Here is a 144,179-nt window from a genome sequence, read left to right on the forward strand (position 1 = left end):
TCCTGTAGGACCAGATAGCTTTCTTGACCCCTTAACCTGTATTTCTTGTTACCCAGTGGTAAGAACATTTCATTTCGTCCTAACACTTTGAGTTCTAACCTCCTTAGCTCCCTCCCTATCCACCCCTTCCCCTTGAAAGACAGGCAATTCAATATAGGCCATATCTGTTTAGTTTTGCAAATGATTTCCATACTAGTTGTGTTGTATAGGACTAATTATATTTCCCTCCATCCTATCCTGTCCCCCTTTACTTCTATTTTCTTATGGTCCTTTCCCTCCCCATGAGTGTCGACCTCCTATTGCATTCTCCTCCCCATGCCCTCCCCTCCATCCTCCCCCCCACCCTGCTTGTGCCCCTGTCCCCCACTCTCCTGTATTATGAGATAGGTTTTCCTATCAAAATGAGTGTGCATTATATTCTTTCCTTTAGTGGAATGTGATGAGAGTAGACCTCATGTTTTTCTCTTGCCTCCCCTCTTTATCCCACCACTAATAAGTCTTTTGCTTGCCTCTTTTATGAGAGATAATTTGCCCCATATAACTTCTTCCTTTCTCCTCCCAATATTTCTCTCTCACTGTTTGATTTCATTTTTTTTTTTAATATATGATCCCATCCTCTTCAATTCACTCTGTGCACTCTGTCTCTATGTATGTGTGCGTGTGTGCATGTGTGTGTGTGTGTGTACTCCCACCCAGTGCCCAGATACTGAAATGTTTCAAGAGTTATAAATATTGTCTTTCCATGTAGGAATGTAAACAGTTCAACTTTAGTAAGTCCCTTATGATTTCTCTTTGCTGTTCGCCTTTTCATGGTTCTCTTCATTCTTGTGTTAGAAAGTCAAATTTTCTTTCCAGCTCTGGTCTTTTCATCAGGAAAATTTGAAAGTCTTCTATTTCATTGAAAGACCATTTTTTCTCCTGAAGTATTATACTCAGTTTTGCTGGGTAGGTGATTCTTGGCTTCAGTCCTAGTTCCTTTGACTTCTGGAATATCCTATTCCATTCCCTTCTATCCCTCAATGGAGAAGGTGCCAGATCTTGTGCTATCCTGATTGTATTTCCACAATACTTGAATTGTTTCTTTCTAGCTGCTTGCAATATTTTCTCTTTCACCTGGGAATTCTGGAATTTGGCCACAATGCTCCTAGGAGTTTCTCTTTTTGGATCTCTTTCATGCGGTGTTCTTTGGATTCCTTGAATATTTATTTTGCCTTCTGGTTCTAGAATCTCAGGGCAGTTTTCCTTGATAATTTCATGGAAGATGATGTCTAGGCTCTTCTTTTGATCATGGTTTTCAGGTAGTCCCAGAATTTTTACATTGTCTCTCCTGATTCTATTTTCCAGGTCAGTTGTTTTTCCAATAAGATATTTCACATTATCTTCCATTTTTCTAATCTGCGCGGTATGTTCTGAGATATCTGTCTTTCTCGAAAAGTCCTTAGCGTCCATCCGTACCATTCCAGTTTTGAAAGATCTATTTTCTTCAGTGAGCTTTTGAATCTCCTTTTCCATTTGGTTTATTCTGCTTTTGAAAGCATTCTTCTCCTCATTGGCCCCTTGCACCTCCCTTGCCAGCTGAGTTAGGCTAGTTCTCAAGGTGCCAATTTCTTCAAGATTTTTTTGGTTCTCCTTTAGCAGGGAGCTAATCTGCTTTTCATGCTTCTCCCTCATCCCTCTCATTTCCCTTCCCAGTCTTTCCTCCACCTCTCTAACTTGATTTTCAAAATTCCTCTTGAGCTCTTCCATGGCCCGAGCCCACTGGGTGGGCTGGGACACAGAATCCTCGATTTCTGTGTCTTTGCCTGATGGCAAGCATTGTTCCTCCCCATCAGAAAGGAAGGGAGGAAGTGTCTTTTCTCCGATAAAGTACCCTTCAATAGTTTTATTTCTTTTCCCTTTTCTTGGCATTTTCTCCAACCAGTGGGCTGACCTCTGAATGTTCTCCTCACACCCACCTCGCCTCCTGGTCCTCCCAGCCAGCGTTTGGGGACTGAGATTCAAATGCTGCTTCCCGCCTTAGGATTTTTGGCGGGGGCAGGGCTGCTTTTCAGTGTGAGAATTAAGTTCAGGTGGTCAGGGGCAGGGCCGCCTCTCAGGCATAGTTCCCTCTGGGGGTTTATGCACAGACCTTCCACAATGGATCCAGGCTCCTGCCCATTTGGGGAGCCCCCGTCCACAGCCGCCTCTCAGCCCCCACCTCTCGGGGGGCCCGAGCCTTGGGGGCACCCCACTCCCCTCTCAACCCGCCAAAGAGACTCTCACCCACCCCCGTCAGTCACCTGTTGGTGGGGGGGCTCGTGCTGCCGCTGAAGATCCTGCCTCCGGAGCCCTCTCAGATCTGTGCCTCTCGGAGCCGTGACCGCCGCCGCCGCAGGTCCGGGCTGGGCTCCCCGTCTGCAGCGCAACGGACCTTTTGCGAGAGGTTTGCAGGTCCCTCTGTGGGTGGGGAGACCCGCGTGGCCGCTGGAGATCCCGTCCCCGTAGCCCTCTCGGATCTCCTCCCCTCAGTGTCGCGGCCGCGGCAGGGCCGCACTCCGCTCCCCGTCCCGGCGCCCAGGCCGCGGCGCGAAGGACCCCCCGCGAGAGGTCAGCAGGTCTCTCCGGAGCAGAAATCTCCCTCGCTCCAATACTCCGTGGTCTCTGGGTGCAGAATTCACCCTGGCTTGGTCCCCTCTAGCCATTCTGTGGTTTGTGGGTTCGGAGCTATGTGTATGTGCGTCTTTCTACTTCGCCATCTTGGCTCCGCCTATAAGTTCTTGCTAGGATAAAATGGCACCACCTATTTCTTGAGTGAGAAGAAGAACTTATTTTCTAGGATTGATGTAAAAATCATTTGATGTAGCAAATTCTTTCTTGGGAAAATGATTGCACAGGAAGTAACAAATATCATTCATGTGTGTTTTTATTTAGAACCCTGAACAATCAAAATGGCATTTAATACAAGCCACAAAATCTGTGGCCCTGAAAGCAAAAGAAAAGTGACCAGCAAGTTTGCAGGGACCAAATATAGAGAGAAGTAGAAGTGCAAGAGCCCCATTAAAATAATTTACATTTGACTTGCAGGATTATCTGATTTTGTTACTTTCTCAAAAGTTTAAGTAACACTTTTGCAGGAAGACATTTTCCACTCCTGGGTTCAATAGTTATACAAATGAATTTGCCAGCGATTGACATTTTACTCCAATTTTAACTAGAGACTTGGGAGGATACTTAAGTGACCATTAGGCCGAATAGGTTACCTCCCTCTAAGAAAATTGACTGCAATGAAATTCTCTTTCCCAAACCAATCTGAAGATGTTTCTGATTTAATTTCAGTAATTTGGGGTATGGAATTACTACACTTTCAGGTCAAAACAGCAAGATCCCACACACTTGCTTTGTGCTTGTATCTTTTACTGACCATTTGCTCTGATTATAGAAATCTACTACAAAAGGATAAAGCAGGGACAAGATACCAGGTATGACAGGATTTTCCAACCATTCAGTATCAACTCCACCTCATAGTCAGATTTAGGAGTAGCTAGGTGGGTAACATTCCTTTGCAAAGGAACACAATGGGGAACTTTTCCTGATGCAGACCTCACACCTGTATCACATTCTCCCTGAGTAGCTTGTGGCATGTATGTCAGCTGGTGGATTATAGACTATTGATTATTGAGAGATTATTATGATCCATCAGATAACTCAAAACAAAATCAGTTACAACCCCAGGAGCTTTTACCTCAAACAAGTGGCTCAGATTGAATTTGAGGCAAGATGGATACAAGACTTCCTCTCTTCTTTGCTTCTTCCTCCCTTCCTTCCTTCATTCCTTTTTTTGCTTATTTCTTCCTTCCTTCCTCCCTTCCTGCCTCTTTGTCTATTCTTTCCTTCTCTCTCTCTCTTTCTCTCTCTCTCTCTCCCATTCTCACTAATTCCTCAATCCTTTTGGAACACCAAGACCTTTTCCAAAGTAAGTCATTAGTTATTACTACATAAAACACCTGTTGTTTTTCTAATTCATCACCAGCTGACTTCATCCAATCCATTTCCTCATGAGAAGCTTACTGCTGAGTAAGGCAACTTTGGTATAATGGGAACAGTTTGAATGCTACTCTCCAGCTCAATCCAATTTGCAGCACATATCTATCCTACTGCTAGTGGAAGTCTCCTCACTCTTATTTTTACAATATAAGCAAAGTCATAAAAATTAGAGCAACATCCAAAGGAATCTACACACTTGCTTCCTAGTAAGGTATTTTGTTGTTTTTGTTCAGTCTTTTCAGTCATGTCTAACTCTTTGTGACTCCATTTGGGGCCCTCTTGGCAAATATAGTGGAATGGCCATTTCGTTGTCCATATCATTTTACAGATAAGAAAACTGAGGCAAAAAAAATTTCCAGGAATTTTCAAGATACTTAGCCAGAGAGAATTGGGAATGGAGGGGATCAGAGAGAATGGGAAACTTTAACTTGATATTAGAGAAACTTTTAAAAATCTGGCCATAACAAACATTTTCGAGCTTTGTTGTTCTTTATCACAGGTCATTTATCCAAAAAAAAAAAAAAAATTCCCTACTTGAAAGTATTGTTTCAATGCTTGTGTTTACTCACATGTATCTTTGTATTTCTTCATGTATGGCGTAGATGTTCATATCTCTCTCATCATATGTACAAATATGTAGCTTATATTTTTATATATACCTTATATAGAAAAATATATCTGAACTTTTATTAGGCTAAGGAGGCAATGAATTCAAAGAGAATATTGTAACAATCCTGCACTAAATTTAGTGAGGGTCTATTTGAGCATTTTCTTCACATTGTGAATAGGAAATTAGTACCAGACAAGCAATGGTAGATGTATACAAAACCGCTCCCTGGAAAGCAGAGTATAAAAAAACAACAACCGGATGTGATAAATGTAAATGCATTGCAAATCTTTCTATTCATTTATTCTAGAGTAAGAGAGAGAGAAGAGAGAGAAATAACCCTAAAGCATGGTTTACATAATTGCTTATCATTGAAACTCTATGGAACTTTCTTATTATTATTATAATTCTCTAAGGTCAAGGAGTAATTTTTTTTAAAAAAAAAATAGGAAGGGAAAAGATGATGGATGTTTCTCATTACACTGAGTTTTCTTAACTTCTAATGCATCTGAATGCTTTCTGCATCTCTTACCACACTGTTATGGTAATCTAATAGCCAAGAGTATTTTTTCTCTGCCTAGCTTCACACCCTATCTCCTAGCCCTTTAGTCTATGAAACAGCATTAATAATTTGTTTTTCGAGAAGGTTTAAAAATGACTCAAAATTGTTCAATTTTTGCTCATTTTAAGATTTTTTGAATAATCTGGAAGTAGGTTTCCTAATTTTACTTAATTTTAGAATAATTTACTTTCTGTGACTTACCTAAGGGGAATAAGCATGGGCAGTGGGATGTGGCACTTTGCCAGAAAAAATCTCTTTGTTAAGATAGAGAACAGGAAAGAAAAATATGTGTTTGAGAAAGACTGTGTGTGTATGTGTGTATGTGTGTGTATCTCAAGCTTATATTATCAAATATATGGAAAGAACACATCCTAAAATACTAAATAAATAACAGATAGAACATCATATGGTGAATACAAGGAACATTCACTCCTCAACAATTAGGTACCAAGTCTTTTTTTTTTAATATCAGAGTATAGACTTTATTACTTTCTAAGTGTCTTTCAAAGTCTTTGATCTGTGGAAAGATATACCTGTTAAGTATTCAATATTGTTTCAATTCACAGAATCAAGATAAGTATTTAAATTTGAAAAACCATAATTCTACAGTAGTCTCATACTAAATATCAAGGTTTTAATTTTTTTGTAGGAATACTAACATATCTTCATTGTATAAAATGTCTATATGACCACAGCAATTTTGAAAGAGTTAGAAAACAGTTTTGGAATCAGATTATATTCTTATCTTAGAATTATGCCATTAAAAACAATTACCACATCCCTACTAAGTGGTGTAACTGTATAGACAAGTGACAGACCAAACAAAATTCTATCTCATCTTGTGTGCATATCTATAGACCTGAGAATTTAGCCAGAAATTCAAAGCAATATAGAGCAACTGATTAAAGCAAACACCCCTATAAAACGCAATTTGAAATTGAGATATTAGAATATGTATTATTAATTGATGATTTTTATTAGGTCATCGCCAAATCTTCACTTAATTTTGTGCGCCACACAAACCTTCACTGTCAATCCTGTTCCTGCATCTGTCTCTCTTTCACTTTTCCACTGGCTCCTCTCTATGGCCTTACTGACATGCTCAGATATACTTTAGCCTAAAAATACATTTACTTGACCATCATACTCTGTGGAGCTAATAATAATAATAATCCATCCCACTTACTCCTTTCAACATTTATTACCTTAGTCGCATTCAATCTTTGAATTGCAGTCAGGCTGCTGTCTCCATCATCCTACTGAAATTGTTTTCTTAAAAGATTCATACAGCTTTAGAAATTAAAAAAATCCCATGGACATTCCTTTACCCTTCTGGTCACCATTGTTGCTAGGGAAAACTATTGAACATGTGGCAACTATGTTAGATAGCAACAAAAGTGTGGAAGTAGCCCTGAGATTAACGTCTATTTTCGATGAATAACCTTACCAGGTAGATGCACTGGACACAAAGTAAGTCTGTTTGCCGAAAGGAGCCAATCAAGAGCCCTCAGGGAGCCAAAGTTGCTCACTCCCAGATCCCTTTGTAGGTGTTCCCTGGCTGACCTTGATGAACTGTGCCCCACCCCCAATCCCCAAACCAGTCTTGCAGTCACCTGTTCATACAAAGCATCCTACTCTTATGCCCACCTGTTCGTAGGGAAAATAATTCATTCTTTTCCTTCCCCAACACCCTCCCTGAACCTCTCCTTGGTGGTTTTCAAATATAAATCTCCCTTGCCTTTCCTGGACTATGGACTTCTTTGTCCCTCTCACCAGGGCCTCAGTACCAGTGAATGATTTTCCTCCAAATAAAACTTCTCTGTTTTCAACCCAGCTTGGACTCCTCTGCATTTTGAAGGGTGAGCTTCACCTGGTTGACAAGGCCTACAGTTCTATGAACCTGAACTCATTAATGGCAGTTAGGTACTCCTATAACATCTGTAGTTGTTTTGGATATCAATTTTCTATCATTCCTTTTTGTTTCGATAATTCCGGTAATTATTTTCCTTGGAAGAGAAAATAGAAACAAAAGAAGGGTTGATTTTGGTTGGTTGCCATTTGAAGGACACTTCAAAGAGCAGTGCTATGCCCTTTGGTGGGCCTTATGTTTTCCTGTTATTCAGTTGTTTTCAGTTCTGTTCAACTCTTAATGACCCCATTTGAGATTTTCTTGGCAAAGATACTAGAGCGGTTTGCCATTTCCTTCCTATCTCATTTTACAGATGAGGAAATTGAGGCAAACAGGATTAACTGACATGTCCATGGTCACAAAGTTAGCAAAGTGTCTCAGGCTGTATTTTAACTCATGTCCTCTTGACACTAGGCCAAGGGCTTTATGTGCTGTGCTACCTAGTGGCCTCACATTTTCCCGAGTATAGCTAAGAAAAAAAAACAGACAAAAATCATTTTTGCTGGTCTGAGTTCCCCTTGCTAGCCCTGGTTTATTTTGAATTTTAGTCTTCTGAATTTCATTCTTACAGAATTACAACACACTTTTATATCCTCTGTCTGCTTCCGTCTTCTATAAATCTCTTTTTGAAAATCTATGGTGGTTGGTGACTTCTCTATGCACTCATATCAGTCTCTATTGGTAAGAGATGGCTGCACTGAAAGGTTTCATTATATTATTTGGAATCCCCTGGAAAGTTTATTCCAGGGGCATGTTTCTGAGTATCTCTCCTCAGCTTTTGGGCATCCCATATTGAACATGATGTAGACCTCTTGGAATCTATTCATGTTTCCATCTACATAGTACTAGCACAAAAATGGCCTGAGAAAATTGGGAAGTTTAGGCTTTTTTTGTGGAAGAGGCATTACTACGTGTGAGAAAGGGCCCTCATTCTGGAGTGAGAGAACCAGGGTTCCAATCTGGTCACTGAATCCTACTATTTAAAAGGCTAGGTAATTCACTTAAACTTCCTGTCCCTCAGCTTTTGAAATCCCTTCTAGCCCTAAAGCTATGATACTGATATACTAAACAGTAGGTAAGTGGGGAAATTACTATCTGAGTTTCCTCTCAGGCAACATTTGCTTTCACTTCTCTTAAAAGACTGATGAGGTCAGCCTTCTTGGCAGGCAAAGGCATCATGTTTAGACCTTTCCGAGGTTGTGCAGGCAGCTGGTTGGAGATGACAACTTCTGTTACTCCAGAAGTAACACATTCTCCTTGACCACTCTGAATCATTTAAAATGATTGACCACTTTGTCTTTCCTTCTTAACATTTCTTAGTTTTGTTTTTATGAAACTACAAGCTCCCAAATCTCTCCCAAACTTCTTGACTTTCTTCTCTATTGCTTCTTCTATCGATCCCAAGGTTCTGTCCTTTGTACCTTTCTTTTTCTCTTAACATTCTTATCCATTTCTAATATTTCAATGATTCATTCTAATCAAATGGCTTTCAAGGCCCTGGCCTTTCTCCTAAGCTCCAGGGTGTCTCTTTATGTTGATCGCCAATTTCCTAAACTATCATTCTTTCTCACAAACACATTTCTCATTCTGATTCCTGTTTTTATATCACTAATATATATTCTTATCTGGGTTTTAAAATTTTGATATCATTATAAGTTAAATAATTAGTATTATAAAAGTTCTGATTATTCCCCCTGTAGGGAAAGAAAGTCTTTGACTTGGCATCAATTATATGATTTCCTTAAAAAAAAAAAAAATTAACCATATTGTTGTTGCTTTGTTGTTTTTATTCTTTCGTACTTTGTGTTCTAAGAGGATCATCGACATCACCAAGTGATTTCTTCACTCATGGGTGAATTAGATTGAAGAGAGACAGAGCTGCACAAAGTTGTCAGCCTCACTCTCTCTCTCCCAGAGTAGTCAAAGTCCAGTGGCAAGACAAAAATCAAGGCACTGGTGATAGCCAGGGGTGTAGTGGATGACTTTGTTGTCTTCAATGTCTGACCAAGTTCTAAGTACTCCACAGCACTTCATGGTTGTTAGAATAAATTGTTCTCACCCATGCATTCTGCCAGAGATAGTCTTTACATGCTTGGGGTAGACACCCCAACTCACTATTGAGTTGGAGGTCTATCAGTTACCTTTAATCAAGTGTAACCCATCTGCCAAAATGGTTTTCCAGGTGTGACTATGGTATATGCTATAGCTTCTTGGAGCCACAGATAAGGCTTGAATGACAGTAGATATCAAAGTTTGTTGAGCAGCCCTGAAATGGGCTCAGCAAGCCCTCACACCAGAGGCACTAGTACTTCCTGAATACCCGGTTCAACCTTATTAACTGTGTACTAGGAAAAGAAGATTCAATGGAAAAGCTGCAGCCTATACCACTGGAGAGAGTACTCACATTGCTGATATAACAAAATTACTGGTTATATATGTGTGTATGTTATACATATGCATACATATATATGCATATTTCTACTATGCACATACGCATAATGTAGGTATTTGTGCAAACACACATATATGTGTATAGATTCATATGTCAATGATCCAACATTATTCATGTGTCTGTTCTCTCGATTGACAGAAATTTCAATCCATTCATGTTTTAGTAGATAGTCTGCGTGAATTAGTATGATCAAAATGGTTATAGAAAATAGACTTCCAAATGCAAAGGGTGCAACAAATGTGTTCCACAGAGAATTGAAGCCCAATTTAGGGAAGAAAGTAAAAGGAATATATTCATCTGCTTTAAAGTAATTCAAAGAACCATACTGTTAAAAAGATATCCCTGATATTTGTACATTTCAGATATGAACTTTGGAGAGCTACAGAGAATGAGAGAGGTGCCATAAAGTTGAAGAGGAGCAAATCTTTTCCTGATTAAAAAAAGAAAAAAAGAATTCCATAAATTATAAAACAGTGATTTTCTTATCAATCCCTGGGAAAATAATCTAAAAGATTTTAAAACAATGATTTTCAGAAAAGGAAATGGTAATTCTTTGGAGTTTAAACGCTTGTGCTTTTTCCTTGTCATCTACTTTAAATGATGTCATCTGCCTCAATCAGTTCTTTTTAAAATTTTTCTCTTGGCTCATACTTAATTGTCCAAAGCTCTACTCATTTTTGACTTTATCTTTGTGGGTAATATTTACATGGATATTTGTCACTTATTCTCTATACACAACAGATCATGAACATACATACATATATATATATATATACACACACATACACACATACAAGGAATATATGTATAGATATATGCATATATATTTAAATTCAGTCTTAGTTCAATAAAAAGTTATGCCAAATTGTTAGATTGGTTTGAATGAATGTAAACAACTCCTGTATGGAAAAAACAACTTTAAAATGTATTATCTTATAAAGATAAAATATATAAGTTTAAAATTAAAAGTTGTTACAAACATACATATTGAGTTACTGGGGACCCAAGCAGCTGGGTAACTCAGTTCATCTTCTCCCTCTCTCCTTCCTTCTTCTCTCCAAAAGAAGGTAAATTTTGATGACCAAAAGTTGCCCAGTTAACTTAGGGTTTACTGGCTAGATTTTTTTTCACCTCTCTCTCTCTCTCTCTCTCTCTCTCTCTTTGTCTCTCTCTCACTCTCTCTCTTTCTTTCTATGACTCTCCTAATCTCTTATCTACACCAATTCTATTCTTTTTATTCTTCCTTTCTCATTTTTCTAATGTAAATAGCACTCATTTGGGTATTTTCTTCATAAGGAATAACTGTCATATGCTCAAGGAACCAGAGAAGACAGTCATCTTATAGCAGAATATCTTGTTCCTAGATCAATTATGTGTTATTACTGTGGACCATTCACCAAATAATGGAAGCAACATTGTAACTCCTATAACAGAACCTCATTTAAAATGAGTGTGTTCTATTATTAGTCTTTTTCATAAGCGGGTCACAAGGACCCATGACTGTTTAGACTTTTTCTTTATGGCTCAGGAGCTTTCTCATCCTAGAAGTTTGCTGTCTCCACCATGGCCTCTTCAGCCTGGAAGTTCATGTCAACCTTGACCTTCTTGGTCATTCCCTATGGTCCCTTCCTTGATTATTTAGTTCTTCCCAGGGCTTTCATTTTAAGGAAAGTGCCCTGTCCTTTAATGTGTGTTTTTCCGTTATTAGAATGTCATATCCTTAAGAATAGGAGGAATCTGTCTGTTTGCATTTGTGCGACCAGTTCCTGACACATGAATTTGAAATATATATATATATATATGTAATATGCATTTGAAACAAGAACTACAATCATATATATGTACACATAAATAATGTTTGTGTGGGTATGATGTATATACATATATTTATATCTACTTATAAGTATAACTATCTATATGTATATAAAGAAATATACTGAGACAGAGACAGATAGAGCTCATTTTACATGGATTCTGGTCATTTATAGGTGACATTCCCTGAAAAAATTCAGGAATAAAGTGCAATAAAACATGGTTAGCCTATAATACATATATTGATGATATTCTCTGATATCAATATAATAAAAGGGTATACACAGATAAGAAATTAAGGTTTTTATTGAGAAATGATTCACTGTTCACTTTAGGAAGGTCCATTAACTCTTTTGGCTAGTTGGTCTAATTTAGCAAATTACTTCTAATAGTGAACTAAGCTATCACTTTTCAGTGGTAGGATAAGGCCCATTAGTTTATTAATATATGATTTTATTCTTTGTTTTGGAGTAGGTTTTTATTTTGAGAAAGTGGCTCTGGATATTACAAAGCTCATTTGTCTTTTAATGAATATGTAAAGTACATTTTGTGACATTTATTTTAGATTTTGGTTACTTAGTGAATTAATGTGAAATGCTCCGGATTTTTCTCTTACACTGAAGACAGTGATTTATGAAAATATGAATAGTAGATCAAGTTTCAAGATGATTTTAATGAGAGTATTTTTCACAATGTCACATTTATGTAGCAAGTTGTACCTAGTATTAGTGACCTTTCTTTGTTATTTCCAAAGCTTGTCTCATTCAGAGTAGACTTTTAACACTTTTCAGTTCGTATTACTTAGATTTCTAAAACACCTAAGCTTTCTATTTTGCTTATAAAGAATATCATAGAAAGATAAACCCATAGAAAATTGAGTGGTGTTATGGTCTTGTTCATACAGAAACGTAAATATTCAGGGATATTCCCTATGCCATTTAAGGTATAAATGTTCTAAGAGTATTTATTATGATTCTTATGTAAATGCTGGCCTTTAAGTGGTTAGACCACAGTGAGAATGAGGCTAAGACCTGGGATTGGGTCCCTGCCTGGGCTATTTAACCTTTTTTATGTTCTGTGGTGATAGCCAACTCAACCCCAATTTACCCTCTCATAAAATTATGTCATTATTCATAAGGCAAAATGTGGCAAATAAATACAAATCTACCATCACTGATGGGGAAAAAAGGGAAAGTTTATACCTACTTGTTATTAGGTCAGGAGCATCATATTTGTTTTTTTACCACAGCACATGTTTATTACCATTAATATTAATTATTAACCCCATGCTGATGATTCTCAAATCTGTCTACCATGTTTTAACCTCTATGCTGATCTCCAATTTCATATGTCCAACAACCTTTCAGATATCTCAAACTCAACATGACTAAAACAGAACTCATTATTTTCCCCCTGAACTCTCCCCCACCACACACACCTTTCCTGTTACTGTAGAAAGCAACACCATACTATCCATTCCTCAGGTTTGAAACCTTGAATGTCATCCTCTACTCACTATCTCTCACTCTCATCCATCCAATCTTTTACCAAGACCTGTCAATTTTACCTTTGCAATCTCTCTTATATATGCCCCTTTTGGTCTTCTAACACTGCCACCACTCTGATACAGGCATTCATCCCTTCATGATTATTGATGGGTCTGACTGCCTCAGGTCTTTCCCCACTCCAATCCATCCTCCAAGAATCCTGATGGATGTCTGGTCACTGGATTCAGATGGCTCTGGAGAACAAGTGAGGCTGATGACCTGCACAGCCCTCCCTCACTAAAAACAAAATCAAGTGCAAGTCATGTCATTACTTCGCTGATAGCATGATCTTCTTCAGCAACAAAAGATGAACACACACATCAAAGCATGAATACTGCTAACTGCATAACTGTAACAAGAGAGCTTCCATTTTCAGTTAATTGGGTGGTCAAATAGTAAAGAGTATTGCTTAGCTCAAATCTCCTAAGAAGTTAATTTGTTTTCTCTTTAAAAAGTTATGTCTGATAAGTGGAAAGAAAGGCTTATCATGCAAACACAGTACTAATTTAGGAAGATATCCTGTTCTTATACTTCAATGAAGATATTAACAAATTAAATATGAAATAACCAGGGTCAAATGTGTATAGTGAATGGGTCCACTACAAAGCTGTTATCTAATTTCAATTGGTCCCTTATTGCAGGAAGGCAATCAATCTTTCCTGCTTCCCTAATTGATGGTTTTATTATGATACCTCAGCAGTTTTCAAGTTTGCAGATCCCTGAGGGCCCCTGAAACCCTTTAAGGGGGGGTCTATTAGGCCAAAACTATTTTCATAATAAAACTAAGATATTATTTGCCTGTTGGAGTATTTCTACCCTTTTCTAACTTTGAATCTTTGAGAGGTCAAATTTTTTTCATATCCTTCCAAATAACATTGGAACAGATGAAATGCAGAAGCAGATATGAAAATCTGTCTTCTCTTATGCTAATGCAGTGTTAAAGAAATTTACCAAAATATGTAAAACAATGCCACTCTTTCTCACCAAGTTATTTTTTCATAAAGTTTATTTTAAGCTGTAATGAGTTCATTGTTATTTTATATTTATTGATATTTTAATGATTTTGATTTCTAATATATAAATATTGACAAATATGACCCATATAAACAAATGCCTCTTGGGGGCCTTAAAAGTGTAAAAGGCTTTTGAGACCAAAGTTGGAAAACCCACAACCAACAGTTTGCAATCTTTTCTTCTTTACTCAAACCTCTCATACCACTTTTCCTACCCCTCCTTTTGTCTTTGCAGAGGACAGACCTCACCTCATACTTAATAATAGAGGCTATTTGCTGTTGCTTTGAGCTGCCTCTTTTTCTAATATCACAAGACCTTTGGACATCATCACATATACCCACCCCACCCTCATGCCATTCTTTCTTCCTTTGATCAAGTCTCTAATGAAGTAGCTATTTCTCCTTACCCAAAGCTGATCCATCTTGTGTTTTTATTCCCATCTCTTCCAGCAACTAGATCTTTATAACCTATGCCATCACAACCATCCCACCTACCTATTGGCTCTAGGGCAGCTAGGTGGTGCAGTGGATAGAGCACCAGTGCAGGAGTCAGGAGAACCTGAGTTCAAATATTACCTTGACACTCACTAGCTGTATGAACTTGGACAAGTCACTTAATCCCCAATTACCTCATCATGGGTCATCTCCAGTCATCCTGGTCACTGGATTCAGATGGCTCTGGAGGAGAGGTGAGGCTAGTGACCTTTATAGTCCTCCCTCACTCAAAAAGAAAGTCAAGTGCAAGTCATGTCATTATTTTGCTGATGGCATGGTCTTCTTCGGCAATGAAAGATGAACACACACACATCCTCCAATTAGCTTCCAAACTGATTTTCCTAATGTGTAGACCCAAACTTCGTACCACACTCTACTCAGTGAACTCTACTGATTCTTTATTGCCTCCAGGATCAAATATATAATTCTCTCCTTGACATGCAAAGCCCTTCATAACAATTCCCCTTCTTACCTTCCCAGTCTTCTTATACCTACTCCCTGCCATTTTTACCCTATTCCCTGCCATACTTTTAGATCCAGTGACAATGACTTCCTTGCTACTCCTCAGAAAAGATGCTCCATCTCTTAGCTCTGGGAATGTTCCCCAGCTTTACCCCATATCTAGAATGCTCTCCTTTCTCAGTTTTTCTTACCAGATTCCCTGGCTTGCTTCAAGTCCCATCTTCCAAAGGAAGCCTTTCCCAACCCCTCTTACTTTTAGTGCCTCCCCTCTCTTTTTTACTTTCTAATTATCCTCTATGTAGCTTATTTGTACATATATCCATCTTCTTGTTTTTTCCCTTATTAAATTATGAGCTCCCTGAAGGGAAGAGTTTTGCCTCTCTTTTTTTGTATCTCCAGCACTTAGTACAGTGCTTGGCATACAGTAGGTGTGTAGTAAATGTTTACTGTCTGACTTACTGAAAAGGACCCATGTGTACTAAAATATCTATAGCAGCCCTTTTTTTGTAATGTTAAAGAACTGTAAGCGAAATGAGTATTATTTGGGGAATGACTGAACAAATCATGGTGTAGGAATGTAACTAAATGCTATTGTGCTGTAAAAAATAAAATGACTAGATGGATATCTTCACAGAAACTTTGGATGTCATATATGAACTGATATAGTTTTTGTTTAACCATTCCCAAGTCAATGCATATCTACTGTGTTTCTAATTCCAACAACTACAAAACATGTTGACACAAATATCTTGGTATATACAGGGCCTTACTTTTTTTTTTCTTATGACATATGCTTAGCAATGAGATCTCTTGATGAAAGGGTATGAATCAATAGGAACATATTTGTCTTCTGTACATACACTGAGGTGGTCTCTCCCTAAGGAAGCAAGGAGGCAATACTCAGCACTCAGTTAATCCTGAGGTCTAAGGGTTGCTCTTATTTGAGAACCAACTCAGAAATAGAAAAAAAAAAGTTAAAGAAAGAAGTTATTAAATTGTCTGACCGAGGAAAGGGGTGAAAAGGGTTTGTTCCACTCCCCTAACCACTGTTTCATATCATATAGTGTTCAAATGAAGGAATAATGAAGCTATAGCTGATTGCTAATACATGGGCAGTTTCTGAATAAGATACAGAAATGGTTTGAAATAAATAACTGAAGGAAATACCTTACCTTCTTTGCAGTAATCTCCTGCTTCTCTGGAGGGTCTCTGGGACTAATACGACCAGCACATCTTGAGTTAAACATTAAACAGTTCTGTCCTCTAATCCACAAGGACTATTTTCACACAATTCAACAAAGTTTTCCTGCAAAGCTAAAAGTCCAACTTATATGGAGATTGAGCTCTGGATATTTTGACAGAATTCCCATTGTCCTATTTTTCCGCTCTAGTATTGCCAGTTTGCAGGGTGAATGCAGAGATGGAGGGCAATGGTATTTTATCTAAATTTAATCAAGAATTAAATATTTTTCAAATCTTGTTATCAATATCAATAATTTTATTGATTTGATCTTGTTACCAATATCATTAAATTATCATTAAGTTATCAATATTAAATTATCAATAAAATTGCTTTTCTTAAATTTTATGGCCCCTGAAGGTTTGACTGAATTTTAATTTTTGGACTGATCTAAGCTAGGCCTGGCCTAAAATATTTATTATAGTCTATGGGGGGTTTTATAAAGGCTAATTTCGCTGTTGACATATGGATAAGGATAGTTTGGAAGAAAAGTAGCTTCAAGTATTTGAACAGCTAGAGACAGGAGCTTTGAATGGTGTGGTGGCAACAATTTTAGAACTATCTGAATCATCTCCAGGGGATAAGGATGAAACTCCCATTATCTTTGAAGGATTAGTACAATAGATACTTAAAGAGATTGACAAGGAATACAGAAAAATTATAGGACTGAGAATCCCCTGGCTCCTATTAACTTTTTTAGAAAAGCTAGATCATCAATATAAAATGAAAATAAGTTGTTTTTATATACTTAGCAATTAAAAGCAAAGGTAAATATGCTTTTGAATATTAAAGACTATGCCTTGAAGGCAGGGAAGTAGTTTATGCATTTAGGGGAAGCATAGGTGAAAATGGCAATTAATACCAGTGGAGTTGGGGACAGATAGTATACAGATTGGAAGAATACCTTTTGACCAAGAGGTTTTGCTACTGAATGGGTTAAGCTTTACTACTGTTAAGATCATAAGAGATCTTGCTCCACAGGGTGGAGAAAGAGTTAATACGACAATTTATTTACTAAGTCATGGATATGTAGAAATCTGACTCTGACAGAAAGAAAAGAGATCTCTGTGCTTATGAAATCATAGATCCTTCATGTATTTCATAAGTACATATTTTTATAGGTATGTAGATATGCATGTGTATATATGAATATACATATACATTTGTGATGTCAAATCAGTCACCCTAACAGAGATAAAGAACATCAATTTTCATGTAAAACAATGAGCTAAATAATGACCCACCTAATCCAAAAGAGAAAACTACTTTATAGAGATAGAGTTCCTGGGTAATTATTAATCAATTTATTAATTAGAGAAGCTGATAATCAAAGGCAAAACCATGGAGAACACCAAATGTTTAAATACCTTTGGAAAAGTAGTAAAAATCAATGTTGATTGGTGAACAATTAATGAGGGAGTGGATATATGGGTGAAAAGTCTTCAGCTCATTCTGCTGAGAATGTGGCTTGACTCAGCCACCTCTAGCAATCAGGACAAAGGAATTCATCTTTCCCCAGTTCACTCTGCCGGATTTTCTCCTTCATGGGCTGAGTTACCCTAAACTCCAGTGGAGTGATATAAGGACATGGGCTCAATGCTTTAGGACTGGAATTCACTTAGATTAGATTCTGTTTATATTCTAAACAGAAGTAAATTCTCCTAGTTGACTGGGGTCCTGCCCAAGATCTAGGAGCCTGTTCCCAGAGGATTTGGGTAATCTCTTCTATCAGCATTGTCTTTGGGAGACTGACTGACCTACAGGAACTGATTCCTGAGTAAGGAAATTAAAAATAACTTAGATACTAACTTAATAATTGGTCATTAATAAAATGGAAAAATAATTTCCCTCACTAATATTACTTGAGAGATCTTCACTCATTACCTTTACTCCAGTCAACAAACCTTGAAACTGGATTTGAAATTAAAAAAAGAAAGAATAGGGAGCTGGATCAATGCAACAAAATTTTCCAAATGATCTTTTAAGAACAAGTATCTTTCTATATGAGACCCTCAAAATTGTAGATGACTTCATTATGTGAAGTGAGCTTATACCACCAATAAAATCAATAACAAAATATATTTTTAGGTCCTTCACTTTTCACCAGAATTCTAAACTTAATCTTATACTGTCAGGAATAAGGTTTCCTTCGAAACTAAAGCTATTTTAGGAAAAGAAGTTAAGGATTGCAGGTCTATAGGAAACACTGTTCTATTTGTAGAAGCAGACTTGTCAACTCTCCTTTATGGAATTTGTCTTGCCAATAAGAACCATAAGTATGACTTTGATAGAACTTGGCAATACAGAAAAATTTGAAAATATAGGGAAATAATATTTTCCTAATTTGAAGGTTCATTCAAATGTAATAACTACCTCTTTTGTCATCCCTTAATTATAGAAAACCTGAATTTCTAACAATTTTTTTTTTTAAATATGATAGGTAGTACACAATTGACTGCTTGGTTTTTGTTGTCACATGAAAATTACAACCTCTACTTGTAAAACACACACATGAAATACCTTAATATTTTTGTTATTAAATTATACATTGGCCACAATGACTCCAGCTCCTCAAGTAATTGTTTGAAGTTGATTAGCTGTATAAATTTTGGAGATACATTGTTCTGCACCAGTTCACTGTAATTAGGAACTGTCAGGCTAACAATGAGAATCCTTTCTCTAACATGACCAGCAATTGTCAAAAGAATAAAACACTGATTTTCATAACTAAACAGAAGCAACAGAAGTAACAATTTGATGACAGCATTAACCCTTGTACTGCCTAATAAATATTAACAATTATTTACTCTAATTTTAAAAATTAGAATCAATTAATCAGAAAGCTCAAATACATTTGTGATCTTATCCATTTGGATGTTCCATTCATTGACAATTCATTTATGATCTTCTAGTCTTGTCTTTATTCTACTGTATAGAATCCATTTAATATGAAGAGGGCTACACTGACTTTTTCCTCAGCATCAAGATGATATCAGAGGACTCAAGAAGCCAATCAGATAATTAGTTAGTTTCTAAACATTTATTATATGGCTACTATTGTAAAGATATTAGGAGCCAATCTGTTTTCCAGAGCTAAGACCCAACAAGAAAGCTGTGCCCTGAGCTTGGTATAATAGCAATTCTTTTTACTCAATTGTTTCTGGTCATGAACCCCTGCTGTGAATCATGTTTACCACACTGTTGCTGTTACCCCTCATTGTCAAGGCCATAGATCACTGTGCAGATGTGGATATAAATATTGAGATCTTCCCACACTAAAGTGGATCCCCTTCCCCACCCCTTCCAGGGCTGGGTCTCTGGCATGTGTCCTTGCTTGCAAGCCATTTTCCTCAATTTGAAATTGAACTTCTGGTTAATTCCTGACTCTCCTGTATCTAGTCTTCTTTGTTTAGCTCTAGCTACTCATAGGTTAGAGGCTGGTTCCATCTTGTTGACATTAATTGGTGTCAGAAGTGGGATTGGATACAGAACTGGGTCACTGGACTCTGATACCAGTGGGAATGGCCTAGGCACCACTGGAGGTTTATATCTCTGGAATCTGACCCCCCACCCCTCATCTGGTGAGTTCTCTGCTGTTGTTTCTGCCTTGGTTAAGCTTGCCATTAGGGCCTCTCCCTTGACCTGGTTCTTCCAGGATCACTCTGGTAAGTATATTCTTTCTTAATTGCACATTTCTTGTTAACTGACCTCTTTACATGCCCCTGTAAAATTTGTACTTGTGTTCACACCTCAGTACTGTGTTCCTCAGCTCAACCAGTCATTGAATTACATTCTGGTTGCAGAAATTTATTGGCAAGTTATTTATTAGGCAAGTTATCTTATCTCTGCCCATTTCCTGATCTGTAAAGAAAAAAATAATAATGGTATCCACCACCACCACCCCCACTCCCCAGGGCTCTTTTGAGGATCAAAATGATATAATGATGGTAAAATGCTTCATATAGTGGCTTGCATATGCTAAGTACTACATTATTTCTTTAACTGAATGAAATTGCTATATGCCTGATAACTCTAATGCAGGTTCACAATGTCAAAGGTAATAAGATCATTGATTTTTATATGTGATAATTTGGAAATGCAAGTGATGTCATTTGAAGTTACGTGATATTTTTTATGTTCTTACCGTATTTCTAAATTCTCTTACATTGTGAAATTTGAGGCCATTGTAACAGAAATGCTGTTAAAACAACTTTTTAATCTGGATGCTGTTGCACATGAATTGAGCTTTAAAAAGGGTGTGATAAAAGATAGGTATTTGAAAACTGTTACATATTTAATGAAATATATTGTTATAACACAGATAATAATTATAAAATATAATAGCAAATTTTCATTTGAAATTCTTGGCATTATGAAAGTGTATATGATGATTTAAAGATATAGCTTCAACATATTAATAATGGTATTTGCTGTATGAATATCCTCAGAATATGGGTAGTTTTAATTTATAAGTAAAGGATAAATGAAATATTGTGCTAGGGAAACATTAGGAAAAATATTCAAGCCCAAAGTTGTGGTTAGTGAAATTTTTCTATGTAAGGTAAAAAATTATTACGACTGTAATTTACTATTGCTCTGAGCATTGATTACATGAATAGTTGTCTGAAGTGTCATGAAACCAATAGTAGAAAATGGCATGTGCTACAGTCCATGAACTGCTAAAGGTAGATGTCTGTGCCTGGGCAAAAATTTGGGGCAGACTTTGGCATAGCCCAAGATAAGATCCTCTAGATTCTGTTTCACCACTGTGCTGTTTCCTTTCTGAAAAGGAAATTTCCCCACCTGGTTAATGCTGAGCTTTGCTTTTGATACCCTGTGACTACATGATTGGCTGTCAGATATGACTCATGGCTGGAATCCAACAGAGCTAAGGGAGTTTTTCCTTCTGTTATGATATGTGACATAGTTATAACTATGTCCCTCATTTTTCTTTTATAGCTAATTTCTATAATCAAAAAGTTTTGTAAGTACAATACTAAATCTATCAAATAATAGATTGATTCTGAAACATCTCTGAGTTAGTATAATAGGATGAAAGTATGAACAATTGCAATTTTAACTAGTATCTGTGGTTAAATTATAATATAGGGATGATACCCTCCTAAGGGGGAAATTATTAGACAAAGTACTAAGACAAAAATATAATGCAAGTTTTCTAAGTAAATAGTAAATCTTGAGAAAACAACTGGATTCTATGATCGGCCTCCAAATTTACCTATCATGAAAATTCAGACTTTGAAAATGTTTTAGTAATAAATTCTCAAAATTGGATTAAGGATTTTACACATAAGTTTTATTGACAATGGTAAAAAAAAAAAAAAAGTGAAATTATTTTCCCATTTTTAAAACTCCTGTTCGATAATTTTAAAAATCGGAAGAGTTCGTCATACAGTTGTACTCTCATGAATTTCCAAAAGATTCTCATATCAGATGAAGGATTTAGGTAAGAACAGAAACAGCAAATGGTATATAAAATTAAATTCTTTGAAGTCTCAAGATTGAAGAACCATTTTTAAGTGATTGGACTAAATTATGTTGTTAGAATTATTAAGGAACCTCTAGATTTGGAACCCTTTTAGAACTGTCCTGAGAATAAAGCCTATTGTCTAAGAAAAGATATATAGGGATAAGATAACTACATGAGACATCTGGGACTCAAAATGTGCTGATTAAATGAATATTGAGAATGGATTACCAGATGTAAGAAGGCTTGATGCTAGTTAACATTAGTAATAATTATTGTATTACTTTGCATGGTTTATGCCTAAGTTTTCTTGGTTAAGAACATTAATTCGTTAGGGTGCTTTTTTGTTTGTTTGTTTGTTTTTGTTTTTGCAGTCAGACAAATATCTCAGAGGTCAGTTCCACATAAAATGTGAAGGAGAGTTCATTTCCAAAGCCCTTACAGCTGGTTGTCTACCAGCAGAGTGAAGCAGAAAGAAAGAAGGTGGGGCAGAGGCCTTAGAGAACAGGATTAGGACCCTAATGATGCTTTCCTGGGCTTGAGCCAGTAGAGTACAGGGATTTCAGGAGTCAGTGCTGGGGGTAAAAGGCAGAGGTCAATAGGAACAAAACATGAACTGCAGACTTGTTGTCTTTCTCAGGTCTATACAAGGCAGTTCTCTCAAACTTTGGCTGTGACAGCAGCATCTGAGCCCTGTTGCACTATCATCGCCAGCAGTCTGAACATAATTGCTTCCTTTTCCACCTGAATTCTTCTTCCTCCAGATCCCAACTCCAGCAATGACTGGAGGCCAATAGCAGTGTCCCCCACAATGATCCCAAGTCAGGGTGAGGGGCTCAGACAGTTCCCTGTGCTGAATGAACTCCTGGCCCGGGATCATCTGCACAGCTGGCCACTTCTGGAAGGTCCCATCTCCTGTAGGCCAGGTCGCAGTGCTGTTCTTCCCCATCCCTCAGCCAGGTTTGGGGAGAGCTCCGCAGGGTCACCGCCAGGGCCGGGGCAGTGGGGGCGGCTCTGTGCTCCTCAGGGCCTCCTTCCCCACCTCCAGGTATTTCTTCAGGCTCTGCACACACGTCTCCTCCAGACAAACTTTCTTTCTCTCCTCCCACTTGTGTTCACAGCCTGGGGCATCGACGCTATCCATGTGGAGGTCTCCGAGGCCTGGGTGAGATAGTCATTGCCATGGTAGGCGTCCCGTGTACTGGAGGGTGCAGACCCTACGTTAGCTCTGCTTAAAGCAGCAGCTTTGGTGTTCCAGGCTCTGGCGGTAATTCTGCACGTGCGCCCTGGCGGTCTGCTAGTGCCCTCCTGGGCGCTCTGGATCAATCCACCACTCCCGGGCTCCGTCCCAGCCTCACGCTGTCGCCGTCGAAGCGCAGAATAGTCCACGAGGGATCGTGGCACCCCGGGCTCCGACCTGGACGTGGTCCTCATGAAGTGAGAGCCTGAGACGTGGGAACCTGGGCCTGGGGTCAGGGCAGTAAACATCTAGACCACTACCCCCACAGCCCACATCTGCAGTCGAGACCTGGGAATGACCCTTCGCCTAGTCTTTGTCTTAAAAATTATTTATTTTTAGTTTTCAACATTCACTTCCCTAAGCTTTCACTTTTCAATTTTCTCCGTCTGGATCCCCAAGAGTGCATGTAATCTGATATAGATTCTACATATGTATATATATACATATTAAAGATATTTTCACATTCATCATGTTGTAAAGAAGTATTAGAACTGCAGGGTGGAACCAGGAGAAAGAAGAAACAAAACAACAAAAGAAAAAAAGAGAGCAAATAAGTCTGCTTCACTCTGCTTTCAGACTTCATGGTTCTTTCTCTGGATGTGGATGGCATTTCCATCATCAGTCTTTTGGAGTTGTCTCAGATCCCAGCATTGCTAAGAAGAGGTAAGTCTATCAAAGTCATCCCAAAATGTGGCTGTTTCTCTGTACAATGTTCTTCTGCTCACTTCACTCAGGATCAGTTCATATAAGTCTTTCCAGGTTTTTTCTGAAGTCTGCCTACTCATCATTTCTTATAGAACAGTAGTATTCCATTACATCCATATACCAAAACTTGTTAAGCCTTTAGCCAATTGATGGGTATCACCTCAATTTCCAATCCTTGGCCTCCACAAAAAGAACTCTTATAAAATTTTTTATACATGTGGGTCTTTTCCCATTTTTAAGACTTCTTTGGGATACAGACCTAGAAGTTGTATTGTTGGATCAAAGGGTATGATCAGTTTTATAGCCCTTTGGGCATAGTTCCAAATTGCTCTCCAGAACTGCTGGATTAGTTCACAATTCCACCAACAAATGCATTATTATTCCAGTTTTCCCCACACCTCCTACATTTATTATTTTCCTGTTTTGTCATGTTAGCCAATGTGATAGGTGTGATATGGTTCCTCAGAGTTGTTTTGATTTGCATTTCTCTAATCAGTTGTGATCTTGAATACTTTTTCATATGACTATAGATAGCTTTGATTTCTTCCTCTGAAAACTGGGTAATCATATTCTTTGACCATTTATCAATTGGGGAATGACTTGAATTCTTATAAATTCGACTCAGTTTTCTGTATGTATCAGAAATGAGACACTGCCCATAACAATTGTTTCCCAGCTTTTTGCTTCCCTTCCAATCTTGGTTGCATTGGCTTTGTTTATTCAAAACCTTTTCAATTTAATGTAATCAAAACCATACATTTTGCATTTCATAATGTTCTCTGTCTCTTGTGGAGTCATAAATTTTTTCCATCTCCATGTATGTGATGGGCAAACTATTTTTGACTCTCTTACTTTGCTTAGAGTATTAGCATTTAGATCTAAATCATATACCCATTTTGACTTTATTTTGGTGTAGGGTGTAAGATGTTGGTTTATGCCTAGTTTTTGCCATACTATTTTCCACTTTTCCCAGCAGTTTTTGTTAAATAATGAGTTCTTACCCCAGAAGATGGAATTTATCAGATTGCTATCGTCATGGACTACTGTGTTTTGTCTACCTAACCTATTCCACTGATCTACAATTCTATTTCTTAGCCAGTACCAAGTAGTTTTGATAATTGCTGCTTTATAATACAGTTAAAATCTGGCATAACCAGGCCACATTCCCTTGCATTTCTTTTCATTAATTTCCTAGATATTTTTTCTAGCTCTATGAAATACTCTTTAGTAGATTGATTAGTATGGCACTGAGTAAATTAATTAAGGTAGAATTATCATTTCTATTATATAAACTCAGCCTACCCATGAACAACTGATATTTTTCAGTTACTTAGCTCTGACTTTATCTGTGTGAAAAGTGTGTTGTAATTGTGTTCATATAGTTTCCTGGTTTGTTTTTGCAGGTAGACTCACAAATATTTTATCATGTTTACGGTATTTTTAAATGGAAGTTTTCTTTCTATCTCTTGCTGTTGGGTTTTGTTAATAATAGATAGAAATGTTGATGATTTATGTGGGTTTATTTTGTATCCTGCAACTTTGCTAAATTTATTTTTTCAAATAATTTTTACTTGATCCTGTAGGATTCACTACATTTATTATCACATTGTCTGCAAAGAGTGATAGCTTTGTTTCTTCTTTACCTATTCCAATTCCTTCGATTTCTTTTTCTTCCTTTATTGCTAAAGCTAACATTTGTAGTACAATATTGAATAACAGTGGTGATAAAGGACATCCTTGTTTCACCCTTGATCTTACTGGAAATGCTTTTAGCTTATCCCCATTACATATCATGCTTGCTGATGGTTTTAGGATAGATGCTACCTATTATTTTAAGGAAGACTCCATTCCTACGTGTTTTCAATAGAAATGGGTGTTGTATCTTGCCAAAAGATTTTTCTGCATCTAGTGAGATAATCATATTATTTCTATTAGTTTTGGTGTTGATATGGTCAATTATGATTACAGCCTTCCTAATATTGAACCAGTTCTCATTCTTGGTGTGAATCCTACCTGGTCATAGTGTACTATGCTGGAGATAATTTGCTGTAATCTCTTTGCTAATATTTTATTTAAAATTTTTGCTTCTATATTTATTAGGGAAATTGGTCTATAATTTTCTCTGTTTTGACTCTTCCTGATTTAGGTATCAGCACCATATTTGTATCATAAAAATAATTTGGTTTGACTCCTTTTTTGCCTATTTTCCCAAATAGTTCATATAGTTTTGGAATTAATTGTTCTTCAAATGTTTGATAGAATTCACTTGTAAATACCACCAAGCTCTGGAGTTCCTTGATGACTTGTTCAATTTCTTTTTCTGAAATGGGGCTATTTAAGCATTTTATTTGTATTTCCATTAATCTGGGCAATTTATATCCTTCTAAATATTCATTCATTTCACTAATATTGTCAAATTTTTTGGCATACAGTTAGACAAAATAGCTCCTAAGTATTGGTTTAATTTTCTCTTCATTGGTGAATTTACCCTTTTCATTTTTGATATTTATTTACTTATTTTTGGTAATCATATTAACCAAAGGTTTATCTACTTTATTGTTCCCCATAAAACCATCTCTTAGTTTTATTTATTAGCTCAACAGTTTTCTTAATTTCAATTTTTTAAATGTCTTCTTTCATTTTCAGAATTTCTAATTTGGTATTTAATTGGGGATTTTTAATTGGTTCATTTTCTAACTTTTTAAATTGCATGCCCAATTCATTGATATCCTCTTTCTCTATTTTATTCATGTAAGCACTGAGAGATATAAAACTTCCCCTAAGAACCCCTTTCATTGCATCCCATAGGTTTTGGTATGTTGTCTCATTATTATCATTCTCTTGGATGAAGTTATTGTTTCTGTGATTTGTTGTTTGACTCACTTGTTCTTTAGGATTAGATTAGTTTCCCATTAATTTTTAGTCTATCTTTCTATGAACTTTTGTTACATGTAATTCTTATTTTATCATGATATGATAAGGATGTATTTAATATTTCTGCTTTTTTGCATTGGATTGTGATGTTTTTGTGCCCTCTTACATGGTCAGTTTTTGTGTATGTGCCATGTAACATTGAGAAAATGGTATATTGCTTTCTATCTCCATTAAATTTCTCCAGAGGTCAACCTATCTAAATTTTCTAAAATTCTATTCATCCTTTTGTTTATTTTTTAGTTAGATTTACCTAGTCCTGAAAGGAGGAGGTTGAGGTCCCCCACTAGAATAGTTTTATTGTATATTTCTCCTTTAACTCCCTTAAATCCTTCTCTGAGAATCTGAGTGCTATACTACTTGATGCATATATGTTTAGTAATGATATTGCTTCATTGTCTGTCTATGGTACCTTTTAGCAGGATGTAGTTTCTTCCTTATCTCTTTTAATTAGATCTACTTTTGCTTTGTCTGAGACCTCTGCTTTTTTTACTTAAGCAGAAGCATATTATATTTGCTCCAGCCTTTTACCTTTACTATGTGTATATTCCTCTGCTTCAAATGTGTTTCTTGTAAACAACATATCATAGAATTGTGGTTCTTAATCCACTTTTCTATCTGCTTCCATTTTATGAGAGCATTCATTACATTCACAGTTATGATTATTATCGGTATCTTTCTCTCCATCCTATTTTCTCCCATTTATGTTTTTCTCTTTTCTCCCTTTTCCTCCTCATTAGAGATTTGCTTTCAACTACCACCTCTCTCAGTCTGCCCTCTCTTCCGTTGGCCCCCTCCCTTTTTCCCCTTTTTCCCTTCCTACTTCTTCCCTTTCTTCCAATCACCACCTCCATTTTCTTTTCCCTTTCGCCTCTTACTTGTAAGATAGATTTCTATACCTAAATGATTATGGCTCTTTGAGCCAAATCTGATGAGAGTAAGGTTCAAACAATGTTCATTTCCCTCCCTTCTTTCCTTCTACTATAATGGGTCTTTGTGCCTCTTCTTATCTGGTGCTTAGCTGGGGTTAACAACACTGAGCTCTCTGGGTGGGCGTGGGAGGTCTGGCCCCTGGAGGATGCCTGCTCACCCAGACTGTTTTGAAGCACTGGAATGTTTGGGTGCTGGAGGTTGCCTGCTGGCACATGTGGTGGTTTTCCAAGCTGAAGTCTATTGGTTCCCCTGCCTATGCCAAAGCACTCGGGGGTCCTGGTGCTGGCACTTGCCTGCTCTGCCACCCTGGAGCTCAGGATCTTCTCCCAGTATGCTAGGGTGGGGCTTGCTGCTGGCTTGCTGGGACACTTCCTGTCTTCTACTATTCCCCTTCTACCAGAGTAAAAGGGACTTTCCTGTTAATCCTGCAAGCTTCCTGGGCTATAAGACTGCTGTATCCCATCTTTCTGCTGGCTCAGCTCTTCCAGAGTTTTTTCCTGGGGTGATATCTTCTGAGTTTTTAGAGGTCAGTAAGGGAGGGTGGGAGTGACTTATTTTTACTCCTCCATCTTGGCTCTTGGAATTTTTCTCTCAAGTGATATGTTCTGAAGATATTAGGCATAAAGCATAATTTACTCATCTTTGAAAGTTTTACAAAACATCAGTACCTTAATAAAAGTTGTATTTCTTATATTTAGTTGATATTTTCCTATTCATCTCTTAAATTTGAAACATTACACCTCTTTAATTGATGGTTACGTTTTTAAAATTTTTAAAAATTTTGTTATTTTTAATTTCATTTTTCAGTGAATGTGACATTTAAATACTGTAAGAGACACTCCTTTATGCCCCACCAAATCAGTGAATTTGACTTAATTGACAATATTCACTGGTAATTATTTTGGTATAACATAGATACAAAGTCATATTTAAGGCATTCATTTCCACAGAAGTTCATAATCCATGGCAATGCTATATGAGCCAAAAAAAAAATGCTGTATACAAAATTTAACTAGTAACTTAAGGAAGTATTTGTAAATTTCAGAGTTTGAAGATGATTTAAGTTAAGAGCTACCCCCCAACTCCCCCAAAATGATGGTGAATGAGCTATATTTACTTGGATATTTTATGTTATTTGCCCAATACTCCTCCATTGAAAAGTACTGAGCTTTTCAGTGTTTTGGCTAATATATTTTGCAAGAAGAAAAAAAAAAATCACTTTAAAGTAAACAATGATTGTGTGATAGCCTTCAGGGCTTTCTCTAATAACAAAAACATATTTTTTCCCCTTTAAAATGGAGGAGTAAAAGGAAAAAAAATAAGGAAGAAGATGAAAAAACTAAGTTAACACATTTGTAGGAAGTACATTTAAATGTTTAAAATATAATGTTCAATAGACCAGATTTCACAAATATTTCCTTAGAACATTTGTCCTGACTATGAGCTAGTAGGGATACTTTGTTTATAGAACACTATATGTGTTCTCAATGAAAATTATCTGTAAGTTAAGTAGGGAGAAAGTGAAAAGAGAATGAAAAATAATATTTATATAAGACATTGTTCCATAAAATGGTGCTTAAGTGTAACATAGCCTTTAAAAACAAATAAACCATAAGTCATTAAAAATGTGAGTAGTTTTATTACATGAAATTTATAAAATGAAAATACTGAAGATTCAGAGGGTATGGATTAAAGTAGTAATGTTGAGGGAAGGGACTATTTTTATCTTTTTTTGCATCCACTGCTTAGTGCAGTGCCTGGCACATAGCAAGTATTTAAGAAGTGCTTGTTCATTTCATTTGACTACATATTCCCCTTGTGACCCTTGGCAAGTTATCTTATCTCTCTAGAATTGTTTCTTCAATTATAAAATTATTGGATTAGACTAGATGCCTTCTACAGTCACTTCCTGTTCTAACACTGTATTCTTATGATCCTACAATATGTACGTGAGAAAAGTAATGAGGTTTAACATGGAATCAAGAATGATCAGAAAAATCATACTGATAGGCTGAACATAATGGAAGAAAGAAAAAACCATTTCTATAAGTGTCTAATATGTTAGACACTGTGTTAAGTGCTCTACAAATATTAACTCATTTGATCTGAACAGATAAGTTGTTGTTCCTTCCTGTCTAACTCTTCCTGACCTCATCTGGGGTTTTCTTGGCAAGGATACTGAAGTGGTTTACCATTTCCTTCTTCAGCTCATTTTAGATGAGGTGCTAAGGAAAACGGGGTTTTAAGTCACTTGCCCAGGGTCACACAACTAGTAGGTGTCTTGAGTCCGGATTTAGACTCAGGTCCTCCTGACTCCAGGTTCAGTGCTCTATCCACTATGTTCCCTAGTAAAGTTACATTTTACCCAAGCACCCAATTCACATTACTTATGAAAATAAATGTTCCTGACTTCATCCACTGCAACACCTAGCTGTCCCAAAGTCTCAGTGAGAAACCAACAAATATATAATATGGCTGTAGACTTTGGGAAAGGGCAGGTTATAAAATATTCTCCTAATCTAGAAGATTATTTTTTTAAAAAAGGTATTCTGGAGCCAAAAGAAATTCAGTTCTCTTTCTTATAATTTATACATTTCCATTATTTATAATCAAATCTGATAAATGATGGCTCTGGCACAGTGAAAGTTACTGATACAACAATTAAAAAAATATTGAGTACACATACTTTGTACTAGGTTAAGTTACTCTTACTTGTAGGGAAAATGAAATCATATGGGCTCCAGTTTTCTCCCTGTTTTCTCTCTGTCTCTGTCTGTACATTTTGTACTTTCCATGACTTATCCTGGTATATTTCTTTTTCATGTAAGTACCTCCCTTATGTAAACATGATGTGAAATATAACTGAGTTTATAACACTAATCTTAATATGAAAAGCAAATGTTTTTAATAGAGATAATTCCTATCTTAAGGGGATAGTAGTTTGTATATTTGTTATATATGTTGAGAATGCCTCCTATCAACACATCAATATATGAGTCCCTCATCTAATGTGGCACTCACATGTAAATGTAGTCTATGGCTAATGACAGAAATAAGTGTAATATATATAACTTGACTTACAGAGTTTGCTGGGTTTGTATCTGGTATTTATGGACTCATCACCACAAAGTTAGTGAGAGCCCCTAACTGGTTGGCCATTTGCAGTGATTCTAAAGCCAATGAGCCCAAGAACCTTCAGTAGTTGTGCCACCCTGTCCAAACCATCATTCAACATGGATTTTCCTTGGCTCTCTTTTCCTTATTGGTCTTTCTCTGTCTGTGGAATAATCAAAATTCATATGATCTCTAATTCCCCTTGTCTCCACGAGCCTCTCCTACTTCCTTCCTCAACTTCTTCTGAAGGGAATTTTTTCCTCTTTACTTTAATTCCAAGGTAGATGTCATCTTTCTTCCTTTCCATATCCCAAAGGGTCCCTACTTTACCATTTACCACAACACTGAGGGTTGGTGACAATCAGCTTTTAAGAATATCAGTGGAGGAGAGGATTCTGGGAAGGTGGCACAGTAGGTCAGAAAATTCCAAGCTCTCAAGAGTTTCCCTCACAAAAGAGTTAAAGTTAGCACCAAATTTGGGGGGAGATAAATAAGAATAGGGGCACAACTGGGGTTTCCTATGGCAATTTGAGAAGATCAGAAAAAAAAAATCCCAAGAAAAAGTTTGATCCTTGTCAAGAGTAAACACCACCAGGCTAGGTTCCATTTTAACAACGGGCAAGCCCTGAGGTTAGATGGTTTCAGTGGCTGCCTCTGCCCTAGCCACAGGAACTTTTACCCCTGGGAATTTGGGGAAAATTGAAAGAATCTCTGCTGACAAGGAACATCAGCTCTGAGCAGCTAGGTGAGAAGGAACCAGCACACACCTGGTGAGTGCAGATGTGGGGCAGAAAGCCTCTGGGTGCTGGCACTTAGAGGAGGTAAGAGGTTTGGCTTAGGTTCCAGGCCAGAGGGGAGAACAGAAGATCTGGAGCAAGAGGCACAATTTCCCATACCAAAGGGCTATAGGTGATTACAAAAATTAAGCCATCACCACAAACAATGCACAGGGAAAGGAGAAAGAATCCAACCACAGAAAACTATTATGGGAATAAGAGATGACTGGGGTTCATCTTCAGGAGGATATTGCAGTAAAGAAACTCCCAAAAAATAATATCAAATGGTCAGTTGCCCAAAAAGAATTCCTAGATTTTAAAAAAGAGTTTTAAAACCAAATGGCAGAGATGAAGGAAAAACTTAAAAAGAAAAATAAGAATAATCCAAGAAAAACAAGAAGGTTATGGAAAGAAAATCAACCAACTAGAAAAGGAAATCCAGAATATTAAGAAAATAACACCTTGAAAATTAGAATTAGGCAAAGTCAAGTCAGTGAAATTATAAGAGATCAAGAAACAATTAACCAAAATATGAATAATGAAAATATAGAAGAGAAAGTGAAACATCTTATAAGAAAACCAACAGATTTGGCGAATAGATCAAGAAGAGAAAATATAAAATAATTAGACTAAATGAAAGTTATAATAAAAAAATAATCTTGATACAACAATACAGGAAATAATTAAAGAAAATTTTCCTGGAGCATTAGAATAAGGGGAGAAATAGAAAAAGTCCATTGATCACAACTTAAGAGAGATCTTATAAGGAAAACTCACAGGAATATCATAGTCAAATTCCAAAACCCCTGCTCAAGGATAAAATACTAAAAGCATCAAGATTAAAAAATTTAAATATAGTGGTGCTACAGTTAGACTCACACAAGACCTAGCAGCAGAGACATTAAAGGACTGCAGGTCTTGGAACATAATATATAGAAGAGCAAACTACTGGGGCTCCAGCCAAAAAATATACCCTGCAACGTTAATTATTATCCTGAATGAAAAAAATATACATTTGACAAATTCTCAGACTTTCAAGACTTTGTTAAAAAAAATCCTGAACTTAAAAACATTTGACATACAAGAACCAAGAGAAATATAAGGTACATACCAAAGACTGATTATAAGGGATTCATAATGGCAAACTATTTACTTTTTATATACATAAATTGTAAAATGTATGTCTAAGATTCTTATAATAATTTGGTAGCTCATAAGTAAGATTGGGGAAAACCTGAGTAGGGTGTGAATTTAAAAAGCAAAACCATTTAGGAGGTTGTGTGCTTGTCCTTCATTCTCTAAGAGGACCATGACATCAAGATGATGATATGACTTGCAGTTGACATTGATTTGAGTGAGAGAGGTCACCAGCCTCACTTTCTCCTCCAGAGCCATTTGGTTCCAGTGGCCTGATATTCCTCAGGAAGACTGGAAATGGCCCAAGGTGCAATGTGGGTCCCTGGCCATTTTAGGCTAAGGTCTTATCAGAATCTCACTTTGAGAGAGATATACCCATTCAATGAATAGGCCTCTTTAAGTGGTTACTCAAGGGATGGCCCCTTTTAACAAAAAAAACAAAAACAAAAAAACCATTTAGGAACAGCTAAAAAGAGTAATTATTTTATACCAATCAGGTGAAAGAGGAAGAATCAATACAGAGGAATTAGATGGGGGGAGAAGGGCTGGTAGTTCTGGTAACCTACTTTCATTGGGAATAGGTTTAAGAGGGAACAATACAAATATATTTAGACGAGTATAAAAGTCTTCTAAATTCAGAAAAAATATAGGGGCAGAGGGATGGGGGAGAGAACAAGGGAGGGATCTTGAGAGGGGAGAGGGAGGGAATAGGTAAAAGGGAGGTACAGAAGGGTGTTTAGATTTATGGGAATGCAAGGAATAGGGGAGGGATCCTTGGAGGGGGCTAGGCAAGTAACAGCAGGACAGGGTAGTAGATAGAAGCAAAGTAGAGGCAGCAGGAGGGATAGGAAACAAGACATATGCACAAGCATAAAGACAAAGATCAAGAGTGGAATATGTTTAGGAAAACATATGTCTATATATTTATGTACATATGTATATGTATATGTGTATATATGTGTGTGTATGTGTGTGTGTGTGTGTGTATATATATATATATATATATATATATATATATGTATAGCTATAGAGAAACATATCTAAACTGTATTGTAGCCTTCTAGTGAGTGACAGGAGGGGGACAGAAGAACAAAGTAAAAAAATGCAAACAAAAGAACTCACAAGGAAGTGAAGAAAAGACAGACCATTTTCAACATAACAATTATTTAACATACAGGCTTTCTTGAAATGAAAATTTATTGTTACATAATTTGAATCCTCTCTTATGTTTTGTTATGCACCTGACATGCTTTTTTTTCTTCTTAACTTTGTGTTTAAGTTCCAATATTTAAGTTTATATGTTTTTGGTTCTTTTCTGTATTCTCTATTTTTGTTCTGGTGTTTGAGTCTAAAATAAAATTTAAAACAAATATCAATGGGAAATTTTCTATAAATTTTCAAAAAGACAGAAATAATTGAACAATAGATTTCTTGGACTGAAGTCCACCTAATCATTGAAGTGAATGAAAGACCTGAAAAACAGAGTTTATGGGTAATTAATCATTTATTAATTAGGCTAGCAAATAATAAATTGAGGGCTGTAGTTGGGTTGAATGTTTAAATGCCTTTGGAAAAGGGGGTATCCCTGAGGGTGAAAAACTCTCATTGGCTAACAGTTAATAAAAGGGTGGACATACAAATGAGGTGGGCAAAAAGTCATCAGCTCCTCCTGCCAAGGAGATGGTTTGTTGAGACTAGGAATATGCTCTCCTAAGTTGGGTGGGATCGGGATCCTATCCAAAACTGAGGAAAATATCTCAGTATTGACCGTTTTCTTCATCTTCACAAGCACTGGGCCTTAAATGAGGTAGGAAAAAGAGAATAAAAACTACTAATAATTACCCTACTAATAACTGGTTAATAATCAAAAAGAAGATATTTGGATCCCATATATAAAACTGATTACTAATAAGAAAATAACCAATCCTCCCAATATGCAAATGATAGAAAACAGTATAAGCTTTTATCTTTTTCATTCTTTTCCCAAGGAGGAAGGGGAACTAAGAAGTAAATGTTTAGACAGGTAATAATAGGTTTTTTGCCCAATTTGTAGATGAAAGGAAAGGAAATTGCTAGCATCCCAATATGGGTAGCTCAACCATATGCTACATAATTTTCTGCTTCCACTTATTGCCCATTTCTTGTGGTCTGTATTGCTGTAATTCTTATCCCCAACATGCCTTTCATTCCATACTCTCCTCTTAGCAGGCTATATAGATTATGCTGAAGCTTCTTCAGAAGACCTTCAGTGCATTTTCTTTTCTCTCCACTCTATGTGATTTTTCTCATTATGAAATCCACCTAAATTTAAGTTCATGGATATTTCTGAACTCAATAAAATTGTCTGCTGAAGAGCACCTTGTTTTAATGTGAGTTGCTGAGGAGAATTTGCTAAAATACAAATTCACTACAATACTTTTTTAAGGATCTGAACTTGGGAGACTCCTGGATCCTATGTGAAAGAAGTTTGTGGCCACAAAAAAAAGGCTTGGTAATGTGAGTTTTTTTTTTTTCTCATTATTGGAATCTCTCTGTTTTTTTATAGAAATGAAGCTAACTTTAGCAAGCAAAGGTCTATCACAGTGCAAAACTTCTTATAGATATGAAAATCTCTTACACAGGATCCAGGACTGATAAACTGCATTTTTAGAAACAGTAGTGAAAGATACATGTTGGCAGATTCCAACTTTTCTTAAAGAGAGTAGTGTACTCATCAAATGCAGAAAAGGAAAACTGGTATTGACTTTTCAATGTGAATATATTTTAATGCAGTAAAAATACATAAACCATTGTACATCAAAATTGTAGATTACTTCAGTCATGTAATTGCTTTGCATTAGGATATCAGCTTGAATGACTTTTCATTAAAGCTCTGACAACAGTTACAAGTAAAATTCCTTCCAAAGAGGGAGACACTAGGCTAAGCATCATGAAAAAAAAGAGAGACAGAGTCATAGAGAGAGACAGAGAAAGAAAGACAGATAGGGAAAGAGAGAAGGAGAAAGGAAAACAGAGATAGGGAGAAGCTAATTGAGAATTAAAATATGAAATTACTAAGTAAAGTAGCTCTAAGAAATTTGAAAATAAACAAAAACTCCTAGAGGAAGAGAAAGACGTACATCCTTTAAAGAAATCCATTCTTTAACTGTTAATAATAATAAAATGCATAGACACCATTGATACCCCTGATTTCCATAGTTCAGTAATGTAACCCCTGGGTCCTCAATTCCTTGCTGACATAAAAAGCATAGGTATACTTTAAGGTATATCATCTTTCAGTTACTACACAGATAAATGAGGAATTGAAATATGGTATATAGAAATGCTCAAGGCATTTTAGCCATGAAATCCCACAATAGCAAAAGGGGCTAAGATACAACCAAGGTGACCTAGCCAGCAATTTTGAATCTAACCATTAAAATAAGTAATTTAAATTGTCCATGTAAGGGGTGTGTGTGTGTGTGTGTGTGTGTGTGTGTGTGTGTGTGTGTGTGTGTGTGTGTGTGTGTGTGTGTGTGTGTGTGTGTGTGTGTAAGAAGGATGTACTTCCCCAGGACCTCTGCACACCAGGAAGGGAAAACAAAAAGGTAGGCCTTGTATTAATTGTTCTTCATATATTTTTTTCTGCTCCTACCCAGTCATTTGCCCTTGCAAGCATTCCCATATCTCTGTCAATTATAAAACTCCTTATTCACAATTCTCTTTCAATTGGCTGTATGATAAATTACAAGCTCTCTACTTAATTTCTTTTCGTACCTCTGTAGGGACAAGTTATCAACTTTTCAAGGACTAAACTATAATACGAAGAGGTAGAAGGACATTTGCAGCATGGTTTGCCAGAATCTGGCCTTTTATAACTTTGCTGGGCCTGATATATTTTGATCCTTTTACTGACCCTGAGCGTAGCTTTGTCTCAGCATTGCCAATTCATGCAGTTTGTCTTATCACACAGGTTTAGCCCTTGATTTTTTTGTTTATTGTACTTACCAAATAGTTTAATAGATAGGACTGTGACTATGTATGGGTTGTACATATGAAGGTAGAGATTGGGTAGAAAAATGGTTCCTGAGGGAGCATGGGAGGCAAAATGAAATTTGAATGAAATTTGAGAATTACTGTAACAGACGTCAAAAAACTATTTTCCCCTAATCCTTTTCACCATTTCTATGAATGAACCAACAACCAACAAAACAATTTGACAGTGTTTTCACAGAAATCATTAAGTTGTCTATATGTCTTTTGCAAGCATTTTCCAAGATGTCAACATTTGAAACAATAAAAAAAAAAAAAAAAACATTCTCCAGTTGGATGTCAAATCAATTTAATTCAAATCAATAAACATTTGTCAAGTTTGTATTATGTGTAAAGCACTGTGCTGAATTCTATACATCTAAAAAATGGAATGGTCTCTGACTTCTAGAAGTTTACATTCTTCTAGTGGGGCATGAAGGTGGGTGGGAAGGAGGGATACAGCATAGATACAGATAAATAAATCCAAGATTATTTGAGGGAGAAGTTTAGGGGTGGGGTCTGGAAAGGTTTCTTGTAGTAAGGGGAAACATAACTGATAAGTAAATTATCTAGCTGGCTATCTCTCTGTTATCTATTGTCTATGATTATTTATGTGTGACAGTATGCTTAGGTATATACACATACATATACATAGTGTGTGCATCTATAGCTTATATAGTATGTATGTAGTACATGTAATATAACATACATGTTGCATAAGCTCTAGTTGTTGGCATCCTGTCCATTTTAAAAACAAATTTGCCTATCTATCCATCCATCTACACATATACACATAAATTCATAATATATACAAACATGCATTTGCACATATGAAGCTAATATACATAATACATAGAAATATATCCATGTGCGAAACAATGTAAACAATTAACATAATGTACAACTATCGCATAGATATAACTAGTAGCCCTCTTGGATATAATGTATATATTTAGTATCTTCTAATGACAGTTCAAAATGTTTTTGTCTTTGGAGGTTTCATCCCTTCCTTCAATCTAACAATTCCTTTCTTAAAGTTGACAAGATAATGCATCATTAAAGGAGTTCTATAAAGTTCGATCCCTAATCCCTTTTAGCTTACAGATTTGTACTTGATCCACTGATTGACACCACGAACTTCAAAAGGGGGATGTCCGGAGTAGATGTGATAGCCCAATTCGCCCACGGGGGGCTCTGGATCCGCTGTAGCAAACTGGGCAGCATCCTCGATCTCTTTCTTTACTTCAGCATCAATTTCCTTTAATTCTTCAATGCTGGCAAGGTTGCTGTTCACCAGCCGGTTTTTGTGAAGCATGATCGGGTCACTCTTGCTCCTCACTTCTTGAATCTCCTGCCGAGAACGGTAACTGACCCCCGGGTCGCTCATGCTGTGCCCGTGATAACGATACGTCTGCAGCTCCATCACTATGGGGCCCTTTCCCGACCTGCAGTAGGCAGCTGCAAACTTGGCCGCCTCTCGGACACACAAAACATCCATCCCATCCACCCTCATTCCTGGAATGTAGTCTCCTCTCTTGTAGTAGTCAGTGCTGGCTGCTGCTCTCTCTACCGAAGTCCCCATTCCGTATCGATTATTCTCGCAAACAAAGACGCAAGGCAGTTTCCACAAAGCGGCCATGTTGAAAGTTTCAAACACCTGCCCCTGATTAGCGGCCCCATCTCCGTACAAAGCAAAGCAGACGTCGTCCGTTCCTTGGTACTTGCAGGCCAGCGCGATGCCAGCTCCCAGGGGCACCTGAGCTCCCACAATGCCGTTGCCCCCGTAGAAGTTCTTGGAGTACATGTGCATGGAGCCTCCCTTGCCTTTGGCGCAGCCCCCTCTCCGCCCCGTCAGCTCGGCCAGGATTTCTCGAGCCGAGAGTCCGCGGGCATAGGTAAAGCCATGAGCCCGGTAGGCTGTAATCACGTGATCTGAAGGCTTGATCGCGGCCTCGATGCCCACGCAACAAGCCTCCTGACCGTCGCACAAGTGGCAGAAGCCGCGGATGATCTTCTGCTTGTACAGCTGGTCCGCCTTCAGTTCCATTCGACGGACGGTCTGCATCGCCTTGTAGTACTTGAGTCCTTCCTCCCTAGTGAGAACCGCCCAGTCGGGAGGGCCCCACTTAAGCCGATGAAGGGCACATCTCTTAATATCAAACGAAGCTTCGTTGACAAAGCTACGGCCTGCCAGGGGCACTTTTCCGGGTTGTTTGGGGGAGGCTCCCCTCAGCAGACGGGAAACCACCGGGAGCATTTTCGGCCAGGAGCGGGTAGCCCGAGAGCGCGCGGCCGGGTCAGGGTGACCGTTGGCCGGTGGCTGATGGTGCAGAAGGAACCGCGTCCCGAGATTCCTGGAGCCGAGCGGCCACGGAGTCTTTCCCAGGAGATAGAGAGAGCTGGGTAAATTAATTTTAAATAGGCCCGGATACAGACAGCTAGAGTTATTCCCAAAATACCAGGCCCCTATTATCTACAACAGTCATTTGGCAAGAGGGATGTGCTATTTTGAGCCATGTAGGAAAAAGCAAAAGACTTTTCATGTATATTTGACTTGACAATTGAGTTACAAGCTTTTAAAGACAAGGGTCTGTCTTTTAATTATTCTTGTATCTTTCACGATCACTGCCACAAGCGCTTGCATTTGGCAAGTCCCCAATTCTGTACTGTTCAGAATCTAGACTGACAGTCTTTCTCTGCCCTCACCCCAACTTCGCTAGAAATCTGGGTAAAATAAAATTTGAATTCGTTCTAGAATTCTACTATTTTTTTTAATTGCATTCTTCCCAGTATATAGCTCTACCTTTCAAGAGAACTAATTTTAGGAATGAGACCCCTAATCGGAGGATACTTCTATTTAGAGAAATAGGGTAGCATTTGATTAATTGAATGTTTTCACTTTTTTCTCTCTTTGCCCAAATCCTGACATAATGCTTAGCCTATATTAGAGATTTGATAAAAGGCCACCCAGTGACTCCTTGTTGCTTCTAAAATAAAATGTAAACTATTCTGGTTAACTTTTAAGTCATTCACAGTCAGGCTTCAACCAGGATCAATGTACACCAATCTTTCTGGTGCACATGGGTACATCAGAGATGCACAGCAAACACTTCATAGCCTGTCTCTATGCCTTTGCACTGGTCATCTCCATCCCTAGAATGTACCCCTTCTTTACTGACACAGCATAAGATCACTATCTCATCTCTTCAAGCTGCAGCTCAAATAGTATTTTCTCTGTGGATCTGCCCAATTTCTATTGCCCTTGTGCCCTTACTCCAATTGTATTTCACTACCTGTTTTAAAATTTACGTTTATTCCGTTTATATCTAGTTTTGTGCCACTTCAATGGAGTCCTCTAAAGAGTAAGGCTTGTTTAATTCCTTTTATTTGTGTCTCCATTCTTAGCTTTGTACCTGGCACATAGTAGATGTTTAATAAATGCTTTTTGATTGAAGATAAATGTTGTCAATGAATATTAATTAAGTACCTACTGTGTGCTAAGCACTGGGGCAAAAGGGGCAAACGACAGTTCCTCCCCTCAAGGAGTTTACAATCAAGATAAAGGATCAGCAAGGGCAATACCATCTAGAAGAGCTTATGTGGCCCTTGCCCATCTACTGCCACGAGTTATTTGGGGAAGGCAGAAGGTTCTTTGGGGGCCCCAAGTGGATTTCCCTTCAAAAATAGTTTTAACTAGTGCTCCTGTGCAAACAAGAACTTTAACGGGTAGGAGACATGTCTTACAGGCTTTTGCACTAGTGTGAGACTTTTATGGTTTTTACATTTTTTCTGCAGGGTGAAATAAAGATTTTCATTTAGTTTCCAAATAAATTTGCATTAATGTTTAGATACAAGAAGAACTTAATGTTTCTCAGTAGGGGTAACTCAGAATATGGGAATATTTGTCACCAACTAGCAGATTACAGCTTGTCTATAAATTAGTAGATGAGTACCAGGGATATATCTGAGGCAGGAAGACATTAAATGATGATCAAGCTCACACAGTATAGTTCAGAGGCAGGATTAAAACATTGTTCTTCATGATTATAAGCCCAGAACTTGAGTCATTACACCACAATACCACATTACATAGACACACGCACACACACACACATGCACACACACACACACACACACACACTGTTATCAATGAAATGGTGAATTAGGAAGGAAACAGTTGCAGAAATAAAATCTCTTAAGCAAATGTGCCTGATAATGTTCTGATTTCTAAGATATATAAGGAATTGGTTCATATTTATAAGAATGAAAACCATTTCCCAATAAATCAGAATCCCAATAGATCTGAAAAGAATAGGTGGTTTTCAGAGGAAGAAATCTATATTACCAAAGGTTATATAGGGAAAAAAAAATCACCATATCACTAATAGAAAAAGGTAAATTAAAGCAACTCTGAGGTTCTGCCTTATGCTTAATAGACTGGCCAAGATAACAAAAATGGGAAATTAAAAAGGTTGTAGGAAAAGAGGCACATTAGTATAGTTGTGAATTAGTCCAGTTACTCCAAAAATCAGTTTGAAATTAATGCCCCAAAGTCATCGAAATGTACATACTTCTTGACCCAGTTATATCACCACTAAGCCAAAAACCCAAAAGAATCGAAGAAAGAAAAAAGACCTATATATACATAAAGTAGTTATAATAGATCTTTTTATTTTTTTTAACTAACAAAGAGCTCTAAGCTAATGGGAGAGGGGGGTCACATCAATTATGGAATGGTTGAATAAACTGCAACATATGACTTAGTGGAATACTATTGTACTGTAAAACATGATAACAAGACTTGGTTTAGAGAAACCTAAGAAGGCTTATATGAATTGATGCAGAGTGAAATTAGCAGAACCAATTTGCATAATAATATTAAAAAGATCTACAACTTTGACAGATCCAGGAATTTTGATTGATTCAATGACCAATAATGATTTCTGGGCATTGATGAAGATAGATGCATGATTGCCGATTTCTGACGAAAAGGTGATGGATGAATGATGCAGAATGAGACACACATTTTTGGATAAAGGCAATTGAGATTTTTAAAAAACTATGCATATTTCTTGCAAGGATTTTTTTTTTAGACTGGGTGGGAGTGAAAATGTGTTTTGTTTTTTTTTTATAGAGAGAAAAAGTGGTAATAAAAACGTTTAAACAACCTAAAAAAAGAATAACAAGTGATATCATGATTATTTCTTCCCAATTGCTAGTGTCATAATATAAAAGTTCACTTTGTAACAACTTACATGACTAGTCAATAAATTATGAATTATACCAGTTCCATTCTATACTAATCAATGAATGTGTATGTATTCACAAACACAATTCTGGCAGTGTTGGAGAGCTGGCGTCTTGTTAAAACATTTACTGTATTCAGGAATGTTTCTTAATTTTCTATTATGTGTATTACATTATGTTCATATATGCCTGTATGGAAAGGATAAGTATAACATACTTCATATCATCTCAGTTCCTTCAGAATGACTCATTTTCTCTGCTTTCCAGATTATCATCCTTATATTCAAAGGGAAAAGTAACTTAAGTGTACAAAAATTGATTTTGAGGTAGTATGACTGAGTAAAATCTATTTGTCTAATTTAAGATTTGAGATGATCCTCATAAACACTTTATCTTCATAATGATTTAAATCTATCAAAAAGATTTGATTTAGTAGTATGGTAAGAGGACTATGTATTTATATATCATATCTATATATTTATCACTTGACATCTCTACCATCTCTCTGTCTCTCTTTGTCTCTCTCTCTGTCTGACTGTCTCCATCTATCTATCAATCTAACATGACTAATAACATAACATAAAAATGATGCAGGAGTATAACATCAATGCCAAATCTTGAACTTGGGGAAGAGATATGGAAAGGCTCTCTCCTTCCTTTCCTTGGAGTAGTAGGAGCAGTAATAAGTGGGGAATATGAAATTTGCTATCAGATTCAACAATCACATCTGTTGCTTTTGCTTAATGGTTTCCTTATTTAGAAGGAAAGGCTTGTTGGTTAATAATGATGTTGGATCCATAAATACCTAGGATAGAAAACAAAAGACAGCAATATACCTTTGTTATGTTAGTTAGAATTTGAAGGCTGAATATGTGTTCATCTTTTGTTCCCGAAGAAGACCATGCCATCATAGAAATAATGACATGACTTGCACTTGACTTTGTTTTGAGTGAGGGAGGGCTGTGCAAGTCACCAGCCTCACTTTTCCTCCAGGACCATCTGAATCCAGTGACCAGATATTCATCCAGATGACCAGAGATAACCCAGGATGAGGCAATTGGGGTTAAGTGACTTTCCCAAGGTCACACAGGTAGTGAGTGTCAGGTGTCTGAGGTGAGATTTGAACCCAGGTCCTCCTGACTCCTGCACTGGTGCTCTGTCCACTGCACCACCTAGCTGCCCCTAGGATTTGAAGACTACAAAATGGGAGATGCTAGGCGGGGCAGTAGATGGAGTGCTGAGCCTTCATTTAGGAAGAAGACAGTTGAAATGCTTCCTGAGACATTTATTTACTAAATCCTGAGCAAATTTCTTAAACTCTGTCAGTTTATCCATCCATAAAATAAGAATAGTAATAGCACCTACCTCTCATGGTTGTTGTGAAGATCAAATGAAATAACATTTGCAAAGTTTTTTTTTTCAAACCTTTATGTTCAATTATAAGTGCTAACTATTATTAGCAATAATATAAATTGAAAACTCCAATTGTTGTCACATAGAAAGGGTGAGTGTCTCATTAGTAAATATGAAAGCAGATTTTATAGCTAGAACAAAGAACAACTTTTTAACACAGGCAATTTTATTAATGTAAAATAGAACGGTTTTGTGATCTTGGTACTTAGTGAAGAGGAGTTGGTGCAGGAAGTATTAGTAAGCCACATTTCTAGAGTCAAGAGAATATTAAGGGATTTTTTACTCTAGTGGAAAACAAAACTTTAAAATCTGTCAAGCTATTATTATTCATTTTTTAGGAAAAAAAGGCATGTGTTAGGAAGAAATTGACTTGAGGCAGCTAAAACACATTACAGGATGATCTAAGGCTATTTTTAATCACTGAAGTAAAAGAAAAGGTACTCAAAATAAAATTAAACAGAAAATTAACTTTGCATTTCCAGGTGGAAAACTAAAGGAGATTTTAGGAAAGAAAGGCAAATTTTAAAACTACAAAGATTTCCAAATAAAAGAAACCGGTGCAATTGCACAAAGCATTTCAAGTCAAGAACAAGAAATAAACCAGTCTAACCAAAAGATAATTCAGGGAGCAGCTTATAAGATACTACAAAGTCAGTAATAAGTGGAGTTTTATATACATCAGAGGCTGAAAACTACCCAGGAGATCATTTGATGATCAAGGCAAAAAAGCTCACAATTGGAAAAAAAAGAAAGATAGCTTGCAGATGAAATGAAGTCTTTGTCTCATTCTTTACCAAGTAATTCATTAGGGATATCCTCAGTCCCAAATCATCTTTCAAACCAAAGGGGTCAGAGGTACTAGATCAAACAATAATAAATGCATAGGATGTTCTAGAATTAACTGACAAATGAGATGTAGATAAATCATTGGCACCAGATGGCTTCTCCCCAAGAGCTTTGAAAGAATTTATGGATGAAATTATGAAACCATTGGCTAGAATGTGCAATCTGTCATTATAATCATCCCCTGCATGAGTATGAATCTAAGTCACAAGAAGAGTTCCAGAAGGGGTGTTGGCAAAGATAGACCCTTCACTACAAGAGTATAATGATCCAAGTCTATAAATTCATGAAGTTTCTGGATAGGATGAACATGGATTTATTCACAAAGGTATAGATGAATACATTAAGACAAATACAAGGAATGGCACCCCTTGCAACCTGACAAAAATGAAATTTAGAGTAAATAAAAAGGAAATATTACTTTTCCTAATAGATCGAGAACTTAGAGAATTTGCCTCTAGAGTTGGTACAACTTAATGTGTACTTAAGATTCACATGTAAATAAAGGTTTAAGTCCATGGCTGATTTAAAGAAAATTTTATGATAGCAATATTTTCCTTATATCAAACTTTGATTACCAATTATCATTTTGTATCTAGTGGTCCTATCTCTGTCCTCTAAGGCAAAGTAGAACAATGCCAATCCGTTTTCCATAACATAGCTCTTTAATATTTGAAGACTGCTATCATGTACTCTCTCTCTCTCTCTCTCTTTTTAAATTTGTATGCTGGAAAATCCCATTTCCTTTAACTGATTACCATATAGTATAATCTTGAAGTTCTTCATCATCTTGTTGATATTTCAATGGACAAGCTTTCTCAAATGTTCTAAGATATGGGGAGCCACAATGATTACAATCTTGTGTATTAATGCATATTATAAACATATACACCTATATACACAAATATATAAACACATGCAAACATATGTATGCATATAGATGTATATACCTCCTCCCAATATAGATATGTGTGTGTGTATACTTATATATTCTTATTTGTGTGCTGAACATCCTCATTTCCTTTAACTAACTGTCATATGGAATTATCTTGGAATTTATCCTGTTGATATTTAAATAGACAAACATCCTCAGTGTCCTTTCTAAAATATGGTGAGCCAAACTGATAATGACATTCTTTGTTTTTTTTTTTTTAAATTAAATTTATTTATTTAACTTTTAACATTCATTTTCACAAAATTTTGGGTTACAAATTTTCTCCCCTTTTATCCCCTCCCCCCCCAAACACCAAGCATTCTAATTGCCCCTATGACCAATCTGCTCTCTCTTCTATCATCCCTCTCTGCCCTTGTCTCCATCTTCTCTTTTGTCCTGTAGGGCCAGATAGCTTTCTATACCCCTTTACCTGTATTTCTTATCTCCTAGAGGCAAGAACATTACTCGACAGTTGATCCTAACACTTTGAGTTCCAACTTCTTTACTTCCCTCCCTCCCCACCCCTTCCCTTTGGAAGGCAAGCAATTCAATATAGGCCAAATCTGTGTAGTTTTTCAAATGACTTCCATAATAGTTATGTTGTATAAGACTAACTGTATTTCCCTCCATCCTATCCTGTCCCCCATTACTTCTATTCTCTTTTGATCCTATCCCTCCCCATGAGTGTCGACCTCAAATTGCACTCTCCTCCCCATGCCCTCCCTTCTATCATCACCCCCACCCTGCTTATCCCCTTATCCCCCACTTTCCTGTATTGTAAGATAGGTTTTCATACCAAAATGAGTGTGCATTTTATTCCTTCCTTTAGTGGAATGTGATGAGAGTAGACTTCATGTTTTTCTCTCACCTCCCCTCTTTATCCCTCCACTAATGAGTCTTTTGCATGCCTCTTTTATGAGAGATCATTTGCCCCATTCCATTTCTCCCTTTCTCCTCCCAATATATTTCTCTCTCACTGCTTGATTTCATTTTTTTTTAAGATACGATCCCGTCTTCTTCAATTCACTCTGTGCACTCTGTCTCTATGTATGTGTGCATGTGTGCATGTGTGTGTGTGTGTGTAATCCTACCCAGTACCCAGATACTGAAATGTTTCAAGAGTTACAAATATTGTCTTTCCATGTAGGAATGTAAACAGTTCAACTTTATTAAGTCCCTTATGACTTCCCTTTGCTGTTCACCTTTTCATGGTTCTCTTCATTCTTGTGTTTGAAAGTCAAATTTTCTTTTCAGCTCTGGTCTTTTCATGAAGAATGCTTGAAAATCCTCTATTTCATTGAAAGACCAATTTTTCCCCTGAAGTATTATACTCAGTTTTGCTGGGTAGGTGATTCTTGGTTTTAGTCCTAGTTCCTTTGACTTCTGGAATATCTTATTCCATGCCCTTCGATCCCTTAATGTAGAAGCTGCTAGATCTTGTGTTATCCTGATTGTATTTCCACAATACTTGAATTGTTTCTTTCTAGCTGCTTGCAATATTTTCTCCTTGACCTGGGAACTCTGGAATTTGGCCACAATGTTCCTAGGAGTTTCTTTTTTTGGATCTCTTTCAGGGGGTGTTCTGTGGATTCCTTGAATACTTATTTTGCCCTCTGGTTCTAGAATCTCAGGGCAGTTTCCCTTGATAATTTCATGAAAGATGATGTCTAGGCTCTTTTTTTGATCATGGCTTTCAGGCAGTCCCATCATTTTTAAATTGTCTCTCCTGGATCTATTTTCCAGGTCAGTTGTTTTTCCAATGAGATATTTCACATTATCTTCCATTTTTCCATTCTTCTGGTTTTGTTCTGTGATTTCTTGCTTTCTCATAAAGTCCTTAGCCTCCATCTGTGCCATTCTAATTTTGAAAGAACTATTTTCTTCAGTGAGCTTTTGAATCTCCTTTTCCATTTGGCTAATTCTGCTTTTGAAAGCATTCTTCTCCTCATTGGCTTTTTGAACCTCTTTTGCCAATTGAGTTAGGCTAATTTTCAAGGTGTTATTTTCTTCAACATTTTTTTGGGTCTCCTTTAGCAGGGAGCCGATCTGCTGTTCATGCTTTGACTTCATGTCTCTCATTTCTTTTCCCAGCTTTTCCTCCACCTCTCTAACTTGATTTTCAAAATTCTTTTTGAGCTTTTCCATGGCCTGAGCCCATTGGGTGGGCTGGGACACAGAAGCCTTGACTTCTGTGTCTTTGCGTGATGGTAAGCATTGTTCTTCCTCATCAGAAAGGAAGGGAGGAAATGCCTGTTCACCAAGAAAGTAACCTTCTGTAGTCTTATTTCTTTTCCCTTTTCTGGGCATTTTCCTAGCCAGTGACTTGACCTCTGAATATTCTCCTCATACCCTCCTTGCCTCCTGATCTTCCCAGCCAGCGTTTGGGATCTGAGATTCAAATGCTGCTTCCAGCCTCATGGCTTTGGGCGGGGGCAGGGCTGCTATTCAGTGTGAGATTAAGTTCAGGTGCTCAGGTTGGGGCAGGGCTGCCTCTCAGGCTCAATTCCCTCAGGGAGTTTATGCACAGACCTTCAACAATGGATCCAGGCTCCTGCCCACCCAGGGAGCCCCAGCCCGCCACCGCCCCTCAGCTTCTGCCTCCCGAGGGACCCCGAGCCATGGGGGCACCCCACTCCCCCCTCGACCCGCCAAAGAGACTCTCTCACCGACCCCCATCACCTGTGGGTGGAGGGACTTGTGTGGCTGCTGGAGATCCCATCCCTGAAGCCTGCTCAAATCTGCTTTTCTTGGTGCCGCGGCCGCGGCAGGTCTTGGCTGGGCTCCGCGTCTACAGCATGATGGACCTTTTGCGAGAGGTTTGCAGGTCCCTCTGTGGGTGGAGGGACCCAGGTGGCCACTGGAGATCCCGTCCCTGAAGCCCGCTCGGATCTTTTCCTCTCGGTGCCGTGGCCGTGGCAGGGCTGTACTCAGCTCCCAGTCCCGGCGCCCAGTCCACGGCGCGAAGGACCTTTTGCGAGAGGTTTGCAGGTCTCTGGAACAGAAATCTCCCTCACTCCAATGTTCTGTGGCCTCTGGGTGCAGAATTCGCTGTGAGTTACTTCTTTGTAGATGTTCTATGGGTTGTGGGTTCGGAGCTATGTGTATGTGCGTCTTTTTACTCCGCCATCTTGGCTCCGCCCACATTCTTTGTATATATTATGTATACATACATAAGTGTATATGTGTGTACACTGTGTGTGCATATATATACATGTGTACATATGTGTGTATATGTATATATACATGTGTGTATGTGTGTATGTACACACATTTTTGTTCAGTTTTGTCCAACTCCTCATGACCCCATTTGTCATTTTCTTAGCATGATTTTCTTAAAAGTGATTTGCCATTTCCTTCTCCAGTTCTTTTTACAGATGAGGAAATGGAGGCAAACAGGATTAAGTGATTTGCCAGGGTCACACAGTTAGTAAATGTCTGAGGCTGCTTTGAACTCAGGTCTTGCCTCTAGGCCCAGTGCTCTATGCACTGTGCCATCTAGCTGCCTATATATAAGTATACTTATATATACTTATTTCTATACATCTGTGTATGTATTCCAAACACAAAAAGAGTCAAAAAGCCACAAATTATCCCTTACTCTGTGGATTGACTGAATGGTCTATTATTCAGCTTTGGGGCAATATTGAACAAAATATTGTTCTTAAGTGAATGAAAACTGTGATCGCTGACATTCTCTCTCTCTCTCTCTCTCTGTCTCTCTCTCTTTCTCTCTCTTCCTCTCCTTCCCTCCCTTTTTCTCTTCTCCTCATCAGTCATCTAAAAATTATACTTTAAGAGAGTGTCTGGAGGGCACTGAAAGTTTAAATAATTTCTCTAGTTACTTATGATATTGCTGCTATTAATGACAATATTTATGTAGAACTTTATGGAGTGCAAAACCTTTTTGTTTTTTTTTTTTTTAATTCTAATTTATTTTTAGTTTTCAACATTCATTTCCACAAGATTTTGATTTCCAAATTTTCTCCCCATCTCTCCCCTTTGCCCACCCCAAGACAGTGTGTAATTCTGATTACCCATTCCTCCATTCTGCCCTCCCTTCTATCATAACCCTCCCTTCTCTTTTCCCCATCCCCTCTATTTTCTTGGAGGACAAGATAGATGTCTATAATCCATTTCCTGTATATCTTATTTCCAGGTTGCACATAAAAACAGTTTTTTACATTTGTTTTTAAAACTTTGAGTTCCAAAATCTCTCCCTTCCTTCCTCCCCATCCATCCCCCTGAAAAGGCAAGCAATTTGATATATGTTATACATGTGTATTTATGTAAAAGACTTCCATAAAAGTCACGTTGTGGAAGACTATCTATATTTCCTTCCATCCTATACTGCCCCTATTTATTCTATTCTCTCTTTTGACCCTATCTCTCCTCAAAAGCATTTACTTCTAATTACACCCTCCTCCCATTTGCCCTCCTTTCTATCATGCCCCCCCTTTATCTCCTTCTCCCCTACTTTCCTGTAGTGTAAGATAGAGTTTCATAGCAAATTGAGTATTCATGTTATTGCCTCCTTAAGCCACATGTAATGAGAGTAAAGTTCACTTTTTCCCTCTCACATCCCCTCTCTTCCCTTGCAGTGAAAAACCTTTTGCTTGCCTCTTTTATGTGAGATAATTTATTCCATTCTGTTTTTTCCTTTCTCCTTCCAATATATTCCTCTCACCCCTTAATTTTATTTTTTAAAGATATCTTCCCTTCCTATTCATCTCACTCTGTGACTTCTGTCTATATGTATATAATCGTTCCAACTATCCAAATAATTTAAAAAGTTTCAAGAGTTACAAATATTATCTTTCCATGTAGGAATGTAAACAGTTCAACTTTAGTGAGTCCCTTGTGATTTCTATTTCCTGTTTACCTTTTTGTGCTTCTCTTGATTCTTGTGTTTGAAAATCAGATTTTCTATTCAGCTTTGATATTTTCATCAACAATGATTAAAAGTCCTCTATTTCACTGAATGACCATTTATTCCCCTGAAGTATTATACTCAGTTTTGCTGGGTAGGTGATTCTTGGTTTTAATTCTAGTTCCTTTGACTTCTGGAATATCATATTCCAAGGCCTTTGATCCCTTAATGTAGAAGTTGCTAGATCTTGTGTTATCTTGATTGTATTTCCACAATACTTGAATCATTTCTTTCTGGCTACTTGAAATATTTTCTCCTTTATCTCAGAGCTCTGGAATTTGGCTATAATATTCCTAGGAATTTTCCTTTGGGGATCTTTTTCAGGAGGTGATCAGTGGATTCTTTCAATATTTATTTTATCCTCTGGTTCTAGAATATTAGGGCAGTTTTCCTTGATAATTTCTTGAAAGATGATGTCTAGGTTCTGTTTTGATCATGGGAAAAACTTTTTTCTTACACTATCTTGTTTCCCTCTCACAATAATATTTTTGAATAAGTACTGTAATCTTTTCATTTTTCACAGTCTACAGAAGCTAAGAGGACTTAAGTTAAGTTAGTTGCCCACTGTCTCATGGGTAGTAAGGGTGAGATAGGACAACTCCAGATCACCCTTGCTTCAAATCTAGAACACTAGAATAGCACTGGTAACTCATATTGAATTTAAATCTGTAAAAACATTCATATCTTTTTTATACAAATTGGACCAAGTATATTTCCCCATCTTGTGTCAGTAACCTGGTTCATTAACCTCCAGTATAAAGTTTATATATACTCTTATTATATGCAATGTTGTTAGATTTGACCCAGTTGCCTTTTTCTATCAAGGCATAATGTCCAAGACTAAAGAGGTTATTCCCTTCTAGATCACTGTTTTGTAATGGCTAAGAGGTCTGTGTAGCTCAGTGAAACTATGAGCTATGATGTCCAGGGTTACGCAAGATTGACAGGTCATAATAGAGATTATGACAGAAGATGATACACTGGAGGAAAAAATAACAAATCAGTCCAGTACCTGTGCCAAGAAAACTCAATAAACAGTCCCAAAACAGTAAAAGAATGATATCGAAAGATGAGCCCTTCAGGTCTGAAGGTATTCTACATGCTATTGAGAGAAACTACAAGTAGTTCCAGGGCTAATGAAGAGTCTGATCCAAAGCTAAAAAGAAGCTCCAGATGTATCTGGAAACAAAAGGAAAGTCTGATGCTATAAAAAAACATTCTTGCCTAGGAAAATTGGATGTAAAATCTCTGAACTAAGGTAAGCTGGATGTGGTCAAATAGGAGTTGAAAAGATTAAACATTGATATCTTGGGTGTCAGTGAACTTCATGAGAATGGGTGACTTTAATTCAGGTGATCACTGTAAATGGTACTGTGGGCAAGGATTCCTTAGAAGAAATGGAATAACTTTCTCAGTTCATAAAAGTGTGGGGAAGAGAAATATACACACACACATACACACACACACACACACACACACAGTACTGGGGGATAATCTCAAATACGATGGAATGATATTTGAATACAAAGCAAGCCATTCAATATCACAGTAATATAGGTCTGTGCTCTCAAAGTTGACCAGTTCTATGAAGACCTATAACATCTTTAGGAATAACACCTCCCCCTCCCCCCCAAAAAAGGCATCACATACGTTCATCATAGGAGATTGGAATGCTAAAATGGGAAATGAAAAGTTATTGGAATAATGGCCAAGTTTGACCCTGGAGTACAAAAGGAAGCAGGGCAGAGACTAATAGAGTTTTATCAAGGTAACTTGCTGGTCATAAGAAACACTACTTTTCAACCAACAAAAAGGCTAGTCTACACATGGATATTCACCAGAGGGTCCACATTGAAATTAGAATGATTACATGCTTTGTAGCTAAAGGTTCAGATCTTGAGATTCTTATTACAAAATTCTTACTTAAATTGAAGAAAGAAGAGAAGAAAAATTGAAGAAAGTAGGGAAAACCATCAGGCCATTATAGGTATGACCTAAATGATATCCCTTATGACTATGAGGTGGAAATGATGAATAGATTAGATCTAAGGGCTCAGATCTGGTAGAGTGCCTGAAGTACCATGGACAGAGGTTTGCAATGTTACAACAGAAAACATTCCAAAGAAAAAGAAAGAGCAAGAAAGTAAAGTGGCTGATGCGGCTTTACAAATAGCTGAGGAAAGAAGGAAAACAAAAATGAAAGGACAAAAGGAAAGATATAACCACATGAATGTAGAATTCCAGAAAATTGCAAGGAAAAGTAGGAAAGTTTTCTTAAATAAGCAATTCAAAGAAAGAAAGAAGACAATAGAATAAGAAAGACAAAAGATCTCTTCAAGGAGATTAGAGATGTCAAGGAAACATTTCATGCAAAAATGGACACGATAAAAGACAAAAATGATAGAGACCCAACAGAAGTAGAAGAGATCGAAAAAAGTGGCAAGAATGTACAGAAGAATTATACAAGAAAAATGTTAACATCACTGATAACCATGGTGTGGTTACTGATCTAAAGCCAGACATCCTGGAGAATGGAGTCAAGTAGGCCTTAAGAAGCATAGCTAATGATTAGGTGAGTCACACATGTAGCCTTCTAGGTCCTTGGGTGTTGCTTTTTGACTGAATCAAGTACAAAACAAACTCTTTTATTGAGGGGATTTGTTCTGTGAAGTTTGGATTCAATCAAAAGGCCACACTAGAGGGTCATATGTGGCCTTGAGGTTGTAGGTTCTCCACCCCCAGGTTAGTGGAAATGATGGACTTCCAATTGAGCTTTTTAAAATCCATAAAGAAGTTACTGTTAATGTACTGCACTCAGTATGACAGCAAATTTGGATAACAAACCAATGGTCATTGGATTGTAATAGATCACTATACATCCTAATTCGTAAAAACGGCAATGCGAAAGAATGTTTAAATTGCTGAACATTTGCACTCATTTCACATGCCAACAAAGTTATGCTTAAGATTCTGAAAACTAGAGCTTCAGTAATATGTTAGTTGGTAATTACAAAAAGAGTGTATGTGTTCATCCTTCATTGCCAAAGAAGACCATGCCATCAGAGAAATGATGACATGACTTGCACTTGACTTTGTTTTGAGTGAGTGAGGGCTGTGCAGGTCAAGTAGGCTTGTTTTCAAAGAGACAGCGTAACCAGAGATCAAATTGTCAACATATTCTGGATTATAGAGAAAGTAAAGGAGTTCCAACAAAGCATCTACTTCTGCTTCATTGACTACAGTAAAGCTTTTGTCTGGATAACAACAAAATGTGGCAAGTCCTCAAACAGATGGTAGTACCAGATCATCTTACTTGTCTCCTGAGAATGCAGATCAAGAAGCAACAGTTGTGTGTGTTCGTCCTTCATTGCTGAAGAAGACCATGCCATCAGAGAAATAATGACATGACTTGCACTTGACTTTGTTTTGAGTGAGGGAGGGCTGTGCAGGTTACCAGTCTCACTTTTCCTCTAGAACTGTCTGAATCCAGTGACCAGATATTCATCAGCATGACTGGAGATGACCCAGGATGAGGTAATTGGGGTTAAGTGACTTGCACAAGGTCACACAGCTTGTGAGTGTCAAGTGTCTGAAGTGAGATTTGAACTCAGGTCTTCCTGACTCCTGCACTGGTGCTCTATCCACTGCACCATCTAGCTGCCCCTAAGCAACAGTTGTAACCAAACATGGAGCAACTGATTTGTTTGTTTTACTGGAAAAGAAATTTGACAAGGTTGTATATTGTCACCTTATTTATTGAATTTATATGCAGAATACTTCTTGTGAAATGCCAGGGAATCAAAAGGCAGAATGAAGGTTGCTGGGAGAAATATCAACAAATTCAGATATACACATGAGTGTGAAGGTAAGCATCTATTCAGTTGTTGAATTCTTTAGGGAAGTAGGGACTTTGGGTTTCAAGGGGGAAACTACAATTTGTGGAGAAAGAAGTCAATTATTTAGGGCACTTGATTAGTGAAGGAAACAAGAGACTTGACCCTGCCCAAGTGGAGGGAATCCTCTAGACCCCTATGCCCCAAACAAAAAGAGAGCTACACAAGTTTTTAATATTAGTGGGGTATTGTAGACGTTGGATTGACTCATATGCTAATATAACTAAACCCTTGCATGATCACCTATTGCATGAGAGCCTAGAAGTTACCTTATGGGATGAGGAGAGTTGGGAGAAATTTGACTAGTTTCACTCCTGGTCCTAGCCCTTCCCTCATTGGAAAAACCTTTCCATTTGTATGTAAATGCTGACAAAGGGATTGCTCTTGGGGTTCTGGCACAAATAAGAGGAGGGCAGAGACCAGTTGCCTTTCTATCTAAACTCCTAGACTTGGTAGCCAAAGGACGGCTTACCTGCATTCAGGTAGTGGCTGCTACTGCCTTATTGGTTAAAGAGAGCCAACAACTCACCTTTGGGGGAAGTTTGATAGTAAGTGTCCCACATATGAGGATGATTCTTAACCAAAAAGTAAGAAGGTGGCTAACTGACTCAACGATTCTAAAATATGAGGCTATATTGTTGGAGCAAGATGATTTCGTTTTGTCATAGGACTCTAATGTGAATACTGCCTCCTTTCTTCCTGCTAGTCCAGAGGGTGAACAAGAGACAGGGAACTATTGCATGGAGTTCATAGATCTCCAGATCAAGGTGCAGGAAGATCTTCAAGAATCTCCACTTTCTGGAGGACTAAATTTATTTGTGGATGCATCTTCATGAATGGTAGGTGGAAAAAGGAAAAAATGGATATGCCATCATAAATGGAGATCAGAATTCCCTGATGAAATCAGGGAGTTTGCCCAAACCCTGGTCAGTGCAAATATGTGAGTTCTACACTCAGGGCTCTAAAATGTTAAAAAGAGTAGAGGGTAATATATACACAGACTTTAAATATGCTTAGGGAGTCTCACATGTGTTTGGGAATATATGGGAAGACAGAGGCATGATAAATAGCAAAGGGAATGAACTAGTACATGCCACACTGATAGAGTGTTAGAGAATCTATTGCTTTCTGAGTCAATTGCAATTATTTATGTAAAAGGATACCAGACTGGAACCTCATTTGAGGCTAGGGGTAACCGATTTGCTGATAAAGAGGCAAAGAGGGTGGGAGAAAGGGAACTTGAGCCAGGTGACCCGATGTTGGTTTTCATTCCCTCCTTTCCCCCTAGTCTCCCCTCTCCATCCTTTTCTCAGGAAGAAATTAAAAAGGCCCAAAATCTTTGGGCTCAGAAGGATAGCAATGGGCATCAGTTCCTCCCAGATGGTAGAGAGGTACTGACCAAAGCAGATATGAGATAAGCACTGCAACATTTGCACCAAGGTAGCCATTGGAGGCCCAGAATCTCTGTGATGCGGTCTTAACCCGATTTGTGTCTCCAGGTCTATACACCCTAGCCCAGCAGTTGGTAGATGGTTGCCTTGTCTGTCAAAGGACTAAGAAGTCAGCTTAACGACAAATGCCCCTGGGAGGATGACCTCCAGATATTAAACCCTTCCAGAGCATACAGATGGATTTTGCTAAGTTGCCCCCAGTGAGCTGTCTCAGTATCTACTGGTTGTAGTGGACCACTTGACCTCATGGATGGAGGCTTACCCCCTTGCTTGTGGAAATGCTTAAACGGTTGGTAAAATCTTGATTGAACAAATAATTCCAAGATATGGGATGGTGGAGAGGATAGACTCAGATCGGGGAACACATTTCATGGCTAAAGTTCTCCAGTCTCTTGTCTGGATATTTCATGGGAGTTTCATACTCCATGGCACCTTCTTTCCTCTGGCAAAGTTGAAAGGATGTATCAGGAAATCAAAAGACAGCTCACCAGATTAACACTCGAATACCAGATTGACCTTGGATATGGTCACCCTTACCCAGGAATAGGGAATTGGGAGAGTTGGAACCCAATATTTGAAAACAAAGACAGGTTTCTTAGAGAATATGTATCTACCCTGCAAAGCACATTCATATATTGCAGACCTAAGGCTTGAAAGCCCAAACTCCTCCTCTGGGATTTCCTGTACATCAATTCCAAGCTGGTGATTGGGTGTTGATTCAGACGTGGAAGGAAGAGAAACTCACCCCATCTTGGGAGGGACCCTTCCAGGACACATCACACTAAAATAAAGAGCCTGGTGACTCTTCCTACTGAATGCACTGTGAATCCAGTAGGATTTGAAGGGGTGAAGCTGTAGTTCTGGAAAAGACCACCTATGGGGTGGTCACATAGTCCATGAAAGAACAAGCATTAGAAGTTTATAGGGTGTTTGCTAGTACTGATTCTTTTGGACTTATCTGTATGGGGGTTACACATTTCTCTGTTTCTCCTGGAGAATGCTATGTCCAAAATGATTAGGTTGGAAAGGAAAGTCGAGGGATCAATACAACTCATGATGCTCCAGAAACAGGGCTCGGTACCAAGAGATCAGGAGGGACAGCCCAATTCTGATTGCCTGGAGAAGAAGGGGGATATGATAGCTGAGGTTATGTATCAGCAGTGGTATGAGAAGTCTTCAAAGGTATGAAAAATAAGGAGGGATTGAATGAAATGAAGCTAGTGAAGACTCAGTGCTTAACAAAAGGTTTTTAGTAGCTGGTTTGACCTAAGTTTCAGTTTCCCAGAAATCATGTGATTTTTGGGAATACGAAACTTAAACCACCCCCCTTGGGTTGCCACAACATAACCCCCCTTGGGTTGCCTTATCAGCATAACACAAGCCCCCCCCCCCCCCCCCCCGCCTTGCTCCTTTGGGTTGCCATATCAGCATAACACACCCCCTCCCTTGGGCTGCCACATCAACATCTACACCAACATAATGCCTATTGGTTATGCCGCTGCTATCCTACTGTCCACTGTCCCCTATTCATAGGGTAGATTGTTGAGTTTAGACTGTGAGTCTGCCTCTCAGTCAATGGGAGTAAAAGGTCAGCAGAGGGGATGGGATCTGCATTAGGGCTATATAATCTCTATATTTGCCTTCTGTAATTGCCTCACTCTCCTGATTACTTATTAGAGAGGAGATGCCCTTTCTCATGAGATCATAATGAAAGCTTTAGTTCTACCTTGAGAAGTCTCTGATTTTTATTTGATTCGGTGGTCTCTGACCCACACACCCTGAACTAAGTGAATGATACATGTGTTTTATTAAAGTGATTGTCGACCCCTCAAAAGTTGCCTTCCCTTTTATAAATGCAGATCTAAGGGCCCCCTGTCTATGTCAGGGTGCTTGTTGATACAATGATACCACTCTGATGGCAGAAAGTGAAGAATTTAGAAGGTCTTGATAAGGGTGAAAGAAGACTGTAAAAGTGGCTTGAAGCTCTTGGCATCTGGTCCAATCACTTCCTGGCCAAAAGAAGAAGAAGAAATGGAAGCAATCTCAAATTTTATATTCTTTGTCTCAAAGATCATTGGAGTTTGCTAAAATTTATCTGAAATAAAAAGGAAATGGAGGACAAAGTTACTAAGCCATTTGTGATTGAATTTGCAAAGCTAGCATTTGCATATCAAATCAGGTCACCTGATTACTCAGAGGTCAGAGAAAAGGTGTGATTTACATCGCTGATTTTTATAGCAAAAAAGAACTGAAAAAATATAGAAACCTTTTTTGAATATAATTCTATTGGACAAGGCAAGTCAGATGATTGATGGTGACTTTGCACAGCCTTCCCTCACTTAAATCCAATTCCCTTGCATGTCATGGCATCACCTCCCTGATGTCATGGTCCTCTTCTTGAACGGACAAGCAACAGCAACAATCTAAATGAAAAGAACAACAATACAATTAAAACACAATTCTCTTTAATTATAATGACCAACCTTAATTCTGAAGAAAAGAAAATAAATCTCTCTCCCTTTCTGGGAAGAAATAAGTGTGAAGAAAATTCAATTCATTTAATGTAGCAGTCAGTATAAGGGTTTCCTAGGTCCAGTGGGTTCAAAACAAAGAGACATTTTGTCAGTTTTTCTCAATGCAATTCAATTACTTAATTTTGTGGGAGCCCAGGATCCTCAAAAGGGAGGTGAAAAAGGAAGAAAATTTGTGTACAAGACATAGAAGCAAAAGAAAATGATTAAATTATGTCCTGTACAGACAGCTGGAGATGTCAGTGGAATGCTATGAACATCTAAAACTGTGTCTACTTTGGGATGTAAGTGATGCAGTTTCCCAGGACTATCATCATTGATAGCAAGTAGGACTGCAGCATCCCAGATAGGGGAAGTGTCCAAGAAGTTGTTACTTCTACCCTTAGTTGTGAAATACAGTGGGTCTTTCTCTTCCCCTTGTCTACTAAGTGTTCCACCAATGTTAGCAGAGAAAAAAAAAAGTGTTCTATTTGCCAGCAGGGCAGGTCATATTATGTAGGCATGATTCTCTCTCTCTCTCTCTCTCTCTCTCTCTCTCTCTCTCTCTCTCTCTCTCTCTCTCTCTCTCTTTCTCTCTCTCTCTCTCTTAATATAAATTAGTCCATTCTCTTGTTTTGGAGTATTTAGTTACTAGATATCAGAGTATACATGGAGGGATAGACAAAAAAAAAATACATTCAAAATTCTATTCTAGGAACTTCATTTCTAGTGTGGGAGGTTAAAAGACCTCTTGGCTGGCTATTGAGTTACAGCGTAGTTTTATGAATGATCCAATAACTCTCCAAGCAGTATCCTTTTGAGTTGAACTCAGGGCTCATTTAGATTCCCAGAGGCTAAAATTTCTCTTGTTAACTGAAGGGAGGGAAAAGTGAGAATAGCATAAACTCCATAGGAGCCACAGAGAAAACTATTTTACATCTGCACATATTCTTAAGTAATTAATACCAATTCATCTATACTCCTCATGGTGAAAAGGTACAAAACATATATATATATGGATTATTGATAGAAGTAGAACACTGTAGAATATAATGTTAATATTTTGGTGGTATTGACATATATATATATATATATATATACATATATGCTGCATATATCTTTCAATTTGATTTCTGTATTGATTAGCTTTGCTGAACATTTTCCCCCTCTGCTTTCTTATGTATTCTCTGATTTAATGAATAATTCTTTGCATGAAATGAATAACTTTTTGCATGGAAAAGGTGAGGTTTATAATGGGAAATGAAAGTAGTTTAAAAAACAAAAGATATCAATGTTTCAAGATAATACATAAGGCTAAAGATTTACCTAAAAAAATTAAATGTAATCATAGTGTACTGTGTGATGTTTTTCTTATTCTATATGCTGTGTAACTTAAAAGAGATAGGTAGCTAAAAGGAGACTAGATTACAAAGTACCATTGGGATTTTGTTATCATTGTTCTTTTTAGCAAATTGTTTGTTGATTGGAGGAACATTTATTTTCTCAGGATTAACAGCTTTAAGCCTAATAATGATCAAATGTCATTACTTTCCTGCCAGTGAAGATGAATAATTAAAAACAGAGACTGAATTAAAAAGAAAATTAACAAAATGGTTAAAGATATAGTCTTTTAATTTTAGGTTTTATCAACACCATCTCTATCAAGGACATGTATTTTAAAAGGAAATTCTTATTTAGTCATTATCTCCATAATTTATTTACTTTTTATTTAATGAAAATGGTCATTTATTTGAGCCATCAAATAAAAGTTAAATCTGATTCAGTCACCTTTCAAAGCTTTTTGAAAGTATCCAAGTGGAAGATTGCATGCCAGATGAAGATAGCCTATGGCTCAAAAATTACTTCTTCTATTCAGGTTTACCTCTAAGACGGTTCATACCTTTGATTTGAATTAGACATGCCAACAAAATAACATTATAAAAGAAAATTTCCCAGCCATGTCCAAAACATCTTTCCTGTACTTCAGCCATATTTGACATCTCCAACCACTATATCTGAAAACTCCTTTCCCTGGAACCATAGATTTTTACAGGTGATTTTTCCCCCTTATATTTCTTGGAACAAGTCAATCATGTTACCTCCTTGCCAACCTCAAACCATGCCACAAGGCTTCCTACCTTTTCCAACAATATTTCCTTCTTATGCATGATCTCCCCTGTTAGAAAGTAAGATCTTTTAAGTGATGACTCTGTTTTTTTGTATCTGTATCCCCCACACTTAATAGGATGTTTGAAAGACATTTACTGCTTAATACATGATTTCATTAGTTGATTTTCCCATGGAGTACATTCTAGTCATCATCATGCTCTTTAATTTACAATGCTACATGGTCTTATCTTCATAACAGGACATCATATAAGGCTTTTCAGATTTATTTTAAATATAATATTTGGCTAGGCAAGTTTCCCCCCCACCTAATTATTTCCAGTACTGTTGGAAGTTTATCTTTGTATAGAAAAAGAATGCTGGATTACATGAAGCATCTTGTGAATAAAACTCCTTCCCTGATCTACAATGATAAATGATTACAGAAAAAAAGATGCTATTTTAGATATAATGCATGTTAGAAATGATGATATTTTGGATATGTATTATGCTTTTTCTATAGAACTAAAATGTTTTGCATGTCATCTTATTTATCCTGAATTCACTTCATGTAGGATGAATCATAGGGTATTAGTGAATTCTCAACCTATTTGAATATAATTACATCTCTCTGCATCAGCAACACATGTACCAAATTGCAACTGAGTACTTGATTGAGCAGTGTCGGTGGCATTATAGATGTGTCATTTGAATTAAAATTTAAATAGGCCATTGTTTTCAAGATGTCATACTAGAAGCCAAATCAGACTTTACATATATCACATAATTATTAGTGGTTTACCAGATTTGTTAAAAAAAAATCACTGAACTATACAATGCTTGTAGAACAAATACACAAATATGGAAGTTGCAATGCAGAGAATGAAATGCTGATAATATATGTACATCAAAAAGATGTTAATCATGACACAGAAAGGCAAAATAACTTTAGTTCATATAGCATGAGTTTAATGAAACAAATTTGAATGCAAGATGAAAAAAAAATTAAGCCTGTTCTTCTGACTCCAAGTTCAGTGCTTATTTTATTATTCCATACCATGTTATGTAAATATGCAGAAAATTGGATATACACTAACACTAGTATTGTGATACTCAGCGAAGACATCATGAGTAAATAAGAAAATGGATTCATGTACACTATAGCAGCATCATCATCATCATTCATCATCATCATCACTATTTATTGAGGATAGCTAGGTGGTACAGTGTATAGAACACAGCCTGGAGGCAGATAGACCTAAATTTAAGTCCAGCTTCAGACACTTATTATCTGAGTGATTTGAGGCAAGTCTCTCAACCTCTGTTTGTCTCAGTTTCCTTATCTATAAAGTATAACACCTACCTCCCTGGTTGTTTGTTGTTAGGATCAAATGAGATAATAATTATAAAGAACTTAGTATTCTGCCTAATATAGAATTTCTGTTCTCAAACTTCTTTGGCCTATTGCCCCTTTAAAAAATACCCAATGCCCCCCATGGAAATTTACTTTCTTTGACCCTTTGACATTTTTTTTTTTAATTTCGTGCTATTTAAAAAAAATAAAATAAAAAAATGACAAATTTCAAATTCAATAATTTATTATATTTGTTTTTTTGGCCTGCATTCAAATTTTAATGATGAATTTTAATATGCATCATGTAACTGTCTGTTACCATATTGTAAACAAGTCATTACATGCACGTATTCCTGCTGCATGCTGGACTTTCTGACAATGCATTAAAACAACAAGCCAGCACTTGATTGTTAAAACCTGTTGGTGGACTTGACCGTTGATCACTTATAACTTGTATTTTGTGTGTTTATCTGGAAAATGATGTTATTACTATGATTTTAACTCTTTTACATTACATATGAACATGAACTAATGGTTTTTCAAAATTTCCTTCTCTTCTTATGCTAGTTGCACCTGAGCTACAACTGCCCCTCTCGCCCATTGTTCCAGTGGTATCGCCCACTTTGGAAACCTACATAGCAAGTGTTATGTAAATGTTAAATATTATTATTAACAACAATTATTATTTAGTATTTTTCGGTTTTGTAAGACATTTTCATGAACCCTATCTCATGTGAAACAAAATAAACTTGTGAGTAAGAGTAGGTGTTAATTTGATTTGTATAAATGAACAAGTTGAGTTTCAGAGAATTTCAATTATTTGTCCAGTTACATGGCTACCCAGTAGAAAAGGTATGAGTGACTTATGATACTTGGAAGTAAGTGCTTAATGTTCAAAAGCGAATTCATAAATAAATGAATTCCTCAGCTGCCTTTTCACTCTGGAAGATTTCTCCACACCTGAGGCTTTCTCATTCCAAAAGATTGTTCTGCCTCTAAGACTCCATCTTCCTACTGAGGAGTTCCTTCTGGAACATTCATTTTGAAGAAATTCTCAGGCCAGCTTACTTTTCATTCCTCTCCTTACTCTGTCCCCTGACTACTTAGATTTTTGCTGCTTCTCACTATACATTTCCTTCCTAACTTTTCAAGCACACTTTTAAACATTGCCTTCCTTCGTTATAATGTAGGTTTCTTGAGACCAGGGGCTGCTTTTTTTTCTTCTTATTTGTATTTCAAGTACTTAGCACAGTGCCTGGCATATAGTAAACATTTCACAAAAGTTGACTAGAATGACTTGAATTGACTGAATGAATGATCATCATTTTATGAGTTTGTAAAAACTTAATCTTCTGACTCCCAGGCCTTGTAAACTGAGTGACATGCAATTCTGTCATGCTATGAAGGACAGAAATAATGCATCTCCTCTACCAAAACTTTGCACAGATCTGAAGACAGCAATTACCTTTCACTCTCAGTGGGTATCCATAACTATGTGACTGATATTATCTTTTGAGATAGAAGTAGTTTCAAAAGATAAAAAAAATGCTTCAGAGAACCTACATTTAAATGTTCATGGCAACGTAAAACAGACCTTTGTTATAAATATCTAGTGAACAGAGTAAAATTACTGTTTGAGTGAATAAGAAGAATTGCGTTTTATAGACCGGCAAAGTTTTATTATGCTGCATAATTATTTTCTTTGTTTGGTCCCTGCTTAGCATTTATAGGAAATATAGCTTTCATAGTCCAACTTGAGTGCCCCATGGTGACCACAGGCTTTTTTTCAACAACTTTATGAACCTTAAGCTCATTAAGTTTCATTGTTGAGAATGCAATTTCCTTATATTTAAGATGTCCTATCACTTTAAGATCGGTGGTTCTTTTTTTTAGTGTTTTCAAGTGACTACATGACCAATATAACAGAAAGCAGAGAGGTAACTATCTTTTACTTGATTAATATAATGAGCCCAATGGGAAAAATAATTTTAAAAATTATAGAATGATAAATACCTGCTTCATTTGAAAACATGCAAATTTGGACCTGGAAGAGACAGGAGATATCACCTTGGTTCATTGTGACTTTTGGCAGATGAAGAAAATCAGATCTGGGAGGTTAAAATTGTCATAAAACTGTATAACTCTTGGCAGAACAGAGCTTAGAACTCAAGTTTCTGTACTTGTAGGCCAGGGTTCTTTCCACTATATTTTCTTTACTCTGGATCACTGGCATAGCTTGTGACTGACATTTAGCAAACCAGAAACTGGTGCCATGAAGTGCCATGAAGTGTAATAAGCACTAGGGTTACTTTTTATTGTTTAGTCATTTTGATGTTATCTAAGGGTTTCAGGTTCTGAAATACAGGAGAGTATCATCTGGAATGAATTTATAGACTCAAGAATTCTTCAAGTCAAGGTGGCAAAGATTTTTATAACACCAACATGGCAGGTAGAGTTCCTTAAGGAACTGGCATTACTTAAGGAAGTTGCAACTTAGTAGGAATCGTACTAAAGCTTATATAAGAAAAGTCCTGGATTATCTGGCAAATATGCTAAGTAGGTGATAACCTGCAACCTTGGTCACAGATGTCTTTCACTACTGGAAACCAAGGGAAGGGGTTTCTTAAGGGTGTATTTTTAGTCTGTTATATCTGTAGCAAGATAGCTTTGAAAATTGATGTATATAGCTTGACCTCTGGATTGAATATGGTAACTTTGGGAATCAATACATGACAATTCTGTGGTTACAAGATAGAGGTGGATCCAAGAAGAGAATTTCTTCAGAAGTCAGCTTGTTCTTGTGATCATTTGGAAAGACAGTTTGTCTTACTGGAGCCCACTCAGGAGTTGTTGTTAGCCTTAATGTCCTTGGACTGGGGAGAAAACTGTCAGGGATATTGATTTGAAGTTAAGGAGAAATGATATTGGAATTTGGGTACAAGTACAAGCACCCAAACACCCCATTAGTTTCAGACTTGTCCAACTTTGTTACCCCATTTGGGATTTTCTTTGCAAAGATGGTAGAGTGATTTGCCATTTCCTTCTCCATGTCATTTCACAGAAAGGGAAACTGAGGTTAATAGGTTAAGTGACTTGCCCAAAGTCACACAACTAATAAGTATTTGAGGCTAGATTTGAACTCAGGTCTTCCTGACTCCAGGCCCAGAGCTCTATCTACTGCACCAAAAGAGACAGTCCATACACTCAAGGAGCTAACAATCCATATTTAAAAGCCAAACAGAGTTTTATATTTGGCCCTGGAGGTAATAGGGATAAATTGTAGATTTTTTAAATGGGGGAGAATATGGTAACCCCTACATTTTAAGATCAGTTTGCCTGGAGATGGACTGAACTTGATAGACACTTGAGACACAGAGATTAATTAGCAGTAGTCCAGATGTCAGATGATGAGGGTTTGTACTAGGGTTGGCAGTATTAGAAGAGAGAAGGGGATATATGTGAGAGATGTTTTGAAGGTAGAAACAACTGATTAGATATGGGGGTGAGAGAGGGTAAGAAGATGAAGATGATAGTTAATGTGCCTGGAAAGTTTGAAATAGGGGAAAGTTTTGTGGGAAGATAATGAGTTGTTTTGTTATGTTTTGTATTAAGATGTCTACAGCAAACTTTTTAAACTGTGAGTTGAGACCTCCATATAGGGTTGTGACCCACATTTTAAGAAGTGCTGAAGGGGTCACGATTGGAAAAAGAACCTCTACAGAACATGCAATTTAAGATGTCTAAACGGTCACTATAGATGTGAGAATATAGGCCAGGAGAGACATTAGAATTAGACAAGTGGAACTGAGCATCATCTGCAAGGAGAAGATTGTGGGAACTGATGATGGGAAATACAGTTATCTTTCCATATCTGAGGATTAGGGGCATGACACACCCTGCCGCCTCTGAACATCCCCAATCTGGAAAATCACTGGAAAAGTTTTTGGCCCTCCTTTTGTGCCAGAGAAGCTTGAATTGTTATGGTATTAAAAGATAAACCATGGCAATTTTATAGAATATTATAGATATATTTTACGTATTTTTGTGTTTCTAAACTTTTTCTGTGTCATCTGCTGGCCTTTATATGTCATATGTGGCTCCTGCAAAACTCTCAAAAGATTCCAATTTAATTTCTTATACCACAAAACAAACAAACCTTAAAAAGAACAGAATATGAAGAAGTGTCAGAGGCTACAAAGAGGTCAACGGAGATGAGTATTAAGAAAAAGTCATTAGTTTTTGAAATTGTAAGATAATCAGTAACTTTGGAAAGAGCAGTTTAAGTGGAATAATGATTGGAAACCATAGTTGAAAGAGTTAAAAAGCCAGAGGAAGAAAAAGAAGTTTATAGCTTTCTAATAGCATTTAGCCAAAAGTCAGAAGACATGCAGCACAATAACTAGCAGAGATTTAAAAAGAAGTGAGGGTATTTGTTTGTTTTGTTTGTTTTTTTGATGATGGGAAGAACATGGGCATGTTTGTAAACAGTGAGAAAACAACCAGGAAATAGGAAGCACTTGAAGACTAGTGAGAGTTCAGGATAATCTGCTGGAGAAGACAAGATGGAACAGGATCCCTATTCCATGTAGACAGTTTTGCCCTGGCAAGGAGAAAGGCCACCTCTTCATGTTAAAGAGGGGTGAAAGAAGAAATAAAGGCAGAAGGCCTCTGATGATATGAGATGAAGGGAGAAGATGAAACTCTAAATAGTCTCAGTTTTTTCAGGGTCCCCTGAGAGTGTGGGAGGGGGGAGAGTTATGGGATTTTTGAAAAGAGATAAAAATATTGGATAAATGAAATGGGAGTGAGATAGCGAATCAATTTGGGAATTGTCTTGTAGTAGAAAGGGACCAGTTCTCAAAAATAAATTCATAGTGGACTGAGTCAGCAAAATTTTGTGATTTTTCTCCAGCTTTGTTCAATATGAGGTGAGTAGGCACAAAGTCAGCTGATGGTGGGAATTGATCTTCAATAGGATCAAAGAGTGAGGTAGTAAAGAGAACAGGATAGTATATATTTGAACTTGTTCAACAAGGGATGAAGATGGGGATGGGAAGAGTATAACCTAGTTTGAGGTTGTTGACCTAGGCAAAAATGAAGGATGGACAAATTAGAGGTCACAGTGAGGACAAATAGTATTTGGAGTTGCAAGCCAAAGGCACCATGGAATGATAACAGAATATGATCAGATAAAAGAATTTTAGAATTCATGAACGTGCATATAGAAGATTTATGTGGGTGATATCAAGATCAAGGATTTGATCATCATGTGCATGGCTATAGGAAGAATGGAGAAATAGGTCATGGGAAATGATTAATTTGAGAAAATTAATTTATCAAATTGTGAGAAAATTAATTTCTCAAAAAATTTTGAGGTAAATTTATTTGAAGGAGAATTGACATATATGTTGAAGTCTTACAGTATGAAGCTAGATGAAGAAAAAGCTATGATTCTGGCATTTAACTCATTGAGGAAGAAAGGAGGTGAGGGAGACCTATGGACTACAATTCCCAGAACCTTGATTCGATAAATATAGACAAAGTAAGCCTTAAGAAGGAGAATGATGGTGAGGCATCACTAGATGTAGAACCTTGAAGTGGAAATAGGGAAAGAAGATTAAATCAGAAGTATGAGTGAAAGTATAATCAGTGTTGGAAAAAGTACAGAGCCAAGTCTCAATGAGTGCAAGAAGATGGAAGAAGCAAGCAAGAAAAAAAATTTTAAAATGAAATATAGTTTATTATTTATGGAGCAGGCATTCTAGAGAACACAGTGGAAGGGTTGGGTAGTATTAAAGCAGGAAAGTGATTTAGAGATATGGGAAGAAAGGTATGGTTAATGGGGATGGAAAATGGTGTTTAAAGAGTGTCAACTGAAGGTTCAGAATCACTGGGATAGGGTGTGATGGAATGGAAGTATATTAATGATTTGAGAATGACTTCAGATAAGTTATCATTCTTTACAGGGTGTATTGAGTCTTGGATAGAATTATCCTAGGATGCAACTGGTTGGAAAATGGTATGAGGGGAGGTCTAGCAAGCCTGATGGAACTGCAGATGTCCTGAAGGCATAATGGAAAGGTGCAAGCAAGGCAGTCCTCATAGAGCTATTGGTGGATGTAAGAGTTCCTGCCTAGAGACTGGTGAAATGGAAAAGCCAATCAAGTGCTGTAGGTATTATCATTTCATTACAAAGATGGTGGTGTTTTTGTTTTGTTCTTGTTGTTTGTTTGTTTTTCAATGCTTGGATATATCATGTAGGTTCCTGGTAACTTATATTCTGTTGATAAGTTTTTGTAAACTTGGGCCAGTTGTCAGACAATCCAATCCCATCTCATTCCATTCAGTTTATTCCAATTGCACAAGCATTTATTAAGTATAATCTGTATGGAAGACACAATGTTAGGCACTGCTGTTATAAAAAGAAAATGTAAACTATTCTGATTCAACCCATGACTCCCAGCTCTCCTTCTGCATCTTTACCCAGGGGTCTTCTTTAGTCTACCTGTTACTTTCACCTTTATGGTCTCTTCTTTTGATTGGTGAATTCATGCTTCAAAACTCCATTTGAGGAAGCATTTGTCAGCCATCTTTACTCTTATCATGGTTCAGCCCATAACTCCTCAGATTAATTCTGTTACCTTCCTCCTCTCTTCTCTTTCTTTTTTTTCTTTTTTATGTTTATTTATTTTTAGTTTTCAACATTCATTTCCACAAAATTTTGAGTTCCAAATTTCCTCTGCATCTCTCTTCTCCCCCCACCCCAAGAAGTGGTTCATTCTGATTACCCCTTCCACCAATATGCCTTCCTTTATATTATCTATTCCCCTTCCTATATCCCCATCTTCTCATTTTACTTGTAGGGCAAGATAAATTTCTATGCCCCATTACCTGTATTTCTTATTTTTCAGTTGCATGTAAAAACAATTCTCAACATTTGTTCCTAAAACTTTGAGTTTCAACTTCTCTCCCTTCCTCGCTCCCCACCCATCCCCACTGAGAAGGCAAGCAATTCAATATAGGCTATATATGTGTAGTTTTGCAAAAGACTTCCATAATAGTCATGTTGTGAAAGACTAACTATATTTCCCTCTATCCTATCCTGCTCCCCATTTATTCTGTTTTCTCTTTTGACCTTGTCCCTACCCAAGAGTGTTGACTTCTAATTACTCCCTCTTCCCATTTGACCTCCCTTCTATCATCTCTCCCTCACTTATCCCCTTCTCCCATACTTTCCCATAGTGTAAGACAGATTTTCATACCAAATTGAGTGTGCATGTTATTCCCTTCTTAAGCCAAATGTGATGAGAGTAAGCTTCACTTTTTTCCTCTTATCTCACCCTTTTCCCCTCCATTGAAAAAGCTTTTCTTGCCTCTTTTATGAGAGATAATTTGCCCTGTTCCATTTTTTCCTTTCTCCTCCCAATATATATTCCTCTCTCATCCCTTAATTTTATTTTTTTAGATATCATCTTTTCATATTCAAATCCCCTTGTGCCCTCTGTGTATATGTATATAATCCCTCCAACTGCCCAAATACTGAGAAAAGTTTCAAGTGTTAGAAATATTACCTTTCCATGTAGGAATATAAACAGTTCAACTTTAGTAAGTCCCTTATGATTTCTCTTTCCTGTTTACCTTTTCATGCTTCTCTTGATTCTTGTGTTTGAAAGTCAAATTTTTAATTCACCTCTGATATTTTCATCACGAATGCTTCAAAGTCCTCTATTTCATTGAATGACCATTTATTCCCCTGAAGTATTATACTCAGTTTTACTAGGTAGGTGATTCTTGGTTTTAATCATAGTTCCTTTGACTTCTAGAATATCCTATCCCAAGCACTTCGATTCCCTTCATATAGAAGCTGCTAGATCTTGTGTTATCCTGATTGTATTTCCACAACACTTGAATGTTTCTTTCTAGTTGCTTCCTATATTTTCTCCTTGACCTGGGATCCCTGGAATCCCTAAATTTGGTTACAAGATTCCCACGCGTTTCTCTTTTTGGATCTCTTTCAGTAGGTGATCTGTGGATTCTTTCAATATTTCTTTTACCCTCTGTTTCTAGAATATCAGGGCAGTTTTCCTTGATAATTTCATGAAAGATGATGTCTAGGCTCTTTTTTTGATCATGGTTAACAGGTAGTGACATAATTTTAAATTGTCTCTCCTGGATCTGTTTTCCAGGTCCATTGTTTTCCAATGAGATATTTCACATTATCTTCCATTTTTTCATTCTTTTGGTTTTGTTTTGTAATTTCTTGGTTTCTCATGAAGTCATTAACTTCCATCTGCTCCATTCTAATTTTTAAAGAAAATATTCTTTAGTGAGCTTTTGAACCACCTTTTTCATTTGACTAATTCTGTTTTTTAAAGCATTCTTCTCCTCATTGACTTTTTGGACCTCTTTTGCCAATTGAGTTAGCCTAGTTTTAAAGGTGTTATTTTCTTCAGCATTTTTTAGGTTTCCTTTAGCAAGCTCTTGGCTCACTTTTTATGATTTTCTTCCATTGCTCTCATTTCTCTTCCCAATTTTTCCTCTCTTTCTCTTACTTGAATGTCAAAATCCTTTTTGAGCTCTTCCATGGCCTAAGACCATTGCATATTTATTTTGGAAGTTTTGGATGCAGAAGCCTTGACTTTTACATCTTCCTGTGATGGTATGTATTGTTATTCCTCATTAGAAAGGATGGAATAAAATATCTGTTCACCAAAAAAGTAGCCTTCTATAGTGTTATTTTTTCCCCTTTTTTGGACATTTTCCCAGTCAATTACTTGACTTTTGAGTCCTTTGTCAATTGGAGGCTTTACTCTGTGGACCTGTAAGTTCTCAGTTCCTCCAAGGTGGCAAAATCAAGAAAGAGGAGTTTACTCCTGTCCTGGCCTGTGCTCTGGTATGGGAGCTACCACTAGCTTTTCTGCCCAGGATTGGCGAGTAGAATTCCCTCTTCAGTGCTTACACCAACTCTACCAGCCAGTGCTCCTCCTCACCCCAGGGCCACTACTGAGGGCTGAGACACAGATCAGCTGTCTAGTTCCCCCAGGGTCTTTAAGCTGAGGGCTCCAAAAATGGCTGCTGCCACTGTATTAACTGCTGCTGGCGGGGCCAAACCATATTTCCTTCTCACCCAGGAGAAAGAGCTTTCTCATTGACCTTTGAAGCTGTGTCTGGTATTTGTGGGTAGAGCAATCTGGGAACTGCTACTGCTGCTGCTGCCTGTGGCACCCTGGAGCCTGCTCCAGTCCTGTGTATGCTGTGCCAGGCAACCAAGCCTGGGCTGGGCTCCGTGGGCTGCTCTCTATTCCGAGACTGGTGTGACAGATCTTTACTGTCGGCTTTCCAGGTTGCCTTGAACTGGAAATCTCTTTCACTCTGTCATTTTGTGGCTTCTGCTGCTCTAGAATTTGTTTAGAGTAATTTTTTACAAGCATTTTTACAAGCATTTTATCCTTTATTCTCTTTCTTGCTCTAAGTTTTTAAGCTTTATGTGTTGTCTTCTCCCATTTGAATGTAAGTCCTTTGAGCATAGGGATGGTCCTGTTCTTTGCTTGTATTTGTATTTCCAGTACTTAGAAAATTCTTGCATTTTAAATGCTCTATGTTTTTTTTTCCCTTGACTACTGTAATAGTTTTCCATTTTCTTCTCTGCTTGTTTTAGAGGTGAGAAAATGAGGCAAACAAGGTTAAAAGACTTGCCCAGGGTTATATTTGAACTTAGGATGACAAATCTTTCTGACTCTAGGCCCAGCTTTCTATTCCCTGTGCCACCAACTGCCCATCATTTAGGTATATATATATATATATATATATATATATATATATATATATATACATACATATATATATATATATGTATGTATATATATACATATAATTATATTATATGTATTATATATAATACATAACATATATTATAATATTATAATTATATATATATATTTCAGTGATAGATTCCTAAACTCTGTTTTAAAGAATTCAAGCATTCTAGCTTCCCTTTAAGAAACAAGCAGTTAGAGATAGATTTTATTCATTGTAGTATGTTAAATCATTTAAAAATGATTTTACTGGGGTTTAAATCACCAAAAGATCAAACATGTAATGCATTTTAGTCATGGGCATTTTAGATCTTGAATAAGGCAAGCAAAGCACTAGAAATTTCCTTAAGGTATACTGTAAGGGATGTTAATGAGTTAATATGCATAGGAGGTGAACACATGTATTCTTTTAACTGCAAAAGAGCCAAGCAAGTAATAACCATAAGGTTTCCAGATGATAGCAAAACAGCATTTGAAAATGCATGCCTTAAGCTCTTGCTAAACAGAAAGATTGGGAATGATTCAAATAATATGCAGTTTAATGAAGAGTGCAATTAATTGAAATAATATACACTCAAGGCTGTGGCTAAGTAGTCACTGCAGTAAATGTAGATTTTAAAATAGTTCAGGATTTTGGGAGGTCTGTAGATCATAAGATACTATAACTTTCCAAAGTGATTTGGTACATGGAGAAAATTTTCACTTATGCAAATTTCAGAAAATCTGAGAGTACTGTTATTGCTACTTGTGGCCTCTTGCTCAGGAATGACAATTGACCTCCAATGTATATCAGCTTCCCTTTATTGTAAGTTATATGAAAGAGAAAAAGGGACAGTAGATTCTCTTGTGAGACAAGGACCTATTTCTATTCCATTTCTAGATAACAGCATTTATCTTATAACCGCCAACACTGGAACAGTTTATGTCCTAAAATTTCATTTTAAAGTCAGTGGTTTGAAACTTGAAACACATTTTCCCACAGAAATAATACGTGGCATATGATGCTTTGGTTCTATGATTGGCCTGTAAAGTGTATTTGATCCAAATAGAGCAAATTCCTATAAAATTGTACGATAGTTACATATTTTTACATAGGTAATGATGTCCACACAGACACACACACACATACATATGTATGTATTTGGCATTCTAACTTGGATTATCAGAAACACATCTCTCCCAGAACTGAACAATGAGACTAGGTTCTCCTCCAAGGATCAGGCTCTAGTGTTTCTCAAAGCTTGAGACAAGACACACAAGCACTGAGAAGATAGTGTAGAGGCCTCATGAGAAGCAGAGATAATTTGTGCTTTCAGGATAAATTTTATGGAATAAAATAAGAACACATTATACAGTCTTAGAACTCCATTAGTTCTTCAGATAATTGTCACATGTAAAATCTTGAAGATGAACCATGTGAAAAGGCTAAGTAAATTCCAAGAAAGGCTATGTTGACATTTTCTTGTTGAAAAAAGGATCAGCCTGCTTCTGTATTATCCACATTGGGCACTGTATTTAGAAACAAAGTGCTGTAACCTGACAAATGTCTTCAATGCTGTTCAGCTTTATCACTGCAAATCCTTTTGCAGGTTTTTGCTTGCCATCATTAGAAGCAATTTAAGGGATCTGAAAGGAATGTTTTCATTGAACTCTGGAGCAATTTTAGAGTGTGTCTGTATGACCTCAATGCTAAATTCTGGAAAAGTAAGAAAAGTTTAGGGAAAGTCAAAGCCAGAAATCCACACTGATTATATTCATATAACTAAACAGGTGTTCAAAATTATGCAATTTATAGGCATTTTGAATTCTTAGAAATCCCTTTGAAAGAGACCAATTAAAGAAGATTAAAAAAAATTAAAACAGAAAACAATAGTAAGCTAGTTTAATTATAAAAAATTTAATATTCTGGATTTATTTACAGTGGTGCAGAAATTCCTACCTTAACTTTTAATTCCTTTAAAAAAATTCTGGGCAGGGTAGGGGGAGGGCACAGACCTAAGAGGGCAGAGTAAAAGCTGGGATGCAGTTGAGTTCTCCCCAATATCCATTCAAATACCTGTAAAAATGACTCTAAAAAAATTCCAGAGTAGAAGAACCCACAAAATGACAGGGTGAAACAAATTTCCACTCCAAGACAACCTGGAAGGTTGACAGAAAAGGTCTATTGCACCAGTCTGAGAGAAGAGCACAGTTGAAAGTGGGCCACATCAGTGCAGATGGGGCCAGAACAATACTCAGGGGACTGAATTACTGGCAACTGTGGTGGTTTCCAGTCTTTTCAGTCCACAAACACCAGAGATACTTTGAAGGTCAGTAGAAAAGGTCTTTTGGACATGAGTGAGAGGGGAGCATGGTTTAGTCTCATTTCCTGGGCAACAACAGCTGCTTCCAGAGCTTTCAGCTCACAGATGGTGGGGGGAACAAGCAGCTGATCTGAGGGAGAATGCAGGAATCTCTGTTGGTTCTGAGGCAGGATTCTCTTACTTTGATTGTGCTTGGATCTGAGTCACTGTCCTGAGTGGCTGTCCTCAGGCAAGGAGGAGTGCTGGTCTAGCAGAGCTTGTGACCACAGTGTAGAGGAAATCCTCTTCACAGTTCCAAGGAAGAAAAGAGTGCTTGTGGTTATGCACAGAGCAGAGCACAGACCAGGAGAGGTGTAAACATCTCTCCTTTGACCATACAACCTTGGAGGAACTGAAAATTTATAGTCCTTAGAAATATCTCTGAAAACAGCTCTTCAAAATCCCTGAAGCCTGGGACAATATACCTTCCACACTGGAAGCAGAGTCCTACCTTAACAAAAAGGTAAATAGTCAATTGACTGGCAGAAAGACCAGCAGCAAAAAAACAAAAACAAAAACAAACAAACAAACAAAAAAACAGACTATGGCATCTTACTTTGGTGACAAGGAAGGTCAAAAGCAGATAACCAGAAGACAACAAAGTCAAAGTTCCTACATACAAGACCTCCAAGAAAAATTGGTCTTAGGACATGGGAGAGTTCAAAAAGGATTTTGAAAACCAAGTAAGGCAAGCAGAGGAAAAAGTGGGAAGAAAAATGAGAGTCATGCAAGAAAGTCATGAAAAACAAGTCAACAGCTTACTAAAGGAGCCCCCCAAAAAAATACTGAAGAAAATAACAGCTTAAAAAATAGAATAACCCAAATGGCAAAAAGAGGTCCAAAATGACAGTGAGGAGAAGAATGCCTTATAAAGCAGAATTGATCAAATGGAAAAGGAGGTTCAAAAGCTCACTACAGAAAATAATTCCTTCAAAATTAGGATGGAGCACATGGAAACTAAGGACTCTGTGAGAAATCAAGAAATTATAAAAGAAAACCAAAAGAAAGAAAAAAAAAAGACAATTTGAAATATTGTTGGGATTGGAAGCTCAATTCCGTGTGGACAGTCTCGGGCTGGTAAAAGTGGGACTTCTAAATCTTAGAGTCTTACGAGGCCCTCCATGAACAGCAGGGATTCGAGAAGGTCAGACTGAGCTAGCTCGGCTAGCTCGGGTATTTCCGCCTCTCCCCGGGAGATACGTGATGGGTGGAGTCTCCCTGCCCTCAAGGTCGTCCCGGATCTGGGCACACTATTGTTATCTAACAGCACGGTATTTAGATGCAAACTGTGTGGCTGAAGGTTAAGTAGGATTGAGGAAGCCTGAAAGCTCTCTTAGCACGTGAGGAGCCAAGAGGACAGTAGGCTCCGCTTTCTTCTTTCCTCTCTCCCCTCCCCCTCTCTCCCCGCTTGTACTTCTACTTCCAATCCCTTAAGATCTTAGCCTCCTTAGGAAATCTCCCCCTCTTCCTCCTAAGGAAGATCTCCCTGCACTTGTAACCTAGACCCTGAAATAAAGCTCAACCCTTGTTCGACTCTGGAATGTCCTTTCTCTCATATGAGCATCCGGTTTTGGCCAACCGAAGACCTCGGAGGTGAGGTAAGAAGACTCGGGTAGCCCACACAGGCCTCTAGGCCTGGCAAAATATCTCCTTGTAAAAACAACTGACCTGGAAAATAGATCCGGGAGAGAGAATTTAAAAATTATTGGAGTATCTGGAAACCAGGATAAAAATAAAGAGTCTGGACATCATTTATCAAAGAATTATCAAGGAAAACTGCTCTGATGTTGTGGAACCAGAGGGTAAAATAGAAATTGAAGGATTCCATTAATCACCTCTTGAAAGAGATCCTAAAAGGAAATCTCCTAGGAATATTATAGTCAAATTCCAGAGTTCCAAGATTCAGGAGAAAATATTGTAAGTAGCCAGAAAGAAACAATTCAAGTATTGTGGAAACATAATCATGATAACACAAGATTTAGCAGCTTTTACATTAAGGGATCAGAGGACTTGGAACAGGATATTCTAGAGGTCTAAGGAGCTGGGATTTAAACAAAAAATCACCTACCCTGAAAAAGTGAGCATAATCCTTCAGGGGAAAGGATGGATATTCAATGAAATAGAGGACTTACAGCATTTTTGATGAAAGAACCAGAGCTGAATAGAAAATTTGACTTTCACATACAAAAATTAAGAGAATCATTAAAAAGTAAACCCATTGATCCTTTTCCTTGCATTGTGGTTTTTCAAATCCTGGACCTCTGTTCTATCCCAGATTTCTAAAACTCATATTCTCTCATTCCAAATATTTCACATGCCATACCTTCAAATAGCATGTTTTTCAGGTGAAATCATCTTTGAATCTGAAATCCAGAAATGAAAGCTGTAGTCCAGAGTTTACAAAGAATAGCAAAGATAGTACTTGAATCAACATCTTCTTACCCCTAGGCCACAGAGCTATCCTTCAGGTTTTCTTTTTAGCATGGTTCCTTGCCTAAAAAGAAAAAGAAAAGAAAGCATAATGATACCCAGGGAAAACACCTTTTGTTCCATAATCAAACTTTTGGTGTTTTTTGATTCCTTTTTTATTTGTTTGTTTTAGCCAACTGTTAGCCTAGACTACTGTCACTTTCTTTTGCCTCTAGTAATTCCCCAGATTTTTGGTCATTGTCAATTTCTAATGACCATCATGTTTGAAATCTATAATACGTATGACTTTCTTTATTCCTGATTCTTTATATAGTTCTAAATAAGATTCCTGATTGATTCCATGGCTAAAGAATATTCTGCAGTGATAGGAGAGATAAATGAATTAATGAGAAAGATGTATTTCTCTGCTTCCTTTAAAGTTCCTTCCTCCTAAACTTCCATTTTTCCTGGTACCTTCTTTCCTTTTTAATGTTCAGCTATTCAGTTTTTTTTATTACAAATCTTTTGTCCTCTGTACTATCTTTCCTACTTCTACTTTTCATTCTTCTAACCAAATATCACCTTTTCATCTTTCCCCCAAGATATTTTAGACTCTAGCAAAGCACTCTATATTTATGATTCAAAGAGAAAGATTTCTCTGAAAAAATATACTCGTAGTTACGAAAGATAAAATATGAGATATAAACTTGCTAACATCACAACTTGTATTTCTTGAGAAATCATTCAGAATATGAGTAGTTCAAAATTGAGTTTCATCATTTCTATCTAGCACAGAGAAATTTAAAGAATAGATTGCTTAAGGACAATGAAAATGTAAAAAGAGTGATAAGAAATTTATTGAATTTTGATAAAGAAAACTTATTTGTTAACCAACTGCTACTTAAAAGTTACCTTGGATGTTGGGAACAAAATTGATGCTAATGATTACATCCTGTCTTGCTGCTGTGAAATATTAAATTGGAACATGAGGGAAGAATTGATTCCATAGTGTCTACACAAAAAGTTGTACTTTGGGACAACTCCCTTGCCATGGAATATAGATTGAGGAAGGGGGCAAGAGAAAATATTATGTCTTCTACTGTTAACCATGTGAATAGATTGTCAGAATGTGACCATTCCTGAATATTTAATGGACATATTCAGTCATTTAAAAAGTAATTTATTAATTGCCTACAATGTAGCAGGTGCTAGGCAAGGTTTCAGTAATACAAAGGCCAAAAGCACAGGAGAAGGCTTTTATTTTGTTGGAGGAAAAGGGCATGTTTGTGTGTGTATGCACACATATTTGTACATAGATACATGTATGTATAAGCATATGTGTGTATGCATATATACACACATATACCCCTTTCCTCCAGTAGAATATAAACTCTAGTTCTATGTAGATGTATGTATACAATATACATATGTGCACATGTATGTATATATATATACATACATAAATAATGTATATATATATACATAAATAACATGGATATTTATACAAATAGCTTAGGTGTATACATATACATACAGATCTTTTCTTTTTTCTTTTTCTTTCTTTCATCTATCCATCCATCCATCCATCCATCCATCCATCTGTCCATGTGTCTGTCTATCCATTTTTCTGTTTATCTACATATCTATCATCTGTCTAATTTCCTGTGATTTTTATGTTTCATTAATATAGGGAATTCTCAGGTGAGTAACTTTCCTTAAGAATGCATATTATTAACTTTTTATGTAATTTATTATCTTTTTTTTGAGCTAAACATCCATTTGCTTAATAGCAGCAATAATTTAAAATTACAAAAACCCTTTCTGCTGTTGAGCATTAGAGGGCAAGGTTATAAATACAGACAGGATGATGAGGGACAGGACAACTAAAGGGGGAGTGCACAGTTCATATGTTGGATGGCAATGAAACAGCCACACCCTACCGGCCTTCCCACTTCTGAGGGGGTTACAAAAGTTAGCAAGGCTCTGTTGGGGATAAAGGGGAAAATGAAAAGTATCTCAAATCCACAACCCTAGAGATGGCCTAGCCACATCCATCCTTCATTTCAAACAACCTGGTACCTGCTAGGATTCAGACTGATGAAACATAGTTTATGTGATCTGGGGGCTTTGTGAGCCAGCACAGTGGTGACCATCAACTGGCAGGAGAGACAGCTTCCCTGGAACCTTCAGATGAGTTGGGGACTGACAGGTAGAAGGGGGGGGGGGGTGCCTTTGTTGCTTCCAAAGCTTGTTTAATAAAAGAAAAAGAAAAAAAGGGGGGGGGGGGCTTAGAGTCTCTCCCGCTCCCTCCCCCTTCTCCCCTGCTCTGATTCCTGAGTTTAGCGTGGGGTGGAAGAAGATTAGTTGCTCCCTCTGACCAGGAAGCAGATGAGCAATGGACAGGGTAGGGTTGGTTGCAAAGGGGAAAGAGGGAAGATGGCCGGAGGTGGTTGGTTGGACTGGTTGGTGGTGAGATTTATGAGTTGTTTGTTTACTTTTCATTACTTGGTGAACTGGAGGAGGATGAGGAGGAGAAATTCATTCCTGTCAGTGCTGGAGGGTTTGTGGCAGTGTTCTGTCCACTTAAGCTTTTCTAACATACTGGGCAGGTATCATGCTGTTCCAGCCAGGGCACTGTGCAGCCATCGTGGAATAAGTGATTGCAAGGTAACTGCCAGGCATTCTCACCTAGTGTATAAGTATCTTTGCATACAGGACATTGTAACCCTGAACCTACATGTTCCTCTTTGACTTGTATAGTGGGAAGGGCTTGTATTTTCTCTTTGTCTGCTGGTGGGGGACCAGTGTTTTAAAATTGATTAAGGAGCTGTGTAATGATTGCATCTAGGCCATTAGTACTCACACATAGTCCATTGGATTTGAATGTAAAACACCCCAAGAGCCCAATCCCAGGTTTGGTATTGTTGCAGGTGCAATAATTCCTTTGACCAACTGCTGAATAATCCTCATATGGTTGTCTGCTCTGATCTGTGGGAGCTGTGGCAGAGATGGAACAATTTTCAGTATTTCTGGTCTCTTCTGGAAGCTCTTCAATAAAACCAGACTCACACCTTAGGCAGATATAATGCGGCAGCCGAGGGGAAAGCCCAGGCCGAATAGTAGTGGCAGAAGTACCATCGGGGCTACCCATTTCCCTTCCCCCCACCTCAGCTGTAATTTATTATGTTAAAGCATTACTTATAGCACAAAAAGGTTAAATTACTTGTCTTGGAGGACAGAGCTAGAATACTTGTGAGTTGGAGCTTGAATTAGGTTCTTTCGTGTGGCCTTCTCTCTAACTTCAGTGTCATATGCTTTATCAGCATGCTCATGCTCATCACTATCACCATTATCATGATTTGTGTATACACACAAAAATAATTTTGGCAGGGTACTAACTGCAGTGGATCAGGCAGAATACAATAAACCAAGTGTTTGCTATGATTGGGTTATTGTGACGAAACTCTATTAGTCACTGCCCTGCTTCATTTGGTACACCAAGGGCAAAGTTGCCTATTATTTAAATAATTTTTGATTTCCTACTTTAGCATTCCAGTCCCCTATGAGGAATATCATGCTGTTAATATGAGGAATGTGATGTTATTTCTAGAAGATGTTGTAAGTCTTCATAGAACTGACAACTTTGGCATCAGTGGTTAGAATATTGACTTAGATTACCGTGATGTTGAATGGTTTGCCTTGAATTCATGTAGACATCATTCTGTCATTTTTGAGATTACACCTCAATACTACCTTTGTTACCCTTTTTGCTAGTAGTAGTACATGTAATGGTTACTTGAATTAATAAGTTTACCTGTTCCCATCGATTTAAGGTCACTGACACCCAAGATGTCGATGTTTCATCTTTCCATCTCCTGTTTGACCACATCCAGCTTACCTTGCTTCATAGAGTTTTTGTTCTATGCAGTATTGTTCTTTGTAACATTGGACTTTCCTCTTGTCACTAGATGTATTCATAGCTGAGCTTCTTTTTGGCTTTGGCTCAGCCACTTCACTATCAGCGGAGCTACTTGTAGTTGATTTTCACTTTTTCCCAGTAGGATACTGTACACTTTTGGACTTGAAGGGCTTAATGTTGATGTCATCTCTTTTATCATTTTGATATTATCCATGTTTTTTATTGTTTGTTTTTTGTAAAGATACTGGAGTAGTCTGTCATTTCTTTTTCTTGTGAATCACCTTTTGTCAGAGCTCTCCACTATGATGTATGCATTTTGGCTAATCTTTTATGGTATAACTTTTAGTTTCATTGAGCTGTGCAAACTGTTCTGCCAGGAGAAGACGATGATCCAAGAGGATAAATATATTATATTTATATTATATTATGTGTGTTTGCCCTTCATTGCTTTAGAAGATCACGCAATCAGAGAAATAGTGACATGACTTGGCCTTGACTTTGTTTTGAGTGAGGGAAGGCTGTGCAGGTCGCCAGCCTCACTTCTCCTCCAGAGCCATCTGAATCCAGTGACCAGGTATTCATCAGGATGACTGGAGATGACCCAGAATGCTGCAATTGGGGTTAAGTGACTTATCTAAGGTCACACAGCTAGTGAGTGTCAAGTGTCTGAGGTAAGATTTGAACTCAGGTCCTCCTGACTCCTGCACTGGTTCTCTATCCACTGCACCACCTAGCTGCTCCATAAATATGGTAACTATAGTTCTCATAAAATCATGCCTTCTTAGGAAAACAGTGTGTATGATTCCAAGAATTGTTTTAAAGAGAGGCAGTATATTAAGCTATCACATTGTTTTATCACTTTAATACTTTAAAATTGGTTTCATTCTATAGTTATAATCAAATGACCTATAAAATAGATAACATGTTGATAACCAACGATCAACTAAATATAGTTTCATTGGACAATTTCATTTGATGTCTTCATATGGAAGAAATAAGAAAACATTTTAAAGGTAGTTATGAAGTATTACTTTAACAACAGGATTATGAGATTCTTTTTAAAGACTCTAGGGCAAAATACAAATGTGCTGATGAATTTGTATATCTGATAAAATATTGATTTGTTTTGTGGTTTTCAAGTAAGATTCTTCATCTCTTTTCAAGTAAGACTCTTCTCCAGTCCCTTTAGTTTGTTTTATATTTTAAACCTGTTGCTATTGAATCTCTTGATGTAAGGGTTGTTTAATCTTCTAATTGGACTTCTAAAAGATTTCAACAGTTTAGTTTTGCGCCATTTGTTATAACAACTTTGGAACCAGAAATCTCCAGTATTTTCAGGTCTTCTTTTAGAGGTAGATGGTATATGGTAATGACTAAGTGGTGGTTCAGTGCCTAAGGATGCTAGATTTGATATCAAGAGAACTTGGGTTCAAATTCTACTTCTAATACTACTTACTAGTTTTGTGAGCCTACGTAAGTCATGTAACACTGTCTCATTTTCCTCACCTATAAAATGGTGATAATAATAATCTCCCTTGTGAGAAACAAGATGATATACATAAAGAACTTTAAAAATTAAAAAAAAACTATATAAATGCTAGCTATAATTCTTATTATTTTCTTCTTTTAGAAAAGTCTATTTTATGAAGAGAAGGTGACTCATTGACAGAGTAGGAGGAAATATGGGGACTAGGAGGAGTTTCATAATGTACTAACAATAGTATTCTATTTTTTAAAAAGAAAATATTTGCCCACAGTTGGCAGGTATGAATGATTTGTATTCTTCAGCATTAGAACCAGTATCCAAATGCAAGCAGTCACAAATCCACTGAATTACCAAGGCAGGGATTTTTTATAATTAAAGTTGATATTAAATTATTAGTGAACATAGTAAATAAAATTGTAATAATCCTTACTGTAACAATAATTTTGAATTTTACAAAGTACTTTTTCAGATCAACTCTAGGAGCTTGTTTGGTCAGACTGTATCCTAGAATTTTCATTTTGTTTGATAGTACAGAATTTGCTGACAGCATTACAAATATAAGACAAAGTGCTAGGTTCAGTGGAAAAATCAGGGAAGCTAAATATTGTGTTTTATTCTATTTAGTTATAGAAATGTGACCCACTTTTCTTTTACCAGATCCTTAAACTCTGTTTCTATGCATGAAATGAAGTTAGTGTCTCCATCTACAAATAGTTTGTAAGTAAGCTATATGAAATAATTATCTGAGTTAAAAAAAAAAACCAAAAACAAAAAACCTTGTAGTTAAATTGACTTTCTGCTTATGATATCCCTTAGAAATACATTATGTATTTTAATTTTTGGTATGATGACATGACTAAAATTCATTAAGAAAATGAAGGTCACTGAACGTACCCTGGTAAGAGTGAAAATTATGTTTAGTTCTTGGGATGCCTGAATTTTGTACTAAGAATTTTGTATGAATTTTGAGTTACATACAAGGTCAATCTATTTAATGGCAATTGTAGACTATATTAGAATGAAAGTCAATTTCTATGGGCCTTTAACATTTGTATTTTCTAATTTTGATTCTAAATTTTAGGTCTGAGCTTAAGAAAATTAAAAGTATTAAATCAATTAAGAAATGGAAACTGAAAAACAAAGATATCATCTTTTTTGAAGCCTTTTCCTCCTAGCCAATCTTCCATTATCTCTTGAAGTACTTAGGAATAAAAAGTGTGGCCCAAAAGCAACAGGTTAAGACTCAAAAGCTCCAGAAATAAATCAAGTAGGAGATTAGGTACTAAAGAAAATATTTGGAGAAAATCCTATCTGTAGATTCAAATTGGATTTCCATGGAAGTTAAATTCTAAGTTTTTATTGCTATTTTTAAGTCCTCATATCTTGAGGTGGAAAGACAGAAAAAAAAAAAAAACAACTTGTAGGCATGAGGAGAATTATATTTGTAACACTGTTTTCTTTTTGAAAAATTTCCAGTTTTTGAAAAATGTTTGTAACTGTTGGAGCTGAGAATTAGCTCTAGGTTATATACTCTTTAATAAGGTCATTGTCAAGCAGGAGTAAATACATCCTGAGGAAGACAAATCATAGAATTTCAGAATTAGAAGGGACTTCAGCTACCATTTGGTACAAACCATACCCTAAGTTTAATTCCTGTGATATATAGTCAACAAGGTCAGTTTGATACAGTAGAAAGGATCTAGGACATGAGGGAAGAGAAACTCCATTCAGATTTTGTCTCTGTCATGTATTTTCTGAGAGCCTGTGGAAAAATCTCTTGATCTCTCAGGGTTTCAGTTTTCTCATCTGTAGTAAAAGGCCATTGTTCAGATTGCCTAAAGGGGCTTCTCTGTGTATACCCAGATCTCCTAAGATGAAGGAACCCTCCTTGCCCCTACCTATTACGAATCCTCTTTTGACTGAATGCAAGTGATATCTTGTCAACTAGCCAGACTGAGACAGTCTCTTTCTTGTGTACTCATTGCTGTTGTGTCCAGAGGTTGAAGATCTCACTCAGTTCATCCATTGCATGGATGCCATCAACTGAATCAGAAGGAAGGAATACTTTTATCCTCCTGACTGTAAGGAATGGTCCCGGTGTGTTTGTTTTTGTTCTCTTTCATTTGCCCTCAGTTTCTGCTGCCGGTGACCAGGGGAAACCTCACTGGATCCATCTAACTGGAGCCACAGCAATTTAAGAATCAGGATTCTAGACAGGATGTTACAGCCATACAGCTTCCATGGAAGCCCTGAGAAACCAAGGTTCCTGGTACTTGGGGTTGGGGGGGCCGGTAACTGAGACTTGCAACTCTGCACTCAGGTAAAATGTCTATATATTTGTAATAAACCTTTGAAATAAATATGCCTATGTAAAAGCTAATTTGTCAGTGGCTATAGAATTGGAGTACATGAGATCATTCCTAGATTTTAGGAAAAAATGGGGATGTGAGTCAATGGCAGAGATAGTAAGTACCCCTGAACCCTCATAAGGGTACCAGAGAAAGGGTACTTGGGGGGAGAGAGGTGAAATTTAACTTAACTGACTTTCAGAAAGTAGAATCCAGGATAGTTTGTGTTACATTTGATTCCATAGATAAATATAAGAAATTAGACTTTGTGTTCTAAAGGTACCTTAAGCCTGATTTCTATAGTACATGCAATTTAAAATGAATAAGAAGAGGTACCTCAATACGACATTGTCAGTCTGTCTATTTCTGTCTCTACCCCCATCCTTCTCTTACTCACTTTTTTCCTCTTCCTGACAACCTCTTCACCTCTATTGATTAAGACAATTCATCTCCCTGACTCTTCTTTATTTTTACTTTGCTCCCATGCCTGAAATTCACTACCTTCTCCTCCCTGCCTCCTGGTTTCCTGGCTTCTGTAGCTTCCTTCAAATCTCTGTTAAAATTCCACATTCTACATGAAACATTTTCCAGTCACCCTTAATAACACTGCCTTCCCCTGACATTATCTCCAAATTACCCTGTATATATCTTGTTTGTGTGTAGTTGTTTACATAGGATCTCCCCAGTTAGACTGTAGGCTACTTGAGAACAAGGATTATTTTTGCTTTCCTTTATATGCTCAGCATTTAATGTTGTTCCTGGCCCATAGAACATTATAAATAAATACTTGTTGACTAGAATTGACACTTGGTGAACTTCCACTCTGAGCTCCCACCCTTCAGATCAATGAATTTTATTGCTAAACCACTATTTCAATAAATCCCTAGTCCATGCTTCACTTTACTTTTGCCTCCCTAGCTACCTCCTTTATAACTCCCTGGACAAGTGTTTTCCTGTCCTTCCAATATCCTTTCCTCCTTCTTACCTCTGTCATATCCATTCAATTTGAAAACCATGATCAAATGATCAAATAAACTCTACCCCTCACTCCAGAATCAGGGGTGTTCATCTATTCAGGAAGGTCCCACTTGGTATACTGGTAACTTTCTGGACCCAAGTGTACCTTTCTGGCCACCACTTCTATATCTGTTTTGTGATTTAGGAATATGCTAAGACTATTATAAAGGATATGGATATATCTCATTGTTAAAATTTCACTGTGAGCATTTACACCTCAGAAATCTGTAAATTGGACAAATCAGAATGTGATTTATGGATTGTTGATTGTGTTGCTTTAACAAAGTGGTGAAAAATGCTAATACAGATTAAACTTAAAAAGTCCTGAATATGATTTTTTTTTTGTTGGGGGGAGTTGTTTGTTAAACATTTATCAGTATACCACCAATTGTTTCCTCCATTACAATGTAAATTTTTGGGACAGGACTATCTTTCCTTTCCTATTTGTATTATTAGTACTTAAAATTGAGTTTGGAGCATATTGTCTTTGTTTCTCCATTTTTCAGCCTCCTCTGACTCTTTATAACCCCTTTTGGGATTTCTGGGAAAAGATATGGGAGTAGTATGCCTTTTCTTTCCCTGACACATTTTACAGATGAGGAAACTGAGGCAAACAAGGTTAAGTGACTCACCCAGGGTCACACAGCTAGTGAGTATCTGAGGCCAAATTTGAAATCAGGAAGAGGAGTATTCCTGACTCCAGGCCAGGCATCCTATCCACTGTGCCACCTAGTTGCGCATTTAGAATACAGGGAGTATTTAATATATGCTTTTACATTCATTTTCTTTCTTCATTTGTGTATTTGTATACACGTGTGTATGGATGCAGATATATAAATCTAAAAGTACTAAGAAAAATTGATTTTAAAAAAAGATTCTTAAATATACTGGACATTTTCAAAGTGACAGGAACCATTTAGGACCTCATCTATTATCAGTCAAAAGTTGACATCTATTTTAAATGCTAATGATATAACTGACATTTGGAAAAATTTAATTCCAAAAGTTAAAGAAAAACCATAGCTCTTTCTGAAAGTGAGATCCTTTAATGCTTAACAACACTAGGCCTCATTTATGTTTTTAAGCATCATTTAAAAATAACTACATGGCACATTATTTCAAATAGCCTTTTTGATCACAGTATGGCTATTTTTTTTAACCCAATTTACATCAGCATGGCTCTTACTGACATTTTAAACTGTCACTTTTTACAGAATGCACATTTCTTACAGAGTGTTAATTTCCTCTGGAAATGGTGAATTAAAGTATCATTATTAAGACATTTCTGATGTGTGAAAATAAGTTCAGATAAATTTAGAAATACAATATCAACCAGATTTCAAGATATTTTAACCAGAGAATGAAAAATGTTTTAGGAGACAGTAGTAAGATGCAACTTATTGTAGGCAACAAGAATCAGGTCTTTACAGAATTATAGAGCATTAAACTCCAAAAAGACCTTGGAGATGAAATGGGGAAATTACTGATATATTTCATTCTGAAATATGACAGTTGGGAACTTCTTTATATTAAGGCAAATATCTACCTCTCTATAATAGTCACTTATAATTTTTAGTTCTCTCTCTGTAGCCATAGAGAATAAACACACTTCTACAAGGTGTTTATTTTTAAAAATAGGTCCAAATTGCTTTGACAACATTTTATGATCATATGATTAGTCATCCCAGTGAACTCATTCTTTTGTCTGTCTCTATCTCTCTGTTTCTCTATTTTTCAGTCAAGTCATCAACAGCAAAAAAAAACCAACCCCAAAACCAATTATTTTATTTATTGTTCAATCAGTTGATTAAGTTAGTAAAAAAAGGTTCAAGTCTGAGAAACTATAATGGTAACAGATATTACATACACACATATGCATATAGTACTTAATTGAAATTTATGTCATTCAGTCATATAAGAGATTGGCAATACATAGTTTATCAATAATACAGCAATGAATCAGATTTTACAATTGAATTTAGTTATAAAGCTAATAGAAATAACTGTATAAGGTGTGCAATATTATAGACATAGATTAGTAGTCTCTAAAATGGAGTGTGCAAGATAATCAATTGGAGTATGAGGGATTTATTCCATTTCTATTTATTTTTATGAAAAAAAGAAACACATTATGCTTTGCTAAAGTTTAATTTCATACACATATGCTTGTTCTTTCTACATATCAGATAGTCAGTCATATTGATGCATAAAACACCCTGACACAAAAGTAGAAGTTCTGTAACACGTTTCTGCCCACAGTCATTTGTTCATTTTTAGCATCATCTAGGTTGTGTATTTTATTGATTATTGACATTGGAGTGATTATGACATGAGTCTGAATGTTTAAATCTCTCTCAGCCTTAGTTTCTTCATCTATAAAATGGCAATAACAGATACACACGTGTGTGTGTGTATCTTTGTACCATAAAGAGCTTTACAAATGTTAGTTATTAGCTATTGTTGTTAGTGTATGGACACATTTGAGTTTACATATACCTCTTTAAGTGGCTTATATTTATCTAGTTTTAACTAAACCAACTCTCACAAAAAAAGAATAAGTAACTTTAAAAAATTCTACAGTAAAATCTTGGATCAAAAAGAATGACTAATAATATTACATGACCAGCTAGATAGTTTTTCCAGTCCTTACTAATTCTTAAAAGCTCCTCCAAAGATGAAATTATTCACCAGGAATACAGAAGTTATAGTTATCTCAATAGGGCAAGACATCAAGAAGTTTAGCATGGTAATAAGCTAATGAATTAACAGCAGAGAACACTGATCTCTAGAAATTTCAAACAGCACTTCCTGAAGAGCCCCAACAACTTGGCAAAAAGCAAAACTTCACCCACTGACTCACCATCTTGAATTCTGAGGTATAATTGGCAATGTCCATTCTGCTCCTTCTGTCTTTGCCTACACTTCTGGTCCCTATCCTTACAGAAGTAAGTTGAGAATACATAGATAGTAAAATAGCACTAGGTTACTTTAATGTCTTCTCAGAATTGAAATAAATATAATGATATAGAGCAAAGCAAAAATACAGAATTGAGCCATTTTTAGAGAAATTAAGAAATCTTATTAATGGATTTGCTAAAGAATATAGATATATCTCAAAAGTGACTAGACTTTTGTTTTTCAAAAAATAAGCATGTATTTGTATTAGACAGAGAGATACTGTGAAAAATGTAAAAAGTCATAAATAATAAATATATTTTTACAAATAATAACACAATGAAAATATTAGGCAGGAAGCAAAGACAAGTCAGATGCAAATGAAGACTTAATGATTGTGGAAGTTAATGTATTCTTTAACATTTAGTAGTTGATTCTCTTCTGTAATTGACCCTATTCTGAATTACTGCTTCATTTTGTATAATTGTTCAAGCCATGTTGCTCCATGTTAGTCCCAGTAATGCCGTTCTTCCTCTTAACTGGCTTAAAAATTACAAGTTAACTTCTTGTCATTCCCAAAAGGTTTATTGTCCTTCCTTACTTATCTTTGAGCCTTTTCTCCATAACCAAACCCTTGTAGGAGCAAAGGAGTGGTTAACTCAGGTCTGTACAATGTTGATGTTAACATTCCTTAATTGTTGAGAGAAGTGGATATGTTAGTCTACTTTCTTTAAAATAACCAATCATGTTGTGTTACCCCCATGATACTGTCTATTTTGTAACTGATTGTATTGTTTTCCATACCTGCTCAATCTTTTGCTACCCAAACTATATTAAGTCTGGTGAACCTTACATTGGAGTCTTTGGTTATTGAGAGAAGTTATAGACACAATTTTTTGGTTACTGCTGGGCTAAAAAATTGATCATGCTCAGATCATTGTTTGCCGTAATTGTTAAATGTAACATGATTCAATATAAAAGAAGGAGGGGATTGAAGAACAAATTATAAGAATATTAATAATTATATGAAAGAAAATGACAACAATGACACATTATACAAAAGTTTTGACACTAAAGCTATATCAGTTCTTAGAGGAAAAATTATATCCCTAAATCACATATTAGAATTAGAAAAAGAAAGGATTAATGAACATAACATTCATTTAAAATATGAAAATAATAAACAAATACAAGTACAAATGCAGAGATATTAAAAATTCAATTAGAAGTAGAAAAAGAAAAGAAAAATAATTATATTAAATGGCATAAAAAACTGAAAGTTAGTTCTTTGAAAAGACTGTCAAACTTGACAAACTGATTTAATCTGATTAAAAAGAATAGGGCAGAAAATAAAATCAACAAAATAGAAAGATAATAGGTAAAATTACACCACCATTAAAAGAAATAGAAATAATATCATAATCTACTATGAATAGTTATATGCTAATAAATCTGAGAAAACAAAAGAACTAGTGTTTTCCTGTCTAAAATGTAAAAATAGTTAAAATAGCAGAAGATCAAAAAAATATCATAAAGGATCCATTCTCATAAAAAGAAATGGAACTAACTATATTGGAACTACCAAAGGGAGTAACAACAACAGTAACAGTAAATACAATAACAACACAATTCATCCTGTTCCTGATGGATACATATGAAAATTCAAACTTTAAAAGTATAATTAATTATAACCCTAGAAAATTTATCCCCTCAAAGTAAGAAAACGTTCTACAAGAATCTTTTTATGAGATAAATATTATCCTATTATCTAAACCAGGGAATGATAAAAAATGAAGAGTAACAACTAATATCATTAACAATAGATTCAAAATCTGGAAATAAAACACTCCCAAACACACTGTAACTGTTGGTCCAAGAAATCTTTTATTGTGACCAAGTTGAATTTATGCCAGGAATGTTTCAATATACAAATGTAGAAACATAAACACACATACACATACATATATGTGTATATATATTACATATATACTAATTACACTAAAATTACATTAAAATGAACTACATTAATTACACTAAAATTACACTAATAACAAAAAATCAAACGCACATAATGTCAATAGCTATATAATTTTTTACAAAATCTATTTAATATTTATGCTAAAAATAAAATATCTTCATGAAGCATAGGTATATGCTTTTTAAAAAAACAAATAAAATTTAAAAAATAGATTAAGCCTTATATACAATGGAGATATACTAGAGACATTCTCAGTAAATATAGGAGTAAAAGAAGGATGTATATTCTTTTTAAAAAATATATAATGTATTTATTTTAGGTTTTCAACATTTATTTCCACAAGAATTTTGAACTGCAAATTTTCTCCCCATTTTTTCCCTCGCCCACCCCAGTACAGTGTGAACCCCTACCCACCCCTTCTCCCAATCTGCCCTGCCTTCTATCACCCCTTTTCCCATTCCCTCTATTTTCCTGTAGAGGGAGATAGATTTCTATACCCCATTTCCTCTTCAACTTATTTCCCAGTTGCATTCAAAAACAATTTTTAGCATTCATTTTTAAAGCTTTTAGTTTCACATTCTCTCCCTTCCTCCCTCCCTACCCATTCTCATAGGTCATACATGTGTAGCCATGCAAAACATTTCTATAACAGTTATATTTTGAAAGTCAAACTACATTTCCCTCTACCCTGTGCTGCCCTCCATTTATTCCATTCTCTCCCTTGATCTGTCCCCCCACAGTAGTGTTTACTTCTGATTACCCTTTCCCCCATCCTGCTGTCCATTCTATTATCCTCCCTCTACTATGGCTTCCCCCTCTGCCTTCCTGCAGGGTGAGATACATTTTCATACCCAATTGAATGTATATTATTCCCTCCTTAGGTCAAATCCCCTGAGAGTAAGGCTCACTTATTCCCTCTCACCTCCCCCCTCTTCCCCTCCATTGTAGAAGTTCTTTCTTGCTTCTTTTATGTGAGATGATGTACTACATTTCACCTCTCCCTTTCTTTTTCCCCTAGTACATTCCTCTCAACAACCAATTTTATTTTTAGATGTCCTCCATTCATACTTAGCTCACACTGTGCCCTCTATCTATGTATACATAAACACACATATATAAACATATACACATACACATATACCTACACATACATACATACATACATACATACATATATGTATTTCCTCTAACTACTCTGATACTGAGAAAGGTCTCATGAACTAAATATATCATCTTTCTATGTAGGAATATAAACAGTTCAACTTTAATGAGTCCCTTATTGCTTCTCTTTCCTGTTTACCTTTTCATGTTTCTCTTGATTCTTGTATTTGAAAGTCAAGTTTTCTATTTAGCTCTGGTCTTTTCAACAAGAATGCTTAGAAATCCTTTATTTCATTGAAATTCCATTTTCCCCCTGAAATATTATACTCAGTTTTGCAGAGTAGGTGATTCTTAGTTTTAATCCTGGCTCCTTTGACCTCTAGAGTATCATATTCCAAGCCTTCTGATCCCACAGTGGAGAAGCTGCTAAATCCTGTGTAATCTTGATTAGGCTTCCACAATACTTGAATTGTTTCTTCCTGCCTGCTTATAATATTTTCTCCTTGACTTGGGAACTCTGGAATTTGGCTACAATATTTCTTGGAGTTTTTCTACTGGCATCTCTTTCAGGAGGTGATAGGTGGATTCTATCCATTTCTCTTTTACTTTCTGGCTCTAGAATATCAGGGCCGTTTTCCTTGATAATTTCTTGAAAGATGATGTCTAGGCTCTTTTTTTTGATCATGGTTTTCAGGTAATCCAATAAATTTTAAATTGTCTCCCCTGGAATCAGTGAAAATATTAAATGAGACCATTAATAGCTTCAGCAGCATTACATGATACAAAATAAACCAACAGAAATCAACAAACTCTTCATATATATTAAAATCCAAGAACCAATAATTGAAAGGGAAATTCTATTCAAAATAAATACAAATTTATTTTATATATACAATATTTGCTCAGGATTATATGACTAATAAGTATTTGATTCATGGTTCAAATCTAGATCTTCCAAGCTCAAAGTCTGTCAACTCTATTATGTTTTCCCTCTAGTTAAGGCATATGCTCTTGCTCTCTGTACTTTTGCCATCCATTTACACTCTCAATATTCTATCACCCAGTGAAAACATCAGAGCTGTTTAATTATAATAATAATAATAATAATTAACATTTGCATAGCATTTGGTATGTGTCAGACACTGCTATGGTAAGAGCTTTACAACTATCTCATTTGATCCTCACAATTTGTTTTTGTTAAATTTTAATTTATCTATAAGCCTGTACTATAATCTTTCATATATATACATACATATTTTATATATATATATATGTATATATAAAGAACACACATATACATATATATTATATATATACATATATATATAACCTCTTCTAAGTCTTTTTTAGTTACTACTTTGATCCTCTCATCATCATTTCATCATTTGCATGATCAGTAATCATATTCATATCTCTTTTAATTTGGTTTGACTCACTTGCATTGTTATACTTTATTCTGTATTCATTTAATAAATAGCTTTCTGCTCCATTTCTGATTTTTATTTTAAAATTCTGAACTTTCCTACTTTTAAATAGTGTCTGGCAGGTTCCAATTTCTTGCTCTTGTGTAATTTCCTTCAATCAGGTGAGATTATTATTATGTTGTTGTTTTAATATTTCATTTTATACCCCCCCCCATTTTCCATTTCCTTTGTAAGATAATGGATTATTCACTGCATATGCACTTTCATATCAAACCATTTTAAGTACAGATCCCACAGAATAAGTTTTTGTTTAATGAATAGTATATAGCTTAAATTCTTTGCAATTTTCTTCTTAATTTTTCCATAAATTTTCTGTTTGCTATTGCAGGCCATCTCCAGTTGTCCTGATCTATATCTTGCCACTGGACCCAGATTGCTTTAGAGAAGAAAATGAGACTGGAGATTCTACACAGCTCTCTCTCACTTAAGTCCAATTCATTTGCAAGTCATGGCATCACCTTTCTGATTCCTCTTTGAGAATTAAAGTCAAACAGCAACACTTGTTGAAGATATATAAAGCTTCTGGAAACAAGTTGGCTTTCTCTTTTCCTAATTGATTTCCCAGTTTTCCAGTTTTGTTGCTTGCTTGTTTGGCATTGTATTTTTTTCTTGACTAAAAACATAATAGCTCTTTATCTTCCCAACATTTTTTAATTCTCTTTGGCATTTTCGAACTTGATTTGTACATAATGCTTCAATCTGATAAGCAATTAGATCCAGCTTTATTTTTCATAGAAGCCTTTACACATGGCCTGACAAGTCAGATATTTCTGATGCAGTTTAGGGGTGCTGACATGGTTTAGGGGTGCTGAGACCCCCAAAACATCAGGGTACAAGGCAGTGTACCTGAAATGAATTCATGTACTCAAGCTATCTACTTGTGAAGTGGCTCAGTTTATTGTGATACTTGTGGAAGGGGGAAAAGTTCTTAGGGAATCTGCAAGCTGACTAGAATAAACCTAGTTTATATATAAAAGGGATAGTGAAAAGAATGCCAAGTATGCTAATTAGGTGATTAGGGGTCTTGAAAGGAATATGCAAGAAATCTAAATGTCTTCAAAACAGGAGCCATTGACTGGGCTTCTGGGATTGATGGGAAAATTTATGGAGTCAGTAGACATAGATTTATTGCAGAGAGAAGATCTGTTTACACAAAGTTTTGCCAGAGGCATGATCCTTGGAGGCCAGAGGGTGTAGTGCCAATGTGATATTCACAGCACTTACGGAGACCATGAATATCCCAGCACAATTCTGAATCACAAAATAGCACAGACTCTCCACATGGAAGACAGAACCAAAACATTTATTCAGACACCAGAAAGCCAAATCCATAATAGTAACAAAAAATACACATGCAGTAACAATGCAGAGAAAAATATCATTGCTAAGCCTTCCCCATGCTGGGCTTCCCACAAACCAACTCCATTAAACAAATCACAAACAGCCTTCCTGTAAAGAACATGCCCTTCTCATACAGTCAGCTGCGGGCTTGTCTGCATCCTTCAGTTCTGACTACTCTCTCCCTAATTTCCTCTCAGTGCTCCTCTAGCTCTGCCTCTTCTTATTCCACCCTTTCAGCAAACTTTTCCCACCACAGGCTTCATGTGACTCAGACTCATGTGACTCAGGCAGGTCACATGGACCTATTAATGGATGGGAAAGATCTTCCCATTAAGAAGCAAAATCACAGTAACAATAAGCAAAAATATATTGTCAGTACAGATGGCAGAGACAAAATCATTTTATCTGAGGAATTACAAAGTCAGGGCTGTGTGTGCCTGCAACAGGGAGAGAATTTCTCACAGTGGGACTGGATTGCTTCCAGAAATATGGTTTTAGGGCTGGGGCCCAAGCATAAGCACCTCATTATTTCCAAATAGGAACAAAATCAACATGAAAGGGATGCCATTTTCCCAAAATACTCCACTTTGCCATCATTTCCAAGTGAGCAAATTTACCATTTTTAAATCTTAAAAAGGAAAAGAAAAACAAAACGCTCCTTATTCTAAATAAATCCCCAATGGGTAGTTTTAAATCTCTACTATGGCTACAATTGCCCAGGCTATTCTTCACTCCCCACTAAAATGAAACATAAATAAGCACCATCTAACAGACTTTGGACTTTCTAGAGCACATCGATACATAAACTTCAGGGAAATCTCATTAATGAGAAAAGGGTAAAATTAAAAAAAATTCTTTGATCTACAGCATACCTTTCCCAATTGGTGAGTGAAACTACTCAGAGAGATATGGGTAATATGAATTAGTATCTATTCCAGATCTGTTACATAATCATCCATTCATAAAAAAATGCATTTGTAATTGAGATGCATGCAGAGACTTTAATTTTATGTGTTTTTTTAATTTTTTAAAAACATTTTTATTTAAAGTTTGAGTTCCAAATTTTATCCCTCCTTTTTAAGATCCATTGGTCCTTTCAGTGAAGGGTCTGTATTGTTGTTGTTTATCCTTCTGGAAGAGGACCATGATATCAGAAAGGAGATGCCATGACATGCAAGTGAAATGGATTTAAGTGAGGAATGGCTGTGCAAAGTCAGCAGACTCATTTTCTCCTCCAGAGTCTTCTGGGTCCAGTGATAAGGCATAGTTCAGGATGACTGGAGATGGCCCTGGATGCAGTAGAAGACCTTGGCCTTTTTAAGCTATGGTATTTAACAGGTCTTAGCTTGACTGAGGCAATCCATTCAGTCATTAAGGCTAGTTAAGAAATGAGGCAAAGAATGGCCTCTTTTATATCATAAAAAAAAAAAAAAAAATCAATCCAAAAGGGGAAGACCCCTATTATTTTTGGCCAAAACAGAAACAATCGCTGTTGATATTCACCAGTCAGATTCCAAATAATAACCAAGTAAAGCTTGGTCTGGGACATACTGTTGGTCAGTCAATGAGAGAGTAATTTGGGTTTAGAATTGCCTCAGTAAAAGGAATAGTCTGTAAGTAATTTGAAGTAGGAGGAAATCTGTGAATTCCTAACTGAGAGAATCAGGAAAGATCTTATGTAGGAGATAACATTTGAACTAAGTTTTGAAGGAAGCTAAGGAATAGGACAGGTGGAAGTAAGGTGAATGACCTGTGTAAAGGTGAGCAGGAACAAGAAAAAACATCCCTTAAATTCTCAGGGTTTTTGTTTGTTCTTCTTTAAGGCCCATGCTAATCTACATGAAGCATTTAATTTTTTGTGAGTAGGGATAATTTCGTTGATTGCTTGAATATCCTCAGCATTTAATAGAGTATGTTGAACATAGAGATCATTGACTGTTTGATTGATTGATTGATCCCCCTCTCCCATAATAGGCCCTTATTCCCAAATAATCCTGTAACTGTGTTATATACATTTTAACAGTATGCTGGTAAATATATAACAAGCATTTTCCTCCCCCCAGCTCCCAAATGTTCAAGGCTTACTTTTAAGTTTAATCTGTAATGTTAGCACTTGTCTCTAACTTTCAGAACAATACATCAATACTCGCAATGTTTGCACATTTTTGACGTTTAAATATTCTTACTGAAAAGTGAACAATTGTTCTCAATAGTTTGGATGAGCTGGCTCCAACATTCCCTTTTATAACAACAATAACACTAATAGCTAACATTTATGTGTTGGTTTTTTTTTGGTATGTGCCAGGAACTGTGCTAAGTCCTTTATTATCTTATTTGATGCTCACAATGAGGGGGAGGGTAGGGGAGTGAAGGAGGTAGGTGTTACTATTATCTCACTTTACAGATGATGAAACTGAGGCAAAGACAGGCTAGGTGGTTTACCCAGGTTCACATAGCTAGTAAGTGTTTAAGGTCAGAGTTGAACTCAATTCTTTGTATCACCCAGCTGGAATGCATCATGGTGCTTAGCATGAGCTGACATATAAATTGAAATCTCAGGTATAAAATGCCACAACACATGAAGGTGAAATATCAATTGATATTTCCAAGGAATAATAATGTGTGTAGGCTCACTTCAAGTGGGTGATACATTTTTTTCATTTAACAAACATTTGTTTTCTCTCTCAAACCACTTTGAGAAAGGATAAAAAGAAAAATAAAATCCTTATGACAAATCTGTTTAATCATGAAAAATAAATCCTCTTCTTGGGTATATCCAAAGATGTATGTAATACTTTTTATATTAAGTAAATCATCTCTTTGTATGAGCTATACCCTCACATGAAAGACTTGATTGTGTAAAACATTTTACCCTCTCTCTGAACAATAAGAACAAAAATCTCAAATAGTGAATAGAGAGGAAATATATTTAGTCATTCGTATAGGTCAGAAAATAGCAGAAACACACAAATAACCTTCCCTAATGACTCCAAACCAGATACATATTTCAGTTCAAAGTGTGGAGCGTTCCAAATCTTAACTGTCCAAAGTCTCCAGGACCCAGGCTGGAAATTAGGGACAAATTGCTAAGCTGGCACAAATATCTGTGTTCCAAAGTCTGCTCTTTCTGTTCATGAGTCTCTCCAAGAAGAGAATCTGGAGCCTCATGTCTTCTGGATTTTATAATCTCCAGAAACTCATTATTCTGCAAGATGAAATCAATTTTGAAACTCACATCTCCTCAGGACTTATTGCCTTCAGGGTCTTTCCCTCCCTCTGGCTGAATAGGATAGAGGGCATACATCAGGTAACTCCTTCTTTAATCTCCTATTTCAGAAGTCCACCCAAAGAATGTCTCTTATTTTCCACCCAAATGATCTCCTATATTTCATGCTCTATAGAAACTCATTATTCTGCAAGATGAATTCAACTTCTATGTAGGAGAGAGTGTCCTACATTTGTGAAGTCAAATGAGAAGAAAGAAAAAACAACTTGATTATCATAATTAGCATAGTGTTTTCATCTTCATTTATTGTTAATAGCAGTACTACTCTTTAGCTGGATAGCTAAAATATCAAAATGTTGGGTTAATGAGCAAATATTTGTTATTCTATAGAAATTCTATTTGCTAAAGTTCAGCAGCTGAAAGTTGTGTAATAGTTTTAGTTTTATTTTTAATTATGCAGGTATTAACTTCACACAAAATAATGTCAACATGACTCACTTTAAGTAAATTAAAATTTAAAAAAAATTCTCTCAAATAAGCACTGTCATGGAACTGTGAGTACAAATTTGGTCCACAATTAAGACATCAATATATTCTACATACCTAAAGATGAAACACAGTATATTTGGATATTAGTGAGCAGATTTGTTTGTTTCCCTGCTGTGCCTCAACATGTGCTTCAATAGCCTGTTACTCTTGTCACTAGTTTCCTTATGAAATGGTGATGAGGCCCCACAGTTAATAAGTGAGCAAGAGAAGAAGCGGCTCATAGAATTACATGTGTATCTCAAATCAGATGGGACCTAACAGGCCCTGCAAGGAATTGGAGATTAAAGAGAAGATAACTGGGAGATATAACTAGTTATGATCCTAATTATAAAATCATACAATTTTAGAGCTTCAAGTGACTAGATCATTGAATCATACTGAAGCTCAAATTAACAAGTCATTTTAGAATTTGCATAGTACTTTTCCATGTAATAACCCTCCCAGTTAGGTAAATAATAGGAATATTATTATGCCAAAATGACTGAGAAAAGCTGAGAAAGCTGAGGTTTAGAGAAAAGTGATTTGTCCAAAGCAAGCACAGAATCACAAGCTCATTGTTGTTTAGTCTCTTTAGTCATGTTTGACCCTTTCCAATCTCATTTGGGGATTTCTTTGAAAAGATACTGGAATAGTTTTTCCATTTCTTTTTTTTATATTAATTATTTAATTTTATTTATTTTCAGTGTTCTACAATAACTACCCTATAATTTAGATTATGATTTTCCCCTCCCTCCCCTTTCTTTCCTCCTCCCTCCCCAAGACAGCATACAATTTTTGTATAGGTTCTACACATACATTCCTATTAAGTACACTTTCACTATAGTCATGCTGTGTTAAAGAATTAAAATGAGTGGGAGAAATCATCTAACAAACCAAAATGCAATACCCCCACACACTCTCACAAAAAATAATCTGCTACATTCTGCAATTGAATTTCATAGTTCTTTCTCTGGATGTGGAAGGCATTTTGCCTTAGAAGACCACTGGGAATTTTTTTTTAAGTCCTTGCATTGCAAAGAAGTTCCAGTTCTACCAGAAAACACTCTCGCACACTGTGGTCTTTTCTGTGCAAAAAGTTCTCCAGGTTCTGCTCCTTTCACTCAGCATCAGATAATATAAGTCTTTCCACACCTCTCTGAAGTCTTCCTGTTCATTATTTCTTATAGTACAAGAGTATTCCATTACATTCATATAACATAATTTTTTCAGCCATTCCCCAATTGATGGACATCCCCTTTATTTCCAGTTTTTGGTCACCACAATGAGTGCTGCTATAAATATTTTTATACATCTGGGACCCTTTCCCATTTTTATGAACTCTTAGGGATACAGCTCTAGAAGCAATATTGCTGGGTCAAAGGGTATGCACATTTTGGTAGCCCTTTGGGCATAGTTCCAAATTTCTCTCCAGAATGGTTGGATCAGTTCACAGCTCCACAAACAGTGTATTAGAGTCCCAACTCTTCCACAACTTTGCCAACATTTATCATCTTCCTGTTCTGTCATGTTTGCCAATCTGAGAGGTATGATGTGGTACCTCAGAGCTGAATTTCTTCCTCTGAAAATTTTCATATCCTTTGACCATTTATCAATTGGGGAATGACTTGTATTTTTGTACATTTGACTCAGTTCTCGATATATTCTAGAAATGAGGCCTTTATCACTGACATTAGCTGTAAAAATTTTTTCCCAATTTTCTACATCCTTCCAAATTTTGGTTGCATTGGGTTTGGTTGTGCAAAAACTTTTCAGTTTAATGTAATCAAAATTATCCATCTTGTACTTTATAATGCTTTATATCTCTTCTTGAGTCAAAAATTCTTCCCTTCTCCATAAATCTGATGAATACACTATTCCTTGCTTCTCCAGTTTGTCAATGGTATCAATTTTATACGTAGATCATGTACCCATTTGGATTTTAGTCTTGTGTATGGTGTCAGGCATTGGTCTATGCCTAGTTTCTGCCACACTTTTATTCAGTTTTCCCAGCAATTTTTGTCAAACAGTGAGTTTTTATCCCAGAAGCTGGGGGCCTTGGGTATCAAACAGTAGATTGCTGTATTCAGTGTCTACTGTGTCTTGAGTATCTAGCGTATTCTACTTGTTTACCCTTCTGTTTCTTAGACAGTACCAAGTGGTTTTGAAAATTGCTGCTTTATAATACAATTTGAGATCTGGTAGTGCTACACCACCTTCCGTAGCATTTCTTTTCATTAGTCCCCTTGATATTCTGGACCTTGTGTTCTTCCAGATGAATTTTGATACTATTTTTCCAGCTCTAGAAAGTAATTATCTGATAGTTCAATTGGTATGGCACTAAATAAGTAAATTAATTTAGGTAGAATTGTCATTTTTATTATATTATCTTGGCCTACCCACGAGCAACTGATGTTTTTCCTCTTACTTAGATCTGACTTTTTTTGTGTGAAAAGTGTCTTGTAGTTGTGTTCATATAGTCCCAGGGTTTGTTTTGGCAAGTGAACTCCCAAATAATGTATAGTGTCTACCCTAGGTTAAAAGGGATTATCTTTCTGTCTCTTGCTGTTGGGCTTTGTTACTAATATGTAGATACACAGAAGATTTCTGTGGGTTTATTTTGTAACCTCCAACTTTGCCAAAATTGTTTATTATTTCAAGAATTTTTGTACTTGATTCTCTGGAACTTTCTAAGTATATCATCATATCATCTGCAAAGAGTGATAACTTAGTTTCTTCTTTGCCTATTCTAATTCCTTCAGTTTCTTTATCTTGTCTAATTGCTATTGCTAACATTTCTAGTACCACATTGAATAATAGTGGTGATAATGGACATTCTTGTTTCACCCCTAATCTTACTGGAAATGCACCTATCTTATCGCCATTGCATATAATGCCTGTAGAAGGTTTTAGATACATACTGATTATTATATTGTGGAAAGTTCCCCTTATTTCCGTGCTTTCCAGTGTTTTTATAGGAGTGGGTGTTGTATTTTGTCAAAAGCTTTTTCTGCATCTATTGACATAATCATATGGTTTCTGTTAGTTTTGTTGTTGATATGATTGATAATGCTAATAGTTTTCCTCATATTGAACCAGGTCGGCATTCCTGGTATGAATTCTACCTGATCATAATGTATTATTCTTGTGATAAGTTGCTGTATTTTTTTTTTTTTGCTAAAAATCTTATTTAAAATTTTCGCATCTATATTCTTTAGAGAAATTGGTCTATAATTTTCTTTCTCTGTTTTGGCTCTTTCTGGTTTAGGTATGAAAACCATATTTGCATCATAAAAAGAATTTCAAAGAACTCTTTCTTTCCCAATTTTCAAAAATAGTCTATATAGTATTGGACTTTACTGTTCCTTAAATGTTTGATAGAATTCATTTGTAAATCCATCTGGCCCCGGAGACTTTTTCCTAGGGAGTTCATTGATGCCTAGTTCAATTTCTTTTTTCTGAGATGTGGTTGTTTAAGTATTCAACTTCCTCTTCTGTTAATCTGAGCAATTTGGATTTTTTAAAATACTCATCGATCTCATTTAGATTGTCGAATTTCTGGGCACAAAGTTGGGCAAAGTAATTTCTAATTATTGCCTTAATTTCCTCCTCATTGGAGTTGCATTCACTCCTTTCATTTTTGATTTTAGTAATTTGATTTTCTTCTTTCTTTTTTTAAATCAGATTGACCAAAAATTTATCAATTTTATTAGTTTTTTCATAAAATCAACTATTGGTTTTATTTGTGAATTCAGTAATTTTCTTAATTTCAATTTCATTACTCTTTCCTTTGGTTTTCAATATTTCTAATTTGATATTTACTTGGGGATTTTCAATTTGTTCTTTTTCTAGATTTTTCAGCTGCATGCCCAAGTCATTGATCTCCTCTTTCTCTATTTTATTCATGTAGGCACTCAAAGATATAAAATTTCCCCTAAGAACTGCAGTATCCCATAAGATTTTCTAGGTTGTATCATTATTGTCATTCTCTTGAATGAAATTGTTGATTATTTCTATGATTTCTTCTTTAACCCACTCCTTCTTTAAGATTAGATTATTTAGTTTTCAAATAATTTTTGGTTTATCTTTCCATGGCCTTTTATTACATATAATTTTTATTGCATTATGATCTTAGAAGGATACATTGACTATCTCTGCCTTTCTGCCCAAAATTGTGAGGTCTTTATGCCCTAAGACATAGTCAATTTTTGTATATGTGCCATGTACTGCTGAGAAAAAAGTACATTCCTTTCTATTCCCAATCAGTTTTCTCCAGAGATACATCATAACTACTTTATCCAGAGTTTTATTTACCTCTTTAACCTCTTTCTTGTTTATTTTGAGGTTAAATTTATCAAGTTCAGAGAAGGGGAGGTTGAGGTCCCCTACTAGTATAGTTTTGCTGTCTGTTTCTTCCTTCAACTCCCCCAACCTGTCCTCTAATAATCTGGATGCTATACCACTTGGAGTATGCATTTTTAGTAATGATATTGCTTCATTTTCTATGGTGCCTTTTAGAAGGATATAGTTTCCTTCCTTATCTCTTTTGATTAGATCTATTTCTGCTTTTGCTTTGTTTCAGATTAGGATTGCTACCCCTGCTTTTCTAACATCAGCTGAGGCACAATATATTCTGATCCAGCCTTTTACCTTTATCCTGTGTGTTTCCCACCATTCCAAATGTTTTTCTTGCAAACAACATATTGTTGGATTGTAGCTTTTAATCCATTCTGCTATCTGTCTCCATTTTATGGGACAGTTCATTCCATTCACATTCACAGTTATGATTACAATTTGTGTCTTCTCCTCCATCCTCTTTCCCATCGTTTGTGCTTTTAGTTCTTCTCTCTCCCTTCCCCTCCTCAATAGAATTTTTACTTTTTGCCACCACCACCTGCAGGCTTCCCTTACTTCTTTCAGCCCCATTCCCTTTTACTCCCCTTTACCCTTACTACTTCTTCCCTCCCTTTTAACTTCCCCTCCCCTTTCTTCCTCCTTCCCCTCCTACCGCCTATAGAACTAGTTAGATTTGTATTTTAAATTAGGTTTATTATTCCCTCCTTGAACGAAATCAAGTGAGAGTACCTCTCATACAACGCTCATCTCTCTCCCCATGTTCCCTCTACTATAATTTTGTACTTCTTCCTGTGATGCAATTTACCATTTTCTGCTTCCTTCTTTTCACATCTCCTGATACAATCCCTTTGCACATTTAAATCATATTTTTAACATGACATCATTTACTTTATACCTGTTCCCTCTATGTATATCCTTTTAATATTTCATAATAAATGTACAATTCTCAAGATTAACAAGCATCATCTTCCCTTATAGGGTGGTAAACAGTTTGCCCAAATTGAGTAACAAGTTTTTCTTTCCCCCTGTTTACCTTTTTATGCCTCTCTTCTGAACTGTATTTGAAAATTGAATTTTCTATTGATTTCTGGCCTTTTTGTCAGGAAGGTCTGGAAATAACGAATTTCGTTGAATGACCACCTCCTTGCCTGAAATGTTATGCTGAACTTTGCTGAGTAGTTGATCCTTGGTTGTAGTCCCAGCTCCTTTGCCTCACAGAATATCGTATTCCAGTTTCTTCAATCTCTTAATGTAGAAGCTGAAAGGTCCTGTGTGATCCTGACTGTTGCTCCTCGATATTTGAATGCTTTCTTTCTGACTGCCTATAGTATTTTCTCCTTCACTTGATAGTTCTGGAATTTGGCAACAATATTTCTTGGGATTTTTAGTTTGGGATCCCTTTCAGGAGGTGTGTGATGGATTCTTTCCATGACTATTTTGCCCTGTGGATATAGCACTTCTGGGCAATTTTCCTTGATGATTTCTTGGAAGATATTTTCCAAACTCGTTTTTTCATCATGGTTTTCTGGTAGGCCAATAATTCTCAGATTTTCTCTCCTGGATCTGTTTTCCAGGTGAGTTGTTTTTTTTGTTTGTTTGTTTGTTTTTTTCCAATTAGATATTTTACATTTTCTTCTATCTTTTCATTCTTTAGATTTTGTTTGACTGATTCTTGATGTCTCATAGAGTCATTACTTTCTACTTGCCCAATTCTAATTTTTATCAAATTGTTTTCTTCAGTTAACTTTTGCATTTCCTTTTCCATCTGTCCAATTATCCCTTTTAAGGAAATATTTTCTCCAATTAGTTTTTGTACTTCCTTTTCCATTTGTCCAATTTTTCCAGTTAGGTTTTGTGTTTCCTTTTCCATTTGTCCAATTTTCCCAGTTACGTTTTGTGCTTCCTTTTCCATTTGTTCAGTTTTCTTTTTTAAAGAGATGTTCTCATCAGGGAATTTTTTTTTCATACTTTTCAAATCATTAGCCAGTTTTTCTTCCATTTCCTTCTTCATCTGTTCCAGTAGAGCTGTTTGTGCATGCGAGTAGTTTATGGTCCCTTCTCAAGTTTCAGATGGGAGTACAGTCTCAGTACTGACCTCTTTGCTATTTATATTTTGGTCCTTGTCTCCATAGAAATATTCTATGGTTTTTCACCCTTGCTTTGCTTTTTTTTGCTCATGATGGCAATTTGTGGTGTGATTTCTGGTTCTTTCAGTTAAAAGGTGCAAAACTTGTTGTCGAGCTGACTAGTGTAAAAAAGCTAAGGGCAGATGCTTTTTTATCTTTTTGTTTTGTGTTTCCCCGATCAGCCCTGGGGCTAGCTAGTTAAGTGTGGGGGAGGGTTGGTCTGGTCACAGGAAATCTCCTCAGCTGAGCTGAGGCAAAGGCATGCTCAGGGGTTGATGATCCCAGCTGCCCTATTGTCTTCTGTTTCCCTTGGAGTGCTCAGGCAATCCTGAGTCCTAGTGCAAGTTTTCACCTCCCCTGGAGCTCCTCTCCTAGTGTTGAGCTATGCCTGTGTCCTAGTGTGAGTTTCCAATGCCCTGGAGCCCAACTCCTTCCAGTTTGCCTGTACCACAGTAACAGGAATTCCCCCTTAGTTATTTTCTTAGCCTCAGGTGTTATCAGACTGTTTGCTCCTTCACTGTGCCCACTGATCCAGGATTTTTCTGGGGAAATGTTTTATGGTTCTTTCGAGGTCAACAAAGGGAGAGGAGAGAGCATTTACTGATCACTGTGGCATGTTAGCTCCCAGATGTTAAAGTAGGTGACTTATGGACGTTTAATCTGCGGACTGAAAGTCTCAGGAGCTGCTGTGGGTGATATCTGGGGCTCAGCATCTGTCACTGGCTTGGCTCTGCTGGTCTCTCACCATGGGCTGCTGCTCCGCTGTTCTGTCTGCTGCTCAGTCCTCCTCAGGGCTTTCCTGATCTGCTGCACTGTGCTGTGTGCTGTGGGCTCACCCCCATGGAACACATCCTTTCTGTCGACCTTCCAATCTGTCCCGGGCTGTGAATCTGCCACAGTCTGTCTCCTATTGGATTCTGCACCTCCAAAATTTGGTCAGATTCTCTTTTTAGAGGTTTCTGAAGGAGTTTGTCTAAGAGCTTAAGTGAGTTGTTACTCTCACTCCATGAATTTGACTCTGCCCCCCATTTTTCCATTTCTTTCTCCAGGTCATTTTAAAGATGAGGAAACTAAGGCAAACAGGGTTAAGTGACTTGGCTAGTGTAATACAGCTAATGAGTGTCTGAGGCAGGATTTGAACTCAGGGAGATGAATCTTCCTGACTCCCTGCCCATCATTCTGTCTGTGGTGCTGTCTAGGTGCCATAATCACAAAATATTGTAAATTATGAAAGCTGGGAAACCCCTCAAAAACCAAATAATCACTTTCTGAAAAAATAATAACCTTTATACATATTAAATAAGTGGCCATCTATCCTATGCTTGAAGATCTATAGTAAGGAGGAACTTTATACTTTCATAGGCACTTCATTCCATTGCTGAACAAGATCAATTGATTTGCCTTTTTTTTTTCACCTTCATAGACCTTTCTCAAGTAAGATATTTCCACTTGCTTGCTTTCACTCCTAAGTTCTTGGAGAGTCAAAGTGAGAATTTTTCTCCTTTCTAACAATAATAGATCTATAGCTAAGGGATTATGTTAACTGATTCTCAAGGTCTTATATGTGCAAGCCCCCTATGTTCTCTTACAGTAGTTAGTGATCCAGTGACACTGGATTCCTTGCTATTCCACAATTAAGACATTAATATATTTTGACTCTGGATAATTTTTTCTGACTTAAATCCTAAATAAAATCCCACTTTCTAGAGGAAAACTTTCTCACCCCTTCTTAACTCAAGGGCCTTCCCTCCATAGTCTCTTTTTATTCTACATATAAGTTGTTTGTATATATGTTTGCTTGTCTTCCCCATTAGATTTTGAGCAACTTGATGGTAGAGATTTTCTTTTGCCTATTTTTCTTTATCCATCTCTTAGAACAATGCTTGGAACATAGTAAGTTAATAAATGTTTATTAACTGACACTCAGAAGGTTTCATCTGAGAGGTCTGATTTTGTCTGATTGTAAAATCATTTCAGAATTCTGGATCTTCATCTTATGAGATATTTTTGTTAAGAAAAGGCCCCTTGTATAACCTCTACTTGCCTATGATGATTTATCAACATTCTACAGCTCTAGCTTTAGAGTGGTCTCTAGAGTGTTTTACAATCCAACACAATGATCCAACACAATATCTATAATGTGCAAGGCAAAGGCAGCTGTGTCATAATGATTTTCTTACAGCATGACTCTGATCATGTGACTTTCCTGTCCACTGAACTGTAGTGGCTCCCTATTACCTCTAAGATCATATATAAAATTCTCTACTCTACATCTCTAACCTGATGATATATACTTCTACTTGATACACAATACAGACAAGGCAAACCCAGCTTGTATACTGTTCCATCCCTGTGCCTTTGCATCACTATGCCTTTGCACTGTCTCTTCTTTATATCTGGAGTATAACCCTCTTCACTTCTGCCTTCTTTACTTCAAGTCTCAGCTCATCTTTCCTTATCCCCTAGCCTGCTAGTGCCTCCTTCCCTAATGATCTCATTTCTATTTTTCTGTCTCTCTGTTTACGTACATGCTATCTTCTCTGGCTAAATTGCCTTTCTTTCAATCCCCAGGATTTTGTACAATGCCTGGCACATAGCACATATCACTTAATATATGCTTGTTTACTTGTTGGTTACTTGATGATATTTTTAACTCTTTAAGGTAAGGGAATCTTTCAATTTTGCTTCCTATTTACAGATGTTAAAACACTGCCTTCCCTTTGCTTTATTATCTCTAATAACAATTCTCTAGTTCAAAACATGAAGTTTGGCAAGAGATTTCATCCAATTGGAGTGAGAGTGGAATGTAGTCCAGCACAGGCCATGCCAATACGAGCCCTGTCCTGGCATGCCAGCAGCTGGTCTTGGTGTGTATGTGTGTGTGTGTGTGTGTGTCTGTGTCTGTGTGTCTGTGTGTCTCTGTCTGTGTGTGTGTGACTGAATCAGCAGTGACAGCTCCCAGAGTCATAGATAATAAGGGGGTTGGTCAATTAGTCAGAAGGAGATTATAGATTGCTACTAGACACAGGACTCTGCTGTATTACCCATACTAATTTTGAGTTATAGTTACAAAGTGAGGAGGAGTATTAACAGGAGCAAGGACCTTGGTCACAGTTCTAAACTGGAAAAGAGAGTTTGTGGTCACTCAGAGCACAGGCTAGGATAGCAGAAAATATATCTCTCTTTATATTGTGTGTTTGTGTTTGTCTTTCGTTGCTGAAGAAGACCATGCCACCAGAGAAACAATGATATGACTTGCATTTGACTTTTGTTTTGAGTGAGGGAGGGCTGTGGAGGTCACCATCTTCACTTCTCCTCCAGAGCCATCTGAATCCAGTGACCAGATATTTATCAGCATGACTGGAGATGACCCCAGATGAGACAACTGAGGTTTAGTGATTTGCTCAATGTCATACAGCTAATGAGTGTCAAGTGTCTACTACCTTGGAAGAACAGAAACTTACAAACCCCCAGAGCTAGCACTGAAAACAGTAGCCTGAAAAACTTTACACTTGGTCCCTTCTACCACATGAGCAGAGCGTAACTTTAATATGAAGTTAAAATTCCAGAAATATGCTTGAGAAAAAGCAAAGAGCAACAACAAAAGGACCTGACTATCGGAAGTTACAGTGGTGCCTGGACAAATCCAAACACATTAAGAAGAAGACAACAGAGTCAAAAGAGCTGTATCTAAAGCCTCAAAGAAAAATGTAAATTGGTCTCAGGTCCCCCAAAATATTCCTAGGAAAGCTCAAAAAGGATTTGAAAAATCAGATAAGGGAAGTAGAGGAAAAATTGGGAAAAGAAATGAGAGTGATGTGAGAAAATTATGAAAAAAAAGTTAAAAAGCTTGGTAAAGAAAGCAGTTCATCCCCCCCCCCCCAAAAAAAAACAACACTAAAGGAAATAACAACTTAAAAACAGGATAGGCCAAATGGTAAAATAGGCATAAAAATCTACTAAAGAGAACTCCTTAAAAAGAAAAACTGACCAAATGGAAAAGGAAAATACAAAAGCTCACTGAAAAAATAATTCCTTAAAAATCAGAATTAGACTAGCAGAAGAAAAGATTCCATGAGACATCAAGAAATAATAAAACAAAATCAAAAGAATGAAAAAAAGAAAATGTGAAATATCTCATTGGAAAATAACTGACCTGGAAAACATATATTAAGGGAAGAGAGGGAAGGGAAAGAAAGGGAATGGAAACAAAGGAAAAGGAAAGGAAGGAAAGGGAAGGGTATAGAAATTTAAGAATTATTACACTACTTGAAAGCCAAGATTAAAAAAAAAAGACCCTAGGCATCATAAGAGTTTATCAAGGAAAACTGCCCTTATATCTTAGAACCAGGGAGTAAAATAGAAATTGAAAATACCGATTCCCTCCTAAAAGAGATTCCCAAATGAAAAATCCAAAGAATCATATAGCCAAATTCCACAGCTCCCAGATCACAGAGAAAACATTGCAAGTACTAGAGAGAAACAATTCAAATATTATAGAGACACAATCAATATAATAAGTTTCTACATTAAGGGAACATAGGGCTTGGAATATGATATTCCAAAGGGCTAAAGAGCTAGGATTTCAAAGCAAGATCACTTACCCAGAAAAAAAAAAAATCTATTCATTCCTTCAGGGGAAAAATGAATATTTAGTGAAGTAGAAGACTTTCAAGGAGTTCCGATGAAAAGACAAAACTTAAATGAAAATATGACTTTCAATACAAGACTCAAGAGAAGTATGAAAAGGTAAACATGAAAGAGAAATCATTAGGGATTCAATACGGTTAAACTGTTTACATTCCTACATGAGAGGATGATGCTTATAACTCCTAAGAATTTTGTCATTATTCGGTAGTTGGAAGACATATACATTAACAGAAGAACTGGATGTGAGTTGACTGTGATTGGATGACATCTAAAAAATAAAATTAATGGGTGAGAAAGGGGGATGCATTGGGAGAACTGGGAAGGGGCAAATTATCTCACATAAGAGTTGCAAAAGAGCTTTTACAGTGGAGGAGACATTCAACACTTGAACCTTAGTCTCAATGGAATTGGCTCAAAGAGGGAATAACATACCCACTCAGTTGGGTATAGAAATTTATCTTACCCTACAAGGAAAAAGGAGGGGAAAAGGTATGAGAAGGGGAAGGCTGATAGAAGGGAGGGCAAATTGAAGGAGGGCAGTGGTAAAAACTCTTAAGGAGGGGCAGGCTGAAAGAAGAGAGAAAAGGATAAATGGGGAAAATAGAATGGAAGAAAGTACATTATTAATCATAACTGTGAAAAAATATTACAGCAGGTTTCTCTGATAAAAGTCAGAGCCAAATGTCCAGTAGAGCCAAATTCATTAGAGCAAGTCTTTCATTAAAAATGGTTAAAGGATTTGAACAGGCAGTTTCCTTTTTTCTATTTTGAATGAATGAATGAATGAATGAATTTTTAGTTTTCAACATTCAGCTTTATAAGATGTTGAGTTCTAAGTTCCCCCTCTTTTTATTGTCTTGCGCCTCCCCAAGACGACATGCAATCCAATATAGCCTATACATGTACAAGCATATTATGCTATTTCCACGTTAGTCATGTTGTAAAAGAAGAATCCAAACAAAAGGGAAAAATCATGTGAAAGAAAAATTAAAAAAAGAGCATATAGTATGCTTCAATCTGCATTAAGACTCCAAGTTCTTTCTCTGGAGGTAGATATCATTTTCCATCCTGAGTCTTTTGGAATTGTCTTAGATCATTGCATTGCTGAGAAGAGCTAAGTCTGTCAAAGTTGGTATTAACACAATTTTGCTGTTACTGTGTATAGGGTTCTCCTGGTTCTGCTCACTGCACTCAGCATCATGAATAGGCAGTTTTCAGATGAAGAAATCAAAGCTACCTGTAGTCATATGGGGGAAAAATGCTCTAAATCAGTATTGATTAGAGAAATGCAAATTAAAATAAATGATATACCACATCACACCTATCAGATTGGCTTATATGACAGAAAGGAAGTTAACAAATATTGGAGGGAATGTGGGAATATTGGGACACTAAAGCATCGTAAGACTTGTGAACTGATCCAGTCATTCTTGAGAGAGATTTGGAACTATACTAAAGGGGCTATGAAATTGTGTATTACCTTTAACCCAACAATGCCACTACTAGGTCTATGTCCCTAAAGGCATAGATAGGGAAGGAAAAATGTAGGAGAGAAAGAAAAAAAAAGGAAGGAAGAAAGGAAAAGAAGGAAGGAAGGAAAGGACCTATATGCACCAAAATTTTATAGCAGCTTTTTTGCTGATGGCAAAGAATTGGAAATTTAGGGGATACCCATCAAGTGGGGAATGACTGGTGGGATAAGAAATGATGAACAGAAAGCTTTCAGAAAAACCTGGACTTACATGACCTGATGCAAAATGAAGTGAACAGAATCAGAACAATAAATATCAGAACAGCAACTATGAATGATTTGACTATTCTCAGCAATAAAATAATCCAAGACAATTTGGAAGGACTTAATGAAAAATGCTATCATCTTCACAGAAAGAACTGATGGAGTGTCTGAATGCAGATAGAACATCTTTCTTAAAACTTTATCTCATTTCATTTTGTTCAGTGTTTTCTTTCACAAAATGACTAATGTGGAAATATGTTTTTCATGACTGCACATGCGTAAACTCTATTAAATTGCTTGCCTCCTCAGTGAGAGAGTAGGAGAGGGAGAGAATTTGGAATTCATTTTTTTAAAATGAATGTTAAAAGTTGTTTTACATGTAATTAGAAGAAATAAAAATATTTTCTTGAAAGACCAAGCTATAAACATGAAATAAAGCTTAAATTTAGAAAGATCTCCTCTAAAGAGGTCCAGAAATGATTTTTAATTAGTGAATTTTAAGGGAATTAAAGATAATGGTCATGGAAAAAGATCATTAACTTTCAAACCACTCTGTGATCCATATTTCTAGTCTGGTTTTGTTAACTGATTAAGATTGTTTCTCTAGAGAAAAGATTCTGGTTTAGTAATGATTCTTTATTTTTTATGTTTAAACTTGGAAGTACATTAAAATCTTGTAAGCTTTTAAATCCCCAAACAATAAGAGTTTATCATTTGAATTTTATAATTAGTATTCAGAGTCTTCAGAGGATTTTTATTCTTTTTCATAAAGAGTTTGAATATATAATCCATGCAAAATCAATTCATTAGTATGAATAAAAATTTTTTAAATGAACTTGAAAAGATATCTGTTTTGACTTTTAATTTTTGACTGTTTAAAACTGTAAATAGTGGTTTTTTTTGCCATATGTAATTGGTATAAAATGGAATATCTCATCTCAAAATAAAAAACAATTTTCATTTGCAATGTAACACATAGCCCTTTATGTGCAAAATGAGCCCTAGAAATGCTGCGTAAAGGAGATGTTTTAGGATTCTCTGGGTGGTTTGGAAAGATTTGATTTGGCAGGAACTAAAGCCATAAAAAGGCATTTTTATTGGGAAGAAATAGCATATTTTTTCTATAAAAGCTGTTCAGTATACCAATTTGATTTACTTATATTTCTTGTATCTGTGTGGGAAGACATTAGCAAGATAGATTTTACCTTCTTTGAAGTACAGTTACTGGTAGTGAAAAAGCATATAACTACCCCTTATCTTGGAAAAATTAGGAAGGGACTTTTTAAGGCAACTTAGATATCATAAAACAGAATTTTCTTGCTAAAATTGAGATGCCAAGTTTCATCAGAAAAGGTATTGGAGACTCTCTGTTATATTTTGTTAGCTGGTCATAGACACATTCTTTTAAACATTTATTATTTATATTTACAGGCATTTATTCTCTTCACTTGCAACTGCCTACAGCCATTGAACAATATTTTTTAAAAAGAGCAATTAAAAAAAGAAAAAAAAAAGAAAACCAACACACATAACAAATATGTTTAATCCAGCAAAACAAATTCCCACATTGGCTATCTCTAAAATGACTCATTTTGCATTTTAAATGCATAATATCTCTGAGGTGGATGTTGCTTTTCATTCTCAGTACTCTAGACTTATGTTTTGTCAATGCCCTGGTGAAAATTCATAGAGACATTTATAAATTACTTCATCTGATGTGAAGCTGAAGAGAGGAAAAAAATCAGCACGTCAAAATTTAACCTCTATGATGTTTAAGAAACAAATACTTTAAGCAAATAAATGAATTAATGAATAGACAAATAAGTGAATGATAAATAGATAAATGAATAAATGAATAAATACATATGCAATAAATAAGTTAATTCTTTCTGGACCTTGACTCCCCATAGACACTTTGATTATTGTTTTGTTTTTTTTTTTTACTTGTCCAGAGGTGGAGAAGGAAAAGCTATGGCCTACCACTCCCAGAAATGATTTAACAAATTATATCGTGAGAATTTTCCCAGACTGTTTAGCTATATTTGTGTAAAATGTCAGAAAAACTAAAAAGCTGGTAGCTAAACAAAGATACTTTTTTTGGAATTCTTATAGTTTTCTGAGGAAGTGAATGGTAGAGAGGAAGAGGAAAAAGAGAAGGGAGAGAATGAGAGAAGGAAGGGGAGGGAAGAAAAATCAGATCAAGATATTTCAGCAGACAGAGAGATAGAGAAACTGCTTATCTGTAACAATTCTATCTTAATCCCATTTTTCTTCCCTGGAATTTTCTGGAAAATATTATTGTTTACAAAATCATGATAAGTATCCAAAGACCAAACAGGTTTCTTACAAAATTAACTTATTCTTGCAATTCTCCTATTTTTTCCTTCAATTTTCAATCAGGTTATTTCCTGAATTCTGTAATCTTTCTGTAGCAAGGTAAAAAAACCAATGATACAACCTAAAATTCTCTTTTCTAAAACTGTAATAACATCCTCATTGTAAATACTGTGTTTCATTATCATGTCTTGAAATCTTATAAAGCCAAGAATTATAAACACAGACTTGTCTGGTATAAAATGATCTTTATAGGGATTTCCAGGTTGCGATTGTCTGATGAGTCAATTTATACAGGCACTGGCTGACAGGTGAAAATTGTGTAGCATATTAAAGCAGTCTGAAACATGTAACTTGGGTGAATGAAAGTATTTTTTTAAAGCTAGGAAATGTTATGAAAGAAGCCATTTTCTTGGCTGTAATGTTACTGTCTTTTTTTTTTAAATCTATTTTTAACATATGGGGAGGATAAAAGGATAAAAAGTTCCATGGAACTGTTGACTTTTCTTCTGTCATTCATCAATTAGATCGAACTTGACAAGGAAGGAAAATAAGGAAGATTTTTTTCCTTGCTCCCTTTCCCCATCTCTCACTTATTCCTTCTTTCTTCTTTTATTTCTGTCTTCTTCCTCAATTCCTCTTTAGGCATTTACAAAAACATTGACTGCTAAAAACAGAATTGGCCTGCTACCAAAGTTGTCTAAAATGCTGGGAAGATATGCATTCTTTTTAAAAATTAAAAATGTTGATTTTTAAATTAAAAATGACACTGTTCTTAGAGAAATATATGCAATGACAGATTTTCAGATTCTTAGCTAAGTCACAAGTATACTCTGAAGATTGATTTGTTAGGTGTAAATTGTAAGAACATATAGAGAAAGAGAAGTGGCACTTGGTTATTGCTTGAAATATATGTGCTGTAGGTTTGGAGGAAGGAGTCTTAGAACAGTTAATTCTAGAGAGAGCTCATTCTTGTCCAGAAGGAACCCTTATATCATTGTAGATGAACTGATCATCATAATAATACTCAATTTATAAAGGTCAATTCTCACAACCACCCTAAGAAGCAGGACATAATTTAAATATTTTTATGCTAATTTTCCAGATGAGAAAATGGAGACTTCTGGAGTTGGGTGACTTTTCACAATGTTACACAGAGTATACTTGATTCTGGGTGCTGACATAGTCCTTCTGATTCCAAAAATCTGCCTTCTTTCCATCCCATGGAACATATTTTTACTATGCTGAGTTGCTATTCTTATTCTGCTTAATGCATCTTGCAACAGTTTGTTGGGATCTGTCTGATTAGGTAGCAAGGGCGAAGAGTTAGCCCGGATCAAAATTCTACTTATTATATAAACTATTGAACTTTTTTTTTCTGTTTTATCATGTCATTTGCATTTTATTATCCTAGTTGGAGACTCAGCCACATGAAAGTGAATCCAGGACAAGTGAGGTGCTACTGCATTGTTTTAATTTTCCTACATCATCCTTGGTGTAAAGGGAAGAGAAGAACATAGAGAATATTTCTGAAGATTCCAATATATTACCTCTCCATACATTACTTGATTTTAGCCATGATTAATATTTCCAAATATCATTGACAATTATTCTAAATATATTAGTTGTCGTTCTTGTCTTTCTGCTTTCTCATTGTTTTTCTTCTCCCCTCAGTGGTTTTCCTTTTTTCCTAGTAGGTTCTACATTGTATCTTGTTAATACAGATTATAGGATCTATAGAAGTTCCTTTATATGATGCAACTGGATTAATTTATTAACATACTGAATTTCATATTTTTAAAAGGTATTTGCCATTGTCATGAAAGATGTCCTGTGCAGAATCCAAATAGCAGAAATATTCTGATTCAGGGTATGTTTTTGGTGTTTTTCCAGATATTCTTGTTCATAGAGTGGATCAAAAGTCTGAAAAGAGAAAGACTGCTTTCAAGGAGTGGAATAATATAGATTCATTGGATGGTTGAACTTTGAAGCAAGTGAATAAAGAACAGTATATTTATATAACTGCCACTCTAGTTTACGTACTCAACATGCCTTCCCTGAATTATTCTAATATCTTTCTGACAACACTTTTTTCCTACCCTTTCTCCAGTTCTTTCTTCATTCATGGAGGTGATACAGACATACACAATCATCTGCTAGTACAAGATCTTGAGAAAGAGTTCTGATAATTTCACTTACCTGCCTTCAAATTTTCTTTGTTTCCTGAGTTCCAAAAATATATCCACCATTAGAACCATTGTTTCTGCTGAGATATTTCTTAGACACTTCACCTGTTGTCTCCCTTAGCCTCCCTTTTCCATGATGTACTTATTCTTTTCTCTAGAACTCTTCCTGCCAGCTGCCCACTCTTCTCTCAGCAATTAGCAGCAGATGTTCATAATTCAGCACATTTCAGAGCCTGAAAAAGTCTCAGTTGTTCTGCTGCAGGCACAAAAACCGAAGACAAAAATTCAGTTCTGAAAATCAAATTCAACATTTTTCTTTTGGATACAATAACCCCAAAACATTTTCTTCTTCATCTCTTCAAGGTATGAAACTTGGCTTCACATTTTGTACAGAGCACCTGCCATCAGAGAATTTTTAGCTCTTGTTATAATTGAACACACAAAGTGAGAGAAATTCTTTAGAGCTATGAACTAAGATTTGAAGACATCATGGCATATTAGCAAGATTATATTTAAATTGGAAAAAATCATACTGACACCATCTATATTGAACACAAGGTAGTTATTAGAAAAAAGCTCCATAACCCTAAAAGCTCTTTATAAATGTGAACTATTAAATAAATTAGTTTATGAAACATAGGATGAGGTTCCACAAGGATAAATTAAAGTTTTATATAACAAGCTTGCATAGATATACAATACCAAATGACTGTATTCTGTAGATGAGATTATAGGAGAAAAACATCTAAGGTTCTCAATAGACCGTTAAAAAATCCAAGAAGGGTATGACTTGAATGAACTGAGGATTTCTCCCACTAGAAAAAAACTTCCAGGTTTATGGGAATATGGGGAAATTGCAAAAAGTACAGGGAAGAAAAATGAATAATAAGAAAACAATATAAGGACTTGTGAGAAAAATGAGGCTATTTTCTTGGGATATAGATTACTTTCGAGTTACTTTCAAAAAATGGCTAATTAGTCTAAGAAAGTGGATAGCCAACTATTCTCCATAACTACAAAGGCAAGAAGTAGAAAGAAATAGATTATAATTGTATTAAGGAAAATTTTGACTAGATGAAAATAGAGTTTCAGGACTATTATTATTGCTGTTATCTGTCTACTGAGATGATCAAACATTGAAATGGATTAGTGAGGATGGTTTTATAATACCACTCCTTCTAGCGTTATTGAAATGATAAGAACATTTTAAGATGTTTCACAGATGACTGTTGTTTTCATATCAAGTTATGTCAGCAAATAATTCTCCATTTTATGTCGCCTTGTAATTGGATATTCCCCAGTTAAAAGGGGATAAGAAACCCAAATAACCTTTACTGTGATTTCACCTTACAGAATTTAATGTATTATTCACTGGTAGGACTCTTTCTCTTGCCATGATAAAAGGGGGTATACTTTATATCTGTTTTTTGAAACTATGGTTTTTTAAATTACTCAGAGATCTATCTCTTTTAGTAATCTCATCTATATATTTGGAGTCATTTCCATGAATGTTTATTTCTGATTATGTCTTTGTCATCAGTTCATACATATTTTTCCAAATCCTTCTTTTCTGGAATATTTACTGCACAATAATATTATATTGTTATAAAAGGTTCTCTCACCCACTCATTCCCTTATCAATAGACAACCCCTGAATTTTCAATTTTTTATTACCTCAAAGATTGTTGGTAGTGTTATTTTGGTATATACAGACCCCTTCTTTCTGTCTTTGCTTTCCATGTAGGGTGAATGTGTGTGTGTGCATGTGTTGGTCAGTGGGCTAAAGATTATTCATAGTTTAATTACCTTTTTGTATAATTTTGAAATAATTTGGCATACCTTTGGACCAATTCACAAGTTCACTACTAGTATCTTAGAACCTCTCTCTTCCCACAGACTTTCTGATATTGACTGTTGCATCCAGTTTTAAGGATGTGAGCTGAAATTAAAAAAAAAAAGTTTTAATTTGCATTTTCTATGTAATTGGTGAAGTATGCTCTCAAATGATCAATCCAGTTCTTTTGAAAAATATTTGTTTATATTTTTGTCCACATATATTTTGAAGAATGTCTCTTGGTCTCCTCTTTTATACCAACTCTCTAAATAGCTTAGATAGCAGAATTATTATTAATTATCATTAATTAATTATTGATTAATTATCATTATTAATTATTAATTAATTGCATTTTAATGTAATTTTTATGTACTAGGCAGCTTCTCTTCTTAATCTGTATTGATTCCTTTTGTGAAGATTTTTAACATTTCAAATGAACTGTTTTCCTTTATCTAATTGCCTTTATCTCTTGCATAGTTAATAATGCCCTCACTTTTGTATTTTTCTTATTTGCTTAAGTAGTAAAGCATGTCATGTGTGGGTTGAGAGGCAAGTATAGGTACCTTTAGTATTTCATCCTTTCAGCTTTCTCCAAGGGAGACTTTAGTTCCTGCAAGAAGGAAAAGAATGAGATCAGGTCCTGATCTTGTCCACTTTACTTTTTTCAGAGACATAGGAAATAGCTAAGAAACCCATTCTTCCAAGTCAATAGTAAAACAGAAATCAGAAAACATTTTAATATGAGGCTATGTGCCAGCCAACAGAGATTGAAAAAGCCTCCTCATTGGGAGCAATATATTTTAGTTCAACCAAACTAGGAGAGTCTTAGATCTCACTCAAAGGGAAATTCCCTGAAGTTTCTAGTGCAGCAAGCTGTGAATAAAGATATAATTTAAGTTTTATGTGTTGGCTTCTTCCCAAAGGCTTTCTGCCTTCATTATGCTGAAAAGAGGTTGGAATCCCATGTGTCTTCTCCTTCAACCCTAGAAGCTATAAGAACCCAAAGAAAGTGGGTCTCTCTTCTCTTCCTTCTAATACTGCTTTTGATTTTCTAATTTCCATACAAAGATGCACGAGACAATCCTCACCCCACCCCTATACCTTCTATTCCCAATGACCCACCTTAAATCCTTTCTTTAGGCTCTTATTCATATGGCACAAAAGAATCTCAGAATTTGAAGGAACATTAACCAACTAGTACACCCCATACCCGAACAGAATTGTCACGTCACAAATAAAGATCATCCAGAACCTACTTCAAATTTCCATGATAGAAAATGGTGCATTTGACATTTGGGCAGCTTTGTTTGAAAAATTTTTCTTTTCATATTGAATGGAAATCTGCCTCTCAGCAATTTTCACCAATGACTTCAAGGTCCACTGGCTGTGGCCAATAATAATAATTTTTTTCTCACATGAAAGACCTTCAAATACATTATCTATCATGACTCCCTTATATGTTCTCTCCTCCTAACTAAACACCCCTATTCCCTTCAACCAATATTATATGTGACACATTTTCTAGTGTTCACTTAATTCTAATTCATTTCTACTAGAAATTTCCAGCTTGTTAATTTTCTTCTTAAAAGTTGCATCCATGAGGTGTGATCTGGACAGATGTAAATGCATTGAAATTAACACAATTTTAATCTCTGATGCCACATATTCGTTAATGCAGCGTAGGAGTGCATTTTATTTCAATTATATTCCTGCATTATCATACCATATACTCAAATGGAGCTTAAATGAAACTTCAAAGTTTTTTCTAACATGAACTCTTGTTTATTTAGGTTTCCCAAATGCTATAATGACTGCATTTATGCAGATTATTTTTTTTAATCCAGGAATTCAGTTTTATATTTATTAGATATATTTTTTTTTTAGATTTGGCCCAATAAACTAGCCTCTTGAAGTTTTTTTTGAATTGGAATTCCTTCAAGAAAAATATTAGCTATCATCTGAACTCCATATTATCAAAAACTTTGCTGAGCAGGTATAGCATAATAGAAATTTGTAGCAGACTTTATACAAGCAGAAAGAGCAAAGTGTTTTTCTAAGTTCAGTTACAATGAGTGCTGTCTGATCTCAAGATGGTTGTGGCATGAATATGAGAAGGTAAACTCTCTTACCTATAACTGTCAACACATCTGTGTCTCTCTAGGATGCATACCTGTGGACAGTTATAACAAAAAGATGCTACCATAAATAGGATTTTTGAAACTTTCATCTTGATCATGTGGAAGACTGATAATGGAAGACTGACTAGAGGTGTCCATTTTCACATGATCTTTAGGCCTGCTAACAGTAATGTGAGATTATCCCTTAAATAAAAGGTAATTTTTGGTACAGTTTGGGGAGCTGGGTATCTTGATGACATAATCCAAACCTAGGCCCTCATTGTGCTACACTAAGGATAGCTGTGGCAAGAATATGTGGCCCCCGTGCCAAGGGGAAATGTAGGCATGAGGTGATGAGAACCTATACTGGGGTGGTGACAGTGTCAGAGGAGAGTCATATAAGGCATATTTTGCTCCATTAATTGAAATCCCTTACTGTTTTCAACAAACAAATGAGAATAGTGGAATTTTGTAAATTTTGTACTTTTCATGCAGTTGTGAGTGTAAGAAATGTAGTCTACTATAAAATACAGTTCAGAAAATCCCTATCTGTTCTCCTCTCTTACAATCAAGGATGACCACCATACACTTAGATGTTAATCTCATAAATGTTTTATGGAGAAGTGAAGAAAAATATGAGTCTATCAGTTTATAGTTACTGATAAATCTTCTTTAAAAAATAAGAATAAGTCATGAATTTTTTCTAATGTTCAATACCACTTCACTTTTGATTATTAAAAAAAAAGGATTGTTACCAAATTAGAATAAAGAATAAAAATGGAAATCATACTGGAAACTTGAAGCAACTATAATCTGAAATATTTAGATGATCTGTCTATGCCAAACATGGGAAACAGATAGGAAACATTAACATACTCTATCAAAATTTTTAAATGCTTTAAACTGGTATAAATCAATTGTTACTCTGAGAACAGAAGAACCCTGATCGCATTAGCAAGTTGAATGATATGACAGTGAGGTGCAACACCAGTTGAAATATTATGAAGATGATGGAAGATTGCAAACAATGCTGATTGATAAAACAGTGAGGTAGTAGAGAGAAAACATATTTACAGTAAGTCTTAGACATACATATAAGATATTTGACAAAATATTTAAATATGAAATAGGACAGGTCAATAAAGGGAAAACATCTGCAAACAATATATTATATATATTACATATAATTTTTCTCTATTAATCAAAAGCTTATTGCTTAAAAATATCAACATATATTTATGTCTTTGTAGCTTCCTTTTGTGGAGGATTGTTAATCTTCTCTATAAGATTATAACTAGCTCTTCCCTAACTCTAAGGAGGAGAAAAGAATAAGTATCCTGAAATTTTAGCATATGGAATACTACATACATAAAGGGTCTTCTTTATGACACAGTTATGTTTTTTATTAAAAAGACTTCAATTTATATCAAGGCAGTCCAAGGATCCATTCAATTACTAAAAGGATTTCACATAATGTAGTTTTTTATAGAAATTAGTCCATCATTTAAGGACATCTATAAATTCCCACCCTATTTCTAGTAATTTCCCACCACTCCCCCTTTTGCAATCTATATAATACCTTATTATAATTATGTCATTTAAAGGCTAAGGGCTAACATACTCCACTCCCCAAACATGTCTACACGTTCCCTCCTTTTTGACTTTAAGTAGTTTATTTTAGTTGAAAAGTTTGTGACTTTAGTCACAGTAACCCCAGGTTTCCAATTAGAAAAAATCACATTTAGCCAAAGGTTAGGATCTCTAACATTATGTTGATATCTATCTTTAATTAATCCCCAGCCTCTTTGTGATTGAGACAAATGTAGTTTATTGGATTCATACAGGAAATGAAAGAGAACATTATATTGTAATACAGTGTTTATAAATATAAGTGGGGAAATAACTGAACTTTTCTGAAATATTTTCATAAGTCCTTCTGCTCTGATATTCTTATAGTCAATGACTCTACCCTCTTAAGCCCTTTCTTTTCCTCAGCTCTTTTTTGCCTTTGCTCATCCATGCTAAAACAACACTTGTTCTAATCTCTTGAATTCAGACTTTGGGAATCTTACTTATGTGGTGCAATAGATAGAGCACTATGCATAAAATTAGGAAGACAAGTTCAAATATGATCATAGACATTTCCTCGAGTGATCTTGGGCAAGTCATTTCATCTCCTGCCTTAGTTCCCTCAACTGTATAATGGGGATATTGTTGTAAGGATCAAATGAGATATTTGAAAAGCATTTAGCGCAGTGCTTGACATACAGTAGATGATTAATAAATTCCTATTCCCTATACTCTTCCTTATCTGGTTCTGATATATTGCCTTTCTTTTATAGAAATTTCTTAAGTCACGACTAAGACTCTCACACAATAGCTTTGCTTGATTCAAAGAAGTTTATGTACCTTATTCACACTTGGCTCTGATTGATTAAGTTCTTAAATGTTCTTACCTAATAGAAGCAATCTTTTGTGTGGGTGGGATAAAAAGTGGAGTCTTATATTTACATCTACATTCTAACCTAGCCGGATTTCTTTTCTATTCCTTGACTTCCTTCTCATTGTCTGTTTCAGTACATTCATGCAGGCTGGCTATGCTTTCTGCTTAGAATGAATTCCTTCCTCATCTCTACCTGGTAAAATAATTCTCTTCATTCAAGCTTCATCTCGGGTGTCACTTTCTCCCTGATACACTCAACCAAACATGAAAGATCTTCCCTCAATTTCTCTTACAACCTTTTGCCTGGATTAATTTATTATTACTGCCACATGCTATGCTTTATCATAAATATTTGTGTACATCACATATTCATATAATACTGTAAGCTCTTTAGCATCGTGGTTTATGTTTTTTCTTTTGTGAATTTTCACTTTCTTACTTGTCTGATTACTTTTCCTTTGCTGGAAAGTGAATGAAAGAAATGAGTGAATGAAGGGTGAATTAAAAACCAAAACCAACAAGCAATATTGTCCCTGTTCTCAAGGAACTAATATTCCCCACCCCAACCATATTTGTTAATTTATTTGTTTTCAGTTTTCAACAATTACTTCCATAAGTTCCAAATTTTCTCCTCTTTCCCCAAGATGACATGTAGTCTTGTATTGGGCTGTATACATACATTCCTATTAAATGCATTTTCACATTAGTCATGTTGCATAGAAAAATTAAAATGAATGGGAAAAACTGTGAGGAAAATGCAAAATAAAATAAAACAAAACAAAAGAGAAAATAGTCTGCTTCATTCTGCGTTCTGACTCCCTAGTTCTTTCTCAGGATTTGGATGGCATTTTGCTTCGAGTCCTTTGGAAATGTTTTAGGTTCTTGCATTGCTGTGAAGGACTTAGTCTATCAAAAACAGTTCTTGCACACTGTGGCTGTGACTGTGTATAATGTTCTCCTAGTTTTGCTCACTTCACTCAGCATCAGTTCATATAAGTCTTTTCAAGTTTTTCTGAAGTCTGCATATTCGTCATTTCTTATAGCACAATAGTATTCCATTACATTCATATACCACAACTTGTTCAGCCATTCTCCAACTGATGGGCATCCCCTTGATTTCCAGTTCTTGGCCACCGCAAAAAGAGGTGTTATGAATTTTTTTTTGTACATGTAGGTCCATTTCCTATTTTTATGATCATTTTTGCAATACAGCCCTAGAAGTAGTTTTGCTGGGTCAAAGGGCATACACATTTTTATAGCCCTTTAGGCATAAAGAACTAACATTTTAATAGGAAGAGACAATATAAAAAAGATAAACTACAGTTGGAAAGTGGAGCATATGGTTTGAAAATGACCAAGAAGTGGTATGGTGGCCTGGTGCAAGGTATAGGGTGACAGTCTTCTATCAAAGCCCAGGTTTCCAGGTCTCTTTGAAGTCAAACATATCAAAGTTAGCTCTGTGTTAAGCTAGAATTCCTTTCCAACCTCCCTCTTTTTTTTCCTTTTCAACCAATTCAAATGCCTGAAGAGGCTAAATTATAGATTTAGGAGTGGAAATAACAAAGTATTTCACCAACAATTCCTGCTCTGGAATCCTGGGAATGGGGAATAATTAGTGACATATCACTGACCTAGGAAATTTTGTGTGTGATAAAGCAAAGTTAGGAAGCCCTCAACTCTGCACACTCTACAATCTGATTTAAAAAACTGTAGTCAAAAAGCACTTATTTGTAGTATGTATATAGTTCAGTTCACTTTCTCAAGGATAGCTGGACTACGTTCCCTTCAGGGTTCAAATGTATACTGAAGGGCTTAGGGTGTCATTTTCTCTAGTATTTTTGACATGGTCTCCAAACATCTGTGTTCTATCCATAGTTAATGGGTCAGTGCTATGTTTATCCATTTAATATTACTTCGTTTTTGAAAAAGAATACTTGCTTTAAAGACCTAGCAAGAACAATGATAAAACACTTTCTGCAATACCTGTGGGACACATTTTATCCTATACTACCCCATTCTCTGAAGGGGAATAAAATCAGCGTAGTCCACTTCCTGCATTCATTGGTTCTACAAAGTTTATGTTCAAAGTCTGTATCTCTGTCCAGATGGATTGTTTTCTCAATTTCCACTGAGTAGAGAGTCAAAGATTCCTTTGAAGGTTGTTTCTTGCTCCTGGGGTATTAATGTTGAGCTGGCTTGCCCTAGATTCTGATTTTCAGATCTCTATGGCTTGCTTTCTTGACCTTTTGAAGGGCAGAAATTTTACCCTCTTCCCTGGATGCCATAAATAAAGTAGTCACTGAGATTCCCTAGAAGCAAATGAGGCAAAGAGTATTTTAATTTGACCAGAATTTTTTAAATATTCTGGCAGCCAATTCAAGAACATATTCAATGCATAGTTAGCTGACCAGAACCAGAGAATGTACAAATATGCTGTAGTCTCTCTAAGTTGCATGATTCTTCCAGGGATTGTTTTCTATTATTCTCTAGGTTAAGTGAAACCATCTGTGAAAGCTTATAGGGACTGTCATATGCTAGAGACTTTAAATACACTCTCACCTCTCCCCATTTAAAAATATAACCATCTCCGTACAATAGGCTGGGGTGAGTTTTGAAAACATTGTCCATGTCTCCAATCTAGAACGTTCTTCTGGGGTGCATACACATTGGACTTTCATGTGTTTCCCCAGTGCACTAAAAGAGTTAATATGGCACCATATTGTATATCCCCATTCGCTTGTATACAGGCGAAAATCACAATTATGCAAAGTACAAGACCTTATTATTCAGCAAACAAGAAAGATTGCATAAAGTTTACCAAATATCACTGCTTGCTTACTTATCAAGAAGTTCTTAATATAGTGGTCCAGTGGCCTTCCTCAACTTAAAAAGAAAACAAAACAAAAAACAACATTTAACAAAAAAGAAAACTGACTTTTTGTCTTGAGAGGAAATCTGGTAAATACAGAGTCTGCAACACCATTTGACACTATCTCAATAGGGATTTACAACCTGGGGTCAACCTAACACCAAGCCTTTACTCTCTAGCAATAAACCAAATCATTTGGGATTGATTTCTGCAAATTGCTCTGTATTTTGGGGGACTAGTGTACATGGATCTTTTTGCGTTCCACTGGAGAACTCCCTCTTCATCCCCTGTACTGCACCAGTTGGCTCAAATGGTTCAATCATTAGCCCCAAAAAGAAGTTTCTTAGGAAAATTGAGTCACTACCTCAATCCTAGAGCACATAGTGCTTAAGGACCTTGAATGGACTACTGTGTCACCTGCCTTGCTTTCTGATGAGAAATTAATTGTCCTGGGTAAAAACAGTAGCATGATTCCTTCATTTTATAAGAAGACTCATTTTGAGTCTAGATAACATTTTCTAAATGTCTAACCTACAGAGGTCACACAAAAATTTCTCTGGGATTCTCTATATCATAGGCAATTTCCTTAGATAGACAAATTATTTCTAGTTCTTTATTCCAGATTGAATTCAAACATTTTCCCAATGGATCCCTGCAAACCTCAAGTCAAATGAAAATGTTGTAAACTCAGAAAGATGATCAGTTAGGAAGAAGAGAAAACAAATCAAATAAGTTCATAGAGGGGCAAGACTTTAAAGAAAAGAAGTCAAGCACTATGCATCGCTTCCTGGGGGTTGACAAGAACACAGGGAAACTTTACCTTATTAAATTTGTTGGGCATGAAGACCTCATGATGAACCACATTTTCTGATAGAACACAAAAGTAACAATATAAATGTTTCTCAGCTAGACAATAGCATTCTAGTGATCCAAAGCCCATATTTTTAAAAATAATAAACCAACATAAATTGAGAAGCTTATATTCTAATGGAAACAGCATGTATGCCTGCACAGACATATATGTATGTATGTATGTGCATATATGTGAAACTGATCTCAAAAAGATCTGATGCTTGAGCCCAGAAAGCTAGTGTAAGGCACCCCCCCCAAAAGCCAGACTTGACAATTTCCATTATTTCTTATCATCAGCCCACTTAAGATCTCCATTTGAGTGTGTGTGTATATATATGTGTATATGTATATATATATATATATGTATGTATATGTATAAACATGTTTGTATGTATATATACACACATTTGTTTGTATACACTAATATGTCTGTATATAATACATTGTATATGTATTCGCACATGTTCTATAATATATCTCATTTGGAAATTTAAGTTTTCTTCTTGGACTTGCCTGTTTCAATCATGTTGTGGACCCAGATTTAATTAAACAAACAAACCAAAAACCCCACTAATTTAGAACAATGTCTGCTGCTACGCAGTAGGGGAATATGAGCAGGATGAATCAATGGCTTGTATTTCTTCTCACTTTGGACTTGAAACAGCACACTTGAAACTTGGAGTGTAGCATGGGATAGTATAAAAGAGCATCAGCCTTGGAATTAGAGGAGACCTAGGTTCATATCCTGCCTCTGAGAGTTTTACGTTTTGTAACTATTTGTAAGTCAGTTAACATCTCTGATCCATCAGTCGAAAAGAGGATGATAAATCCTTTAGCATTTATCTGATAAGATTGTTGTAAATGCAACTGAGGTAATGTTTCACAACCCTAAAGTACTTTATAAATTCCTATTGTTTTTGCCATTAGGCTCTTAAGCCTCATTAATAAAACTGAGTGTTATTTTCAACAGCTGCTTATTAGACATAACGGTTATCAGTATCTATCAAGAGGTAGCCAAATGGTTTAGAGCAATGATGTCATGCTCTAATAGGAACAGGAACTACTGAACTACATGTTAATATATCTATGTCTATTATGTTTTTATTTACTTTAAAAATATTTCTCAATTTCATGTTAATGTGGTTCTAGCTGCACTCAGAATTACTGTGGACCAAAGTGCTGCCTACTGTCTGTCTGACACCTCTGGCTTAGTAAGGAAAGAGCTGCACCCGGAGTCAAGAAGATCTGCTTCCGACCATGACTAATTGTGTGAACCTTGGGAATTAATTTAACCTCCTTTAGCCCCATTTTTTTTCATCTACAAAATGGGGATAATAAAAGAACCTATCTCATAGAGTTGTTGGGGAACAATGTGAGATCACATATGTAAAGCACTTTGCAAGGTTAAAGCACTTTGGAACTTTAAAGCTCTCTATTTAAATCCTAAACATAATTGTTGGTGTTAAGGATAATAATAAAAATAAATTACAGTACATATAAATATTTTCCTACTCTTTTTACAAAGAAAAGTATAGAGACAAAGAAGCGTAGTAAATCATTTTATCATCTGTACAACTAAAGTGTAAAATTTCCAACCAGAATGCCACATGGAAAGACTGTAGGGTCTCAAAAAAGACTGAAATTCAGATAATAGGCTCCTTTGTCAAGTTCTTCTATTCACTTGTAGAGTGATATTTCTTTTTAATTTACTGAACTATTCTATAATCTGGTTATTTCTGCACCTGCAAAAAATCAGACCTTGTCATATTAAAAAAAAATTGATTGGAGAAAGGTGATCTTCTGATATTTAAGCAAGACAATTATGACCTTACAAGACAGGTGCTTTATAAATATAAATGTGTTATTCAAAAAGTGAATCTTCATCTTATTGATTTATACTATAATTTGAAAGAAAATTAAATGTTTATAGGAATCATTGACTTTAGAAGTTGCTTTGGAGATTATCTAATTCAACTCCTTCACTTTAGAGATAGGGAAAACAGAATGGTAACCTGACAAAGGTAATGAGTAGCAGAATTATGATCCTAACCTATAATTTCTGACGTCAAATCCAGTAATCTTTCCATTTCTCTGAGGAGTTACGTATGTATGAACATTATAAATAATAAATACAATTATGGGAAAAAATTACCCTTTTCATTATTAAAATTGCTATATTGACCTACTTTAGTTAATAAGATTTTCATGAGAGTTACCCAATTAACTGTTTTGGAGAATAAAATCTCAAAGATAAAAACTCTGTTGGTGGTGGGCAAGGTGAGAGTGGTTTAATTTGTATGTGTGTTCACTCTTTAGCAGGTCTAGATCTGCCAGCTAAGGTGTTAATTGTTATGATATCAGGATTACGTGTATCTGCAGTCTTGGATGTAGATCAATACTTATTTATTATGCCTTTGTCCTTTCATAAAAGGACAGCAAGAGGTGAAGGAGACAGTTCCTGCTATTCTTTTCACGATAATGGCAGCATGCATATATTCCTACCTTTCAGGGGTATTTTTTTTTTAACATTGAAATGAGATGGAAATTGTACTCTATATTTGAATGAAATTCACACATTGGGAACAGAATTTTACCTTGCCTTAATCTAAATGCATTTTGGAGCCATTTTTCCCATTAATTAATTTGGTATTTTCTCCGAGTCACACACAAATTACCATAGTTCAAACTAAACTGGTGGGCTTTTACAAACACGCATGATGTGTGACTTGCCAGAAGGTTTCATTGTTAACTTGTAGTTGAGCCAAATCAAACTGAACAGCTTATGTGAAAAGGAGAGGTCGCAGTTCTCATAGGCCATTCTTCTAGTAAAAAGTCAGTACCAATAGCTAATTGCTCCTGTCTGCTGTTTCAGCTTCCCAGTCAGAGTGGAAATAAGTTCAAATTAACTCAAGATTATCAGATCAGCTCCTAGATTTTTTTTAAAAAATTATTTTTTTAGTTACAGTATCTTGTATGTGTATGTGTACCTGCATATGCATAGATATGTATTAATCTCTATTTGGTTGGCTCATTCCTGAAATTTATTTTTTCCTGTGCAAATCAGCACTTACTCTGTAATTTCTAGTCCTATGGAGGCAAAAATGACTTGACCAGGTTCACCTAGAAAGTATATGTCAGAGGCAAGACTTAAATCTTCCCTCTAGCTATCTCTCTCTTTTTTTTCTTTTTTGGTGTGTGTGTGTGTGTGTGTGTGTGTGTGTGCGCACGCGCGCGCGCGCGTGTGTGTGTGTGTTTGAGATTGGATTTCTTTATCATACCCAGACTTGAAAGGTAATAACTACAGATATCCCTTCCACATCACAACTTTCTCCACTGTGGTTTTGATATATTATGGGTTGGCATAATAAATTAACTGGGAATTTTGGGGGACTTTTGTGAAGGCCAGCAGAAGATGCAAAAAAAGTTTAGAAACTCAAAAATGTATGTGTACATATGTATAGTGTTGTATAATATCAATCCCAATTTTACAATAAGGTACTGTAAATACCCCATAAAAGAAAAAGGAAAAAAAAACCATCAGATTTTTTTCTGGGAACAAGGGTAGATCAAAAATTTCATGTAAATTTTCCATATAGTAGGGTGGTGGTGCTGGGTGCCATGCCCCTAAACCCTCTGATGTGGAAGGGATGACTGTATTCACATACCCCATTCCACTGATGATCTGCTTGGAAGCTTTGACCTGCCGCTAGGTGGCATAGTGAATGGTGAACTGGCCTTGGAATTAGGAAGACTCATTTTCCTGAGTTCAAATTTGACTGCAGATACCTACTAGCTGTGTGACCCTGGGAAGATCATTTAATCCTGTTTGCCTCAATTTCTCATCTGTAAAATGAGCTGGAGAAGGCTTGGTAAGCTACTCCAATATCTGTGAAGAAAACCCCAAATGGGGTTACAAAGAGTCAGACACTACTGAAATGACTGACCAACAAAAATTTATTCCATGAACTGGGTTCACCCCTTCTTTGGCAGCTTGGTGATCCCTGATTCCTGTGTGTCTTTGATATTAGTGCCAATCTTAGTGTAGACACCTGATCAGCTTTAACCTTATCACATTTCTGAGCTCTTCACCTCAAGTGATTCATCAGCCTCAGCCTTCCTAACCCAAAAATTACTCACATGTACCAGTGTTTTTCCCCCTTAGACCCCTGAAAAAATATACTTTTCTTATACTTCCCAGTTCTCACAAGCATGGAAAGTCTACTCCTCTCCCCCAGTGTATATGGACACATCCTTTGGGGGTCATTGCTTTTGAAGACCAATGGAAACATTTTTCCTGACAGGGTGCAGTATTGGGATAGAAGTTGGAAAATCCCACCCCACCCCTTAGAATTTTTCACCTGATTTCTTCTCCTCTCTTCCTTTTTTCTCTGTCCCTCTGTCTCAGTCTCTCTCTGTATGTGTTTGTCCCTGTATCTCTTTCTCTGTTTCTCTCTGTGTCTCTGTCCCTGTGTCTGTCTCTTAGTCTCTGTCTCTGTCTCTGTCTCTCCTTCCCTCGCTCCCTCTCATAGTGTTCTTAAGCCTGGTACTCTATCCTTTGTGCCACCTAGCTGCCCTTGATAAATAATACCCGTTACATTTTTAACCACTTAACACTGAAAAAATGTTGTCTTTGAAGGTGTGGCAATACCAAAATAAAAACATTTTCCTCAATACTTTTGGGGAAACAATTTTCTTTATATCACCTCAATCTCTACAGTAAGGGTGTGTGTGTGTGTGGATGTGGGGAAGAGACAACCAAGAGTATTAGTCTCATAAGTTAGTTCATTTCCTTCATTGGTCTAACCAGTTTCATATCCAGGAGAATCCTTCCACTGGTTTAGGGATCTAAGGTCACTCCTAAAGATTGCTCTTTTCTCCTCAGGGCATTCATGCCACATTGGTTGTGCAGACTAGACTGTGGAATAAGAGAATGGCAGAGCCAACCATCCTCCTCCCTCCCCCCCCGGAGAATTTTTCAAACTCCTTTTATATTGAGGCTCCATTCTCTTCACCTAAAAAAAGTAAAAGAACAAAAAGACCAAGAAGTGAAATCTACTCAGGATTATATGACATCAGGATGGGAGAAGGCTTTAAGACCTTTATCCTCATAACATGTTCTCTCACTGGACTTAACCCGAATTGCCTCATCCTGGGTCATCTCCAGTCATCCTGATGAATATCTGGCCACTGGATTCAGATGGCTCAGGAGAAGTGAGGCTGGTGACCTGCACAGCCCTCCCTTACTCAAAACAAAATCAAGTGCAAGCCATGTCATTATTTCTCTGATGGCATGGTCTTCTTAGGCAATGAAGGACGAAGACACACTGTGGGAGGAAGAATCACTGAGTGAAATGAAGAGAGGGCAAAGAAAAGTTGTAATTGATGCTCTTAAGCCTTTCAATTGCCTTCAAAGCCCATCAAAATGCCACCCTTTCAACATGTAGTTCTAGGTTTGGAATTTCTATGTGTAGTGTCTTTCCTTTTTACTGTATCTTTCCCTTTACAAATCATCCTAATTCTACTAGAAGCAAGCTCTCTAGCATCCTCCACCTGGAGAAGTTGCATCAGACAAGCTGGTGGGGTCTGCATGTATACCACAGCTCTTATTACAGTATGATCAGATATCTTCTTTTTGCTTTTTAAAGTATTTCATCATCCGGTATCAGCCTACCCTTCCAGATTTAATATATAGTTTTCTCCTTCATGTACACTATGGTCCTGATAACTTGGTTTTATTTTTTTAACTATTCTTCATACCTAGCATCCCATCTTCCAGCTCCATACCTTATATGGTCTTCCTCTTTCATGATTCTCCCTGTATATAGTTATACATGTACATCTTGTTTCCTCTGAACATATTGTAAGCTTCTTGAGACCAGAGGGTTACTTTGCTTTTGTCTTTTCATTTCAGTGCTTGATGCTGGAATAAACAATTAGTAAATGTTTTATTCATTTATTTATCGGTTGGTGTGTTTTTTCTTCATATGTAACTTTCATTTTCATCCCTCTGTGCCTTTACTCATGCCAATCTTTCTACCCAGAAATACCTCCCACTATTTCATCTATTTGAATTTGCACCTATTTAGGATCTACCTACAATGCCCCTGTCTTCACGAAATTGTCCATGATCACCACAGTGCTCGTTATCCCTTCTAGGAAATATTATAACCTTTTTGTTTGTACTGCTCATAATATTTAACATAAGTCATCTACATTAATAGTAATTTTAGTGAACATTCCTCTTTTGTCAATTTTTAAAATTAAAATAAAAGTTTTTTATTAATAGGTATGTGCTATATTTTAATAATCTTTATAAATACTATAATGTCCAACAAAAAGTATTCAATAGGATAAGGATTTTTCCTTTTCCTTTTTCTTTCGTATCTCAAGTACTTAGCACAATGTCTGAGGAAACATGCTAATAAATGCATGTTGATTGATTTTATAAGTCAATAAATCTATCATTTATCAAGCTTTTCTAAAAAAAAAATCCTTCTTTATGATTTACTGAATTTATTTCATTTATTTTTTGCAAAAGCAACTTAAATCTCATTATAGCCCTTAATAGCAACATTCAGTTTACAACTTAAAACCTTGAAGAAAGCTGTGGTTTCCTCTTTTCTGAACTTAAAATAAAGTCAATCTTCAATTTTCACATTCCAAATTAACTCAATAAGAAATCCATGTCAGTTATAATGTGTATATTTCAAATCCTTCACATTACCCAGAATCAAAATAATAAATCAGGCATGATGGTAATCTTAAAAACCTGTTGTTGTTGTTTTTTTTGTTGTTGTTGTTGTTTTTGCTTTGGATTCTACTATGCTGTGTTTTCTCTATTCATTCTCCCTCCTTTTCCCTGATGCACTTGCTTATTTTTCTGCAAACCCTATATGTGGGATATTTCATGTTGGAAACTTTCATGTCACAAGTCAATTTCTAGTGATTTCCTGCTTATGACAGCAGAGATGAAAAATTTACCATATATACCTGATAGGGTGCCTTGTTATAAATCCGCTGATCTTTGTGAAAATTCCCATGACGTCCTGTAGTATCAGAGGGCAAGATATTGCTGTACCATATTTATAGGGTTGATAAGCACCTGACATAACCTAAATTATTGTGGTTGGAAAATAACCCTCACTGAATCATTTCTTCCTACTGTCACCCAAGTCCTAGTACTCCACTGTTAGCTAAATAGCAGGTGTATCTTGTTCCTTATAGTAATCCAGATTTATTTTTTGTCCCTCCAGTGTTGTGATCTAGTCCTTACTTCCCCTTCTCATGTTCTTCTCTTCCTGCTCCAGTATGTATCAAAGTAGGCCTTGTCCCTATTTGTGAATGAAAATGAGTCAAATATATCTGTCTTGCTTTTATTATCATTGGCTAGTGTGTCTGTCCTTTGAAAACTGTTAAAGAGTAACAAAGTAGGACAATTAGGAAAAGTCTTTGGAAAATAAGTTATCAAGAAAAAGTATGAAATGATCTCAAATTCAGAGAATGAGAGTATGGGCACATTTGCCAGTATCCCATCTGACTTTCTAGTTTTATTTCAAGTTACTCTCATTTCACACATTGTGTTCTATTCATCGTTGCATGCTAGGTGTTCCCAATGCAAAATATTATTTTCCATGTCCAAAATCCAACCATTCTTCATTTTCACACCTAAGTATTACTAACTTTCATCAAAGCAACCAATCAACAAGCAGGTATTAAGCAACTGTGTGTCAGGATCTGGTTTAGGTGCAGAATCCCTGCCCTTAAGGAACTTCATTCTAAAGGTTGAGATGACATGTACATAAATATAAATACATGAAATAAATACAAGGAACATGTAGGAGGATGGGCTATGAGAGCTAGCATAACAGGAAACGTTTCATGCAGAAGGTGATGCTTGAGCCACTACGAAAGGAAACAAAGGCTTCTAAGAGATAGGGATACAGTAGTATATGGAAAGGATTGCTCGGGTGTTAGTTGCTACCCAAGCACTTTCCTGATGTTCATACTATGTGTTCTCTCTTGAAAATTCTTTTAAAAAATTGCCATTGACCAGTTTGGCAGTATAACTGTTCTATCATTTTTGAGCCGGAATTTCATCATAACTCATACAATTAAAATATATTTTGTTTGTGTTTGTATTTAACTTTGTTCATATTGTATCCCTCTGATAAGAATGGAAGCTACTTGAGTAAGAGTCTGGTTTTTTGTTTGTTTGTTTGTTTTTGAATTTCCATTGCCTAACACTGTTCCTGGATCATAATAGACACTTATGAAATGGTTATTGTATTAATTATCATAGAATATTAGAATTTAGAAGGAAGTCTGTCGGTAGTATTTAATGGGAAATTATATTGAATTTCAAAAAAGGAAAAAAGACAAAACTACTAATCTGAACGAGGGAATTTGATGACAGCACAAAAAAGAGAATATAGTTTTATCAGCAAGCATTTTGGATAATTGAATCACAACATGCAAAACAGAAGAACAATTTTATTTGTTAAAGTAGGAATGGAGTTTTTCTGAATATGTAAATATGGAAAAGGCACATCTAATAAACTTGACCACTGTCATTTTGGATAGAGGCTTCCTAGAGCAAAACTGAAGTGTTATTTTAAGTGTGAATAATAATTACATGAAAAAAATGTCAATATCTTTTTCTTTACTCAAACACAAAAATTTGGGGACTATGAAAATAGTACTCTGTATGAAGAGTATGCATTTAAAGACAAAACTGTTGACATTTTAATGTAGGGCCTATACTTAAATTCTGTTAAGCTGATAAGGAAAAAAAAATACTCTGTGTAGAGGAAAAAAATGCAATTAAAATTTAATAGATACAAGAGTAAAGTAAAAGATAAAGGTGAAGTAGAGTGTTAGGAATGGTTCTGAAACACAAATAATCATATTTCCAAGCCATGCTTTCCTCCTTTTTATCCAAGCACTGTGAAATAACAATGCATGTTTGTATTAAAATATTTGAAATAGTTGAAATATGACTCAGAGTATTATTGATGTAACCATAAAATGCTACAGTAAAACTCAAAAAGAAAAGCTTATGATGAAATTTATTAAGTTTATTCAGACAGAAAATCTCACCATGAGATGGAGGGAATATTGAGTTTCTTAAGTCAATACCAACAGGGCCCAACTTCTGCAGACTTTACTAGGCTAGGCAGTTTCAAAGAATGACTCTAGCGATACTATATACTATATACCTGCCATTGGAGGTTCACCCTAGATAATGTTTGAGAAATTGATCGCTAGTTACACCCTAAGATGATGAAATTTTTGACTACAAAACTGAAAAGGATCATCTATGAATTCATAAAGGAGCATTTTGAAGCTGCTATTTTTGAAGAATTGAAAGAATTTTAAATAAATAGGATTTGTTTGTTAGACAAGGGTAACTATTTAGCTTGAATGATAGATAGGGGAGGCCCAGAATTAAACCATTGAATTACATTACATCCTTTCAAATGACTGTCATCAAATGAAGAGTGAAAAAAATCATTGAATTCAGTCTGCAATCATATTTTTCAGACTAAAATAATATTTTATTTTATTGGATCATTAAAATTATATATTTTGATTTGTTACTCATTTTGGAGAGATTTAAAAGAATAACCTTGTCTATGGAAAGAACTGGTAGATGCAATTGCTGAATTATTTTCAATGATGCTTGAAAGAATGGGAAAACTGGGAGAGGTCTTGAAGGGTTGGAGAACAAGAAAGTAGTGTAAATACTGAAACCTGAGTGAAGAAACCCAAGTTTACATCTTTCTTTTGATGTTCACTCTCTGTGTGGTGTTGAGCAAGCCACTTACATTTTCAGTCTATTTCTCCATCTAAAAAAAAATGGGGTCTGAACTAAATATCCTCTATGATCTCTGAGCTCTAAATCTACAATCATATGATTAAACAAGAGTAAATGCTATTTTTTTAAAAGAAATAGTATGGGGTTTTCAAATAAGAAGCCAGTTAGCTTGATTTTAATTCTGGACAAAATTTATTACCTAATTATTAAAAGAATGGTTCCAGAATATTTAGAAAAGGAAGTGGTGAGCATAAAGGGCCAGAATAGTTTTATGAGGGATACATCATGTTACATAATGTCATTTTGGCATGATTTTAGTAGACTCATAGATCAGGAAAATACTATAAAATTTAACTATATTTTTATAGAGTTATTGTGTTGGTGTGTTTGTTTTCAAATACTTCTATGTTATTCTTGTGGACAAAATGAAAAAGGTGATAACTAAATGACAATACAATTAGATGAATTTCAAACTAGTTTAATAGTTAGATGCAAAGAGTAGTCATTAATTAATTGTTCCATGTCAACTTTGAAGGAAGTTTCTAGTGGCATATTCTTGGCATCTGTGCTTGGTCCCATAGTGTTTGACCTTTTCATCAGTAACTTGGATAAATGCAAGAACGAACATATTTGTCATGTTGTCAAACCTGAAAAGTATAGCTGACACATTTGATAACAGAGTCAGGATTCAAAAAGATTTTTCACAGGTAGAAAACTGAACTGAGTACTGAGTATATCATTAAGGGATCTCTGTCACTGTGCCTTGGTCCCTCTGTCTCTATATCTCAGACTCTCTATCTCTGTCTCTGTATCTCTCTGTCTTTTTCTGTGTCTCTGTCTCTGTCTCTGTCTTTGTCTCTGTCTCTGTCTCTCTCTGTCTCTCTGTCTGTCTCTCTCTGTCTCTCTCTGTCTCTCTGTCTCTGTCTCTGTCTCTGTCTCTCTCTCTCTCTTTCCATCTCTCTGTCTCTCTGCTTCTGTTTCTCTGTCTCTCTCTCCCCTCTGTCTCTCTTAACTTCCATTTTATCTCTGATAATCTATGATCCTGTAAAAGTGACCACTGACAGCTTAAGGGGAAATGTGAGAAATATCAGTTATCCAGATATGTAAGGGGTTTAACTGTTTTAAACAGCCATCTTTTTGCTTAACTAAGAATATACCCCCTGTAAATGACAAAAAAATGCTTTAAAGTGTTTTGGATGGAAGTCTATTTAAAATGTGTGGCACACTTTTAAGCCTCCTTAAATAGAATATTACAAATGCAATTTAACCTTTTCTTGATGCCTCAGGTAATCATTATGAACATCAATTATGAGCTCTCTGATAGTTCAGCAGTGACCTCAGTGGTCATTAAGCTTTATAGGGTTGTTTGTCATTCTGTTGAATGACACAATGCTTTTCTGTCTTTTGAGTTCTAATGAATGCATTTTGTAGCATCCCCCCCCCCCCCGGCCTGCATTTTCCTTTACTATCAGGTTATAAGCTATCACATCTTATTGTAACTGCCTGCAGAAACTCTTCTTCCCTCTTGTAATTTATGGTATCTGAATATACGGTATGGTTGGAAACCAGATGTCTTAACTTGTTAGAATTGGGCAAAATTAGAGTAAACACAGTCTCAGCTTGTTACAGAAGGACTCTTCTCTGAATCAAGTGCATAAGTTTTAGTGTATAACTTTGTGACATCTGTTCATGTAGCTAAGAGGCTTCTTTTGCTAATTTCTTTGCTCTTACTTTGGGACCATAAGATGCTGCTATGTTTACTTTTCTTTGATGTTGAAGTTTATATTATTTTCAATAAATGCAATGAATACGCATATCCATGAAAGTATTTTGGTAATACCTTTTTGTGTTGCAGATTTTACCCGCATAATGCGATAACAGCAGTCATGGCTTAGTTTTCTTGTAAGTGTGGAAATAAATAGCATAAATAAATAAGTATTTGTAAATAAAAACACGTTCAGAAAATTGTATGTCTCAAAAATACATCCCAAACTATTTGCAGATTTTAATACTTCCTGTAGTATATGGTTGCTGACATCCAGTCTGAATGATTAGCATTCTTATTACTAATTATGTCATTCTTGGAGATGTAGACTTCATACATCAGAATGTAGAAAAATATAAGATTGCATAAAATTCCAAATAAAATCCCTACGTTTTAGCAGAAATAGAAGAACTACTGAAGGAGAAAAATGATATGAAAAATATCTATTTTTCTTAATTTCTCCTAGGCTATGTGATTAACTATGTGATTAAACATTTTAAAATTGCATTTAGGAAGTCATTTTGATAAATTGGAAATTAAAGGTCATAGGTCCATAGTATCATCTAATATCACAGCCCTAAAAGAGACCTAGCAGTCATCATAGGCCACCTATACCTAACTATGAATACCCTCTGTAATATTCCCTGTAGGTGATAAAGTCCTCCAGATTCTCCATTTTAAGTAATGACATCAGGTCTTAAGGTATTGCAGGGTTTAGTGAGATTCATGATTATTAAAAATGTTTAGGCCTAGTAGTCCATACAGTAAAAAAAACCTAAATTGATAAAAAGACCTTATAGATAAAATAGTAATATATATTTAGGACAGAAAATGCAAGCACTCACATATGTGAAACAATGCTAATGGATAATAGGGCTCAATTTAAAAAGAGAAAAAGAATGGACTATGTTGCATTTGAGGAAACTGTGTAATACTTTAAGCAACCATCAATTGCTCTCTGGTGCAAAGACATATTTTCAATAGACATTGCTAAAGGTTCATGGATGTTGGAATACTATTGTCTTCAAGCAACGATAATTGCAAATGATCCAAAGTTGAATGGATAGATTCATGACAAGTACAGGAAACTACAACATAATATCAAGGATGATCTGTTCTATAGAAGTGGTATAAGGAATATGACTGAATTATGAGGAGTAAGAGATAATAGATTGACCATTTGAATTCTCTACTTTTGCTGTGACAGTGGTGTCTGTAAAAAGAGAGGAGGCTGACTTGCTAATCCCTAATCTCTAACTTTTATAATCTTATGATAATTTGATCCAAAGACCAATATTTTTAGCTTGTGAGGTTTTGCTTTGTTTTGTTTTGTTTTTTATCTTCTTGATTCAGTCACCCAATATGCAAGTTCTGGTCCTCTGGGAGTCATTATCATATTTCTATTTTATCAGCAAGTCAATATATATTATTCAAACTCATTGATGAAAAATATTAAACGATACAGACGGAAATAAAGCAATCCTTGTGGCACTTTACTCGAAACTTCTTTGTAGGGTATCATTCTATCACTAACGGCCATTTTGTTGAGCCTGGTCACTCATCCAGCTTTGAATCTAACCAACTAAACATTGATCTTATGTATGTGTGTGTGTGTGTGTGTGTGTGTGTGTATTTTCTTTCTTTTTACTAATAATATCATTCAAGACTTTCTCAGATGCTTAGATAAAATCTAAGTATAGTAAAATCTGAGTTCTTGAAGTAACTGTCAGTTGTTTCCAAAAATAATATAAGGTCCAGTTATTAATTATTGAATATCATAAAAAGTGTTTAAATCTCATTAAGGGAATTATTTCTTAGTAGGTGCTTAAGAAATATGTATTGATTATATTAACATTTTTGAGGTTTAACAGTTGAATCTAACTCCATTCAAAACTTGGAATCATAGAACCTCAAAATCAAAAGATATCTAACTGGCCATCTGTTCTGTTGGGTTTATACCTAAGTAGAAATTCCATGTACAATATCCCTGATAGCCTTACAACATCCAGATTTTCATGGAATTTCTTCCTGAAGACATTCATGTTAATAGGTGGATAGAGTGTGAGACTTGGAATTAGGAAGACTTGAAGCTGAATACAGACTGAGATAATTGCTGTGTCCCTGAGTAAGTCACAATGTTTCAGACTCAGCTTTCTCATTTGTAAAAGGAAGATAATAAGAATACTTAACTCACAGGTATTGTTGGGCATGGTTGAATGAGATTTTATATAAAGGATTTTGAACAACTTACATTGTAGTATTAGCTAAATTTCATCATCACCATCATCAAAATAATAAAAATCACTATTTGTATTTTGAAAGGAAGTGCATTCCACTTTTGGACGTTTCTATTTATTAGGATGTATTTCTTCATAATTGTCAGAAACCTTCCTCTCCACAATTTCCATCCATTGCTCTTAGTTTTGTTGTCTGTATCTAAAGGAAAAATGGAGCTCCTCTTCCTGTTGGACATAACTTTTTATCTTTTCTAGGAAAGCATCTCCAAAAATTCATTTGATCATATATGTATGTCCATAAGGGACCTTTAATGTAATCTAGTCCCAAGTTGTTATTTTATAGATCAGAAAAGTGAAGCCCAAAGTGTTTAACTGTCTCAAGGTTACCCAAGTACTAAATGATATAACTGTCATTTGAACCCATGTTCTTTAACTTCATAGACAGTGTTCTTTTCATTTTTACCACAGTCCTAAAGCTTGAATTTGCATTACTTTCCATCTTGGTCATTCTATTCTGAATGTCAGGCAACTTGGCAAAATCCTTCCTAAAATATGACTGCCAAATTGGAAATCAATATATTCCAAATGTAGTCATATCAGAGGAGAGTAAATCAAGATTATCATTTCCCTTGTTATGAATTCTGTGCTACTGTTAACACAGCTTTATAGCTTAGTATCAACAGGACTTTTTTTTGTTTGACAGCATGGGGCAATGTTGACTTATATTAAGCTAAAACATGGCTTTTTTATTGCCTTGTCTACTAGTTACATCTAACCCACCCTCTACTTTTTAGGCCATTTGTTAAACCTATGATGTAGCACATAGATCACAAATTTAGAGCTGAAGGCACCTTATACACTACCTAGATTTTTTTTAATATTTTATATGTCATGGATACCTTTGTAATTCCAGTGAAACCTGTTGAATTCTCAGCATAATGTTTTTAAATGTACAAAATTCAAAGGATTACAAGTAAAATCAATTATACTGAAATGCAGTTATAAATCTATGATATATATATATATAGTGTGTATATACAGATGTGTATGTGTATATGTGTATGAATATACATATATGTGTATACACACACACACACACACACACACACATATATATATATATATATATATATATATATACATATATATATATATATATATATATATATATATATATATATATATGTAGAGAATCTAGGTTAAGGATTTTAGGTTTTAGAAAGACAGAATCATACATTTAGAGTTTTAAGAGACCTTGGAGGTTATCTAGTCTAACTCATTCAGTTTATATGCATGATGAACTGTGGCATAGAAAGTTAAAGAGATTCTGTTCATTGTTGCATAGATAGCAAGTCTCAAGTGTGGGATTTGGACCCTGATCTTTCTACTCTAAATAGTGGCTACTACCATGGGACATGCTTCTTCAAATAAGAGAATTCATTCCTCCTTTTCAGTAGAATATAAACTTTCTTATAATTGGCTTCAATTATCTGAACGGATCTAACTTGAAAGATCAACTTATTCTCTTTGAGTCCTAAGGTAAAGAACCAGGAATATTAATAAATAGAAGCTGCAAAGAGGTAACCTTAGGCTTGAGTCTGGGGGGAGAGACACCAAAAAAACTTCCTAGCAAATTGGATCTATCTAAAATGAAATATGTTTCCTTCACTGATTCCTCCTAATTGAAAGGTTTCAAGTCAAGGTTGGAATGTTTCTTTTCTGATATGTTATACATGGGATTCCCTTGTGCCTTTGGTTTAGACAACATGGTTGCTGAGGTCCCTTCTAACTCTGAGAATTTGGGATTCTGGGATTCCCAGACTCTCTTCAATTCATCCATTCTAGTTCATTGCTATTATAGTGAGTGTTAGACTACTATGATCCTAATACCAGTAACTGAAATGTGCATATTACCTTAAGATTTGCAATATGACTTACATATTATATCCTCTGAACCTCCCAACAACCATGTTAGGTACTATTCTTATTTAACAATTATGGAAACTGAAGCTAAGGAGAGGGAAAGTGATATTTATCCTTGGTTTCATAGCTAAGTGATAAAGGCACCATTTGAATATAGGTTTTCTTGACTCTGAGTCCAGTGCAATGTATTATGCCATGTTTCTTTTTGTCAGGCTGCTTATTTGCTAAACAATAACAGTAACAACAACACCAGCATCAACAACAAATGCCATAGTAGCATCAATGGCAACAAAACACTGCACTATCACTTCCAGATTAAGTGAATCCTTGAGCTGTTCCACAATCAAGCCCTATACTCTATTTCGAGTCCTATCTCTCACAATCAAAATAAATAAATAAAAACAAACACATAAATAAAATAGTGTGTTCCAGTCAAATTGGAATCATCATGAATGTCAGGTTATTTTGCCTTTCCCACCTTTATATTTGCTTTCCCCAACACTTCAGCTGGATGGTAAATGACATAAATTGTTTAAGTTGAGTTTAGGACCCAGCTCCTAAAAGAAACTTTCTCTAATTTCTTCAGGGAAGACTTGTATTCTCCTGAACTCCTATAAGCTTGACTTGAAGCACTCCTGGGGAACTTTCCACATGTTCTTATATTCTAGCTCTTTGAGTATATCTCATCTTTTATTAGATCTCCCTCACTTGTTCTTGAAGGCAACAAGCCATAATGGACACATCTTTGGAGCTTCCTCAGTTCCCAGCATAGTAACCTGCGCTTAGGAGATACTTCATAAGAATGTGCACTGGATTAATAAATTAATTTACATAACAAAAGCAATTATTTTAAATTTATGTTATCTGTTCCTCCCCTCCTATATTTCTCTGAATTATAATTATATTGCTCATTCCTTTTTATGAAAAAATAATTAACAAGTAAAGAAAAGGATCAGAGAGAAATCTGTCTGAAAGAGTCCAATTTTTGCTAGTATATGAACTTTCATAATCATAAAAAGACTAGATATTGAGAAAAGACATAGAAAGAAATAAGTATGGATGAAAATGTGCTGAGAGAATTGATTCATTCCTTTACTCACAAACAGCTGTTAAAAACATTGCTTTATAATAACTAGAATTAGCTTGAGGCCAGTTCTGCCTTCAACTACCCAGCCTGGCTGCCATTACTCAGCACCTTCTCCTTTGAAGTATATTTTTTAAAAAAAATTCACCATGCTTAGATCATGGTCATATTCCAAGACCTCAGGTCATTCTCCCTCCTTTATTAAAGGAGTTCAGCACTTGGCTTACTGTCTTCACTTTCCTACCTCCTGCCATTTTCCTAGAGGACTTCAACATTAGAGTTCATGTTCCCTTAAACTCTTTAACCCCCTAATTTGTCAGTCCTCTCAAATTCTATTGCCTACTTCTCTACTCCACCTCATCCCCATACAAGAATGGCTCCACCCTGGATTTCATTATTACACAGCTTCCTTAATTAAGAACCCCAATATTACTATATTGCTCTATGATTATAATTATCACTCAATCTCATCTTATCATTAACACCTTCTATAGCTATTTTTCACCCTTATCATGACATTTAATCCTTCCACCCTTCATTACTTTCTTAGTCCATCACTCTTGTTTTGTCTTTACTGTCCTCCTTTCCTAGCTATGACCTTAAAATTAATAAATTTAATTCCATATTATCCTTTAATCTCAACTCCTTTGTCTCCTTGTCCTGTGACTGCTTTATCTTTAGCCAAATCCTGCATATAGATTTTTCCTACCTTCTGCCTAGTGCACTCCTACTTATGTATTGCTAAATGAAGCTAGAGGAAGTTAATAGCCATATTGAATAAGTATTCTATAAAGTTATGTTATCTAACTTCAGTTGAGCCTTCACTGCAATCTTTACTTTTTTCTATTTGATTCCTCTTCTCATTTCCCAGAGAAACTATTCTATATCTTCTTTTCTTTACTCAAGCATTCCACACCTCCCCTTTTGCTTGCCTTACTAAAGACCTTGCCTTTGAGAAAATTGAGGCCATTAGCTATGTACTGATTATCTCCCTTTCTCTTCATCTAAAAAGTCCTTGAAATAATTTCTCATTCTCTTTTTTTCCAGTCCCTAATAAGGAGGTGGTCCTCTCCTTGCCAAGGCCAAACCATTTCTTTCCGTGTTCTCCAGTAAAATTCCCCAGCAATCAACTGCCTTACCCACTTTAATTTCTAATTTCTCTTTGTCTACTCATTCCTTCTCAGCTGCCTATAAACATGTTAAATTCTTCCCTATAGCTAAAACACCATCACCAGATCCTAACATTCCTTCAAGAAATTTTAGTATATACTTCCTCACATCCTCAACCAGACTCCTTTAAAAAAAAAGGCTGTAAAAAATCCTTGCCCCATAACATCTGCTTTTCTCAATTAGTCCTTAACTATTTTAATCTGATTTCCAATCATCGCTCAGCTGAAACTGAACACTTCAAAATTTTATATACATATATATACATATATATATGTCTCTTCGTTGGCAAATCTGATGGTCTTTTCTAAGTCCTTTTTCTTCATGACATCACTATACATTTGACATTATTGACCAAACCTTCTTCTAGATAATCTTTCTTTTTTGGATTTTCCTGACATTATTTTCCTGGTTCTCCTCCTATCGAGTCTTCCTCAGTCTCACTGTGGGCTTTTTCATCTGTAGAGTTTGCTACCTAACTATGCATATTCACCAAAGCTCTGTCCTGGACCCCATTTCTCCTCTTTCAGCATTTTATCTCTTGGCTATCATAGATTGAATTATCTTCATTCACATGACTCATTAATCTATATATTCCCTTTCAATCTGTTCCTGAACATTAGCACCGTTTCCTTCAACCTCTTACTATACATTTCAAACTTTGTCTTAGAGACATCTTAAAATCATCATATTCCAAAGGAACTCACTCACTTTTCCCAACAGTCCAAACTTCCCTATGTGACACAGTTCTCTAGTTCTTAAACTACAGTGTTAATCTCATTTTCTTATTTTCTCTTGACCCACTTATCAGATCAGACACAGTATCTTGTTTCTACTATCACATCACTGAAATATGATTGCTTTCTATTCACACAGCTACCACTTTATTTCAGGCTCTCATTAGCTCTCATCTAGACTATCACAGATGTACAACCAGAAGGTGCCTCAAAGGCCATCTAGTCAAATCACCTTCTATCCTAGATGAGGAAATTAAAGCATAAGGAGTTTAAGTGTCAGAGGCAATATTTGAATCCAGATTCTCCCCGCAGAGATGGTGCACAATCCACTATATCATTCTGGGCTGTTAGTTCCCTCTCTAATCCATCCTGTATGCAACTGTCAATGCAGATATGGCCATGACAATACAATAGTCAATAAATTTCAGTAGCTCTTGGTTGCTGTCAGGATCAAAATATATGGGCCTGGCACACATAGTAGGCATTTATTAAAAAATTGTTTTTTTTTTCTTTCCTTCCTTCAGTTCTGCTGAGCTTTTATAGCACTTCAGACTTGGTTCCAATCAATCTCTCCAGGCTTCCAGATTATATATATATATATATATATATATATATATATATATATATATATATATATATATATCCTTTTTAATTTCAATAATCTAAGTTAATTTCTTCTCCTTTTTTGTTAAATTCTCTCTTTTTGACCAGTGCTTCTTTTATCTCCTATCCAGATGAAGAAATATACAAACAAATGAGAAGCAAAGATTTAAAACAGTAAAATAATCACTCAATTGTAAGATAATATTCTACTGCTTAAGTACTATCATGAGAATATTCTGTAGTATCTCAGGGAATACTCATATATAGAGAGACTTCTAGGTGTCAGAGTGCTAATTTACAAATTTTATCTCATTTAATCCTCATAACTA

General features: G+C 36.0%; 1 protein-coding gene, 1 long non-coding RNA gene and 1 pseudogene across 6 annotated transcripts; 1 reads left to right on the forward strand and 2 right to left on the reverse strand.

Moving 5' to 3' along the window:
• Window positions 1-35,182: 35,182 nt before the first annotated feature.
• On the reverse strand, window positions 35,183-38,753 carry LOC140529592 (pyruvate dehydrogenase E1 component subunit alpha, mitochondrial-like). The gene has a single exon (XM_072648362.1). It carries the CDS (start codon window positions 38,709-38,711, stop codon window positions 37,548-37,550), a length of 1,164 nt encoding a protein of 387 aa, XP_072504463.1. The 5' UTR covers window positions 38,712-38,753; the 3' UTR covers window positions 35,183-37,547.
• A 12,083-nt stretch (window positions 38,754-50,836) lies between these two features.
• LOC140529593 (uncharacterized) lies at window positions 50,837-114,230 on the forward strand. 5 transcript variants are annotated; one of them, XR_011975607.1, is made up of 4 exons: window positions 50,837-51,076; window positions 53,591-53,683; window positions 54,418-54,550; window positions 114,113-114,230. It is a non-coding gene; the product is annotated as an uncharacterized lncRNA (long non-coding RNA). The 5 variants fall into 5 exon arrangements; XR_011975608.1 differs by lacking the exon at window positions 114,113-114,230 and adding an exon at window positions 61,700-61,865; XR_011975606.1 differs by lacking the exon at window positions 114,113-114,230 and adding an exon at window positions 57,022-57,274.
• LOC140521999 (E3 ubiquitin-protein ligase RNF126 pseudogene) lies at window positions 78,175-78,849 on the reverse strand (annotated as a pseudogene).
• Window positions 114,231-144,179: the final 29,949 nt, after the last annotated feature.

Source organism: Notamacropus eugenii, chromosome 2 (genome assembly GCF_028372415.1).
Source record: "Notamacropus eugenii isolate mMacEug1 chromosome 2, mMacEug1.pri_v2, whole genome shotgun sequence".
Classification (NCBI taxonomy): domain Eukaryota; kingdom Metazoa; phylum Chordata; class Mammalia; order Diprotodontia; family Macropodidae; genus Notamacropus; species Notamacropus eugenii.

What these genes read in the sequence shown, in the direction of transcription:
- LOC140529592 (XM_072648362.1), bottom strand. Translation starts at nt 38,711, where the DNA reads ATGCTCCCGGTGGTTTCCCGTCTGCTGAGGGGAGCCTCCCCCAAACAA.